At 36.7% G+C, this 144,179-nt stretch overlaps 1 protein-coding gene across 1 annotated transcript; it reads right to left on the reverse strand.

Annotated features, from left to right (window-relative positions):
• Nucleotides 1-10,875: 10,875 nt before the first annotated feature.
• LOC149788681 (uncharacterized) lies at nt 10,876-112,921 on the reverse strand. The gene is made up of 13 exons (XM_089974748.1): nt 112,696-112,921; nt 109,165-109,425; nt 89,192-89,725; nt 86,889-86,995; nt 78,781-78,991; nt 67,841-67,923; nt 64,117-64,368; nt 51,882-52,003; nt 38,807-38,976; nt 33,865-33,986; nt 28,253-28,756; nt 23,322-23,941; nt 10,876-18,558 (listed from the first exon to the last, which is right to left on the reverse strand). Exons 1-12 carry the CDS (start codon nt 112,904-112,906, stop codon nt 23,354-23,356), a joined length of 3,165 nt encoding a protein of 1,054 aa, XP_089830874.1. The 5' UTR covers nt 112,907-112,921; the 3' UTR covers nt 10,876-18,558; nt 23,322-23,353.
• Nucleotides 112,922-144,179: the final 31,258 nt, after the last annotated feature.

The raw sequence follows: 144,179 nt of genomic DNA on the forward strand, positions 1-144,179 counted from the left end.
ATCCGATAAGCTCGACGATAGGAACACAATTAGTTTCATCCTTAAACTTCCCTATAACTTTTTCGTTATTGCCACAGTGAAATCCACCGTTTTCGAATAATCTGAAAGATCAAAAAAGTCTCGGCAATCGTAAAACTCTTGATAAATGTCGTCATATTATATCTTGTACATTAGCGAGTCAGTGTCTGTAAATAACATTTCTGCATCATGCCACATAACCTTAACTAAATCGTAGTGGAAACAGCACATTAACTTCCTTGAAATCTCAAATACTGCCATACTAGTATAAACTGGCCTGTTCAATTTCAAGTTTGTCATTCTTCATTGAGCGGCTACTTGATTTTCATTAAATATTTTCTAATAAAAAATATCAACCGATGCAACAAGTTTCTTACGAAGTTCCACTTTATTAATGATCTCAATATTTACTCGCTTTCTGATATTTTACATAGTTGTGCCAAAGACGCTGTTGTTCATAAGCTGAAAATATTATTTTTTTCAATTCTGTTTTTGCAACTGCTCCTCTGCTAGTATTAACGTCGATATAATCTCTCATCTAACGTGAATGATTAAATTTTAAAATTAGATGAACTTTTCTTAGTATCAAACCATGATCAATTGCCAATTTCGTGTCTTTGTTATGCAAAACGCATCTCCGTTTGTTAAGCAGATTAGGAACTAGTTTGTGAAAACGCATTTAAGCTGCGAATAATTTTGTTGTGTTTTTGATAATAAACTATAGTCGATTAGTATTGATTCTGGATAATATGGATAATCATTATGTTTCTCATGAAGCTTAAATGGATAGTCAAGATCAACTTCAACAAAATATCTAATGTCAGGATGCTCACATCCCGCTGTTATGATTATATCAGTTTCATCAAAAACTGTTTTTCACTGATCCATCTGAAAGCACCAACCAGCATAGACTCGGACATGCCATATCCATACAGATTGTTGCTATCAGGATAGGTCATAAAACTTGATGTCGCTGTGTTATCATAGCATGGCAAATACTTATTATTGGCCTTTGCATATGTTTTTGCTATGACGCTTATTCCACCTCTGATTCCACGCTCGATGAAACAGAACATATCAGCGTCTGTTAACAACTCCAATTTTATTTTGCTGTGTTTCAGTAATGCATCTCAGCTTAGTCCCGGTGCATAATAGCACCAAGCTGTGTCGAATCAGTAGTTATTAGCGCTGACATCTTTGAAATTTTCAAATATATCTGCGAGCAACAAACATTTGTGATAAGATACAAGTCATGATAATCACCGAAGTTTTTTACAGACGAACAAGTCCCATATCGATTTAAAATAAGCAAATCATCATCTCTGACACTCTCAAGATTTAACCGAGAATAAAACTTATCTTTGTCAGGTAAACGTGTTTCATAATATCTATCCTAATTGTCAAGATATTCCTATGGAAAGATACCTTTTCGTGTCAACAACCTTGACTTGTCACCGAAATGTTCAGTCAAATTATCAAATTTATCGCAGCATTTTACAAGCTCATCTAACGATGCTGCCATAAACTGCAAACTATTAAGAAATCTCAACGTGCCGAGTGTACTGACACATAGTTTTTAGTGTTATTTGGGATGCACTTTATTTATCGCTGTTATTAAGTTTTAGGGGGTTGATAATATCTTTGTTGCCGAAAGCCTCGACGATAATATGAGAATCATAACCACAAAAATTGTGAAAGACAACAGGAACAAAATTTGGTGCGTTATAGTTTATATTACATCTGTCATGAGCTTTACCGCGATACTTTCCTGTTATATGACAGTGGTCTTTTACTCAGTCTTAAACGCCTGCTTAAAAATATGACAAATTTCTTCTGCAGCAAAATTGGCTTGTTGTTTTAATGTCAGAGGTTTTATCGCTGTTGTCTTAACGAGTAACATCGGGATGAAATTAATCTCCTTGATAAGATGTTTCAGATGCCGAACAGCAGGATCCACTCCACGATAATTTTTTTTATTGATTTTAAAAACGTTTACTAAATGAATAGAAACCTTTATATGCTACTGCACAATGAATATGTTCTTGAATTTTTCTTGTCTACGATTTATCAGGGGTGTTTTCTGCTCCTGGTACAGGAAATAGAATAGACTAGAAATCTGCGTAAATAGCAAACGGCACTTTCAACTTGTGTCTGTAGTTTGTAAATTGTAATATCCTTTCATCTTCGCCAGGCATATATATCCGCTGTACGTCAGAGCAATACCAGAGATGTCGATCAAGTTCTTGGTAAGACTTAGAGCCGTGCAATCATCTGATGCAGAAATATTTTTTCTTTATGCTTGTTGTACTGACTTACTACTAGCCCGTTAAAGTTTTTTTTTATCCATGATTAATGATTTTGATAAAATTGATTTATTGTTGTTTGTTATGCTCGATCACTGATTTACCTGGGATATATATTTCGTGATTCATCATAGACACCAAACACGTTAATGCCTCCTGTTAACAGGAGCTTGTTTTGTTTTTCAAATTTTGGAATTTGATTCTCATTCACAGGAATGTCAATCCCGCTAAAGTTTTGATTGTTAACATGGCAAATATATTTGATACTCGATAAGGATGATCTTATGCTGGAAATAATGCTGATAATATGAACTTGTTGTTTCCGCATTTTTTTTTTTTTTCATATTTACAAAACATTTCGCGTTATTTTATTTGGTAGTTCAACATACGAGCTACTCGCAATGGATTATATTTCATTCTGTGAAATAATATTTATGTTATTTCATCAAATCGCCAACCTGATCCTGATGTTGAGAACTCATCGAGTTTTCCATATTTCCTGAAATATCTTATCTGACAATGGCATAAAATCTGTCCCAGTTAAATTGCGATTTTGAGTTGATATAAGGATAAGCAAGTTCCTCGCGTTGTTGTTGCTCCAATGAATTATACACTACCAAACTACCCAGCAGCATCACTAATAAGGCAACCCAAACAACCCAAAACACATACCTAGGTAAAGGCAAGGGCCCGCTAAAACCCCAAAACAACCAACCCCCCCCCCCAACAAGTAAGATTAACTCAAAACAGAAAATAAAACATCAGAACCCCCAAAACAAAATTCACAATTATCATTCCATCGAACACACTACTATATACATAAGCAGCAGGTGCAACAGAATTACTAGTCTAAGTACCAATATCATTTTGACAGCACTGGCCAAAATTCACACTGGACAATTCAGACTGATAAGATCAAGGTGAAACTACCTGACTGTCCAATGCAGCAGAATTCAACAGGTGGAAAAATTCATCCAAATTGAAACTATAGGTGCAATAAAGATCAAAGTAGAGAGACACCATAGCACTCAAAGGAAAACAAGAGTCACTTCGAACTCCAAACACAGTGAAACCACAACTAATCTGGCTGAACCTACTAAAACCACTATCTTTAAAAAAGTAATAGCACTAAACGGATACAACAAGGACATAAACAATGAACTCCTTCTTCATAAACTCACAGCAAATGGAACACAGGCCATCAAAGTCTATCGTCTTAAAAATCAAAAGGACAAGAAACAAAGTAGTTATAGAAGCTATCGAGCCAATACCCTCAATAATAAAACTAGGGCAGTCAGGGGGTACCTTCTGCCCTACCAACCTAATCGCACTAAGGGCAATCACAAATAACAACAACACCAATCTAATTATCTGTGGAGACTTCAACGCACACAGTGAATTATGGGGAGGTAAAAAGAAAGATCAAAGAGGAAAAATGGTTGAAAAATGGACAACTGAGAACAATCTGGTCTTAAATGACGATTCGAACACTAGATTAAACCCTAAGGATGGCACTCTCTCAGCCATAGACGTAACCATCACTACCCCAAAATAGGCTGAAATCACAAATTGGTGGGTGGATCAAGAAGACACGTTAGAAAGTGACCGTTTCCACAATCAATATTCAAACAAAAACTCAACTCATTCTAAATAAAACCCCACCTAACTGGCGGTACCAACAGGCAGACTGGGATCAGTTCCAATTATTACTAGCTAGAGAAAATCCAAATAACTTAGAAAGCCCAAATATTGACATGTATTATGATAACATAACAGACACAATTATAGAAGCAGCTAACCGATGCATACCAAAGACAACTAATATCCAAAATAAAAACCCTATACCATGGTGGACTAAACAGTGCACTATAGCACATAAAGACCAAAAAAGAGCCTTAAATAAATATAAATGCACCAAAAATTCTATCTACTTCCAGCAATATAAAGATAAAGAAAAAGCACTGAAATAAACTATAAGAACTGCTAAAATTAATCTATGGCAAACCTTTTGCTCTAAACTGAATCTAAAATCAAACTCAAAACAAATATGGGACAAGATAAAAGCCATAAAAGGGAAAGCAAATTCCTCAGCCCCAAAAATTAAAAATGCTATAACAAATAAAGATAAGGCAGACATCCTAGCGAAGCATTTTTCGAACATGAGTAGCAACAATAACCACACCAGAAACTTTCAAGAACACAAAAAACTAATGGAGGAAACCCAAACTCAAATGTTTCAAGACCAAGGAACAAAAGAATCTCACCTAAATAGCGACATCACAGTACATGAATGGAAGATAGCCCTACGATCCAAAAACGAAACATCCTCTGGTAAGGATCAGCTAAGTTACATTATCTATAAAATAAAAAAAACCTACCTATCAATATAGCATTATCCATAATCAAACTCTTTAATGTTGTTGGCATCCGTTAGTCTCGAGAGACGATGGAACTGCGATCTGTCTTGAGCGAGCTCTTCTCAGGTGTTGACATCAATATCAAGGGCTTTCATGTTATGCTTACAGACATCCTTGAAGCGGAGATGTGGCCGTCCGATCGACCTTTTGCCAGAGGCGAGTTCCGAATAAAGAATGTCTTTGGGGATCAGTCCGTCAACCATCCTACATACATGGCCCACCCATCTGATGCGGCGTTGGCGCAGGAGTGTGATCATGCTGGGAATCTTGGCACGCTCGAGCACCTCGTTATTTGTTACTCGATCGCTCCAGGTGATCCCGAGTATGCGTCGGAGGCATCGCATGTGAAAGGCGCTCAGTCTTTTCTCTTGTGAGGCGTACAGAGTCCAGGTTTCACTGGCATACATGAGAGTGCTTAGCACGCATGCACGGTACACGGTGATCTTAGTGTTCATGGTCAGCATGCTGTTGTTCCACACTCTCTGCGACAACCTGGAGAGAGTTGTTGATGCCTTTCCGATCCGCTTGTTGAGCTCAGCATCGAGCGAGAGATTGTTGGTGATGGTAGAGCCAAGATACATGAACTGACTCACCACCTCAAGTTCGTAGTTGTTGATGATGATGCTTGGGGGGTCCGCGTCCTGAACCATCACGTTTGTTTTCTTTAGGCTTATGGTTAATCCAAACTCATCACATGCTTTAGCAAAGCGGGCCATCAGGTGCTGGAGTTCAGCTTCTGTGTGGGTGGCTAGAGCAGCATCGTCTGCGAAGAGCATGTCCCTGATGGTTACTTCACACACTTTGCTCTTTGCTTTCAGTCGTGCCAGGTTGAACAGTCTGCCGTCTGATCGTGTGTGCAGGTAAATCCCTTCTGTGGACATCCCAAAGGCGTGCTTGAGCAGGACTGCAAAGAAGATACCGAAGTCTAACAGTTTCTTCTGCTGTGTTTTGTTGTTCGCGACGTTCCTTCTCAATGCAGCTGTCGTTATAAAACATTTCTTTAGATCCTCTATTCGTTTAGCGTTCATTTTTATAGATACATGTTATATTAATTTTTGGATTGCTCTAACAATCTAAAAACTTGTCTATTCCACATCTAAACTTGTGATTTCGATCTCATGCTAGATTATCAAACAAAAAGAAATTGTGATTTCCTTGGTCAGTTGCCCTATGATAAAGTGCAGCAAATGTATCTATTAATATATCTCCGTACTGCTCTCGTGCTATATTTTCTAGGACAATGTTGTCGAGTCCAGTATATAACATAAAACAACCTGTATTTTGCCTGAGCAGTCGATCGACGTTATAGAAACCCTGTGCTAGATAAACTGCATTACATTTTCTGTTGCGCGACTATGAAAAATAAGATTTTATCTTATCCATTTCGCTGTTAGATTTGGGCGCTAATAAAATCACATCATCGTATAACGCTTTTCCTGCAACGGATCTTACAAATAAACAATATGTGAACGCTGAATTAAATGCAGTATCAGCATGTAATATTACTGCTGCGGATTTCGCTTATCTTAAAAAAAACCCAAGAGGCATAATTACGGGTGCGATCGATATGGTTGCCAATAAGATAACTTCTACGTATGTGCATGTTGCCTTATCCGATCATGTAAATAAACAGTATGTGGATAGTGTTGCCCAATCGTTTGCGATTGGTGGTAGTACAAACGGGTTAAAATAGTGTCGGTCACATCATATATCACTGATGCTGGAAAGATAATCTCTCTATCGTGCGCTCGATTCTAAAGCTCTCTTTCAAGCCTTCTCCCCTGTTTCAGCTATCCATTGTTTTCTCGTTCTCTTCTTCCTTCTTTCTTCATAACTCACCCACACTCTCTAGCTCTACCTCTCGTCCGTGCTATCCCACCCTTCCCTTTCTCTGTCTGTCTCTTGCTTTCTTTCTCTGTCGCTATCTCTCACTTCTACTCTCTCCGTTCAGCCTCCCATCCTCTTCTTCCCTTCTTCCTTCTCTATTCACTCTCCCTCACAATGTAACTATATTCAACTTTCCTCCCCCGTCCACTCTATCCATCGCGTCCCTTCGTGTCCCATTTTCCTCTCACCAACTTCCCTACCCTCACTCGCGATCTCGAAACTCTATCTTTCTCTGTCGCTCTCTCAGTCTCTAGCTCGCTCTCGCTCTTACTGTAAATTCAGTATACCCTTATTCTCACTCTCTGGCTCTTCCACTCCATCCCTGTATTTCTTCCTCCCTCACTTCCTTTATCCAACGTCGTATGTTTCTCTGTCGTCCCTTCACGTCATCTATAAGCCTCTCCTCCTAATCTCTCCATTATCTCTCCTTCACCCTCTCTTTCTTTCCTATCCATCTGATCAACTTCCTTCTCCCTCCTCTCTCTCTCTCTCTCTTTTGCCGTCTCTTTCTCACGCCTCTCTCCACCTATCCTCCATCACTCGCCACCTCCCACTCTTCCTCTCAAGAGAAAACGGGATAGGTCTTGGATGGAGGTTGGAGGAAGTTAAACGCAAAATAATGGGAATACAGCAAGTGAGAAAGGGAAGGATACAGTGGTTACTAAGGAAGAGTTACATTTATCAGTTGGAAGTGTCTTAGGTGCTTAAAGACAAAATGTTTTTGCTATCATCGCAAAACTGAGCATACAGAAGCCAAGTTAAGATAAAGGTAAATATATACACCACAGAGACAAATGTTGTTTATCAGCTGACATACAAATACAGCAGGTACATATAAAATCAATGACTCCACCGACTAAAATAAGACTAACAAAGTAAGACAGAGATGAAAAAATAATGCGTGTTGCAGTACGGTATGTATGTATGTATGTAAAATAATGCATGTTGAAATACGGTTTTATATGTATGTATGTAGGTAGGCAGGTATATATGTGTGTACGCATATATTCACGTGTTTACGAATATATATATATATATATATATATATATATATATATATATATATATATATGCATTCATGCATGCTGGTGTGCAATCGTATATTCGTGTGTTTACGTGTTTATGTGTGTATAATGGATGTACATGTGCAATTGCCTTCATGTACATGTCATATATGCATATATGAACATATATGTACAAATAAATGTATAATGTATTCTAGACGAAAATATGCATGCATGCATGCATGTAATTAAGAATGTATGCACAAATGTACGTATTTTGACAGGTAGTTAAATATACACACAGTGTGTTTGCAGATTTGTGCCTACTTCCCGAGTTACTTGTAAATACAGCCTTTTTAATTTTATAGAAAAATACTATCATTATATTAACCTCTTCTGTGGCCTAGTGCTTAGAGCGTCCACCTCGGATGCGGGAAGTCGCGGTTTCGAACCCAGACCGAGTCATACCAGAGGCGGACGCTCTAACCACTAGGCCACCAGAGCGGTCTGAATGGAGTAGTTGCCGTATACGTTATTACAAATTAAATGACTTAATGGTAATATAGACTTTACATAACACATTTTGACGATATATTTTAAGAATTTAATACCAAATTATATTTTCTCTTTATCCTTTATTTTTGGCGGGTGGGTGGGATTTATACATTTTGTTTTTGTTGTTGTTGTAATATATGTTTACCTTTGTTTGGAATGGATTATCTTGCAAAAGGTATTATTTCCTAATTATTTTAGTTTTACATTTTTTGAAGTTTTTCTTTAAATAGGTACCATATTGTGAGTAATGTCCAGACCTGATGCTCAACACTGTGTACAAGTAGCGTACAAGTAGCTACTTACCAACCTAGTCACCCACATACATACATACATACATACATATGAATTACCACTTTGAGTTTCAATATTCCTCGCAGTTCATTGAAGACCCTTGTCAAAGTCTTGTATGAATTTCACTGTTGCATTGTAATTTCATTCAGAAGTCTCATTTTCTAGTGCATTTGCACTTGGCTGATCTCTGACAAAAATGATGACTCTTTAGAGACAAAATTCATTGTTACATCCACCCGCGTCGTAATACAAAATACTGTAAATAAAAGTATGATACATGTAAGTTTCGACTACCTTGACGAGAACAAAAACCAAACTACATGGACGAGCAGACGGACAAGTGTAGCAGTGTCCTTCCATATATGTAGCAGGGACAAATATCATTAAAAAAATCAAACCAAACTATATATCAATTGTCCAATCTCTGAAATGAAGATACGTGACCCTACTAGCAAGAAACGTTTATACCCATCCAGCCCGTAATTGGCCAATTTGTCCCTACTTTGGGGGAAAATATACATACACTTACTACATAACACAAGTTTTCGCGAACCGCTCCGGTGGCCTAGTGGTTAGAGCATCGGGGTTCGATCCCCGGCAGAGTCATATCAAAGACTTACACAAATGGTACTAACAGCTGCCTCACTTGGCGCTCAGCATCAAGAGGTTTGTGTTAGGGCTGGTCGGCCTGGTGTCCGGATCACGTGACTGGGTGGGACATCATGTTACATGTCTGCGGCATGATGCCCCAGTGCCAGACATCACTATAAACTGCCACATTGTAGATATCGTATCGATATAACTGAAAAATTGTTGAAACTACGATAAAAATCCAAATCACATCACACACAAGTTTTCGTTTAACCTGGGGCCCCGGGTAGCCGATAGATCAAATGCGCTCGACATTACCGATCACTGCCATCTCACATATGTCCACGTGGGTTGGAGTCTCAAGCTAGCCCTCTGTAGGTATGTACGAAAGCTTGCCACTAGCTTCCAGTGGGTCGGTGGTTCTTCCTCCACCAGTTATACTGGTATGTATAGTATATAATGTGCTGAAAATAGCATTAAACCCATAACAAAAAATAATTGGTGGAACTTGCACAATCTATTCGAGGGATTTGTAGTAGGCATGCAGATAGAACCACATGTAGTAAATAAATGTTGTCGGCATGCACGTGCAAAGTATGCCCAAATAAGGAGTTGGGGCTCAATATACTTAAGCAGTAGTTTCACAAGTTTTATATATGGAGGCGTGTAATTATCATTAAACCACTTTGGCCATTATACGATGGATTCCGGTCACACTCCTTCAAATGAGTACAACGTAGAGTAGACATTGAAATGAATTTTAACGGAAGACGTACAAAGACTCTATTATTAGTTACCAATATTAAATAATAGCAAAAATAACAAATGATCTATTCATTGTTATTATTATTATTAGCTTCTACTACTTACTAAAAGGTATTGACCGTGTCCAAAATATTCAAAACATCCACTGAATTGACCACTTAAATATGTTGTTCTTGTTGTAGGGTTTAACGCCATAGTTCAGTACTAGATATGCTATACATGGCGGCCAGTATAAATGGTGGAGGAAGAACCCAGGAAAACCTTGAAAAGAACCAACTACCCACGAGAAGCCAATGGCATGGTTTCTCATATACCCACATTGGCCGAACCCAAGATTCGAATCCACGTAGATGGTAATGATCCGTAAGGGAGAGCGCTTTAGACCACTCGGGGCCCCACCTTAAATATGTCACACACGCTCTAAAGAACAGTTGCAAATAATGTTGCCATTGTGGATCTCCTTGGAAAACAATAAATTCAGTCTTCGAAACAAAATTGTATTCCGTAACCAGTACCAGCTACCTTGCAAATGAATATTTTAATAACTGATCTTCGTATGCGCTGAATATTTCAAAGGAAACATCTGTTTTCTTACAATTACACTCGTATATTAACATGAGAGGAAGTTGGAAAACGATACGTTCAAAGAACGATACACGAAGAGCGTAATATGGACCAACCATAAAGAGAAATGCATATTCATATATAGAAAACAAACCCGTGTTCTAAAGGAAATATAACATTTTCTCCGGTATATATCAGTACCCAGTATTTTATGTCCTTGCCAATTTAAAATATTGAGATACCATTTTACAATGTATAGTGTTGCCCTTAAGGTACTCAGTAGTCTGCCTATTTGTATTTTTTTATTCCACCTATCGCCGCGTTTAATAAACCAAAATTATGTTATCTGTTATATGCACGTGACTGTCCAATGTACAAGATCCCTAAACAGAGATTTTACCAGTTTAATTAGTTCTAAAGATGCCTTATAAAACAGAGATTTTACCAGTTTAATTAGTTCTGAAGATGCCTTATAAAACAGAGATTTTACCAGTTTAATTAGTTCTAAAGATGCCTTATAAAACGAGGTGCAATGTAAGTAATACAATTATAAGTGTTAACCCATGCAATCATCCATAAGGCAAAAATACATCGAAAGAAAGAGGCACCATACCATGACAGGAAGTTATCGCATCATTTTCAAACACAAGAAAGTGAAAATGTCACCGCTTGTATGTTCTCCAAAATATGTGATGAAATTCCACTGATTAATAATTAGTGATGTAATAAAATAACGATAAAAATATAAATAGTTCCCGTCTTCTAAATGATTAAACATGGGACACAGTCTCAACGAAATCCCTTGTGCTTTCCTTTTGAACACACACACACACTCTCTCTCTCTCGACCGCTTTGGTGGCCTAGTGGTTCGAGTGTCCGCCTCTGATACGGGAGGTCGCGAGTTCAAACTCCGGCAGAGTCATACCAAAGAACAGCTACCTCACTTGGCGCTCAGCATTAAGAGTTTAGTATTAGAAAGGTTGGCCTGGTGTTAGAATAATGTGACAGAGTGGGGCACGATGCTACATGTCTGCGGCACAACGAAAATTTAGAGTATCCGCCATGAACCAAGGGATGGGGGTTCTAACCTATCACCCCCCCACCCCCCCACCCCGTGGTCTGCAGAATGATGCTGCAGTGCTAGACTTCATTATAACCTGGTACACTGCAGATATCATAGCGATATGACTGAATAATTGTTAGAGCTACGTTAAAAATCAAAATCTCTCTCTCTCTCTGCACAAAGAATTGAATAGAGGGAAGTCTCTTGACAGAGAAAAAAAGAAAAAGAAAAGTGAATTTGCACCAAGTAATCTACATTAACATGGTACTTCGTAACGGCTACACCACAATTTTAGTTAAGATGAATATACACACTGTAATCTATTTAATGTTAGTTTTTCTTCATTCTTCCTATTTTATAAAACCTATTAATTAGTTTCTGGCAACAGATTATTTAATATTAAAATGTTAAAAGGTCGCTCTACCCTCCCCCAAAGTCTTTTTCTTTCACCGTGTTAGTTGGTTTGTAAGACGGCAGAATAATCGAAAAACAAGCATAGTGAAGGGCTATTAATATACGCTTTCATGGTATGTCTTGCCATGCACCACTCCACCATCACATCTCTATATCTCTCTCTCTCTCTCTCTCTCATGCGTATCAAAGAAAAATGGTGCCTGGGGCGACGCTGATGGACCTAAGAGATTTTGGAAGAAGTACAAATCAACAACGACGATGGTGATGATGATGGTGGTGACGAATTAAGCCACAACCACCATGACGATGCTGATGACTAAAATGACCGTTGTCGGCATTGATGCAATGTCCTTCCTTACATAGACACTGCAGGATACATAACTATGTACTGAACCGTGATGGGCCTAAATTTTTAGCGATATCTAAATAGGGGGTTGAGAACCTTCAAACTTGACCATTTTTTAAAATTGATTTATTGCTCTCATTTTAGTTTTACTTTTTGGAAATATTTGTATAGATGTTTTATTAACGCTGAAAAATTATCATAAATATACAACAAAAAAAAAAGGACCTGAAGGAAAATAACCTGCTTTGGTAATAACTTTTCAAATAACGTATACTGTGGGTATCATCAATAAACAACACATTCACTAATACTTCAAAACTGACATTGGTATCCTAAAAAGATAGAGGAAAACAGGAATGATTGTGCCTGTTGGAACTCAAATTGTTCTGGTAATTTCATCCGATGAAAACCTTCGTTGCGTTTTATGCCCACTAATATTCGATGTACGACTGTATGCTCACTAATAATTCAGTGTAGGGCTATCCTCATTTTAACTGGATGTGTGTATGTGATTTCGATTTTTCACGTAGCTTTAACAAATTTTCAGTCATATCGCTACGATGTCTGCAGTGTGCCAGTTTATAGTGATGTCTAGTACTGGGACATCATGTTGCACACGTGTAGCATGATGTTCCACTAAGTCACGTTATCCTGACACCAGGCTGACCAGTCCTACCACTAACCTTTTAATGCCGAGCGCCATGCGAGGCAGCTGCTAGTACCATTTTTTTAAGTTCTTGGTATGACTCATCCGGACCCGCGACCTCCCACATCCGAAGCGGACACTCTAACCACTTAAGCCACTGGAGCGGTCTACCTGGATGACTGAACAGGATTATCGATCAATAGTTTAAGAATGCTTAATTAATATAATCTAACATCCGGAAAATGTAAAACCAATAGTTTGTGTTGCATAGAGGTCATGGGCCCAATATTGGTATGTTAACCCCACCCCTACATGCCCTAGAGATGAACCACATTGTGTGCATGCCATTATTTCAGCATAATGTCCCCACCCCACCCTCACGGCTGAGTGTGTTTGTTTTGGAATTTTAACAAAGCTTTTAAAACAATATAGTCATATCGCTATGATGTCTGAACTGTGACAGTTTATAGTGATGTCGGGCACTGAGGCATCATACCGCAGACTAGGCCAATAAATCAGCCCATCACCAGTGATGATATTGATGTTGGAGTTAGTAGCTGATATCACCTATTCATTAAAGGCTGCAATTATCGGCAGCCACTTTTGCCTGCACATATCAGTTTACATTTTATACACTTGCAGGCATTTTTCACGGTTGTTTAGCTCCTGTCTGCCGAAGGGTTCTTTTTGCGATATGTACAGATATTTCTGAATCAAATCATATGTTTGCCAACTTGTAAATCCAAGTAGAATAACACAACCCTAAATAGCGTTTACATTTTTAAGTTTCCAGATCACCATACTGCAAATGGAATCCAGTCCTATGTGACTTCGCTCGTTCGCTCATTCGAAACTTTTGGTTCATTTGGTCAGGTGACTCGGCTGTAGCTGCGTCAATGTGACTATCATGTGATGCAAGCAGACTCCGAACATGACCGGTAAGAAATACCCTCCGTAGATACTAAAGAGGGTATTTCGCATTGACGCAGCCACAGCCGAGTCACATGACCAAATGAACCAAAAGTTTAAGCGAGAATATTGGGCCCATGACTCTATGCAACACAACATTCTCGTTCAGTTAAGCTAGCGCATGATTAGAAGGAAAGGAATGCAAAAAATATATATAAAAAAAAAATTAACATTGGCGAAACATATGTGTTCACTTGGTGGTTTTCACCAGGGTGCCGATCCAACAAGGTTAATTTACATGGAAAATTGAATAGACTGACAGAATCTGCTCAAGATGTTCTACATGATCATTTGGGGTTAACATTTAACCTAAACAGAAGTTCATATATATGTTATGCTTGTTCTATTGTGATTAGCAAGGTGCAATGGCACACTTCCAAGTTCCATGGTTCCCAATAATTGTGCATACAAATCAAAGTCCAGAGTTCAAAACATGAATACTTGTATACAAAAAGTGGTGCCCCTTTTTCTTTATTTATTCTGAAGTAATATAACTAATTAATTAATTAATATTTACTTAATAATTAGTATGACACTTCACCCAAAATTATGAAAATCTCATTAAACAATGTTGACCCTAAATCATAGTGCCTATACAGATTCCAACTCATAAACATATCTCTCTCTCTCTCCTTAATTTTATTTATTTTTGACAGTAAATTTCAAATACAGATATTAAGAAACAGTACTGAAAGGTATCAAGTCATGTTGCATAAGAAATAATGATCATTACAATGTTTGCAAATAATTATAAAACGTTGATAAAATTTGTGTATGGTTTTAAGAACTGCCCAGTTGCTATGAAAACTGTCAAGTACACATCTGTGATATTTTAATAACATTCACATATTTAAATAAATGAATATAACAGACTTGAACTATAATATTTTAAAAGAAATATTTGAAAATAATACAAAAAATGTGTCATACAGTATAATCAATTAATACTATAATTCAAATTGGATATTTTCAATTAGGAACAAGCAGGGGCTGACTAAGGCTCGCTGGTGCCCTAAGCACTGACAAATCTTGGTGCCCCCCTCCTTTCCACATACACCTGGGAAGATAACTCTAGGGTGCACCATGATCAAGAAACAGAACATTATGATCAATTTGCACTAGTTTTATCAATTTTTTTTACAAATCTTCATTCGTTTTAATTCTTTTCACCCTTTTCTCAACTTTGTGGTGCCCCCTTTGGCCCTGGTGCCCTAAGTACGTGCTTAGTCTGCTTAATGGTTAATACGCCCCTGGGAACAAGGAAGTTTCTAGAATAGATAATTGTTATATGTGATGGATACAGCAGCAACTGTAGATAAGTTATGATGTGTATGGACAGGTAGTCTCTCATTAACATAAATAAAAATATGCAATATATTGATAACAACATAATATGCTTATTCATGGCACTTTGCATGATGCATTATCATAAGTTATAATAACATTAGTGCAGTTCAACCTCCCAAATTAATGTGAGCATCATCTAATATATACATCAGTTACATTAGACTTCTGTAATTACTTTAACCTTGACAATACAAGTATCATTTTAATGTGCTTTTGCTTCAAACAAAACAGATTTTCGCTGCCAAGAAAATATGGAGTGAGGGTATCCAGGACCTGAAGTCATCGTCTAAGAGGGACAGATATATTAGACATAATGTACTATCTACAGCCCTTTCCACCCCACCCCCAACAAAGCAAAAACAAATTGTTACCAGCACCCCAATCAAGGTAAGCAAAATATTTGTAAATGTCATTTAGTTCTTTCAGCACAGCTATATTGGAATGAGAATTATGAGATATTGAGATGTAAGAGAGACAAGAATAAGCTGAGATTTGTGATAATGTGGCCATTTATACAATTTTTTTTACCTCTTGTGAATTTACTACATTTCATATTTGGAAATTATCTTTGTTTACTACCATAAATACATGTATCCTTCCAACACTTTCCAATGAACATTGGCAAGATTTCTTTTAGGGATGAAGATTTCCCTCCTTCTCCCAGAGTACACAAACAGCATAGAAAACTGGATTATCAGGAGTTGCACTATGTAAAAGTGTACATTGAATAATCTACATTTGAACTGTAGATATAATTTCCTCTATTAGCTCCAAATAAGGATTGCATTTCTACGATGATATAAATATCATCTAAACCAAATCTTAAAACAGTTTTAATTAAAAACTTATTTTTTTAAATTCATATGCAACTGGTATGTTTACAATGCTGACCAATCATATCTAATATTTATATTAGTTACTCAGATTATTATAATATGATAGGTGACATAGAATAATAATTTACACTAAGTTTGTGCAGGGGATGGAATTACACTGTAACCCAAACCTGCACCATGCCCCACCATCCTCTGATATAATATTGATTACTTCCATCTCTGTTCATGTGGATTTGAGTATTGGGCTTGCTGAATGTTGGTATGTGATGAAGCTTGCCAGTAGCTTCCCATTTGTTGAAGGGGTCTTCCTCCACCAGTTATGCTGGCCGCAATGTATATCCTATTGTATGCAGTACATCCACATGCTAGGGTTAAGTCATTTGGGGTTTTCTAGGTAGAGCATATTTTAAAATACCCTGGTAGATTTGTAAAACTCACTTTATGCAAGGTTCAATAATCAAAAAAATGCTTGTTCCTGGGCCCATGTGCCAATCACATTTTGACTAACAACTAGCAATGACAAGCTGAAAAACCCTATGTGTATAGAAATGCGCAGCTATGCATCCAGCATTTAGTAAACTTTACACTCTTTCCCCTTAAGTTGTACAAAGGGAGACCAACCTACTCACATTTGGTGTCACTGAATAGGGCATAACCAAATAACTAAAAGTGAAAGAAGAACAAAAGTAAATGTTAGAACAGATCTCTGTTTTCCAACTGGGTTTTAAATATAAATGTGAAAATCTATATTTGCTTTATCCGTACACTAACCTGTAAAATAATCGTAACCAGGCTGCATTGCTATAATAACAATACTGATCACTCACATGTATATTAAGTTTTGAAACAACACTGAATGTTTAAACTTTGATGTACATGAATGTACAACTGAAATGAAGAATCACCGACAATGTATTCAGTACAAAGATGTCTTTCGAATGTAAAACAAGGAATTCTGAGTCAATATACAGATGAACATCACGTATCATGCACCATCATTGCTCTCAACACCGACCACTTTCATCGTTCAAATTTGTAAATAGAACAAAATAAACATTATGTATCATGCACCATCATTACTCTCAACACTGACCACTTTCATCATTCAAATTTGTAAATAGAACATAATAAACATCATGTATGATGCACCATCATTATTACTATCAACAATGACAACTGTGAATTTTGAAATTTGTAAAAAGAACAAAATAAACATCATGTATGATGCACCATCATTGTTAACATCACTAACCAATTTGATTTTTGAAATTTTAAGTATAACAAAATAAAACATCATGTATGATGCACTAGCATTGCTATCAACTCTGACCACTTTGATCTTAAATGGAAGTCTGACAATGTAAGGCATTATGTATGATACACCAGCATTGTTATCATCACTGATAACTTTGATCTTTAATGGAAGTCTGACAATATAAGACATCAGTCCTGGTATGTATAATGAGAGGGCTGATATCTCAATGCAATATCAAGCAATATCAATCAGTGCTGTGCACCTCTAACACACAGCATCAACAGAAACATTGGAAGCTGGTTCCTCAGGAATGTATCATCTAGTAAGCAACATATACCAACATTGTTGTGCAGTTTAGATTACTCTACTGTATCTTCAATTATTGAGTAATTTCATGCACCCTCTTGTGCTTGCATTTTCTGAACTCAGTTGATCAGTTCTTTTGTAGGTAGCCAGTCATAGAAATATCCAATATGCTGAACTATGGGTATGTCGGACACAAATATGTCTAATTTGATTAGACACATATAAAAAAGCCTAACCTGAAACCCAAACAAATCCTGCTTACTTCATCTTACATTGCTATTCAAGAAACTAAAATGGTGGCACACACTAGCAACACTGTAGGAGTAAAGCATCATTTCTACATTTCTGTAAATAAAGTTTGCATGATTTACAAAGAAATTGCACCTAATCCTGATTTTAACTGAGCATGACTGCAGACTCAAACACAGGTGGAAAGTGTTTCATTTTTGCAAGTTGATGCATTCAAGGTGCAAACCTGACAGTGGATCACTGAATAGGGAGTCACATGATCAATGAAACTGCAAGCATCTGTGTAACAGAAGCATGCAGCACATATGCTCACTAAAAATATGTGTTATATGGACTGTGTTACAGGTTCAAAGAGCATAAAACTCGCAGAACATAAGCATAATGAATTGAGCACAAATCCATCTCCATTTTCTCCTGAAACAGTTTACTTTGAGCTGCTTATGCACATTCAAAATTCTATTTTCCATTCGATAATTTGCATGTCAACTATCTGATAGACTTATATCAACAGTCTTGTGAACATTTAATGATGCCATAGTCTTCATGTTCCTTCAACTTGGTGGAAATAAAATGTCCTTCCAATACTGGTTTCATATTTGCTTTCACTGACAATTCTACTGGTGTATCTTCAGGTTGCTTGTCAAGAATAAGGCAACACATATAAGTACTGAAGAATAGGACATCTTGGAACATTGGATCCATGATCAACAGCAAACACATAACATGCATGATCTGTAAAAATAAAATGTTATCATGAGTTTTTGTTGTACAGTTAAAATAGCATATAAACTTGCATATAGTCTGCAACTGTAGACTAGATTATTTAATATTAAGTTTATCAGCTGAAAGTCATATATCTATAATTTATTCATGATCTAATTTAATTGATGTATCATTTATACAAAATACTCTTGTTTTTGTTTAGCTAGAAAGTAGAACTTTATAACTGAGCTTCATCTAAAAAACTTTAATAATAATAGTAATAGTAATGGTTTATTTATAGAGGGTGACCCATTAGACAAGGACTATTCTCCCTTCAGGCCCTCTTAAGGAGAGCATAACAATGCACATTATATAAAGATTGCAATAATTACTGATTATTTTATCATGTTTAGTATTAAAATACTAAATTGCATTATCTATTAGAAACACATACATGCTCATGAAATCTCTTTTTAAATACTCCAATATTTTCAGCAGATTTTAAATGTAGTGGAAGCTTGTTACACAGAACTGTACCAGAGTAATGGAAGCTCTTTTTAAATTGCTCTGTTCTTGGTTTTGGTGCTAGAAGGTTTCCATGTGATATTGATCTCAACTGGTACTATGTTGAAAAGGCCTGAATACGTCCTGAAGATCCTCTGGTACAGTGCCATGTAGGCATTTATATAAAAGAACTGCCTTGTGAAAATCTATCCTGTCATATATTGTGACCCATTTGAGTTCTGAAAAGAATGCTTTTGAGGATTGATCAATAGATACATCTAAAATTATGAGTGCTGCTCGTTTCTGAAGTTTATAAATCCTGTCAAGCTCAGATTTAGCATAATTTCCCCATACATTTGAAACATTTGAACAATAATCCATTGTTAGAATAATGTATGACTTGCAGTAAAGATTGCGGGTTTCCCTAGGTAAATATTTCTTGATTCTGCTGAGTAGGGCAATTTTGGATTATAGTGTTTTACCAAGCTTATCAGTATAGTCTTTCCATAATACTGACCTCACCACCTTCATTCAAAACTAGACATAACAAGTCTTTTAGTGAAAACCCCATGCTGACATCACCAACCATTCAGGAGAAGTAGTAATGACAATGTATATTTCATTATAATTACTGTGTAGGTTATATTGGATGCCCAGGCAACACCAACTAGACCATGTCAGACCAGCTAGATCACGTCAGACCAACTAGACCATGTCAGACCAGCTAGACCATGTCAGACCAGCTAGATCATGTCAGACCAGGTCAGACCAACTAGACCATGTCAGACCAGCTAGATCATGTCAGACCAACTAGACCATGTCAGACCAGCTAGATCATGTCAGACCAACTAGACCATGTCAGGCCAGCTAGATCATGTCAGACCAACTAGATCATAGGTTAAATATAAATGTAAAGTTTCATAACAATCCTCCAAGCAGTTTAGGAGAAGATGTGATAAAAACTTTGCGCTAACAGACACACATATGATATACAGGGGATGGAGGATGAACAGCAGATCATCCCATAAGCTCTATTGGTCTATGTCCAGTAAAGCTAAAAACTAGTTTTCCATCATTGTTATCATTATGTACTCCCCTACAAATGTGATGCAAACATTGTGTGCATGTGATATGATGGCATTAGGTTACAGAGCAGGAAGCGTCTATTTGTAAGAAACAGGGATGCTGACCTACGTCTTACCAAATACAGTCATGCTAAAATATTGATATCTCACTTTTGCGTACACATGATCACTGTCCTGAATGTGTAAGCATCAGAAACATAAAACAAACCAGATATATGTTTGCAAAGCATATACGCCCACAGACTCAAGGCAAACCAAGTGTAGTCAGTCCAGACATGGTACTAGTGTGAGTCCCTGGATATATCACATTCTTCTCTTTGCCTTGGAGCTATATAGTTGTCAAGTGTTACTGTGCTATAAAACATCAAAACCAACCAGCAAACCAAATAGAAAATCAAAAAGAAATAATGAAAATATGTCAGACTGCTATAATGTCATTAATATTTATATAGGTCATCTACATGTGTGTGTAAAGAAATTTAATTTTTCTATCTTGGATTTATTTTGCCCAATTGTTATAACAATGATTTTATTAACATAATATAAGTCAAATCGTTACGACATGTGTTAATTGTAGTATAAAAGAAATTACTGTAAAGACCTAACAAATCTAATCAGGTCCTCCAGATATAAATAAAATTATGTTTGACTGTTGTCAGTCAACCTTAAACAGTTTTCATTAACTATGCAAACAGGTAGTTTGTCAAAATTCCCAACTTGAGAATGATCAAAATGGTGTTTTAAGAAACAACTGAACAACAGACCCAAGGGGGCCTTATATCACTCACCTGGCTTACCTAACCCAATATTTGACCATCTCACTAAACAGGTTTATGAAGTCTTGTAAGACTGTTAAAACACAGCCTATGTAATTTATCTCCTCAACTTATTATCATCCTGCTTTTCACATGGATCTTGTTAATATGTGATGCTCTCCATGACCTTGATAATGAACATGTCTACCAGAATGTGAATAAGTTTGTCCAGTCAGGTACATGAATATGTCTACCAGAATGTGAATACGCTTGTCCAGTCAGGTACATGAATATGTTTGTTTCTAGAATGTTTTCAAGTATATACAGGACCTTGATGAAAGAAACCCATATTTCACATTTGAGCAAAACAAGATCCGAAACATGGTTTATACCAAGGCAACAAGTACAGCCAGTCAGTAACATGACTATCTCATGGTAAAAAGTACAGCCAGTCAGATGCATGATCTTCTTATGGCAACAAGTATAGCCAGTCAGTAACATGATCATCTGAAAGCAACATTTACAGCAAGTCAGTAGCATGATTATCTCATGACAACAACCACAGCCAGTCAGATGTATGAGTTGGCAACAAGCACACACAATCAGATGTATGAGTCTCTCATGGCAACAAGTACAGCCAGACAGTAGCATGATTATCTCATGGCAACAAGCACACACAATCAGATGTATGATTCTCTCATGGCAACAAGTACAGCCAGATGGATGCATGGTTATCTCATGACAACAAGTACAGCCAGTCAGATGCATGATTATCTCATGGCAACAAGTACAACCAGTCAGATGCATGATGATACCATGACAACAAGTACAGACAATCAGATGTATGATTATCTCATGGCAACAAGTACAGCCAGTCAGTAACATGGATATCTCATGGCAACAAGCACAGCCACTCAGATATATGAGTATCTCATGGCAACAAACACAGCCAGTCAGATGTATGAGTATATCATGGCAATAAGTACAGGCAATCAGATGTATGTTTATCTCATGGCAACAAGTACAGACAATCAGACATATGATTATTTCATGGCAACAAGTACAGCCAGTCAGTAACATGTTTATCTCATGGCAACAAGTACAGCCAGTCAGATGCATGATTATATCATGGCAACAAGTACATACAGTCAGATGCATGATTATCTCATGGCAACAAGTACAGCCAGTCAGTAACATGTTTATTTCATGGCAACAAGCAAAGCCAGATGCATAACCATCTCATGGCAGCAGGTAAAGCCAGTCAGTAACATGACCATGTCAAGGCAACAAGTACAGCTAGTCAGATGCATGATTATCTCATGGCAACAAGCACAGACAGTCAGTCACAAAATCATCTCATGGCAATAAGTACAGCCAGTCAGTAGCATGATCATCTCATGGCAATAAGTACAGCCAGTCAGTAGCATGATCATCTCATGGCATCAAGTACAGCCAGTCAGCAACATGATTATCTCATGGCAGAAAGTACAGCCAGTCAGTAACATGATCATCTCAAGTCAACAAATACAGCCACTCATATGCATGATTATCTCATGGCAGCAAGTACAGCCAGTCAGTAACAATAACACTTCATGGCAATAAGCACAGCCAGTCAGCCACAAAATCAACTCAGATGTATGAGTATTTCATGGCCACAAACACAGCCAGTCCGTAGCATGATCATATCATGGCAACAAGTACAGCCAGTCAGTAGCATCATCATCTCATGGCAATAAGCACAGCCAGTCAATAACATGATTATCTCATGGCAACAAGCACAGCAAGTCAGATGGATGATTATCTCATGGCAACAAGTACAGACAGTCAGAAGCGTGATTATATCATGGCAACAAGTACAGTCAGAAGCATGATCACTTCATAGCAATAAGCACAGTCATTCAGTCACATGGCAACAAGCACAACATATCAGTAGCTTGTGTCAACAAGCCGAGTTAATCAGATGCAGACCACATCATTAGCATGCCTTACTGAATTTCTTTAAGATCTTAACGAAATAATCACATATTCATAGTTAGGTCAAAAATAGAATAGAAATGCATATTGGTATTCAATATGGCAACACATTCAGCCAATCAGATGCAAGATAGCTCCATCTGCATGCATGGGTCACACTCAGTACCAAATCTGTCCAAAGTTTGATGCCATAAACACGTTTCTATGGATTGTCATAACAAAATCAATCTGCCTCTTATTTAAGAGAAACTATTAACACTTAACCAACATTCCCACTCACTGGTTTAATGACACATTGTGCCTTACTTTGTTTACTTGTTCACAGGACACGTATACACTTTGGACCTGTTGCTTGTGTCGTGATAAGTATTTTCATAACATATATACATGGCATTTATTTACTTTGTATGTGTTGTTTGTGCTATGATAATTTCTATCACTTTATGTACATGTAACACTTATATACTATATATACCTTTTACGCATGCTTCATGATCCCTTTAGTAGCTAACAGGCTTCATAGATGCTGATGACCCGTTTCCTTTGCTTGTCTAACTCTGCAGAATATTCCTGTACACCAATTACATTTTCAATGTCATGAATCACAGCTACAATCTTCTGCCAGTAATCCTCAAAGTCCTGTTGGCTAACCCTTCCCTGAGCAGAATGACCACTGATAAGATTCCTATATAAACGGATTCGTTCCACACTAGCTCCAAGAGACGTGTCCCTTGGCTGATCTGGTGGATCAAATCCCCAGCCGATCATGAATGGATCAGGAACTGTGCTGACATTTCTGATCAAAATATACAACAACGTAATGTCAAATTGGTCCACAGCAGCCACATACCGACCTAATGGATCTGAGAAGACTACCTGACTTTGCTCAGGGTTAAGAAGAGCTGGTCTGTTCTGTCTCCTACTAGTCAAGGTGGATTTGTTGGCCAGGATTGCCTTGTAGATGCTTGTGTGTGGAGCAGGAACATGGGAGAGAAGCATTTTCCTCATGGCATTTCCACAAACTGTTACAAGAGCAATGCAGAGGCGAGCATAATTCATGTGCTCCTGTGTTATGGATGCATCAGGGTCCATACCCTAAAGAAAGAGGAAAACCAAACACCCTTGTAATCAGTGACTTAACATAGAATCAATAAAAAAACAATAATTCAATAAATCAACATACAAGTATAAACAGAGAAAACTATATTATTTATGTCTTTGTTATTGAGAAAGGACACAAAAAAGATAATTTATGGGTCCCATAATAAGTGAAAATTAAGTCGTAACTCCACATTTTCAACAGTACTTTATCAATTGCATTAAAACTCTTTATGGGATTCTCAGTGCTAAAAATCCAATGAAAAGTCCTCTAATAATGGGCTTGGCGGTATTATTAGATGCAATCAGTTGGCCAGTAAATAATGTCCACTTTATTAGCTGGAAATTGAAAGCATATTAAATTGTACAGGCGTTCAGATTACAGATCTTTATAAAAGTATTTTTCACATGTTTCTTTCGATATTCATAAAATCTGAAGTAAAAGTTATATGCAAGCTGAAAGCATGTGGTGTTTATTAAATATTCTTGCTCTATTCTTTCAAATCAATAGGCGTACAAGTGTTAATTATTGGAAACTTACAATGGATTATGGTACACGGAAACAAGTATGATACAATTTTAGCAGTATGAAATTTGTACAGACACCATTCATAGACCATGGAACGTAATGAACCGTACATGTGCTTCCTCTTTCTTATCCTAATTTTGCTGTTAATTTTTCCCACTGAATTCAGACAAATTACTGAATTGTTTAAATATGTATGCATTTTTTGCAATGGAATTACATGTATTATGGATTAACTGCATGCCATGATGGTACGATATCAGACAGTAAGTAAATGGTGTTAATACTCTGTTCATGCTATATATTAGATGCTGAATTCAGACAAAATTATCTGTAACAAAATTATTGAATATTTTAAATGTGTGTGCAATTTGTCAATGGAATTTCATGCATTATGGAAGAATTGCATGCCACGACGACATTATAGTAAATGCTGTTGATACCCTATTCATAATATACATTAGACATGAATAAATGTACTTGTGCCAATGCATTGTTTTCTGAAATATGTTTAATACTGTGAAACCCTGCATTAAAGCGATCCAATTTTTTGGACCCCAATTAACGCGTTATAGCATGGATTCCACTGTATATAGGTAACTCAGTAAGAAATCTTTCTTCATGCCATTTCACCTTGTACTCTTTTAGGGACTTTTGGAAATTACCTTAATAAAAATAAAAGATTTGTCATTGCTATAAGCAATATATGAAGTGTGCTGACATAAAAATCACTATTTTGATGAATTACCAGTACAAATTTATTTATATTTTCAGCAAGGGTAGTTCATTTGAAGGCCTTAGCCATTACAAACAATGTTTATATATTCAGCTCTTGTAATTTATCTTGAGGAATTAGCCATTACAAACAATGTTTATGTATTCAAGTCTTGTAATTTATCTTGAGGAATTAGCCATTACAAATATGTTTATGTATTCAGGTCTGGTAATTTATCTTGAGGAATTAGCCATTACAATGTTTATATATTCAGCTCTTAAAATTTATCTTGAGGAATTAGCCATTACAAATATGTTTATGCATTAAGGTTTGTAATTTATCTTGAGGAATTAGCCATTACAAATATGTTTATGTATTCAAGTCTTGTAATTTATCTTCAGGAATTAGCCATTACAAATATGTTTATGTATTCAGGTCTTGTAATTTATCTTCAGGAATTAGCCATTGAAACAATGTTTATATATTCAGCTCTTGTAATTTATCTTCAGGAATTATCCATTACAAATATATTTATGTATTCAGGTCTTGTAATTTATCTTCAGGAATTAGCCATTAAAACAATGTTTATGTATTCACCTCTTGTAATTTATCTTCAGGAATTAGCCATTAAAACAATGTTTATATATTCAGCTCTTGTAATTAATCAATATTAGCATATCCATAAAGCATTAGTTTATTTGAGTCTGCTTACAATGGATACATGTGCTTTCATCTTGAAAGAGAGACAACTACAATTATACTTATGCATGAAATTATAATTACTGCTTTTCAAATTAAAGTAAAAGTCTTTAACTCAACTTTAATTGACTTCCTAGGATCAAGCACACGTAACGATATCAAAATATGTTTGACAGCTATTTGTGCAAGACTAGGGGGAGTATAATTTGTATGTATATGCAGAAGTGGCTAGCTACTCTCACCCACTTTCCTGAAACTGGTAATGACTTGTCTCCCTTGCTATCGTGTGACCTTGCTTATCTTGAAGTTGATATTTATATACGTATCACTGATGAATTACTGTGGGAGAAGTATACCATGTAATACCAATTTTGTTAGAAGTTGTATAAAATTGGAAAAAATGACAAGATGGAACAATACGTAATTAAATATTTAGACTCCATATTCACAGAAAGAAATTATTGGAACCTGAATGCTTGGATGGACATTCTAACCAGAGTCCAGCTAATAATAAATTATAGTACAGCTTTGATGAAATATATTTTACATGGGAACATCTTGATATATTTTGGAACAACAACAGTGATTGACAGTTGCAGGAAGTTGGAATCTATTCTCGTTTTAAATGGGCAATATGCAAATTATTTGATATTCAGCACTTCCACATTTTAAAACAAAATTCCATATCCTGTTAAAATGGCATGACATAGAACATATTAGAATACAACGTTTCAGTGGTAATTGTAATAATTTCACTTAGGAACTAACACTGATAATATGTACCATTTCTGGAATATTGTTTAACACATCACATTTGATATGAAACACATCACATTTGATATGAAAAGTGGAGCCTGATTTTGCAGTCAAGGGATTTCATTTGTTATTTGAACTGTGCAAGAAATTGATAATGCAAGTTTATATTAAAAATCTGATCCGAATTAGAACAGAACTTTAGTTTACAGAGCAGTAACAAGAGCATGAAAGTAGTAAATGTAATAATTTCACTTAGGACCTAACACTGATAATGTGTACCATGCTGGAATATTGTTTAACACTCTGAAAGACATCCCATTAGATCTAAGATGTGAAAAGTGGAGCCTGATTTTGCAGTCGAGGGATTTCATTTGTTATTTGAACTGTGTGAGAAATTGATAATGCAAGTCTATGTTTCAAGTCTGATCCCAATGAGACCAGAACTACAGCCTACAGAGTAGTAACAAGAGCATGACATCAATTCACATCAATTTCACTATCAACACACATCAGTTTCAATCACTATCAAACTCCCAAGATAAAATAAACATGCATTCTAAGATTACTCAATTTCAGATTAAAACAATATGGGCTAACAAGCTCAGTAAATCACATGTAATACTAGTTTATTAATATGGATGGATGTCACTCATAATCAAAATCCTCTGACATCATGATGAAATAAGCCTGCTTTCCAGGTTTAATCCAAATAAAGCTAGAATTGTAGCCTTCTGATTAATAAAAAGCTCATCCAATCAGAAAACAATACCTAAATAATTACATCATAATCAACATCATACAAAATGATTACAATGAGAGTAGTCTAATTTCCAAGTCAGATGAAAATCTAATCAGAGATATGCCTTCCAGGATGTTAATGATCCAAGTCAGATGAAAATCTAACTGGAGATATGCTTTCCAGGATGGTAATGATCCAAGTCAGATGAAAATCTAATCAGCGATATGCCTTTCAGGATGGTAATGAGACAAGTCAGATGAAACTCTAACTGGAGATAGGCTTTCCAGGATGGTAATGAGACAATAGTATGCATCACCACCAAGAACATGATCTTTATCAAATTTTCATCGATGTTAATGACACTGGCAAGCTCTCCAGGTTTGATGAAAATCAGAGCATTAATAAAGCTTTCATAGTGATAACAAGATTAGCCAATCAGATGAAAGATCATCTCATTAATATGAACAGATCTCATGCATTATCGAACTCTAAGATATTTATTAATTAATCTTGTATTGCTTGTCAGATCAAAACCTGATCATAGTGGTGAAAGCAATTGCTGGCTAATGTGCATAACAAAAGAAATTTAAATTTCGACAGTACACTTGTAGCAGATCACATGACATTATTAAGTTCAGATACCGAAATCATATGATGTCACATGATATTATGTGATGCATTAAATCTAGTACTGCCTTCTCCACTGGGAACAGTTCTCCTACAGTTTTATCTTTTTGGGGTAGGGTGATGCCACCTACTACTTGGACACTTGTCGACCCAATAAAACATGAGAACTGCACCTCAGGAGGAATCAGTAACACTATTCACCGATGTATCAATCCTTTCCATTCAGTAATGCTGAAAACAACTTACCTCTTCAGCAAACCACGCCTGACATGGTGAAAAATGGAACATGTTATCTTCAACAACATCTTCTGATAATGGAAAGCATAGCTTATATTGTAAGTTCTGGCCAAGGTAAGATGTAATCTTGGAGAGATTCATAGTAATGAACTTTCTAACTCTGGAACACAACTTTGCATCGGGGGTATTGATGTCATCAACCACCATCCTTGTTATTCTTGCATAAACAATGTGGTTCCTACAGTGCAAGGTCAATCTATGGAAAAGGTCCAAGTCAAAAACACAACAGCCACAGAAAATGAGATTTTCTGCTGTTTCCTTCTTCTTGGACACTGGCCAATGAGCTACACAAGCCGCTAGAAGCCTATGAAATATGGGTGGTGGCAGAAACTTTCCTATAAACACACAGCACAGGACTGGTGTGCTCACCATCCTGGAATCTTGTTCAGGGGAGATAACTTCTTTGAGAGATTCCTGACGAAGCATACAAGGTGTAAGGAAGTAGTTCTCCACCTAAAAATATATTCAAAATATAATGATACAGAAAGAGTCAACAAGCAACAGCTCCAACCAGCATACCAAGCAACAAAATAAAGTAATTTAAGCACAAAAAAAATGATCTACACTGCATAAATGGATTAATAAATCAGGTATCATGTCCTTGGAAATAATTGTGTTTTTTGTGAGGGTTGTCTTTAGGTCTGTCAGATCAAGTACTTTGTGAACACAGCAAACAACAAACTTACTATTCTTTGACACACACCCCCAGCCACATGTTCAAAAGTGCTTGCCTTTACTGATCATTGCTATCTCACCTCCGTCTTTGTCGGTTTGAGTCTCAGGCTCGCCTAATGGGGTTATATAAGAAAGTCTGCCAGTAGTGCCTTGTGGGTCAATGGGTCTTACCAGAGATTTTCCCCCGAGTTATTCATCCACCAATTATACTGGAGACTACATTTATCAAAATGGTGTTAAACCCAGAACAACAACAACAAGAACTATTCTTTACTAAGTCTCAAGACATTCATGTTGGCCTTTACTGAATGTAAAAATGACTCTGTGATCAGGATTAATTCAAGGCAGGTTCGATTATATGGCTGTTTTAGTGAGTGTTATTACAGTGATCTTGTGGTTTTATCTTAGTCACATATATTAGGGCTGAAACTATTCACCGATAAATCAACAGTTTGCCACTTTGATCCACACAAGAATGCTTAAGAATTGAGTACAGCTATATTTACCTTATCATAAAATACTTTTCATCTTGAAGAGTCATGAATAATTCATAGTTTAACACTTTATTCTTCATGTCTATTTATAAATATCATCACACTGTGTATTATATACTAACATCTGTAACTTGTATCAACATCATAGTTTATATTATTCAAACATGCAAACATAAAACATGGATTATGCTTAATGGAGAATCAATATATGCTTAAAACACTGGACTAAATGCTTATACTTAAATTGTTTAATGTAATTTTAATACTTATTAAAATTTCTTTTTAAGTCAATTTATTTGTAACAAACTGCTTATCAACAGCTATGAAATCACTTAGCAAAAAATGAACAATACATGTATAATAGTCAACACTTTGTGTAGTTAAAATATGTATTTATACTGTACAAAATTTCTTTGGAAATTCAGTGTTGAGAAACTGTAACTGTTATATTAGACTTCTCAGCCTATTAACTTGTATGCTTAGACCAAACAATCAACAGGTTTCTTTACTATCCTAATCACAAACAATCCAAAAATTGTAGTCAAGGAACTCTCTTGAGCACAATTAATTCTGCCAATCCCTTCTCTTTGTGTCTCAATTATCCTATGCTACAGATATCTGTATGATACAGTATTATGTATAATAGTTTTTAGTTGAGTCATTTGGATTAATGACATATAATTATTTACTTCTGTGGCTGACATATAAAATACAAATAGTACATAAAAGTAGTAAATGTATGTACTTTCTCCATTCATAAATCATGGTCATTGCCAACTTCAAACCAAGCGCTAATTTAGTCAAAGTATGCCACTAAATAGTTGAATGGAGGTCTTGTCAACATCACATGATCCTAGGAGAACATCTGTACTCTAGATATGTCATGCATAACCTAGTTACTGACTGGCCCAATAATAAAAAAGTCAGATAATGACTGTTAAAGATCTTCACAATACAGAATAATTTGAATACCTGTAATATTTTCAATTATTTTGAATTGTTGATTTGATGTGTATGCAGTAGCTATATAAAGGCAGCGTCACATTCTCCAGTTATATTTCAGCCTTGTTAGAGTCAGAGACAAAATCTGATTTAAATTTTGTTTTTTAAAATTTCAGAGAAGAATTTAATTATTCCTAACAGATAGTACCTTCCTGTATTATTGCCAAAACAGTCATGGTCTTGGATATTTAATAATTTCTTTGGAATACCATGAAATATCCAAAGACTTTGATAACCTTCAATTTCCTTGGATTTACCTTGAAGTAAACCTTTTGGATAAAAAAAAAGTGTTTCGTCAGTGCTGCTAGCACATAAGCACATTAGAACCTTCATTCCGATAGAGTCCAGATTACTGTAAAATTGATAGAACAGTTAGGTCCATAAAATCATGCCATTGTGCAGAAAACATTTTTCTTCTTTCAGTCATACGGACCCTGACCTTAGACCTTTTGCCCCCAAAATTGATATGATTTTTGCTTACTCCAATGTGCATATCATATCTACAATATCTTTGACCTATGACATGTTGGCCCCAACATTAATATACTTTAATCTTCTAAAAAAGGGCATACGATCCAAAAGCTTTGGTAGCTGTAGGTGGTCCAGGTTTAGAGTTATTTTGTATTAAGGGACTTGATGACAGGTTGGTGGACAGAGAAGATAATAACATCATATATAGGACTTAATTTAGATCTGTGGACAGAAGTATGCTTTATGTAAAAATTTCTTCCAATGCTGCTGACTGCTGTTCCCAAATTAATTATTTTAAGGTTTCTTTACATTTTTATGGCTACTCATTTTGTACATAATTTAAAGCACTGAGTATTGCAATGCATTATTACCAATTTGGTCAATTTTTGCTGAACAGTTACTGAGTAGTTTTTTCTGTTCTTAGTAATGGCGGCCATACTGAATTGGTCACATTCTGTATAATAGTATTGGAGAAGTAGTTGTCTTATTTTTTAGCAATGCTTGCCACACTGGAAGGCATATTAGCATCTATGTACAAACCCAAAAGCCTTCAATGTTTGCCACATTGAAAGGCATATTAGCATCTATGTACAAACCCAAAAGCCTTCAATGCTTGCCATATTGAAAGGCATATTAGCATCTCTTGTACAAACCCAAAAGCCTTCAATGCTTGCCATATTGAAAGGCATATTAGCATCTATGTACAAACCCAAAAGCCTTCAATGCTTGCCACATTGAAAGGCATATTAGCATCTCTTTTACAAACCTGAAAGCCTTCAATGCTTGCCATATTGAAAGGCATATTAGCATCTATGTACAAACCCAAAAGCCTCCAATGCTTGCCACATTGAAAGGCATATTAGCATCTATGTACAAACCCAAAAGCCTTCAATGCTTGCCACATTGAAAGGCATATTAGCATCTATGTACAAACCCAAAAGCCCTCAATGCTTGCCACATTGAAAGGCATATTAGCATCTATGTACAAACCCAAAAGCCTTCAATGCTTGCCATATTGAAAGGCATATTAGCATCTATGTACAAACCCAAAAGCCTTCAATGTTTGCCACATTGAAAGGCATATTAGCATCTCTTTTACAAACCTGAAAGCCTTCAATGCTTGCCACATTGAAAGGCATATTAGCATCTATGTACAAACCCAAAAGCCTTCAATGCTTGCCATATTGAAAGGCATATTAGCATCTATGTACAAACCCAAAAGCCTTCAATGCTTGCCACATTGAAAGGCATATTAGCATCTATGTACAAACCCAAAAGCCCTCAATGCTTGCCACATTGAAAGGCATATTAGCATCTATGTACAAACCTGAAAGCAGCCAATGCTAGGGTAGTTCATGTCAAATAACATACATTTCTGTGGAGAAGAAACTGTAGATTGCTTTTTTATATTTCAGAAATGATAGTCATAGTTGATAGCAATTTGGGATCAGTTATAAAATAAGAAAAATCTTCATGCCATGATGTTGAACCAAATTTTGTCAATTTCTATTCAGTGGCATTTGTGATGAGATTAATTTTATTTTTTTAAACAGAGCAAGGTTCATGGTAGGTTGAGCCCTATATCACTGACCCTTATTGTTCTTCTTTGGCACAAGAAATGTCCTTTGATGGAGCCAATAGGCCACATAATAAATCCCAAGAAATGTCCTTTGATGGAGCCAATTGGCCACATAATAAATCCCAAGAAAATAAAGACAAAATATCATTATGGTTGGTTTTAGACTGAACTGAGAATACCGAGCTTACTCACTAGAGTGCATTCATTAGTTAATCAGTACACTGCTGGTGGAAATGTCTTACCAATTTTGCATTGCTTTGACACAAATTGACAACACATGCTAGATGATCAATGAGAGAAAATGTAAAGAAGAAAGTAGTGAATTTGAAGGAACAAATGAAGGTCCAAAACTAAATTATTTATAGAGGGGAATGATTATTTGAGCAAAGTGAATTCAAACCCCAGTATGGAAGACTCGTGATGGGCAAGGTTGACAGATCACAGGCACTTGAGTCATCAGTTTATGATTTTCTGCAATAAATGTTCATTTTTCCAGTATGACTTTACATACTCGAGATAGTTGTTATTGAATAAGATTCTACAGCAATCTGCTATCATTTTCATGTCAACTATTTTGGTACTACTGTAGCAGTAGTGGAATATATGAAGGGTGACTGACATCATTTTTTAAGATGTGAAAGATCAAAGGTAATCACATTATTTTAATATATTTTGTTAACAGGTCATTTGAAGCTTTATTACTAATGTGATACATTACAGCTTGACAGATTGGTAATATTTGTTTAAATATGATAGCCCCTCTTGCCCTAGATGTGAGGACGTTTAAAAACATAATTGGTAATGGTTGCATTACACGGCACAGATGATGAATGTCAGGCCATTACTATGACATCAACTTAGCATAGACCATGGAAGCCAAAAACATGAAAACCTTGCCAGTATAATTTCTGTCAAATTTGGCGAAATTCTGCGGAGAAGATTTCAGATGCAATTTAAAGAATTTAAATATCTATTTTATAAATGGCAGTCATATTTTAAGTCTGATAACATCTCTACTGCTGATGTGAATCTGACAATCCTTTTTGCATGGTTGCCTTCAGCTATAATATTTAAGCAGCTGTTGAGATGTATTTTCCGTTTTCATATTTGATAGTGGGTTTGTATCACTAGTACAAACCTGAAACCCCATTAAATTTGTTTACATGCTTACCAATTTTAAGTCAATTTAAAAAAATGTTGAAGATATTAAATCATATAGCTGCAGTATTCTTATTCAAAATTCATCTTTCAACTATTTAAACATTAAGGATCTAACAAGATGCAACATTTGCAAATTAAACAAATTGGAGAAGAAAACTAAAACATTCACATCAACTGACCTTCTCCCCAATCTCATTCCAGACCCTTGGTTTGGCAATGACGTTTAACTGCTCCATTATTAGTAAGATGTGCTGTTTGTTGGCATGTAGCTCTGGATGCTTCTCCTTTGCCCAGATAGCATCTGTAAAAGAAAACCAAATGATTCCTAATCCACTGGATGCTCTAAGAGGACCAGGTTATGAGGCACTTTTGAAAACATGTAGTTTCAAATATCAGACTTATCCTTATGGATTTAAAATCAGGGTTATCCTCATGGATTTAATATCAGACTGATCCTCATATATTGAAATTCAGACTTATCTTCATGGATTTAATATCAAACTTATCTTCATGGATTTAATATCAAACTTATCCTCATGGATTTAATATCAGACTTATCTTCATGGATTTAGTATCAAACTTATCCTTATGGATTTAATATCTGACTTATCTTCATGGATTTAATATCAGACTGATCCTCATGGATTTAATATCAGACTTATCCTCAAGGATATGATATCAGACTTATCCTCATGGATTTAAATTCAGACTTATCTTCATGGATTTAATATCAGACTTATGCTTATGGATTTGATATCAGACTTATCCTCATGGATTTAAAATCAGGGTTATCCTCATGGATTTAAATTCAGACTTATCTTCATGGATTTAATATCAGACTTATCTTCATTGATTTAATATCAGACGTATCCTCATGGATTTAATATCAGGGTTATCCTCATGGATTTAAAATCAGACTTATCTTCATGGATTTAAATTCAGACTTATCTTCATGGATTTAATAGCAGACTTATCTTCATGGATTTAATATCAGATGTATCCTCAGGGATATATCAGATTTATGCTCATGGACATAATATCAGACTTATCCTCATGGATTTAATTTAAGACTTATCCTCATGGACATAATATCAAACTGATCCTAATGGATTTAATATCAGACTTATCTTCATGGATTTAATATCAGACTTATCCTCACTGATTTAATATCAGACTTATCCTCATGGATTTAATATCAGACTGATCCTCATGGATTTAATATCAGACGTATCCTCATGGATTTAATATCAGATTTATCCTCATAGATATAATATCAGACTTATCCTCACTGATTTAATTTAAGACTTATTCTCATGGATTTAATATCAGACTTATCCTTATGGATGTAATTGACCAATTCAATTCAGTCATATTTACATTCACAAGGTTGCCATGATACGGAGGAGAATGAATATAATGACTTTTCCCATTGCAAAGTCATATCAGCATTTGCAACAAGTCTTTAAACCTATAATATTTGATTATGGATGAGTGCCAAATAAGTTTTTACACCTACACATAAACTTCCTATAATATAAGGTTATGGATGGGTGTCAAGTAATTCTGTATACATTTACATAAACTTCCTATAATGATAGGTTGTGAATGCGTGTCATGAAAGTTTTTATACCTATACATAAACTTCCTATAATGTTAGGTTATGAATGCGTGTCATGTAAGTTTTTATACATATACGTAAGTTCCTATAATATAAAATTATGAATGAGTGTCATGCAAGTATTTATACCTATGCATAAACATCCTATATTTTAAGGATATGGATGAGTGTCATGTAAGTTTTTATACCTATACATAAACTTCCTAAACTATTAGGTTATATAAGTGTTTTGGATGTTTTCATACCTGTACATAAACTTCCTATAATTATAAGTTATGAATGAGTGTTATGTATTTTTTTAATACCTATTAAGTCAGTTCTATCTACATGCCTGACTGGTACCTCACCTCATATCCCATTGCATTACTGGTACCATACCTGATATTCCTATGCCTTACCTCTACCTTTACACTGTATCTTTATGCTTTATTTGTACCTTACCTCACATTCCTTTGTCTTACATATACCCTTACCTTGTATCCCTATGTTTTATTTATACTCTTACCGTGCATTCCTGTCTTACTTATACCCTTACCTTGTATATCTATGTCACACTCATACACTTGCCTAGTATCCCTATGTCTTACCTATAACCTTACCATGTATCCATCTTACTTACACCCTTATCTTGTATCCCTATGTCTTACCCATACACTTACCTTATATCCATGTCTTACTTATACCATTATCTTATTTTCATGTCTTACTTATACCCTTTACCTTGTATCCCTGTCTTATTCATACCCTAACCTTGTATCCCTATGTCTTACTCTTACACTTATCTTGTATCCATATGCCTTAGATGTACCTTACCTTGTATCCGTGTCTTACTTAAACCATTATCTTGTATCCCTGTCTTACTTACACCCTTACCTTGTATCCATATGTCTTACCCATACCCTTACATTGTATCCCTGTCTTAATTACATTGTTACCGTGTATCCTTATGTCTTACTTACACCTTTACCTTGTATCCCTATGTCTTACTTACACCCTTGTCTTATATCCCTATGTCTTACTTATACCCTTACCTTGTATCCCATGTCTTACTCATACACTTACCTTGTATCACTATGTCTAATTACACCCTTACCTTGTATCCTTATGTCTTACCCATACCCATACCTTGCATCCATGTCTTGCTTACATCCTTACCTTGTATCCCTGTCTTACTTATTCCCTTACATTGTATCCCTGTCTTACTTACACCCTTATATTGTATCCCTAGGTCTTACCCATACACTTACCTTGTATCACTATGTCTTACTTACACCCTTATCTTGTTTCCCTATGTCTTACTTACATCCTTATGTTGTCTCCCTGTCTTACTTATTCCCTTACCTTGTATCCCTGTCTTACTTACACCCTTACCTTGTATCCTTATGTCTTACCCATACCCTTACGTTGTATCCCAAGTGTTACTCATACACTTAACTTGTAACCATATGCCTTACTTGTACCATACATTGTATCCTTATACCTTAGTTAGCTTTGCCAGATTATTTTTATATCTTGCTATCTGGATCCATTCTTTGCTTTATGACATAATGTGGCTCATACATTTTCACTTACAATAATACAGCTCAAACTGTTTAAGTTTTTTTATAACCAGGAATCACCACATGATGCCAACTTTTGTATATTTATGTAGATTTTTATTCTGCGGACTGACATACTGATGCCAGCTTTTGTACTGTTGTGTAGATTTTGATCTTGTGGACTGACATACTGATGCCAGCTTTTGTACTTTTGTGTAGAGTTTTGGTCTTATGGACTGACATACTGATGCCAGCTTTTGTGCATTTGTATAGAATTTAATCTTGAGGACTGACATACTGATGCCAGCTTTTGTACATTTGTATAGATTTTGATCTTGTGGACTGACATACTGATGCCAGCTTTTGTACATTTGTATAGATTTTGATCTTGTGGACTGACATACTGATGCCAGCTTTTGTACATTTGTGTAGATTTTGATGTTGTGGACTGACATACTGATGCCAGCTTTTGTACATTTGTGTAGACTTTGATGTTGTGGACCGACATACTGATGCCAGCTTTTGTATATTTGTGTAGATTTTGATTTTGTGGACTGACATACTGATGCCAGCTTTTGTACATTTGTGAAGATTTTGATCTTGTGGACTGACATACTGATGCCAGCTTTTGTACATTTGTGTAGATTTTGATTTTGTGGACTGACATACTGATGCTAGCTTTTGTACTTTTGTGTAGATTTTGATTTTGTGGACTGACAAAATGATGCCAGCTTTTCTACTTTTGTGTAGATTTAGATCCTGTGGACTGACATACTGATGCCAGCTTTTGTACATTTGTGTAGGTTTTGATTTTGTGGACTGACATGCACAACATTAATATGCATAGGATTCACTTATCACGATGCTCACAAAGACATTTCAATGGTACATACATTTATTGAGTTTATTGGGAGACCTATTTTGAAAAAAAAGGGAGAACTGATAATTTATTGTAATTAACTGTTAATACAAACCATGGAATCTTCAAAATTTATGTCATAATGGCTTCATTCTGATACAGTGAGATACCCTCTCTGAAATGCAGTCACATTTCTTATTTTCATAAGCATAGGTGAAATAGAGTGAAAATAAAAATGAAACAAACTAAGAGCTGAAAATTAAAAGACACCTATGCATGAAACTTGGTACACACAATAAGGTTACTTTCCCAGAAATGCACCTGTGTACCAATTATTATGTTGAAAAAGAAACATATGGTTGAAATGAGCATAAATTTAATCATAAAACAATTGTAAAATTGATCTAGTATTGAAATGATTGAATTAATACTGAAAAGAGATGTATCCACACACATTTTCATACGTCTAACTGAAATAAATTGATTGATTTGTATGTGTAACAGACACCTAGAAACAGAAGAGTCACTGATCTATGCAAATTAGGTGATAAAGACCTAGTTTTTGGATGGTTTAGTTATTTTAATTAAGAAGGATCAATAGACCAAATTTCATTAGAAGAAAAAGCGTCAATATAGCATACTGCAATGAATAACAGTAAATACAATAGTCACTGTGACATAAAAATTTGGTAATATATTGTTCTTGTTGTTGTTCAAGGGTTTAATGCCATTTTTCAGCACAAGATAGGCTATACATGGCGGCCAGTATAACTGGTGGAAGAAGAACCCTGGAAAATCCAGGGAAGAATCACCAACCCATGAGAAGCTACTGGCAGGCTTTCCCACGTACCCACGCAAGCTGAGCCTAGGACTTGAACCCACACAGACAGAGGTAAGATGGCAGTGATCCGGAACGGTGAGCGCTTTAGACCACATGGCCACTCGGAGCCCCTTTGGGAATATGAAAACTTGGTCTTGGTAATATAAAACTGGGTCTTGTTATCCTAGTGTTCCTAATTTATTTTTGTAATGATGAATCTTTTATGCTATTGAGGGTGTAAGGCAGACATGTTATGAAAACAGGCAACAAAAAGAAATTTACAAACCGACAAGTTCTAAATGAAGGATTCCTTTCTCCTTGAAGTCAGACCATTTCTGTGAGACAGCACTGCCAACAAGACTTTCTGGTAGGTTAGGTTTAACATTGATGAGGGATTTCAGGGCATCAATCAACCATATTGGGTCCAACACAATATTGTCTCTCAATACTTCAACACTGAAAAGCATAAGTATTTCACACGATTTAGAATTATGTAATTACACTTTATGTTGTGTAAAGGTAGCAGTATAACATGATTTGGAATCAAGCAATGACTTTGTTTCTGTTAGGCAAAAAAAACCAAAAGTTTCACATTGCACTGGTTTTAAAATCTGGATAGGTAGGTATTTTTTATATATGTCTCTTTTGAAATGCAATCTAAACAGACCCAGCATATTTTCTGAATCTTCAAACTTGTGGACTTTTAAAAATGCAGTCCTAACATACCCAACAAGATGCCTAAGTGGGTCTGATATTACATACATGTGGTTTTCATATGACAACTTTGCAATGCAAATTTACATGCATGGGCAAGAGAAGCCTCAAGGACAGTGTTGCTTTGTTCCCTATCAATGTTTAGCATTATGTGCCATCATTAGCAGCAGTCAATATGGGAGGAAGCCATTTAGCAGAGTTTGCAGTAATTTGTGGCAATAGTGAGAGGGAAGATGATGAACATGCAAATTAAAACCCATGTATACAATCAGCATTGCACCCTGGATACAATGTATACAATCAGCATTGCACCCTGGATACAATGTATACAATCAGCATTGCACCCTGGATCTTCCTACATTATTCACAACATTACACTGCTTACAGTCCCATCCTTAGAGTCATACAACTACATTGGCATTACACGGGGAGACGATCTGTGCAGACTCTGTGAGTCATAACTTTGGGCACCACTGAGATTTGCAACTATGCGAGTTGCAGTAGCTTAGTGGTTAATACATGAGACTTCTGACATGGATTGTCGGTCCTGTTCCCCCCAAAAGCCTGGATCAACTAACAAATTTCTCAGGATTTTTTAAGGTGATTAGTTTTTTCCTCTTAGTGGCTAAATCTGAAACTTTCAGTAAAAAAATGAGGTAATCTTATTGAAAGATACAAATACAAAATATCAAATTTATATACTTTGTAAGTAACTGCATTGAATATATGAAATGTCTTGAAATAATACATAATGCATGTGAACACGTACAATAAAATGCGACATCCAGCAATGCATATCCCACAATGAGTGCTTATATGAAGACTCCGATTGGAAGTATGCTATGGTTCACCGCTCTCAATTGTCATAATACATATGTGAACATCTTTTCATATGCTACAATTTGTTTCCAAGGTAAGATGCAGCAAGACGAATATGTCTCTGTGTAATGTGATTAGACCAAAATATATATATATATATATATATATATATATATATATATATATATATATATATATATATATATATATTTGTAAAATGTTATTGGTGGATTTCCGAGTCTTTCCTTAGTGCAAATAATTATCTGAATATTTGGACAAGCAGCAGCTAAACAAAGATGAAGCGCACTGAGGGATGGTGTTTATGGCAATAAAAAAAGAGGCTGTCAAATACACTATTTTTGACTAAAATAACCTGTTAAAATGCAATAACAGTGAACTAAAATATCCGTTAATTTTGTTATTACATTATCATATTAAAATACATGTATTGACCATGTTCTGCTCTTCTATTATCTCGTATATATTGGCATTTAGGCAACCAGGATCACATGAATAATAATTTGAAGCTCAACCATACATTAATGCTCATGAAATCTTCAAGAATTATTTTAATACCTAACTTTATCCATTGACAGGATACAAAATAAACATACTCAGTAAGTTACCATTCTAGTAGTCAAATTCTCCCCCCCCCCCACGAAAGTTTCCCTGTGGAATGTGTGCCCGAAAGAATTGACTAGGTCATTTCTTCCCCATCTCCAAAACAACTGGCTAGCCATATCTTTCCTCCTCCAGCTGAATGGTTTCTCCCTGGGGAAAGAATTGGCCAGTTTTATTATTTCCACACTCCAATTACACCTTTTATACATATGAACAATTAGCAAAACTAAATTAACAAAAACAGATACTAACTTATTTTAAGAATTTAAAAAAGAACAAATTCCCTCCTGGAGCTGACTATATTTGTTTTTAAAACCAAACATATTAAAATAAATATTTATTTTAGAACCTACTTTATTAATAAAATTTATATTAATGCTCTTTTTTCACTAAGAAGGTTTTTAATAATTTATTTGGATTTTATATATAATTAGAATATAAAATGTGGAAATATACCTAAGTTAAGTTCTCACATGAAAAAAATATCAGTGTCCCAACTTGTTAGATTTTATTATCATGTGTAAAGTTTAATAACTTTATTTTATTGAAATTACTAATTAAACAGAAAAGTTTTGAAAAGACAAACTAGTAAACATTTGAAAAGACTGCCAACAACACTTCCAAAGAGGCCCCAGCTGCACATGGATTAGGAAAACAAAAACATTCATAATATCAGAACGAAAAACTCTGTCTTCAATCCTCCAACAACAAAACAATGCAAACACAGCTGCAGGAAAATGCAAATCACTTTTATAAAGTGACCAAAGTATAATTTACATAAGAAATATTCAGGCCCACCAAAACTGCGGTTTGTATGAGGTTATGGGAATTGTATGTTTAGAGCTATAACCTTGCAATTTCAGAAAGTGAAGAGAGCTATGAAATTAGTCTTAATTGTATTATTGGATATACGCACTCCACCAAGGTTACCAAAAGCTTAGCAACTACCTTAACAACAATGTAAATAAGTATTTACAGGACAGTAATGTGGAGTCAAATACTGTGCAAGCAACTGATGCTGAGCATCATCACTGTTATTCACAGGGATTTATGTGTATGGAGCTAATTGATCAAATTCCAAAGAAGTTAAGCAATATGACTAGCTGAAGCACCCAGATCCTTTTTCTTTGGATGCTCTGTCAGTCTGGAATTGATTTACAAAACCTTCCAAATAACCATTTTAATTTGCAGTGTTAGGTTGCTAAGAAGAACATTAATTAAAAGTTGTGTCTTATGTTGTGTCATTTGTAAAAGATTATTAGCCTGAAATTGTAGTCTGTAGTAATGTAAAGGCTTGTTTGAAACAAATCCTACATGAGACTGTGTTAAGTCAAACATGTATTATATTTCACATGAGACTGTGTTAAGTCAAACATGTATTATATTTCACACATGAGAATGTGTTAAGTCAAAAATGTATTATATTTCACACATGAGACTGTGTGAAGTCAAACATGTATTATATTTCACACATGAGACTGTGTGAAGTCAAACATGTATTATATTTCACACATGAGACTGTGTGAAGTCAAACATGTATTATATTTCACACAGGGGCCTTAAGCAGATTAAGAAAGATTCCATTAATAAAAAAAAATCAATTGCTTGTAACGGGGAAAGAATCCATTAGCTGATTGTGTTCCACCCAATTGGTTTGGAGGTGGGGTGGGAAGGGAGAAAGAATCATCTAGCTAATTCTGCCTCAGCCCCCTAAAATGTTAAGTGACCCATCACATGTATGATATTTCACATGTGGGCATTACGCTTATTACCAAACAGACCATTTAATGAAAAGAAACTAATTGGTTGTGGGGGTGGGGGAAGAAATAACGAGTTGGAAACTAATTGGTTGTGGGGGTGGGGGAAAAAATAACGAGTTGGAAACTAATTGGTTGTGGCAGTGGGGGAAGAAATAACAAGTTGGAAACTAATGGTTGTAGGAGACAGGGGAACAAACACACAAAAAACAGAGGGGGAAATTCGTTCTCCAGGGAAACTTTTAGCAGAGGGGGAAGGTTGTTACACTGGCACATTATAACATGAACTATTGATTGCAACAGTTTTCAATGAAATATTTATTGAAGACAAGGATTACTGTACAATCTGTTTACTTTTAGTTCAAGGATGGGCATAAAATGTGTTGGTTTTATTATAAAAAATACAATAAACAGCAGAAAATCGAAGCTCTGGTTATATCCATTACCCTAAGGAACCACACAAGGGTACATCATTGTTTCACTAATTTGCTGACAGAGACCAGTATAAAAGTAAAATGGTAAGAGTTTTTGTATTAAATATCTTAGACAATAATAGCTACTCTAGCCAATCAGCTAGATTGTTTTGGTGTCTTATCTTTTGGTACTCTTTTACTTTTCTTTCAAATATAAACAAGTTTATTTTCGCTTTGTCTTCTTCAATTCATTAGTATTCTGCTCAATTGATTTCATTATGCTTTCCATTTGCTATACTTTTCTATGCAGCCATGCCCACCACCAATGAAAAAAAAAACGAAAATATGAAATTGTCGATCCATAAGTCCTAAAGGTGTGACACATCTATCAAGTCATAAAGGGTGGCACATCTAACATGTAAAGTGGTGGCATATCTATCATGTAAAGGGGTGGAACATCTATCATGTAAAGTGGTGGCACATCTAACATGTAAAGGGGTGGCACATCTATCAAGTCATAAAGCGGTGGCACATCTATAATGTAATGGGGTGGCACATCTATCAAGTCATAAAGGGTGGCACATCTATCATGTAAAGGGGTGGCACATCTGTCAAGTCATAAATGGTGGCACATCGAACATGTAAAGTGGTGGCACATCTATCTTATAAAGGGGTGGTACATCTATCATGTAAAGTGCATTTAAAAGATTATTGTTGGCCTTTTTATGTGGTCTCCACCCAACTGCAAAATAAATTTAAGGTTATTCAAATCATAATGGGCAAGGTCAGTTGTCACATGAGATTTTTGCATATGAAATGTAGGTCAGTGTTATCCTGTATGCCCCTCTTTACACCATCAGAGAGCCATGGATATGTAATGTTATCCTGTATGTCCCTCTATACATCATCAGAGAGCCATGTCTATGTACTGTTATCCTGTGTGCCTCTCTATACATCATCAGTGAGCCATGGCAATGTAGTGCTATCCTGTATGCCTCTCTATACATCATCAGAGAGCCATGGATATGTAGTATTATCCTGTATGCCTCTCAATACATCGTCAGAGAGCTATGTCTATGTAGTGTTATCCTGTATGCTTCTCTATACATCGTCAGAGAGCTATGTCTATGTAGCGTTATCCTGTATGCCTCTCTATACATCATCAGAGAACTATAGCTTTGTAGTCTTATCCTGTATGCCTCTCTATACATCATCAGAGAGCTATGTCTATGTAGTGTTATCCTGTATGCCCTCTACACATCATCAGAGAGCCATGGATATGTAGTGTTATCCTGTATGTCTCTCTATACATCGTCAGAGAGCTATGTCTATGTAGTGTTATCCTGTATGCCTCTCTATACATCATCAGAGAGCTATGTCTATGTAGTGTTATCCTGTATTCCTCTCTATACATCATCAAAGAACTATGGCTTTGTAGTGTTATCCTGTATGCCTCTCTATACATCATCAGAGAGGTATGTCTATGTAGTGTTATCCCGTATGCCTCTCTATACATCATCAGAGAGCCATGGCTATGCTTGAATTTAGGGCATCATACACATACATATTTCTATCGATATTTGACTAGGAGCATCCATGATGAGAGAGAGAGAAAGAGGGAAAGAGAAAGAGAGAAAGAGGGAGAAGCTATGTGTATGAGCCTAACTAGAAAAATGGCTCTGAAGGTACTATTGGAGCATATCTTAAGTACATTATCAATGTTCAGTTGTATATACTGATGTGTTGGTATGGTGCACACGGAATCTGAAATCTTGTCAGTACATGGGAACATTGTCAGCCATAGTTGCTGCTTTTTGTTTCAGATCAAATGATAAATTAATGGTCTGACTGCTAGACTAAAATTGGATACAACTTATATTTATCCTCGAGTATGATGCTCGACTAAAATTGGATACAAATTATATTTATCCTCGAGTATGATTCTCGCTTGAAGAAAAAAAAATAAGACCAGATGCTCAACAGCGTGATGTCATGCTGAAGGATGTGTGCCCATGCTTGACTGAGTGTTTATCCATTCTTTTTCTAAACTGATTCCAATTCAATGTGTAAGAAATGCATTTCTTGACATTTATCAGACCTGAAATTTTCCTTCTTTCAATGTTTCATCTTCAAATTGGACATTAAATAATTGGTGTACTTGTATTCAAGGCTTGGTATTATGTTTAATTCTTGGGAGGGGGATTTTCTTTCAGACATGTAGATTCTTTTTTCTTTTGCAACAATAATTTTTTCCAACTAATACAATTGATATAATAGGTTATTTTTACTTCTTCATATCAGAGGAAGAATTTTGTTGTAAGTATTTTAGGCTCCGATTTTTGATGACTTTTCTGGTGACTCCTAATCAATTAAATAACAGTAATACAGTAATTAAAAAAATGATGCTGAAATAATGGTGGGATGAGGGATGGGTTTGGTACACACATTACCAATTATGTTGTAACAATATGTCTACTGTTTAATTTTTTATTTTCCTTCCCTTCATTGTGCAGGCCCATATAATATAAAATAAGAAACATGTGCCTATCCACTCATCGTCTTTGCAATGAATACTTCAAACATATGCCTATCCATTCACTGTCTTTGTAATGAATGCTTCAAACAGGTGCCTATCCACTCATTGTCTTTGCAATGAATACTTCAATCTTGGTACCCTCAAACTGTAACAAAACTCTACTATAGAGAAAACAAATGTGCACCGCATGCTGTATGCCTTATGGGTAATATACTCCATCTCTGTCTCATAAAGACTACACACCACATGCTGTATGCCTTATGGGTAATATACTCCATCTCTGTCTCATAAAGACTACACACCGCATGCTGTATGCCTTATGGGTAATATACTCCATCTCTGTCTCATAAAGACTACACACCACATGCTGTATGCCTTATGGGTAATATACGCCATCTCTGTCTCATAAAGACTACACATTTTCTAATATTTTGTGATCACTGATCAATCTAAGGAATATTTTTAATCGAATTGGTCATAAAATAAAAAATACTGAAAAAATAAAAAAATTATGTACATAATATCAATGACTATTAGGTGTACCATGTGCAAATGCAGACTTTTAGATGATTGTTTGTGGGGACAGCCACCTTCATAGAGGTATGTTAGCCATATTGTCCCTAATCAACAAAAATAGGTTTCACAACAAAGGAGAAAACCAGTGGCTTTTCAAAAGTGAATTTTCTTTATTAAAAGTGATTCTAGATAAGAATTAAAAACATATTCTGGAAAGACAGATGGGGCATCTGTCATCCATATGAATTTCACAGGAATATGGCTGGGGGCCAAAATCAGCCCCTATCAAACACCGTCCCTCCGAGTTTACATAGAAGAGCACACCATACAACTGAAGCTGACTTCCAGCTTTGAGACCTGCTGGACCAGATCATGTATGGCAAGTAATACTGTAGTAGGCTTATGTGTAAGACAATATCCCAACAGCATTTATGGCAAGTAATACTGTAGTAGGCATAAGTGAAAATATTTCAAGAGCATTTATGGCACGTAATACTGTAGTAGGCTTATGTGTGAGACAGTATCCGAACATCATTTCTGGCAAGTAAAACTGTAGTAGGCTTGTGTGAAAGACAGTATCCCAACATCATTTATGGCAAGTAATACTGTAGTAGACTTATGTGTGAGACAGTATCCCAGCATCATTTATGGCAAGTAATACTGTAGTAGGCTTAAGTGAAAATATTCCAAGAGCATTTATGGCACGTAATACTGTAGTAGGCTTATGTGTGAGACAGTATCCGAACATCATTTCTGGCAAGTAAAACTGTAGTAGGCTTATGTGTGAGACAGTATCCCAACATCATTTATGGCAAGTAATACTGTAGTAGGCTTATGTGTGAGACAATATCCCATCATCATTTATGGCAATTAAAATTGTAGTAGGCTTATGTGTGAGACAATATCCCAACATCATTTATGGCAAGCAATACTGTAGTAGGCTTATGTGAAAATATTCCAACAGCATTTATGGCAAATAATACTGTAGTAGACTTATGTGTGAGATAGTATCCCAAGAGCATGTAACGTTGAAACAATACTGACACATGTGATAACACAGATTAGAGATGACATGAAATTAATCCAGCATTTGCACAATAACAAATCAGGCAGACAAAGCATTTAAAATTATGCTTATCAGCTCCTTATATAATTGTAACTGGTTTTATTTGTCTGTAGAAAATATCCATTCATTAAATCAATTTAGTACTTAATTGTAATTAATGCTATTTATATTATTTGTTCGTGTAATATAAACATAGTGAGATTCACTCAGCGTATTATGTAACTGTAATAGATGTTATTTGTATAAAATATCCCAAACAGATTCACTCAGTGTACTATGTAATTGTAATAGATGTTATTTGTATAACATATCCAAAACAGATTCACTCAGTGTACTATGTAATTGTAAGAGATGTTATTTGTATAACATGTCCAGAACAGATTCACTCAGTGTGCTATATAATTGTAATAGATGTTATTTGCATAACATATCCAAAACAGATTCACCCTGTGTACTATGTAATTGTAACGGATGTTATTTGTATAACATATCCAAAACAGATACACTCAGTGTACTATATGTAATTGTGACAGATGTTATTTGTATAACATATCCAAAACAGATTCACTCAGCATACTATGTAATTTTAACAGATGTTATTTGTATAACATATCCAAAATGGATTCACTCAGTCTACTATGTCATTGTAATAGATGTTATTTGTATAACATATCCAAAACAGATTCACTCAGCATACTATGAAATTGTAATAGGTGTTATTTGTATAACATATACAAAACAAATTCACTAAGTGTACTATGTAATTGTAATAGATTTTATTTGTATAACATATCCAAAACAGATTCACTTAGTGTACTATGTAGTTGTAATAGATGTTATTTGCATAACATATCCAAAACAGATTCACTCAGTGTACTATGTAATTGTAATAGATGTTATGTATATAACATATCCAAAACAGATTCACGCAGTGTACTATGTAATTGTAATAGATGTCATTTGTATAACATATCCAAAACAGATTCACTCAACATACTATGTAATTTTAACAGATGTTATTTGTATAACATATCCAAAATGGATTCACTCAGTCTACTATGTCATTGTAATAGATGTTATTTGTATAACATATCCAAAACAGATTCACTCAGTGTACTATGTAATTGTAATAGATGTCATTTGTATAACATATCCAAAACAGATTCACCCAGTGTACTATGTCATTGTAATAGATGTTATTTGTATAACATATCCAAAACAGATTCACTCAGTGTACTATGTAATTGTAATAGATGTCATTTGTATAACATATCCAAAACAGATTCACTCAGCATACTATGTAATTTTAACAGATGTTATTTGTATAACATATCCAAAATGGATTCACTCAGTCTACTATGTCATTGTAATAGATGTTATTTGTATAACATATCCAAAACAGATTCACTCAGTGTACTATGTAATTGTAATAGATGTTATTTTTATAACATATGCAAAACAGATTCACTCAGTGTGCTATGTAATTGTAATAGATGTCATTTGTATAACATATACAAAACAGATTCACTCAGCATATTATGTAATTGTAATATATGTTATGTGTATAACATATGCAAAACGGATTCACTCAGTGTGCTATGTAATTGTAATATATGTCATTTGTATAACATATCCAAAACAGATTCACTCAGCATACTATGAAATTGTAATAGATGTTATTTGTATAACATATACAAAACAGATTCACTCAGCATACTATGTAGTTGTAATAGATGTTATTTGTATAACATATCCAAAACAGATTCTTCACTCAGCATACTATGTAATTGCAATAGATGTTATTTGTATAACATATCCAAGACAGATTCACTCAGTGTACTATGTAATTGTAATAGATGTTATTTGTATATCATCTCCAAAACAGATTCACTCAGTGTACTATGTAATTGTAACAGATGTTATTTGTATAACATATCCAAAACAGATTTACTCAGAATACTATGAAATTGTAATAGGTGTTATTTGCATAACATATCCAAAACAGATTCACTAAGTGTACTATGTAATTGTAATAGATTTTATTTGTATAATATATCCAAAACAGATTCACTCAGCTTATTACCTAAGTGTAATTGCCTCTATTTGTACAAAATATCCAGTGAGATTCTCTTATAATTGATTTTCACATGATAAAATCATTATATAGAGTTATTTAAGAAAGCATAATTTGTCTTCACTCACACAGTGAAATATCATTATAGATCATTTGTCTTTACTCACACAATGAAGTATCAGTACATGTCATTTGTCTTACTAAAACAATGAAATATCAGTACATGTCATGTCTTTACTCACACAATGAAGTATCAGTATATGTCATATGTCTTCACTCACACAATGAAGGATCAGTACATGTCATATGTCTTTACTCACACAATGAAGTATCAGTACATGTCATATGTCTTTACTCACACAATGAAGTATCAGTACATGTCATGTCTTTACTCACACAATGAAGTATCAGTACATGTCATATGTCTTCACTCACACAATGAAGTATCAGTATATGTCATATTTCTTTACTAACACAATGAAGTATCAGTACATGTCATATGTCTTCACTCACACAATACAGTATCAGTACATGTCATATGTCTTTACTCACACAATGCAGTATCAGTACATGTCATATGTCTTTACTTACACAATGAAGTATCAGTACATGTCATGTGTCTTCACTCACACAATGCAGTATCAGTAGAGGTCATATGTCTTTACTTACACAATAAAGTATCAGTACATGTCATGTGTCTTTACTAACACAATGAAGTATCAGTACATGTCATGTCTTTACTCACACAATGAAGTATCAGTACATGTCATGTGTCTTTACTAACACAATGAAGTATCAGTACATGTCATATGTCTTTACTCACACAATGAAGTATCAGTACATGTCATATGTCTTTACTCACACAATGAAGTATCATTACGTCATGTGTCTTCACTCACACAATGAAGTATCAGTACATGTCATATGTCTTTAAACACACAATGAAGTATCAGTACATGTCATATGTCTTTACCCACACAATGAAGTATCAGTACATGTCATTTGTCTTTACTCACACAATGAAATATTACAGCATTTGTCTTTACGCAATCAATCGGAGCAAAGAGCATGAATTTGTGCTAAATACTGCACTGAAGGAAGTAGAAAAGGAATTTGGTATGGGAAAATTATGAATAGAAAGGAGAATTCAGACATCATTGATAATACTAATGGACTTAGTATTTTAATCCTTAAATGTTTCTTGAGACTAGATGGTATTTCTATGTAGAACTGTATGTATTCATGTGACTGGAAGTGACTGTTTTGGAAGGAACAAATAATGTTTAGCAAAGGTTTTATTAAATGTTAAAAAAGGCTTTAACAATTTTGTCCACCTCACAAACACGTATGTCTCTCATAAATTCTCAGTCATGTCACATAAGCACATAGTAAAAGATTTTATTTCATTATGAAATCCTCAGTAAATTGAAAATCTGACAAGAGAAGGTAGTTGAATTTGATCCCAAATGTTCTGACATGAGTTTCATTGTACATACATGAAATTCATAATTGTAAAATATATGCAAATGTTTCCTTAACATCTCATTACACCAACCCCCCACCCAAGCTTGAGGATACATACCATCTCATAACACCAACCCCAAGCCTGAGGATACAGACTAGGCCTGAAGTACTTTCAACTTTTTCATAAAGTAAGAGATAACTAATGTCAGCTACAGCATGCAGACTGGGAGCTTCAGGATGCCGAATAATTCTGATGCACCCTCCACTATCTCATATATGTAGACTGGACCAGATGCATTGAGTATATCATACAGTAAGAAATACAGTAGGTACTGGCTTGAAGATGTTGACAACACCTAATGCACCCTCCAGTATGAAGATGTCGACTACGCCTAGTGCATGCTGCAGTATGTTGTACAGTTAGAGATACAGTATGTACAGGCTTGAAGATGTCGACAACGCCTAATGCACCCTTCAGAATGTTGTACAGTTAGAGATATGGTAGGTACTGGCTTGAAGACGTAAACAACATCTAATGCACCCTCCAGTATGTTGTACAGTTAGATACACAGTAGGTACTGGCTTGAAGATAATAGAATATGCCTAATGCACCCTCCAGTATATTGTACAGTTAGAGATACAGCAGGTACAGGTTTGAAGATGTAAACTGCATCTGATATACCTAGTATGTTGTACAGTAAGTCCTAATGCACCCTGCAGTATGTAAGAGATACAATACGTACAGGCTTCAGGATGTAGACCAGGAGTCTCAAACATGCAACCTGCTGTAGAGACTTGAGGACGTAGACCAGGGTCTCAAACATGTGACCTGCTGTACAGACCTGAGGATGTAGACCGGGGGTCTCAAACATGTAACCTGATGTACAGACTTGAGGATGTAGACCAGGGGTCTCAAACATGCGACCCACTGTACAGACTTGAAAATGTTGACTATACCTGATGTACCCTCCAGTATGCTGTGTAGTAGGAAATATAGTAGATACAGGCATGAGGATAAATACAAAATGACTAATGGAGGCAACATTTTTGTCTTGGATTGCATCCCATGATGATGTGATATTCCATCCAAGAAGGGCTTTGACATTTTTAAATGAATGTAAATTATCTCTATATCTGACATTATATTTTCAGGATTTGACCAATTTTGCCATCCTCTTTATTCTGCATGTCTTTCCCCAGCTTAAACCTTCTCAGAAAACTATATAGTTAGGATGGTGCTGATGTGTCATTAAAATGTATTCAGTGAATGAATCTGAAACTTTTTTTATCAGTATGAAACTAGAATACACTGTTAGAAACATGGACACAATGCACCATCTACAATACAGGAGTGTTAAAGCATTAACCATTCTAATCTCACCTGAAGTAGATGATAATTCCCGTTTCATGCAGAAATCGCAGAAACAAATCCAGTTCTTCACTTTTTTCTATTGGAAGAGTTCCTTCCTTGCTCATTTTTTCCACCTCTAGGCGAGAAATCACCTGCAATTACAAGTTGACAAAAGTCTTTAGTTTGATTGGTTTATTTATTTTTTAAAAATTATCTGCTTGAAGCTGCTTCTTTGTGTCACCATTGCTACATTATATATTCACCATATAGCAAGATATCGGTATCCTTACTTGACCTAACACATATCAAGACCAGGGAATGACATAACTTAAATGGATTTCATAAATAAGCAAATACACCGGTAATAGCGTCCCTCTGGTATGCAGTCATACTTTCGATGTTAAACTTACAAAGTATCCTTTTAAAGTCAACTGCCTCCACCATTGTTGACCAATATACAATGCACTGCTCTTAAACACTGTTGGTTAGTTGGCAGTATATACTAAGGGAGGCAACTCATGAAATCCTATAGATGACAAACCACTAAAGTTCTTCTTGTTGGAAAAGAATGAGACAAGAAGAAAATATTAAATGAAAAATTACAAGTGTAAATGTTTTGTGCAATAAGCTGAGAAATGATTGGTCACACATATATAAGGCCATATCAACCATTGTTAGTGGTAACTGATCACAAAGATATAAAGCCATGTCAAGTAGTGTTGTTGTTAGCTGATCACACAGATATAAGGCCATGTCAAGTAGTGTTGCTGTTAGCTGATCACACAGATATAAAGCCATGTCAAGTAGTGTTGCTGTTAGCTGATCACACAGATATAAAGCCATGTCAAGTAGTGTTGCTGTTAGCTGATCACACATATATAAAGCCATGCCAAGTAGTGATGCTGTTATCTGATCACACAGATATAAAGCCATGTCAAGTAGTGTTGCTGTTAGCTGATCACACAGATATAAAGCCATGTCAAGTAGTGTTGCTGTTAGCTGATCACACAGATATAAAGCCATGTCAAGTAGTGATGCTGTTAGCTGATCACACAGATATAAAGCCATGCCAAGTAGTGTTGCTGTTAGCTGATCACAGATATCAAACCACAAAAATGTTGTTGTTAATTTGATCACACAGATATAAAGCTATGTCAAGTAGTGTTGCTGTTAGCTGATCGCACACATATAAAGACTCAAATACGTTGATCACACAAATATAAAGCCATGTCAAGTACCATAGTGTTGCTTTTAGATGATCACACAAATATGTTGTTGTTGTTTGTAGGGTTTAATGCCATTTTTCAGCACATGATAGGCTATACATGGCGGCCAGTATTAATGGTGGAGGAAGAACCCAGGAAAGAACCACCGACCCACGAGAAGCTACTGGCAAGCTTTCTCACATACCTACACTGGCTGAATCCGAGACTCGAACCCACGCAAACAGAGGTGAGATGGCAGTGATCCGTAACAAAGAGCGCTTTAGACCACTCGGCCACTAGGGGCCCCCACACAAATATAAAGCCTTGTCAAGCATTATTGGTTTTAAATCATGGGGTCAGGACTCAAATACATAAATACAGTATTTGCCTGATATGTTAACAAATTCAGAAAATTTAGAGTTTTTATATCTGCTCATTGATGAATCACTGGATTCTTATTTAGGGAGTAAAACGAGTCCCAAGAAGAAATTCATGCTCTACTGGCTGAAAATAGTTTCCATGAATTCAAAATACACCATTTCATCCTCTTAAACAGCTAGTGTTGAAACTATCTCTGATATTCTTAAATGATAACAACACTAGCGGTCTTTCTGTTAAAAAGCTAGTGTTGAAATTATCTCTGATACTCTTAAATGATAACAACACTGCGGTGGCCTTCCTTTTTAAATAGCCAGTGTTGAAACTATCTCTGATATTCCTAAATGATACCAACACTGGTGGCCTTCCCGTTAAATATCCAGTGTTGAAACTATCTCTGATATTCTTAAAATATAACACTGGTGGTTTTCATGTTAAACAGCAAGTGTTGAAACTCTGATATTCTTAAATGATAACAACACTGTAGTGGCCTTCCTGTTAAATAGCCAGTGTTGAAACTATCTCTGATATTCCTAAATGATACCAACACTGGTGGCCTTCCTGTTATATAGCCAGTGTTGAAACTATCTCTGATATTCCTAAATGATAACAACATTGGTGGCCTTCCTGTTAAACAACTAGTGTTGAAACTATCTCTGATATTCTTAAATGAACCAACACTGTGGTGGCCTTTATGAACATCAGATTAGTGTCAGTTTAACTAAGAACCAAGTTGACATCATAGACAAAACTATTCCCAAGATGGCCGTTGTATCATCTATACTGAATGTAAGATTGCACCATTTTCACTTAGGAATTATTAGGTAACATATAAACCCTTTGATGAAAATGTCATGCTGATCATGACTTTCCATCTGGAAGAAGTGATAGCAATATTTAAAAGATGGTCAGCATGGTGGCCATTTTGAGGGTTTGATTTTCATTCAAGTTCAACTAGACGCCCTAGAAATCATCTTGTGAAAACCCCATGTTCACAAGACTTTTTATTGAAGATGATCAGCAGCAGCACCATTTTCAAGATGGTAATTTTGGAAATAAAAATGCCACCCTTTTAATTTAAAACCAACTTGACACTGTAATAATTGTTTGGGAAAATGTACAATGTGAATACGACCACCCATGTAAGAGGAGTAGCAATACCAGGACAATGGAGACCAAATAAGCAATTAATTAAGTTAGAAACAACTAGAAATCTAAAAATGTTTTTCATTGAAAATCTCATGCTCTTATGATAATTCATTCAGTGATAACTAGAATTTAAAACTGGCAAATGTTTTCCATAATGAATGTTTAAGTGGCCCCAATTATTTTTCTGACCAATTATGTCTCATCATTTAGTAAATACCCCATATTTGGTATGACCATCCAATGAGAAAGAACAATGATAACAAGATTTGTAAGATGGCCAGTGTGATGGTCACATTCAGAGCTCAAGTAGCACCCTTTTTATTTATGGGGCCACACATCATCATTTCAATATGACTTGTTGCTCAGAAGGAACTGTGATAGTAAGATTTTCCAATTGTCCATTACAATTACCATATTACATGTAGAACCAGCTATACAGTGTACAAAGAACTGTGATAGCAAGATTTTCCAATTGGCCATTACAATGACCATATTACATGTAGAACCAGCTATACAGTGTACAAGGAACTGTGATAGCAAGATTTTCCAATTGGCCATTACAATGACCATATTACATGTATAACTAGCTATACGGTGTACAAGGAACTGTGATAGCAAGATTTTCCAATTGTCCATTACAATTACCATATTACATGTAGAACCAGCTATACAGTGTACAAAGAACTGTGATAGCAAGATTTTCCAATTGTCCATTACAATTACCACATTACATGTATAACTAGCTATACGGTGTACAAGGAACTGTGATAGCAAGATTTTCCAATTGTCCATTACAATTACCATATTACATGTAGAACCAGCTATACAGTGTACAAGGAACTGTGATAGCAAGATTTCCAATTGTCCATTACAATTACCATATTACATGTAGAACCAGCTATACAGTGTACAAGGAACTGTGATAGCAAGATTTCCAATTGTCCATTACAATTACCATATTACATGTAGAACCAGCTATACAGTGTACAAGGAACTGTGATAGCAAGATTTCCAATTGTCCATTACAATGACCATATTACATGTAGAACCAGCTATACAGTGTACAAGGAACTGTGATAGCAAGATTTTCCAATTGTCCATTACAATTACCATATTACATGTAGAACCAGCTATACAGTGTACAAGGAACTGTGATAGCAAGATTTCCAATTGTCCATTACAATGACCATATTACATGTAGAACCAGCTATACGGTGTACAAGGAACTGTGATAGCAAGATTTTCCAATTGTCCATTACAATTACCATATTACATGTAGAACCAGCTATACAGTGTACAAGGAACTGTGATAGCAAGATTTTCCAATTGGCCATTACAATGACCATATTACATGTATAACTAGCTATACGGTGTACAAGGAACTGTGATAGCAAGATTTTCCAATTGGCCATTACAATGACCATATTACATGTAGAACCAGCTATACAGTGTACAAGGAACTGTGATAGCAAGATTTCCAATTGTCCATTACAATTACCATATTACATGTAGAACCAGCTATACAGTGTACAAGGAACTGTGATAGCAAGATTTCCAATTGTCCATTACAATGACCATATTACATGTAGAACCAGCTATACAGTGTACAAGGAACTGTGATAGCAAGATTTCCAATTGTCCATTACAATTACCATATTACATGTAGAACCAGCTATACAGTGTACAAGGAACTGTGATAGCAAGATTTCCAATTGTCCATTACAATGACCATATTACATGTAGAACCAGCTATACGGTGTACAAGGAACTGTGATAGCAAGATTTTCCAATTGGCCATTACAATGACCGTATTACATGTATAACTAGCTATACGGTGTACAAGGAACTGTGATAGCAAGATTTTCCAATTGGCCATTACAATGACCATATTACATGTAGAACCAGCTATACAGTGTACAAGGAACTGTGATAGCAAGATTTCCAATTGTCCATTACAATGACCATATTACATGTAGAACCAGCTATACAGTGTACAAGGAACTGTGATAGCAAGATTTTCCAATTGGCCATTACAATGACCATATTACATGTATAACTAGCTATACGGTGTACAAGGAACTGTGATAGCAAGATTTTCCAATTGGCCATTCCAATGACCATATTACATGTAGAACCATCTATACAGTGTACAAGGAACTGTGATAGCAAGATTTTCTAATTGGTCATTACAACGACCATATTACAAGTATAACCAGCTATACAGTGTACAAAGAATTGTGATAGCAAGTTTTTCCTATTGTCCATTACAATGACCATATTACATGTATAACCAGCCATACAGAGTACCAAGAACTCTTTAGTAAAAACTCCATGTTGATGTGACCAGCCATTCAGAGTAGAAATATTTAACAGGGAATAGTGCTTGTCAAGATACATCCCATAAGTTGCATTAATCTTGGTAAAGTAGTATGAACACTCTCAATGTAATACAACAAATTTTAAAATGTATGTCACAGTGACCTTCTTTTAGAGATGAAGTGAGCATTATATTTAATGGGGGAAGTTGACCTTTGCCACTGAAGAAATGGGAAGTAGAAACGAAAAGGGTGGATGTTTGTTTGTTTGTTTGTTGTAGGGTTTAACGCCATTTCTCAGCACAAGATAGGCTATACATGGTGGCCAGTATAACTGGTACAGGGAAAACCCAGGAAGAACAACCGACCCACGACAAGCTACTGGCGGGCTTTCCCACGTACCCACGCTAGCAGAGCCTTGGACTCGAACCCACGCAGACAGAGGTGAGATGGCAGTGATCCGGAACGGTGAGTGCTTTAGACCACTTGGCCACTCGGGGCCCCTAAAAAAGGTGGATGAGGAAATGGACATAGATTGATATTTACATAACTCTTCAGCATCCATTGTTTATTCTTCATGCTCCACTCTGTTAGTGAGCTAATAAATCAAAGTATGTTAAGGGATTTTGCTTCTAGTTATTCAGGCCTTAACCTTGCATTGTTTCTGATCTAAATCTGTTCCTTATCTGTATAAAACTATTGCTCTGTGCTGAGAACCCCCTTTTACAGTCTGCTGCCTGTAAGGGGGAATTGCAGGTTAGCTTGTCCAGGTAAACTGGACTTTATGCTTGTTATATTCAGCATTCCACTTATCTGAGTTGTTGTCACTGAGATATCTCTACTCCAAAATAATAATTTTTACTAACGTAAGCTCTGACAACATTTGACTATTTTTAAGCAGTGCTTTGTTGACTAATATGACACAGCTTTCATAACTGTTCCGTAATGCTGTATTAAGATTTTAAGTCCGATAAATTCATATTCATGTTCAGGTATTTTGATGAATATTTATTTTTTAAATTTCATTTCGGATTTTTAAGCCTTACAGTTTTGCAGCACAAGATCCAGCTTGACTAAATTGTTTGAGAAACAAAATGAAAATTACATTCAACATTTAAACTTCCTGTAGTCTGGTTAGGCTTAGCATTCTACCCTTTCAGATGACAGGCATGCCATCTGTTTTTGGCCATCTAACATGTATATTGAATTTGTATTCAACATTACTTTGAGTTATAAGTCACCCACTGGTATTTCTGTTAGCACCTTCCCACCTACAATAATCTACTTCAAAGCTTTAGAAACCATTGTCATCATCAACAAGCATTCGCCGAAGACAATTACTTTAAGACAAACTACCGGTAGGCTGAGAATCAGCAATTTTGTGTTTCCCAGGCAACCAATATTTTAAACTCACACTTGGCAAATTTTCTTGATATAAGTTTTACACTACAACAGAATGATTGTTCCAGACCACCTTGTGCCAATCTTATTTATTTTAACAACCATTCATGTCATGGTAAATAACCTTACATAAAAAAGACAGATGTCACGACAAGCACTTTAAAGGTTAACTGGTTTTTAATGTATACTGTGCAGAGCTGACTTTTAAATATGCCACTTGTAACTAATTTACTGGAGGTACTGCACACCATTAATGCCCAAGTGTGTGAATTTGTACAATGTTTGCGGTAGGTGTGTTTTACTAACCGAGATTCATTCATAGCCTAATGATTTTCTTTGTCATACAGGTGTATTATTAATAGAGATGCAGTCATAGCCTAGTGATTCTTTCCTTTGTAGCATGCATGTATTATTAACAGAGACACATTCATAGCCTAATGATTCTTTCCTTTGTGGTATGGGTGTTTTATTAAAAGAGACACATTCATAGGCTAATGATTCTTTCCTTTAAGGCACGGATGTAATATTAATGGAGATGCATTCATAGGCTAATGATTCTTTCCTTTGTGGTATGGGTGTATTATTAATATAGATGCATTCATAGCCTAATCATTCTTTCCTTTGTGGTATGGGTGTAATATTAATAGAGATTAAATTATAATGATTCTTTCCTTTGCTTTAAGGTATATTACTAATAGAGATGCATTCATGCTTTGACGACTCTCTCCTTTGTGGTAATGTTGTTGCAGTTTTGGGGTTTAACGTCATGTCTCAGGGCTAGATATGCTATATATGGCGGCCAATATAACTGGTGGGGAAAGAACTCAGAAAATCTAGTAAGAACCACCGACCCACTGGAAGCTACACATAGCTCTCTCACATACCTAAATTGGCCAAGCCTTAGCCTTCAACCCACAGGGGTGAGATAGCAGTGATTGGTAAAGGTGAGTGCTTTAGACCACTCAGCCACCCAGGGCACCATTCTTTGTGGTAAGGGTGTGTTACTAATAGAGATACATCCATAGTGTGACAACTGTCCATTGTAGTAAGGGGGTACCACTAATATAGATGCATTCATAATCTGATGACTGTCTTTGTGACAAGGATGTGTTACTAACAGAGATGCATTCATCGCTTCATAAATTATGCAATGAACAGATGCTGAACGATAACATCAACTATAAAATTTAATGCTGCTGTTTTTGTTGAAGGGTTTAACGCCATTTTTCAGCACAAGATAGGCTATACATGGTGGCCAGTATAAATGGTGGAGAAAGAACCTGGGAAAACCCCGGAAAGAACCAATGACCCAAAAGAAGCTACTGACAAGCTTTCTCACATAACCACAATGGCCAAACCTGAGACTCGAACCCACACCGACAGAGGTGAGATGGCAAAGATCTGTAACAGTGAGCACTTTTGAGCCACTCTGGGCCTCAAAAATTAATGCTGTGATGTGATGTGATTTTGATTTTTAATGCAGCTTTAACTATTTTTCAGTCATATCGCTACGATGTCTGCATTGTAGCAGTTTATGGTGATGTCTAGCACTAGGGCATTGTGCCGCAGACATGTAGTATGATGTCCCACCCAGTCACATTACCCTAACACCTGGCTGACAAGTCCTAAACTAACCTCTCAATGCTGAACGCCAAGTGAGGCAGCTGTTAGTACCATTTTTGTAAGTCTCTGGTATGACTCATCTGGGGATCGAACCTACGACCTCCCACATCTGAGGCGGATGCTCTAACCACTAGGCCACCGGAGCAGTTAAAATTTAATGCAGGTATGTGGATCATAAAATACAGGAAATAGTGACCTGTGGTTGGTGCTAAGAAAACTACTCGAAACAGTTGCCTTGGTTTTTGTTGTTATGGTGTTTAATGCTGTTTTTCAGCAAAAGATAGGCTTTTACTTGGCAACCAGTATAAATGGTGGTGGAAGAACCCGGAAAAAAACACCAATCCAAAGCAGGCTAATGGCAATCTTTTTCATGTACCTACATTGGCGAAGCCCAAGAACCTAAGCAGACAGCAGTTAGATGGAAGTGATCTGTAATGGTGACCACATAAGATCGGTTAGCCAATCAACGCCCTGACAACTGCCTTGAACAGAAAAAAACCTCATTCAGTGAGTGTACATATAAAAATAGCTCTTCATCTGTGTGGATACAGATGCCAGTGGCATTATACTAATTTAGTGAGAGTGTACATATAAATATAGGCCTTAATCTGTGTGGATACAAATGCCAGTGGCATAATAGTTTAGTGAGAGTATACATATAAAATTAGGTCTTAATCTATGTGGATACATATGCCAGTGGTATTATAATAGTTTAGTGAGAGTGTACATATAAAATAGGTCTTCATCTCTGTGGATACAGATGCCAGTGGTATTATAATAGTTTAGTGAGAGTGTACATATAAATATAGGCCTTAATCTGTGTGGATACAAATGCCAGTGGCATAATAGTTTATCGAGAGTATACATATAAAATTAGGTCTTAATCTATGTGGATACATATGCCAGTGGTATTATAATAGTTTAGTGAGAGTGTACATATAAAATAGGTCTTCATCTCTGTGGATACAGATGCCAGTGGTATTATAATAGTTTAGTGAGAGTGTACATATAAATATAGGCCTTAATCTGTGTGGATACAAATGCCAGTGGCATAATAGTTTATCGAGAGTATACATATAAAATTAGGTCTTAATCTATGTGGATACATATGCCAGTGGTATTATAATAGTTTAGTGAGAGTGTACATATAAAATAGGTCTTCATCTCTGTGGATACAGATGCCAGTGGTATTATAATAGTTTAGCTAAACTAAATAGAGGTGACCATGCTAAATATTATTTTCTCCCCGAGTTATGGTCTGACAGCTGAAGGTATTTCAAAGCATGTGGTTCTACTTAATTTGTATTTTAGGTCTGACAGATAAAGGTATTTCAAAGCATATGGTTTTGTTTAATCTGTATTGTAGGTCTGACAGATGAAGGTATTTCATTGCATAAGGTCTTGTATAGTCTAAGTTATTGGTCAGACAGATGAAGGTATTTCACTTCACAAGGTCTTGTATAGTCTGCATTGTATGTCTGACAGATGAAAGTTTTTCATTGTACAAGGTCTTGTATAGTCTGCATTGTAGGTCTGACAGATGAAGGTGTTTCGCTGCACAAGGTCTTGTATAGTCCGTGTTGTAGGTCTGACAGATGAAGGTATTTCACTGCACAAGGTCTTGTATAGTCTTCCTTGTAGGTCTGACAGATGAAGGTATTTGAATGCACAAGGTCTTGTATAGTCTGCATTGTAGGTCTGACAGATGAAGGTATTTCATTGCACAAGGTCTTGTATAGTCTGCATTGTAGGTCTGACAGATGAAGGTGTTTCACTGCACAAGGTCTTGTACAGTCTGCACAAGGTCTTGTACAGTCTGCACTGTAGGTCTGACAGATGAAGGTATTTCATTGCACAAGGTCTTGTATAGTCTGTGTTGTACATCAGACAGATGAAGGTATTTCACTGCACAAGGTCTTGTATAGTCTATACTGTAGGTCTAACAGAAAAAGGTTTTTCACTGCACAAGGTCTTATAAATCTGTCCCCTTCAAAAATGTACTTCCAACAATATTCCATTGGTGTAATCGAAGCACTGCATGTGTGCTTCTTGCAATTGCAAACAGCATGTCACGAATGTTAACAAGATTATAAAATACTGAATGTTGAGTGATGGCACTTAATCTATTATATGTCATCACACTAAAACTTTATAATGTTCACTCTATGGCTTCATTTATGCATGACACAAATTGGTAATGTAGATAAATTTTGTACAGATTGTGTCATAGCACAGGTATATCACTAAATCATAAAAACACAAGTCAAAATGGGGGAAAATAGCCATGGTTAGGCTCAAATGTTTATAGAAAGAAGTGTATATAAAACCAATTTCTAGAGCTGGTAACCCTGCAAATTCGCAATTAGTGAAATGAGGGACACAAATTAGTGAATTCTGAACACAATTAGTGTGAACCCGAGTGGTCGAGTGGTCTAAAGCGCTCACCGTTCCAAATCACTGCCATCTCACCTCTGTCTGCATGGGCTCGAGTCCAAGGCTCGGCTAGCATGGGTATGTGGGAAAGCCTGCTAGTAGCTTCTCGTTGGTTGGTGGTTCTTCCCTGGGTTTTCTAGGGTTCTTCCTCCACCATTTGTACTGGCCGCCATGTATAGCCTATCATGTGTTGAAAAATGACAATAAACACTAGAACAACAACAACACAATTAGTGCAAATTATACCATGACACTATGATGGTCATTATGCATTATATCAAAATCCAAAATAAACTTAAATAAATTATTTACAGTAATTATATGTACAAATTTATTTGGTGCCAAATTGCTGATATACACAAACATCATGCTATTTGACTATGGTAGACTTGAACTTGCTCAACTAGACTTTGGTAAATTTGTTTTCGAAACAGTTCTGACTTCTTGCCTGGTGGTTGATCTTGGGGACTAAAATTGTTGCAAATTCTCAGCACCGAAGGAGGCCCTAATATCCATCTGATATTTGCTCACGATATAAAATACTCTTTTAGTGTCGCTGATTTCCATCAAAGAAAGGCTGGAAATGTTCAATAAGAAAACTCACAATGCCTCAGCAATGGTAGTTTGCAGGTCTTGAGTTGAAGGCCTAAAGTACTCTGAGCTGAAATCTTCTGGAAGCTCTTAATTTTCCCAATATATATGTTTTTACCTAGCAGTATGCTTTTTCACATCGTTTCTGCCACATGCCCACTGGGGCTAGCATCATTGCTTTCAAATTATGTCATACATGTACTATATAGTACTATTATTATATAGTACATGTATGACGGTTACACTGATAGCAACAAAACAAGCCTATGTGCACATTCCAAATCGTTAAATTCGTGGACCATTGTCTGCAAAATGCATAATGTATATTAATATTTGATGGCTGAATGCAAGGCCAGATTTTGTTGTATTCCAATCTATACTTCACTTTTTGTGGAATATATTTATGTTTCCTTGGAAGTGAAAACATTTTAACTATAGTGTAGCTTAATTACAAAACCGTATTAATCCAGAAGATAAGACGTTGAACAGTTAATGATTAGTGATGTTGGCACATATGGGAAAAAGTATGAACTCAAACATATTATAAAATATGCAAATCATTCAACATCTAAAAAATTCCTACACTCAAAAATGTGGCCTTCATTTAGTGTTTGTACAAAACTAATTATAGTTTTTATGAGTATGAACATGTGCCATTTAAAGAAAAATTCCAGCAGGTCCAAAGTCTTATTCACAAGTATTTGTAAAAGTTCGGCTCTAAATATAGATTAAAGAACTTTAAAATGCTTGCTACAGGGCAAACTGTAACAATTTGATATAGGTCTACTAACATCATGACTATCAGTGTGGCACCATTATTGGCATCAGTGACTACTGCTGATATCGTGACTAGCACTATACGGGATACAAGTTATTTTATTTCTGATTTAAGCCAATTGAGATTAGGGAAATTCATGATTTTCTGCATGCAATGTGAATTGCTATCAAGTGTAGTGAAATTCATGCGAAAATCATTAGGGTTGGCAGGTCTGCAATTTCAAACCTCAAGGTCACCAAATATTAAACTGGTGTACCGGTAACTTCAAGTCCTAAAATATACATATGCATTCATCATGCTAGACTTTGTGTGAAAAACAAAGTTAAGTTTTTCCAAATCCAATAATTAAATATTTTGCATAGATGTTTTAAACTGTGAGTGGAAATGTGTACCTTCACTCCAGCAGCCTTTCGCTTCATCAGCTCCTGTTCCAGGGGGAGCCAACGTGCAGGTATCTCCTCACCCCAGTATGGTTGCTGTGATGCCACCTCTACAATTTTCCTCTTCAAATCATCCAATTTGCTGTCCACAATAGTGTTGTCAATGGCAAAGTCCTCATCAACCAAGTGAAACCTGGTCGGTTTGTCTTTCAGATAAGAGCGGATCTGCCTGAAGTATCTCTCACATATCTCATAATATCTGCCCTAAAAACATTAGGAATGGATTGACAAAAAATATGAGCAATGGCAAAGACACTCAATTCATGACAACATAAGTATTTATAGAATTTATAAGTCCGTTTATCCTAATATGTAATGACAAACAACCCTATTTCATCTCTGACATAAATATGTATAAAAAGGATCTTGCAAAATATATATTTTTTTAAATTTATTTTTTGTTCTATTTGGATGTAACAAATATTTCCCTATTTAATTATTTTGTGCATAATGATTCAGATGTGAACTAGTTAATTTCAAAACAACAATTTTAAAACTTGCATATAGAAAAGTTTCTCTCAACTGATTTCACTATGAACCTGACTCTGTAGACTGGCAATTTATTTTATTTATGTGAATGGTATTTTAATAACAGCAATCCTATTTACATATAAAGAAATACAACTATACAATAGTAATAATAATAATAATCAACCCTCTGTAAATAAACCGAAATACAGCTCTTTTAAAAATAATAAATCCTCTGTAAATATACTGAAATACAAAAAGAAAAATGAAAAATATGCTGTTTTTCTTTCTTCTAAAATATTAAGTTTTGTCTTTAGCAGTTTGCTGTGGTTTTACTTCAAATGTCAGTATCTATCTTGAAGTTTTCTTTCTATGTCTGGACCACACTTTATGTAATAAATTATGTTGTCTCATTTTTTATAATAATCTCAAAGTGCAAATAATTGATCAGATATCCATTGCATTCAATGACACCAGAGACCCAAGAAGGCCTGATATTATTCATCTGGGTTGCATAAAATTACACATGACCATTTCACCCAGCTGATTGGGTAGATATGTAATAACAGGATTCCAAACACTGGATAACATTAATTGTAGCAGTCTGATAAAAATCAAATTTAACATATGGACTCTAAAGTGGTACAAAGACTCGGTTATCAGATTGCCTGATATAACACTTCGTGAGCAATAAATAACTGACTCCACTCCACCAAGACATGTTTTAGCATGATTTGCGGCAATATCTGCAGAGAGAGAGAGAGAGATTTCCTGTAACTTGCAGTATGTATATATCATACAGGACAGATTACATTTTTACAGCTGAACTTTCACAGAGGTAAAATGTAAGGCAGTCATAGAAAAAATTAACTGACTACATAACTGACTGTCAATAACAAAGGCAATAACTACATAACTGACTGTCAATGACAAGGGCAAGAACTACATAACTGACTGTCAATGACAAGGGCAATAACTACATAATTGACTGTCAATAACAAAGGCAATAACTACATAACTGACTGTCAATAACAAAGGCAATAACTACATAACTGACTGTCAATGACAAGGGCAATAACTACATAACTGTCAATGACAAGGACAATAACTACATAACTGACTGTCAATGACAAGGGCAATAACTACAAAACTGACTGTCAATGGCAAGTGCAATTACTACATAAGTGACTGTCAATGACAAGTGCAATAACTACATAACTGACTGCCAATAAAAAGGACATTATCCTAGGCAAACTGCAATTTGTTTGAAGTTAGTTGAAGAAATGATGCATGTTACACGAAACTTTGTATGCTGTCTTTGTTAAAAATTAGTGGCAAGCTCATGATCAGCAACATTTCCTTCAGGTTGGATTTTACTTCTGATATGAAACAAAAAACAGGATTTCCTTGAGGTCAGTTTTTACTTATGATATGAAACACAAAACAGGATTTCCTTGAGGTCAGTTTTTACTTATGATATGAAACACAAAACAGAATTTCCTTGAGGTCAGTTTTTACTTCTGATATGAAACAAAAAACATGATTTCCTTGATGTCAGTTTTTACTTCTGATATGAAACACCAAACAGGATCATTTTGGTAGTAGGAATAATGTACAACTGTGATTTATCTTTCAAGAACAAAACCAAGAAAACAGAAGTTCATTGAAGGATGAATCATCTGCAATGCAAGTAAAGCCCAACAAAATTAAACTTCCAAACTATTGACTTTGTGATGTGGGATCACCCTTTCTATTATGTGTGGATTTCACTGGTAATTACACCCAAAACTACTGATGTTTGGATGTGGGATCACCTTTTCTATTATGTGTGGATTTCATTGGTAATTGCACTCCAAACTATTGCCTTTGTGATGTGGAATCATGCTTTCTATTATGTGTGGATTACACTGGTAATTGCAGTCTTCTATACTCCTGATTAACTAAGCCCATTTTCCAATAAGACTTGTTTTGTGTTATGTCCAAGGGATTGTTGATTTTCAGATATAGTAACATTATCATTTTATATGAAGAGTATGATGTAAAACTTAGGTAGGGGTTAATTCCTCTGTGGAAAAGTTTTTCTGATGTGTTAACATGGTGTACTGGCACAACTCTTATCTAGCATGAGAAATTGTCAGTTTCCTTTTTATACTGATCTCTGAAAATGATATAATATATTCCACACATTCGCTAGGTACAGACAACATGCCATCTGTCCTCAGTGTCAGCAGCTACAGCAGTTCTTTATGCCCACTGATGTCACACAACAGAGCATATCCTTCCCCAAGATCATTAATCTAGTTTTAGTCTGATGTGCCAGGGGATAAATGGCAATGATTGTCCGAATGAAAAGGTTACTGATTCAAAAATCAGTTGTTTTAAATACCTCTTCATCACTATCATAGAAATAAAGCCTAAGAACTCCAGACAAAGTACTTTTTGGTTTAGTTCCTGTTGTGAAAGTGTGATTACTCTTGGCTGACCATGCAATGACATAGGGATCTTTGCATGGTCCCTGTACTCAATGTCTCTCTGCTTTGCATTCTTGTTTTTTTCCAATTGGATCCATGGCACATCAATCCCATCTATTCCACCAGTAATTTGTATTACTTGCCCATGTCAGCTTGTTTTGCAAGTTGTGCCAATATTCCATCATATATCCAAGATTTCGCTGGATGCACCAATAGATTGGTGTTCATTCTATGTTTGGTTGATCTCCCCATTATTTTCCAAGGCTTCTATTTTAAGCATAGTGAATTCTAATTGCAAAGGTCAAAGTAGTTGAGCAGCCCATCAGACGTGCATAGATGTTGAAGCCATTGTACCTAATGATGTTGCCAGTAACAAGCAGAGAAATTAAGCTAGCTGTAAGACTTGTGCCACAGCATGAAAGTGACATCGGCATTCCATTACTATGACTCTTGTGGAGGTCAGAAAAACAAAACCATTGCCAAGAGTACTAATAATGTCATTACCTTTGCTTTGTGTAAAACCAATGTTTTGAAAGTCTTGCATTGAATTCCAGGAATACAAACCAGATGCATGGATAGCATAATCCAGCCAATGGATATAATTATGTCTGATCAATGGTTGCAGCCATTCAATTGCCAGATAATTATATACAGCAGATAACAAGAACTATTCCAAGAAGAAATATTAATACGAAACAATTTTTACTTGTGACCATTGTCATAACTGTCAGACAAACCTTTGGCTTCTTCTTGCGACCTGGCAACAGTCCCGACTTCTTTTCTTCCTTGAGATGATCTTCAGCAGGCAAAGCCTGGGCACCTGCAAAAGGAATTTTTTATGCTGCAATCTTTGTTTCATAAATCCAACATATCTGAATGAAAAATCATTTTCCAACAGCGTTTGGAATTGATGGAAAAGCCAACAAATATCCCTGTTTCTTCAACAGGGATGGTATGCACACCTGTAAAAGGAATTGTTTATTTGCGGGGGGGGGGGAATACAGTGAACATGCCTTTACTAGAATTCATTATTGTAACGGATTGGGGGGGTATAGGCTAACTTGTGTAAACGTAATAATAAATTGCAAGAATGCTCAGAGTCAGGACCTTTTTTATTTTTGACTATGAAATTGTGATCAGATGCTTAGTACAAGGAATATGATTAAAACATGAATGTATGTGTTTGATTACGTGTAACGTATGCAATACACAAATGCTATAATATACTGGCCTTCATAACCTTAACATAATCATTCAGCGAGAAATGGACGACCCACGGAGTATTTTGAAAGTTAACCCTAAATTATAAGTGTGGTGGGAGATAGCTGCTTATTTATGTGGCACCATAATACTTTTATATTAAGCTTGAACCAATAGCAGTGAATTGAATTGATCCCTACTGTTGTACTATATATAATTCTAGTCTATTTTTGAGAATAAAGAAATTAAAATCTGTAGACTTGTCTTATTTCCACAAGTATCTATGAGCTTTTTAATCCCATCCAATAAAATTGTAATTATAACTACCTCGATGGTGGAGAGATCTTGATTAGAGCGCTAATGTTGACAGCTATCTGCCGAATTTCGAATTTCACTCCTGTTTATACTCTTTGGAAAGTAGTCATGTGATATAAACATAACCAATCATTGCTTGTCTGGGACGCCGAACAGGTCTGGTGGTGCCGAACAGATACTCTACAACCAGCGACTCAAACTGAGGGTTAATATACAAGTTAACTATCATTACTTGTCCGTTCACACTCTGTCATTAGCAAATATATAAACATTAAGTATTTTGCCGTGTCCGTCAAACGTCAACGTACCTGAAATCGTAACCAAGACAGTCAAGCTTGGGTGAAGAGTACACAACTACCGATGAATGCTGATAACATTGAAAATATATTGACCAGCATGAAAACGAAGAAAACACCATTAAATATTCAAAACATACTTATTCTAGTATAAAAGAAGGCAAGCATTTACAATCAACAAGTGAAATTTAATTTAAAAAATGTGCACTTGACAAATTTACTGTGTGGAACCGGTCATGTGATCTAGTGTCGGCCATCTTGTCTGCAGACGTATTTTCGTGATGTCAGCTGTTGGAGTCATAGAGCTTAGTGCTATTCAAATGATGAGTTGACATGGGAATTTAAGGGTGATAAACATTTTTCTTGGTGTGACAAATTCATATGAAACAAGATTGCAGAAGATTTTGTGAGTATTTAACGATGTGCGAGGTTGAATTTCATGACGCATGTTACCACATGACTGGCAATCACAGCTGACATAACATGAACGGTTTAATACATATATCAAGGTAAGTCGCGATCTATACGCTTCTGATACATTACAGTGTTTAACTTCATTCTTTCAGCAGTTTATATGTTCATTGACATGAACAACATGTTAAATTTATGACACAACCCCCCCCACCCTTCCCATCCATCCTATTACAGCTTAGAGCCCCAGGTCTATTACATTATTATATACAACATGCATGATCAGTTAAAATCTTGACAGGCTGAGAATAATTAAATGGCATCCACAACAAACTTGCTACCAGGTTTTTGTTAAACTGGTATTTTTTGGGTAAAATGGTGTTGTACACATCAAGATATATCCACATATAAAGTAACATAACTCACAGGCCAACTGAACTTGAGAAGTTGACCATATCACTGAAGTATACAAAACTATGACATATTATTTGGTGTAGATCAACATACAGACATGCCATCATGATCAAGCTTATGCCAATGCATGATAGACTATCTGATGATCATTTACATCTCTGTCTCATAAATCCTTATAAAGTATGTATCAGCAGTTTTACAAATCATGTATGTTACCACTTCCTTTAATTGTATTAAACCAGTCATTAATAATTTACGTTATTATGAGGGTGCTATTGACATAATATGGAATTGTCCCTTCTACTCCTTTAGTTTCAGAGTCAATCACTATTTATCACTATTTTAAAATAAAACAGCCAGCATTTCTAATAATTTCATCTACTCTTCCTGATAATTTAATAGTGCTGAAATCAATTTTCAGAAGAGAATACATTGGTTTTCAAATGGCTGTTGCATCAATTTTTAAAGTACCTAAGTCTTAATCAAACTCAGGCAGAGAACAACTGATTGGCCTACCATACTATATGCACTAACTGTAGTCCCTAAAACCTATCAACCTGACAGCAGCAATGTTGCCCTACAGATGTATGGGAACACCTTGAGGACAGAAATGCATCATAATATAAATCTTGTCAATCCCTATTGTTATACAGTGGTATAAAGCCATTCAAATCCAATGAAGCCCACAGACTTAATTCAGCAGAAATAGTGATTGCCATGGTGGCTATATTGAACATGACAAAGACTTAATTAATTCAGAATGAATAGTAATAACAAGATTTATAAGATGGTTGCCATGGTGGCTATATTGAACACCAGATAAACACCATTTTAAATTCGAACCAACTAGACTTAACATTTAATTGAATCCCATGCTCATATGACCATTCAGGAGGAGCAGAGATAACACAAATTGAAGATGGCCAATACATATTGATGTCCAAGCAGTACCATTTTCATCACAGTCCAAGTAGATCCTGGAATGGATGTGTGTGCAAAGTTTCATGGTAATCCTATAAGTATTTTTATAGTAGTGATATCAAGCTTTTGCTAACAGATGGATCAATGACAGATGACAGACAGCAGTCAATCACATAAGATCTACTGGCTTATGACCGGTAGACCTAATAAGGGGTAAATGTATTCTTTGACAGAATTGAATCAAGAAACATATAATTATTTATTGCCCATCACAATTAATCCTAACCTACTAATATCGCTTCACAAGCTATATGCAGTATACAATTTGCATACTTTGTATTACTGTAACTCTGTCAACCACTGTTCTTTGTAAGCTGGTATGTCTTTAAACTGCAAACCAGACTTCCAAATTACAGTGAGAAAATTGTAATGAATACTTGCTGTTCCAAACTTCCATCACAGTACTCATGATCACCATTTTGACTTCAAACTTCCATCAGTACTCATGATCACCATTTTGACTTCAAACTTCCATCATTACTCAAGATCACCTTTTCACTTCAAATTTATATCAGTACTCATGATTACCATTTTGACTTCAAACTTTCATCAGTACTCATAATCACCATTTTGACTTCAAACTTACATTAGTACTCATGATCACCATTTCAAACTTCAAACTTATCAGTACTCATGATCAACATTTTGACTTCAAACTTACATTAGTACTCATGATCACCATTCTGACTTCAAATTTATATCAGTACTCATGATTACCACTTTGATGTCAAACTTTCTTTCATCAGTACTCATGGTCACCATTTTGATTTCAAACTTCCATCAGTACTCATGATCACCTTTTGACTTCAAACTTACTATTCATTCAGGAATATGAGAAATAATCATTCATTATCCATTTATGTTAGATAACAACATTCCACCCTTGGTATCAGAATTCAAGATCTGATGCAAACTATTGACATAAGGGGAGACAAATCAATACAAAACTATAGTAACCATATACAAGGATATGCAAGTAACTTGACTCCTCCACAGTCATGAGTAATTATTAGACATTTGCCTATCATTCTTTAAATTGAGAATTCAGGTACTAACAGACATTTACATTTTAAAAAAATAAAATAATGACAACATACACTCTCGTTGTCTAAGTCACACATGGTTTAAATTCCCATAGTTCAAAAAATGATTCCCATCTCCTGCAAAAACAATTCAATGCAGGTATTTGTTAGCCTGTCCGAATGTTCAGCCAATGGTAACTTATACCAACATAAGTAAGACATCGCAAATTTGTTCCTCATAGACAACTGAAATACTTACTGTCCGTTTAACAGACACATTTATGCAGAGTTCCTCTGTTGCATTGCATTTCTATCCAAGCAGATACATATCAATGGAGACACTTCCCATTAAGGTGTCTAAAATGATAAGTAATGTACTTTAATTGTACCTGAGAACAACTTTGGAATATCTCCTTTATGTTACATACTTTGTTAGAAGCTGAACATACCATGAGGATAAGCAAAAGTGGAACAGAATCTACAAAGGGATGATTTCCAATTGTATCAGTTTGTTGTCTTACGTTAATATGTGTACAGGAGTGGGAATAGCCAACAGCATTCCTCTTTCAAAGTTAAAAATGAATGCATGTGGGTCATGATGGTTCTTTTCCATCTGCTGGAAGTACAGTGTGAATAATTCTATTGCTATGAGGTCTGAAGTGTGGCAGTATATAGTGATGTATAGCAATGGGGCATCATGCCGCACTCATGTAGCATCATGTCCCACCCAATCAGATTATCCTGACACCAGGCCAACCAGTCCTAACACTACCTTCTTAATACTGAGCACCATGCAAAGTGGCTGCTTGTACCATTTGTATAAGTCCTTGGTATGATTTGGCCAGGGTTTAAACCCACGACCTCCCTCATCAGAGACAGGTGTTCTAACCACATAGACCACAAGAGCAGTCAAGAAAATCAGTAATAGGCAATGTGAATGCTAAGTATGCAGTCAAGAAAATCAGTAATATGCAATGGGAATGCTAAGTATGCAGTCAAGAAAATCAGTAATATGCAATGGGAATGCTAAGTATGCAGTCAAGAAAATCAGTAATAGGCAATGGGAATGCTAAGTTTCCTTACTATGCCTCGTGTCTCCTTCTAAGGGCACATAAGCTGTAATTGTTCTATCTTGTTAAGAACATGATTACTGAAATGTGCTTACCATCAAAACTGGCTGGCAAATCAAGCAGATTAATTGGCTGTGTTGGTTTAATTGAGTCTGGTGGTTGTGGGGCCACAACCACTTGACCACTAGATTCAGGTTTTGTCTCTGCAAAACTAAATTCCTCAGCCGATTATGCATACAGCCAGCAGCTTCTTTGATGCATCTAAACATTGTATTCAACAACAAAGTTCACAAAGATTGCTCTAATTTCAACAGCGAAAAGCATCATGGGGTGACTCTGATAATCAGAGCCATCAGGTTACACCCATCATGTAGCGCTCTTAAGCCAAGAAGATTGGGCTTGAGAGGTGATATCCTGCTTGACTGTTTTTATGGGCAAAAGAGTCATGTGAAGTTACCACAACTTGTATATATGCAGTTCAAGTTGTACTTGGGGGCACATACATAATTATAAATGTAACTGGTTCTTAGCTACAAAACCTGTTAGCATCATTATGATCGCTAAACATTCTGATTGGAACTGAAGATAGTTTTTTTTTAGCATTGACTGAAAAAGCAGATAACTCATTCACCCTGCATGCTGAAGTGAAAGCTATCAGGAAATAGGTTTCTTATAACAACAGCTTCAGCAAGGTCTGGGTGAATGGCTCGGAGCTATCTGAACTGAGTCATGTAATGACCCAGGACTTCATTTTGGAAACGTAGTGAGGGATTTTGGCCTATTTAAATCAAAACTAAACTTGCAGCAACAGCAAGGGGAGATAATGGCAAAAGATAATGCTTTTTGCCTATATGATATAGACAGAAAATACCAATGATTGCCATTAAGTAGGGCTTGATTTGGGATGTATCAGGAATATATTCCTAATGTTAATGTGATCACAGAACACATTCAAAAGACAAGTAAGTGTACTGCTTATGGAATTAGAATATCAGTCTACCAGGCTGGCTGGCTGGGGTAGGGAAGTGTGTGTGTACGTGTCTATATATATATATGGGGAAATGGGGGGGAAATACTGTAACGTGCCAAGGGTCAAGGTCAAATAAAATGGAATAGATGGACAGCTCACGCCTTTTTCAGTTACTAGACCTCTCCAGTGTATTGTAGTGTCAAGAAATATGTGTTCACTACAAAAGTTCTTATATAGGTCATAAAAGCACAAAACAAAACAAATATAAATAGTCAACACAATTTATTATATGTCTTCCAGGGTTGAATGTGTTTTCTCACAAAATCTAGTGCTCAGAATAGTGAATTATATGATTGGCCAATTTTCAGAACAGATGTTTCATAAAGCATGTTGAAATGACAACAATAATTTCAGTGTTAAATTGCATGTGAAAATCAGCATAAATGTTTCATTTGTCGTAATTCACATCATCTCTAACTCAGATAATCCCAATTCCCAAACTAATCTTATACAGAAAAAGAAGCTAATTATCCCAAAGTTTGTTCATATAACGTACCGAAGTGGTAATGATTTTGTGCACCCAATCAAGGTTCGGAACCACACCCGGGTTTGTGTTTTAGAGTCCTATGGTAAATATGTTAGAGGCAAATTCTGGAACCGGATGTTAATAGTTTGTCGGGTTTGTTGTCTGAGACACAGTGTGTCGTTTTGAGCGACACAGTCTGAAACCGAATGTCGATAGTTTGTCGCTTGAGTTGAATGCGACAATGTGTGTCGTTTTGAGCGACACAGTGTGTCGTTGTGTTGGGTATATTATTTCGACAACTAAATGACACAACCACTACAAAATGGATGGAAATTTGTGATTTCAAAATGTTACATGAAATTGAGTAGGAAATTCGATAATGCCAATCGGAATATTAAATTTCCAATGGATAGCAGACGGCTGTGTTCATGACGACACAGTGACAATGTCGTCAGCTAAATCACTCTGTGGGAGTTTTTATCTGATATAACGAGGAAATAAACGTTGAAACAATTTCAGAGAAACTTTATAGTAGTCATTATGAGTACTAAATTTAATGTGTCGGTAGTAACTAGTCTACCTTGCTTTTAAGGCTTGAAATTATCAGTTGAGACTTTTTGCTTGGTCTTCAGACCTTTACTGGAATCCAGTAGAACCACAACTGCCAAAACGGCGGATCTCACCCCTATTTATAGGTTTTGGGGACACACTCGGGAAATTCATGACAAAGTTTTCACGAATATGACTAAATATGGAAGAATTCGGAAAGATTAACCTAAGCACCTCCTAGCGGAAAGCCGAGCGCTCAATACACACACAGTAGTAAAAATGGCGCCCGATTTCAAACGACAAAAATAACAATTATTTCACAATAAATTATACAAAGATTCAACATTGATGACGAACGGTTTCATCACACTGGTGACGAAAAATTATGAACTTTCACGAGTCTTACCTTAATCCTGGAGAAAAATGGATAGAATTGCCTATTTCTCTCGCAAAATACAAGGTAAGTGATAACAGTTTACAATCCTGTCATGTACACACTGAGGTTCAAAAATCTTTACCCAGATGACAAATATTTAAACAAATCATTTTTATATGATTTACATATTGTATCAAATCAATTTTCCTTTGTCCAGGCGTCATATTACAAAAACTGATACTACAGTTACTATTATTTGCATTGAAACAGAGGTACGGCTTTCTAACATGAAGGGAATGTAAACAATAAATGGAGATTATAAATTATCTCCAACATTAATGATATGTGCAAATGCACTTTATAAAAATACAAGTTGACAGGTAGTCAGGATTGTTTCACTACTACCCTTTCCCTGCAGACAATTAGTAATCAATGTTTATTTAATCTATTCATATTTTATGAATATTTATGTAACAAATATAGGGATAAGTCACATGAGGTAGAAGATTGAAATCCTAAGGAAGCATGGATTATACTGTAAATAATTTCCAACCCCTATGTAAATGTGATGTGTACATCTGTATGTGTGTGACATGATGACTGAATATATTACATCTATTACATCAATGTGTGTTCCATGTGTCAATCAGAATACTAGAAGTGAAATAATTCATGTATGTGTATGTTTGTGTGTATTAATGACTGGATGAATTACATCTATTACATCAATGTGATTTTTTACATCAATGTGATTTCTCCTTGTCATACAGAATGCTTGGGGTGAAATGATACCTCAATTTAGCAATGCACTAATACATGCATAATGAAGTACTTTACTCATCATTTAATAACCACTTTCATCATAAAGGAGACATTCCAAATGTGTCCCCATGTATAATGAAGTACTTGACTCATCATTGAATAATCACCTGCATCATAAAAGAGACATTCCAAATGTCCCCATGCATAATGAAGTACTTTGTTCATCACTGAATAATCACTTTCATCATAAAGGAGACATTCCAAATGTGTCCACATGTATAATGAAGTACTTTACTCATCACTGAATAATCATTTGCATCATAAAAGAGACATTCCAAATGTCCCCATGCATAATGAAGTACTTTGCTCGTCACTGAATAATCACTTTCATCCTAAAGGAGACATTCCAAACGTGTCCCCATGTATAATGAAGTACTTTACTCATCACTGAATAATCATTTGCATCATAAAAGAGACATTCCAAATGTCCCCATGTATAATGAAGTACTTTACTCATCATTCAATAATCACTTTCATCCTAAAGCAGACATTCCAAATGTGTCCCCATCTATAATGAGGTACTTTACTCATCATTCAATAATCACTTGCATCGTAAAGGAAACATTCCAAATGTGTCCCCATGTGTAATGAAGTACTTTACTCATCATTCAATAATCACTTTCATCCTAAAGCAGACATTCCAAATGTGTCCCCATGTATAATGAAGTACTTTACTCATCATTTAATAACCACTTTCATCATAAAGGAGACATTCCAAATGTGTCCCCATGTATAATGAAGTACTTGACTCATCATTGAATAATCACCTGCATCATAAAAGAGACATTCCAAATGTCCCCATGCATAATGAAGTACTTTACTCATCATTCAATAATCACTTGCATCATAAAAGAGACATTCCAAATGTCCCCATGCATAATGAAGTACTTTGTTCATCACTGAATAATCACTTTCATCATAAAGGAGACATTCCAAATGTGTCCACATGTATAATGAAGTACTTTACTCATCACTGAATAATCATTTGCATCATAAAAGAGACATTCCAAATGTCCCCATGCATAATGAAGTACTTTGCTCGTCACTGAATAATCACTTTCATCCTAAAGGAGACATTCCAAACGTGTCCCCATGTATAATGAAGTACTTTACTCATCATTCAATAATCACTTTCATCATAAAAGAGACATTCCAAATGTCCCCATGTATAGTGAAGTACTTTACTCATCATTCAATAATCACTTTCATCCTAAAGCAGACATTCCAAATGTGTCCCCATGTATAATGAGGTACTTTACTCATCATTCAATAATCACTTGCATCGTAAAGGAAACATTCCAAATGTGTCCCCATGTGTAATGAAGTACTTTACTCATCATTCAATAATCACTTTCATCCTAAAAGCAGACATTCCAAATGTGTCCCCATGTATAATGAAGTACTTTACTCATCATTTAATAATCACTTTCATCCTAAAGGAGACATTCCAAATGTGTCTTCCATGTATTATGAGTATGTGAGAAAGCTTGCCAAAGCTTCTCATGGGTCGGTGGTTCTTTCCGGTGTTTTTCTGGGTTCTTCCTCCACCAATAATACTGGCCGCCATGTATAGCCTATCATGTGCTAAAAATGGCATTAAACCCTACAACACGTATAATGTCTACCCATGTATAATGAAGTAATATACTCATCATTGAATAACCACTTTCATCATAAAGGAGACATTCCAAATGTGTCCCCATGTATAATGAAGTACTTTACTCATCACTGAATAATCACCTGCATCGTAAAGGAAACATTCCAAATGTGTCCCCATGTATAATGAAGTACTTTACTCATCATTCAATAATCACCTGCATCATAAAAGAGACATTCCAAACGTGTCCCCATGCATAATGAAGTAATATACTCATCATTGAATAATCACTTTCATCATAAAGGAGGCATTCCAAATGTGTCCCCATGCATAATGAAGTACTTTACTCATCATTCAATAATCATTTTCATCATAAAGGAGGCATTCCAAATGTGTCCCCATGCATAATGAAGTACTTTACTCATCATTCAATAACCACTTTCATCATAAAGGAGACATTCCAAATGTGTCCCCATGCATAATGAAGTACTTTCTCATCATTCAATAATCACTTTCATCATAAAGGAGACATTCCAAATGTGTCCCCATGCATAATGAAGTACTTTACTCATCATTTAATGATCACTTTTGTGACAAGTTACTCTGCTGATTTATATATTGTTTACTCAGATTAAATTTGATGGGCACACTTCTGGTGTGTCATGCAATGAATTACATTACACTGAATTCAGATTGTTTGTTTCTGTCCAGGGTAAACAATAACTACGAATCACAACTTAATATTGCTCACACTCCTTATGCAACACACGGGAATTATTGGCAATGAAATATTTTATCAGACGTTTAAACAAAATTATTGTAGTAACTATACCTGTATTTTGTGATAACCTATTTTAAATAGACACAGATCAGAACAGAAGCATGCTTAATGTACAAGTCATACATGTATTAAATAGCCTCTCTTTAGTGGTTCTCAAACTGAATCATTGTTGAAATTTAATAAACCAATATCAATGAACAACCTGTTTTACTATGACATTTGTCTCAAGTCCAATTGAAATGAATAACAAAACTGATCAAACCACAGGACCATAACCTATCAGAGGAAAGTGCATCTCTTAAACTGCAAACAATTATTTATGGATTTTACCTATCCCATTTACCTACCTGTAATGTTCACGAGAGGCACCGCCTCTGCTAACCCTTTTGTTTTCCCTGGTTTAAAGAACTTCACCTCAGCTCCAAGGATGGTTGAGGCCCTGGGTTCTTTATTGGAGGCAACAACAGCTGGTATTGATGTCGTGGACTGGGTGAACTCTGCTGTTTCAGCTATCACAGACTTGGTCTCTGACTCTTTTCCTTTTGCTGGTTTTCCTGTCTAAACAAATTAAACAAGACTGGTAATACTCCCTTGCGGAAATTATGTGCAACAGCCCAAATCTAAGCAGGACCATGCCATTGTTAAGGCAAATCATGTATGAATTTCAAGCTGGGTTTAACTGTTTACAGTATTTCATACCCTGCTTCTACAAATCAGGCTTCATAGTCTCAAACAATGGTCTTATCATAAACTCATTTTATTACAACAAATGGGTAAGAACAAAAGGTATCTACATCTAAGTTAACACAGAAAATCTGCTGATCCTCTAATGCTTTGGTAAGACAAAAATATACTGGGTATTTGAGAATTTTTTTGGTGGGGGAAGCATAAAACTGACTTAAGTTTCATAATGTAATAAATCTGTTATCATTGCATTGCCATGGTTCTAGTCCCTGCCAAAGACCCCAAGAACAGTATTCCCTGCTCCAGTTAGTAACTGAAGGTCTATAATAAAATTAACATGATCCTAGTTTGATACCTTAGCCTACTTCAACAACTGAAATATCAGCCTTCATTTACCTGGACTGAAACTTAGGGGAATATGATGATCATTGTTGGAAGAGGGAATTCTGCATCATTTATATGGCAAGTACTGTATTTTCACGTATATAAGACGAGTCTGAAATAACATTTTACTTACCCCGCACCCTAAGTGCATGTTATATTCATGGGCATCTTATCTAATTATTTGTTTACACAAACGAAAACTCAGTCAACAATTTTTATAATAAACATTTACTAAAAATACTGTTTATCTTGAGTTAAAATCAAACTATTCATCTTCATCGTCATCAGTTTCTGCTTCAAATCCATAGAAACTTTCATCAAATTCACTCTTGTCGCCAAATACCTCCATAGCCGCTGCTAATCGATCCTCATTGGTGTCTGTGACTGGTTCTGGAATTATCCCACTTTCTGAAGCTATTATGATTGTTGTTGTTTTCACTTTCTCCCATGCCCCGAGAACCCAATTACACACCTCTACGTACATTGCATCACGTTGTCGACCAGTTGGCGTGAAGGTGTGTTTCCAGCTAATCATCCAACGATCCCATTCCTCACGAACAGATGTCTTAAATGGATGATGGATGGCAACATCCAAAGGCTGGAGCTTACAAGTCAGACCACCTGGTAGAATGGCTATATGGTCTCCAGCACTGTTGTGTTTCTGCACAGTTGTCTCCTTATGGGCAGCCAATCACGCCGAAAATCAGAAGAGATTGCTTCTTGAAAAATCCACCTCTTCTTGGTCTGAAGCAAGTATCCATCCAGGTTTTTGTCACCTCTGTATTCATCCAGCTTTTTTATTGCAGACAACAACAACTCCAGCTGGCAAAGTTTCTCTGGGCATGGTTATCCTTTTAAAGATAACCATGAGTTTCAGTTTTCCTCCTGCAGCTGTGCAGGCCAACACAACAGTTAACTTCATTCATTCATGTCCCGTGGTATTAACCGCTACTGTCTTTACTCCTTTCTCTGCCACTGATCTGCTAGCTGGAATATCAAATGACATTGGAACCTCATCCATGTAGATGATGTCATCATCTGCCAACTTCATTTCAGTTAATTCCTTCTGAACAAAGGTGTAGAAAACATCCAGTTTATTCTCCCAGTCATCTGGAAGCTTCTGCCCAACAGCTGTATGTGCCTGGACTGCAAGGTTGTTCAGTTTCATGAACTCGTACACCCAGTTTGCACTGTCACGAAAGTCCATGATCTTCATTTCTTTAGCAATAATTCGAGCCTTGAGTTTGATCGATATCGTTGAAACCACACACTTACTGTCACGTTGCGAACATACCCAGTTGGCAAGATTTTCTTCAAATTTGGCCATCTTGCCTTTCTACCTCTATGAGATCATTTCCTTGGATTCATCTTCTTAAGCTCCTCTTCCTTCAACTTCCAGTCATGTACATTCTTCTCACTGCAACTAACTTCTCTTCCAGCAGCTCTGTTGCCATGCTCCTTGGCAAACTTGATGATGTCTAATTTACAATCGGCCGTATACGATTTTCGTTTCAGCATCGTGAAAATTGTATCAATGCTCAAGAGATTGATCACTCATTTATTTATTAACAAGAAATTGATCCCACGTATACCCTATATACTGGTATATACTAACCCCAGCTGCTGAAGCCAAGGTCTAGCGGCCTAGAGGTAGATAAGATCAAACGATAACCATTGCGGCTCTGCCTCAAACAATTATTTGAACTCCAGCCAAAACGGTCAATGAAGCCTTGTTTACATCAGGTGAGTGATCGAAACATTGCAGATATTTGCGTTTATGACAAAGGATAGTACCGGTAGCCACTTTGATGCACCTGGTTTGAAAACGGATGTTCACCGGTACATATTTGAACAAAACAACACACAGAATTATTCAAAAGATTTTATTAAACTTTATTGGAACACTAAGGATAAGTACTTAACAAAATAATATTAGATACAGATCAATACCATAAGTAACTTATAAGTTATTAAAAATCAATGCTATGTCATCTGCAGTCAATATAGGGTTTGCTCAGTTCGGCAGATGGCGAGGCCGACTGTGTCTTATATTCGTGGGTGTCTTATTTAAAATAGTTTTTACACAAATTGTCAAAACACGCATCTTATAATTGGGTGCATCTTATAATTGGGTGTGTCTAATATACGCAAAAATACGGTATTGCTAAAATAGTTGTATCACCTGTATAACTATAATGTTATGGCAGTAATACAATTCTCTCACAGATGTTTTATTTTATTGCGAATTTGCCAGTTTTATCCCCCATATAACGTTAACGTTATGGCAATAATACAATCCTAACACCGATGTTTTATTTTATTGCTGAATTTGCCAGTCTGATGGCCTAAGATAAGCTGTAAAGTGAACTTGTCATTGTTGTCATCAAGTTTTTCTACTGCTGACTGGAGTATGGTTTGAAAGTTTGTGGGTCTGATGCGACTGTACTAAAAGTTACCCTTACTAAAGTGTACCATTAAGCAAAGGTAAATGTGATATCCTTACTAAAGTGTACCATTAAGCAATGGTAAATGTGATACCCTTACTAAAGTGTACCATTAAGCAAAGATAAAAGTGATCTGATACAACTGGACTGAAAGTTTCTCTCCACGGTACATGTACCATTAATCAAAGGTGTGTGTGTGTGCAATTAGGATTTTTAATGTAGCTGTAACAATTTTTCAGTCACGACTGCAGTGTAGCAGTTTATAGCAATGTATAGCACTGGGGCATCATGCTGCAGACATGCAGCATGATGTCCCACCCAGTCACATTATCCTGACACCAGGCCAGCCAGTCCTAAGGCAAGCCTCTTAATACTGAGCACCTAGCGAAGCAGCTGTTAGTACCATTTTTGTAAGTCTTTGGTATGACTCAGCCGGGGATCGAACCCAAGACCTCCCGCTTCAGAGGTGGACACTCTAACCACTAGGCCACCAGAGCAGTTCGTTAATCAAATGTAAATGTGGGTCTGATACAACTGGTCTGAAAGGAACCCTAGCTATGGTGTACCATTAATCAAAGGTAAATGTAGGTCTGATACAACTGGACTGAAAGGTACCATAGCTATGGTGTACCATTAATTAAAGGTAAATGTGGGTCTGATAAAACTGGACTGAAAGGTACCATCACTATGGTGTACCATTAATTTAAGGTAAATGTGGGTCTGATAAAACTGGACTGAAAGGTACTCTCACTATGGTGTACCATTAATCAAAAGTAAAATGAAAGAAATGTGGAGTTGAAAGAGGAATTATTCCAAAAGAACCAAATAGCAGCAACAGCCCTGACCTCATGAACTTTGATTGAAATGAAACATGCATCACTCCCTGTGAGAGAATGGTGTGCTCATTTAATAGTCCAAATAATGCATCTTGAGATGGTACACTGTAGCTGCCAAAATATCGGAAATACCTCTCTAGAGGAGGAAGACAGTTATGACCCTTTCTTTTCTCTTTAAGTTGGATAGATATAATTATAGACCTCTAACTGGGCAAGAGTCTAAATTGATCACCGTCAGCATAATTATGACTGAGAATTTTAGGAGGAAGTGATGTTACAAAAGAAAGCAGATTCCAGGCCTGAAGTTTATGTTAGCACAAAAGAGAATCATAGTTACAAATAAAGCACAACTCATTTGTACTGAGAAAGCATGGATTTCACTCCTCTCAACATTGCTAGGGATAGAAGGAAGACAGTTGTACAGGTCGGTTTAATTGTAGTTCTGCTACGAATTATAGGTTGTCTGAAGCAACCATGATGTAACTCTGAAATCCAAGAGGACTGAAACCCATAAGGACTTTAAATGAGCCACTACTACACCCGTTCCCAATGTGAGGGCTCAGGAATTGGATACTGTAAACAGAAAATAAGGAAAGTAGACGGAGGTCAACAATGAACACAGTGGCTTGTATCTCTGTTTACACTGTAATGATCAGTCATATATGTACTATATAACAATAGAAAAATATGTTGTAAATAGGTTTAGGATATCATTTTTCCTTGTCTAGTGAGAGGGCAGTATTCCATTCAGCAAGTTGCACTTGTATATTAAGCGGCTGCAGTCATGGTAATGTCAAGTGGTAGTGTGGGAAAATGATCGGGCATTAAAGGTGTCAATGGGTATGCAGGTACTCATCTGTTCATAATTACCTGGGTAATATAATTAGCTATAGGGCACCCATTTAGTTAATGTATAAAAGCAACATGTTTCCAAGTTCAGATCAAAGATTATATCTGGCGACGTCAAGAGAGAGACACAGAATAAGGAGTACAGTTCGATGCTCGTGTCACGTGACATTTATCCATCGCAGACCTCCGTCTACTGATCTTATATTCTCAACAGTTCGACCATTTGGCTATGTATGTCAAACAGTTTCCTTATTTTCTATTTATAGTAACTGTACATGACATGTTTCCAAGAAAACAGATGGGTTTCTTGAATTTGAAATATGCGTGTTTGATTCATTCTAGTCTGATACAAACTTTAGTAGCAGACCAGTCTATACTGAAAACCTATGGAGCCCAATATTAGGTGAAACATGATTTACTGATGTGAATCATGGATGATACATCGCTAAAATATAATAGAGGAGAGGAATTTTATTATAATGAAGAACATGTTGCATCAGGAAAAGGAAAATCAATAGAACATTACAAATTCTGAAAGAGGAATCTAATAGTGATATAATACAGCATTCAGTATTTTTGGTCTTGTCTTTATGACGTTTCAGCGAAAAGTTAAACCTGATATTGACTAGTTAAAGTGAATGTTGTGTATAAATAATCATAATTTTGTTCTGTTTCTGTAATTTCGTACTAACCCACATGGATTTAGCTGATTTGTTGTTGTTGTTGTTGTGGGGTTTAACGCCATTTTTCAGCACACGATAGGCTATACATGGCGGCCCGTATTAATGGTGGAGGAAGAACCCGGGAAAACCCCGGAAAGAACCACTGACCCTCGAGAAGCTACTGGCAATCTTTCTCACATACCCACATTGGTTGAATCTTAGACTCGAACCGCCAAAGACAGAGGTGAGATGGCAGTGATCCGTAATGAAGATGCCTTAGACCACTCGGCCACTTGGGACCCCTTTAGCTGATTTGTGACTAAAGCTTTAAATAACTGCAGCAGACCCAGGCGAGAAAGGAGAGAAGTGTCCTCCGTTGTACTATTATATAGCATGCAATTAAAAGCAATGATACGAGCCCCTGTGACAATGAATAAATGCACACACAACACAAGCCTCAAAGAGTAAACATTATTCTGTCTCCATCTGAACTTGAAAACATTTTTAAGAGGTATCTGGTTGTCCATTTTATTACCTAGGTTATTATCAACGAGCCGGTACACAATAATAAGTCAGGCAATAATTTAGAATTTTGCAATTTAACCATGCATGAGTTTTGATGTTATCTACATCTAAAATCTAATACAGTGTCAAACAAATAAATATACTGGTAGTCACTTTAGTAATCCAAAGTCCAAGATTGTCGATCAAATGAACATATTCACTTTATTACATGCAATGTCCAATACAGTCACTCAAATGAACCTATTCATTATATTACATCCAATGTCCAATACAGTGTCATCAAATTAACATATTCATTTTATTACATCCAATGTCCAATACAGCCACTCAAATGAACCTATTCATTATATTACATCCAATGTCCAATACAGTGTCATCAAATTAACATATTCATTTTATTACATCCAATGTCCAATACAGTCACTCAAATGAACCTATTCATTATATTACATGCAATGTCCAATACAGTGTCACTCAAATGAACCTATTCATTTTATTACATTCAATGTCCAATACAGTATCATCAAATTAACATATTCACTTTATTACATTCAAAATCTAAAATAGTATCAATCCAATGAACATACAATAGTTACTTTATTACCTCCAATGTCCAAAACAGTGTCAATCAAAAGAACAGTCACTTTATTACAAAGACCAATACAGCATCACTCAAATGAATAGTCATTGTATTACATTCAAAGTAAATTTGGCAATTTGGGCTCTGTTTCAGTACAAAATATAACATATTTTACTGTGTAAAGAAAAGTAACTAAGAAATTCACATTTGAAAATCTCAACCTCCAGAAAACAGTTGTTCCTACAATATATAGTCTCATCACTCCCAATATTTGTCCTCTTTAGTACATGTACACTTGCTAAACCAAATCAATATGCAATTCAACAGCACTGTGACATAATTAGAGGCATCATGATGCAAAGGACTGAACGCAAAGGCAGTGAACCTTAAAATGGCCCTTGAATGGGCAAACCCCCCAAAAACTGGAAAGATATATTTTCCATATTGTCACCCTTTTCATTCTTTCTTGCGTGATATCTCTCTAGAAAACATTGAAATGAAAACCATTTCATATGGGCCCTATTCAAGGCAAATCTCTTTGTGATAACTCAGTGTGAATGTGATCATCCACACAAAAGGAGTAGTTATACTATTTTCAAGATGGCCTCAATGATGACCAGATTGAAGGTCAGTTCAGTATCTTTTTTATTTATGTTAAACTACACACCAAGTCTTCTGTTGAAAACCTCATACTGATAATAATTTCCATTTATGAAGAGTGGCAACAACAATGGAGTCACACCTGTTACACGTGCATAAAAACCAACTAGAAATAATAAAATGTTCTTCTGGTGACACCCCATGTCAATATGACTTTCTGTTCAAGGGGAATGGAGATAACAAGATTTTAAAGACTGGCCATAGTTAAATTTACGACCAATTAGACACAATAATAAGTCTTATAACGATAACCCTACGGCAACACATAATCCATTCAGGAAGACTAGTGACAACAAGATCTTCAAAATGGCCACCAGGGCATCAATATTGGTTCTCAGAATGGCAATGTTTCTATTAGAGACCAATTTTGGTGAACATTCCATGTAGATCATGACTTTCCACTGAGAATGGTGACTGCAAGATTTTCAAGCTAATTGCTGTTGCAGCCATTTGGCAATCAGATTGGCACTATTGTTACTTAGAACCAACACTGTAAGAAATTGTTTAGTGAAAAGCCCATTATGATATTAACATCCATTCAGTAGAAATAGTGATAACACGATTTTCAAAATGGACAATGTGTTGGCCGTACTGTATGTCCAACAGGCATCATTTCCATTTAGGATCAACCAGATCATGAGATAAATGCATGTGTAAAATTTCATAACAATCCCCAAGCAGTTTAAACTTAGTGACAATAACAAATGTATGCTTATAGACAGAAAATGGACAATAGGCCAGAGCATAAGCTCTTCCGATCAATGACCAATATAGCTTAACAGGCAGAAAATAAAACACTGAATATATGATGGTAATGAGTATAATTTGTACCTTTTTAATTTTATCCACATGTGTTCCCACTAAAATCACAGGGGGGATGCTGACTTCTGATGCTGTTGCACAGGAATGTATGGAGTTTAGCCAAACCTCAATCAGTTCTAAAAATACATAAACAACAGGAGAGTGATTGGCATATTATGTACACACCCCATGTCAATCAACTGTCTATATAAATAAATACACTTTAGTGCAAAATCCATTCTCTTCTTTCAGTAACAGTGACCCCAATATCAATTACCTTTCTCCTTACTCTAAGTGTAAGCCATCTACAGCTGTTCTTTGAATGTATATGTGTAGTTTTTTGAAGCTATAAAAGATGCGTGGGAAAAGTCGAATCGAGCGGAGGGATGTGGCCACTGTTGCACTCTCTTGTGTTCATTTATATTACCAATAAGGATATTTCATGTTGTCGAGAGATTTTGTCGTACATTATTGATTAAACGTCAGAGTCCTGTGATTCTAATAATATGCGTGCCCACTCAATTTCAGTCAAGCTGCATCAGCTAAAATTCTCACTTTTAACACTTTTCTAGCTTCAATAATCTGATATAATTCATAGCTTTAAAATAAATTGCCATCAATATCTTCAGCCAGTAGGCCTATCTGCCGAACTGAATCATCTGAGATGAACCATGCTGGGATTGAGCCCTTTTGGATTGTCTAGGTAGACCCAACCCGTATATAACACATGCATTTGTAAAACTTCCTCGCATGCATGTTCAAACTACAACAGAATGTCTTGTCCAGGACCCAGTGTGACAATTAAACTTAAGGAAGTCAAAGAGTGTTAATGATATCGTGTCAAAGGGGTGCCATGTGTGATATCCAGTTACTACATGTGGATTACGATAATAGTGGAATTGCTAGCATATGACAGAAAATAAAACAATAGTTTCCAATCATCACACAACATAAAACAAATGACTTGAAAGTAAAATTTTTAATCACCTTTTATTTTTTAAGCAAAATCTGTAAAGTTCAATGACTTTCAATGACCTTGAATTGAGGTCTTCTTTTCTCAATGACTTTAACTGAACTTTAATGACCGTGCGAACCCTGTACTAAAATGAACACTGCTCCCCAACACAACCTTGATACTAAAAGAGGTTTTCTTATATTGTCATCACTCTGAACACATTACCTTATAGACAGAACTGATTTTAGTACCAAGGCTGCAACAGATTCATGTGTAAAATGCAATGTCACCTACCTTTGTGACCTACTGTAGACCGATAAATTGGCAAACTGTATTTATGCTAGATGTTAAGTAACACTCAGCTTCATAGCTTGCTTAAGGTAGAAAAAATTCACATATATTCTCCCATTCCAATTTGCATCTTCTTGATTCAGGGATAAGTAGTAAAATTTCCTTGGCACTGGACCATGAGTAGGAGGAGTGGTTTTCGTGAACCCTGTGTGTGCCTGGTTGGTGTCCAAACATCGACTTTCACTATATTTGATTATGGACAGGTATGATTAATACATTTTCAAAGCCACTTACAAGATGGGATTCTGCATTGAAAATTCATCAATTTCTATATACATGTGTATTTAGCAAGGACTGATAGGAATCACTTATTTGTTTTTCCCATCATCAAATGTTGCTTGAAAATTCCAAGGACCCCCATCGGGACTTAATTCAATATTTTCTAAATGTCATGGCTTTCCCTGGGTAGGAACAGACCTAATTTGTCTCCTAAATTGTTCTCATTAGCTCAAATATAACTCGTTATGTAGAATTTACATTTTTTTTATCAAGATAAAGATAGGTGCACAATGAAGCTACATTACAAATGCACAAAGGATGAAACAAAATGGCATGGAATAAAAAGGATAGCACATGAATTGTCAAAGTACTGTCATGCAATATAGGTTCATCCAAGTCAATAATATCAAGTGCTTTTAAATGTTTTTCTTCATTGTCTATTGTTGATTCTTTCCTCTTGGAGAACAAAACAGTGCTGACTGTATTATTGTCTAAAATAACTAAAAGCAAAGAGTTTTTATTTAATTCTGGGAGAGTAGAAGTGAACTATGCACTTCATTATCCCTTCCCTGTGAACTATGCATTTCATCATCCCTTCCCATCAAACTATGCATGTCATTACTCATTCCCTGTTAACAATGCACTTCACTTTCCCTTCCCTGTTAACAATGTACTTAATTATCCCTTCCCTGTGAACTATGCACTTCTTTATCCCTTCCCTGTGAACTATGTACTTCATTATCCCTTCCCTGTGAACTATGCACTTCATTATTCCTTCCCTATCAAAATAAGTCTCATCACAACTCACCATGAACTTTGCATTTCATTATCCCATCAATGTCAAAGTAACACTCATCAGCTACAAGATCAGTAAGCTGCTTGCTGACATCAGAAACTAAGAGATATATGGCTCGTCTTGTCAGGAATGTCTGGTGTGTAGTGTAAAAGGCAAACTGGCCTGCAAAGTCCCATATTGTCAGTGGTGAAGTTTTGTCTGCATCTTTTTGTAATTTATAAACATTTTCCTGCAATAATTTTAGCATGGCTATCATGTCTGTTTCTGACTGAATGGGTGCCGTCTGAGTTAATGCTGGGGGGGATTCTTCTTGCTGACTAGCAGTAGATGAAAGATCTTGGCCAATATCATGCTGAGGAGAACGGATGCATAGTACTTCTGATTTCACGCCTTCAACAGCAATATCAGCCACTTCATGGCTCATATGAGTTGTCTCTCTTTGAGGAGGAATTGTCGCCTGTTCCTCAAAAATTTCCTTGTCCTTCATTAATTGCTGCTCATTCAGGACATTGGCAAGGCGCTGTAATCGATAATCCTGTTCGGAATCTGAAAACACAAGGAACAAAAAATACAATTGAATTTTAAGTTGCAGCAAGCATGAAACTGGCAATGAAATTGAAAAACTAAATTAGGCACACTTCACAATCCCATACACATAAAGACACTGCAAATACTCTGTGAGCTGGCATTGCAGACTTTGCCAAAAAAGATACCCCTTGTCAGACAAGGTCTGATTTGGATCTAGCCAATTTGAAGTCTGGCAGGCAAATAAATAAAAAATGAATTCAAAATAATACAAAAATAAATTTGATTATTGTTTTATCATAAAAAAGAGCAAGAAAGTAGCTTTTATGACCTTTTATTCAAATCCAAGTTCAGGTTCGACTTTTGATATGTGTTTCTCGCTAGAAAAATATTCACACCCTAACCAAGGCTCAAATCCAAGATATCACTAATTCAAGATAGACGCTTTGCTATATGTGACATCTTAATCCACCACAGACGTTTCTGTGACATATTTGCCCTGCTCAAAATGCACCAAGCCATTTTTGTGACATATTTCCTCTGCTCAAAGACATGTACTGATGTTTTCATTATCCATGATCATGCTGACCTACCCAATAAAAGCAAAGTCAAGTCTTTTTTGAGTATGATATGCGTATATTGAACGATCTTTTGGGATTCTTGTGATTAATAGCAGTAGAATTAGTAGCAACAAAAGCACATGTTATACGTTTCCTCTCTATTGAAATGAAGTCAAACATTACCTTTTACAGAACCATACATAGCACTGCTGTGATTAGCAGCACTAATAGTAAATGTACACAAGTTTTCTCTCTACTGAAGTCTGGCATGCAAATAAAATAAAAACAAATTCAAAATAATACAAAAGTCATTCTGGTTTTTGTTTTAAATCATAAAAACAACAGTAATAAAGTAGATTTTATGACTTTTTATTCAAATCCAAGTTCAGGTTGGACTTTTGATCTGTGTTTCTCACTAGAAAAATATTCACACCCAGACGAAGGCTCAAATCCAAGACCTCACTAATTCAAGATAGATGCTTTACAATCTGTGACATCTTAATGCACCATAGCCATTTCTGTGACATATTTCCCCTGCTCAAAGACATGTGCTGATGTCTTCATTATCCATGATCATGCTGACCTACCCAATAAAAGCAAAGTCAATTTCTTTTTTAGTATGATATGCATATATTGCATGATCTTTTGTCATTCTTGTGATTAATAGCAGTAGTATTATGATTATAAAAAAATACTGCTGTTACAGATATAATAAATGTCTTAGCATAATAACAGTCATGAGGAAAAAGCTATGGCCTGTGTCAAACTCTTGTTGGCCCTGTTTAAAAATTGTGATAGGACATCCCATCAAGCCAAATCCTTGGCTGAATCCTAATGTTTAATTCTAAAGATGCACAATGAATTATTCATTAGAGATCACCATGGAAGTCTAACAACATACTTTATTAATAATGCGACTTTGAAATTTCAACGTTCTTTGTTATTCTTTCATAAACAAATAGATCCATCAGTAACCAGTCATTGGGGATAAAAGGCCAAATTTAAAATTTCATCTAAGGTTAATAAATATGGTACTTTTGAGAAGGTCAATGCATCAGAAATAACAAATTAGCAAATAAAGTATACTCCTTTTCGTGGTTTTTGCTCATAGCAAGAGCAAAAAATCTTATTTTATTGCCTGCAAAAAAAAGAATTCTTCCAAAAGTGAGCATTTTTTTGTACAGAGTATATATTGAAAACAAATCCAGTAATGGAAAGTTTTTGGGGGGTAATTAATGAAGCAGTCTCTAGAGACTAAAACCAGACTGTTCTTGAGGCATTATTTACAAACGTATGTGGTATATAAAAGGAAATTTTGGGGAAATGTGCCTCTGCCAATCCAGAATTTGCAGCTATAATTACTCAGAATTTACAATTATGAGCGTATGTCCAATCCAAAAGCCATATTATTCATGTTTTAATTGCGTGAAAGTGAAAAACAGAAGGAATTGGTAACATCTGCCTCCTTATGTTTCGTGATGTGATTTGGATTTTTAACATACCGGTAGCTTTAACAATTTTTCAGTCATATTGCTACCATGTCTGCAATGTGGCAGTTTATAGTGATGTCTAGCACTGGGGTATCATGCCGCAGACATGTAGCATGATGTCCCACCCAGTCACATTATCTTAACACCAAGCCGACCAGTCCTAACACTAACCTCTTAATGCTGAGCACCAAGAGAGGCAGCTGTTAGTACCATTTTTTAAAGTCTTTGGTATGACTCGGCTGGGGATCGAACCCAGGACCTCCCGCATATGAGGCAGACGCTCTAGCCACTAGGCCACTGAAGAGGTCCTTATGTTTCAAAAGAAATCCATAAGGACAATGTAACAACACAATCCAGGTATTTATTCCTTTTAAATGCCTACCTGTATTAGAATTTTTGTGACCAAATTCATGTAAAAATATTGCTTTTATGACTGAAGGTTTACATAAAATGTTTTTTTTCCTCTAATATTTCCTATGAAAAGTTAAATACAGTACTGTATATACTTTTTATTTTTATTTATTTATTTTCTTATTTATTTTGCATTTGCTTTATTGCATAGTTGGATTGTGCTGGCATTTTTTGACATAACAATATTAAATTATTTTTTTAGACAATGTAAAATAACAATAAAATCACAGACAAATGAAGATATTTATGCAGGGGGTATTATTATTAATTTATATATTATATATACAAGCCTGTACTGTATGTTTGCCATAGTAGCCACTTTAATTTAGAATTTCTTTTCTGCATCTTATCATTGCATCAGTAATATAGTTTATAATTTCATCATAAAGTTTTCTATCAATAATATTAAAATATATCAATATTTCTCCATTTTGCCCACACTGTTACATATTGTATCACTGGGTTTGTGATTTCTACCCTAAATTGAGTTTTCTTATTAAACTCCTGTACCATGATTGTGTATATGATCTCATCTTTCTTTTCCATCCATATTTTGTTATTATTTCTGCATCTCATAATGATATCTCTTTTATGGTTCAAATTTCTTGGTGGCTCGACGAGTTTGGTCATTCTGTTGTTTTTCTAGATTTCTGGTAGAGTACTTAACATATCCATAAAAATAAATGTATAATGCTGTCCATGCATATTTTTCCCATTATTCATATTTCTTATCCTATTTAAGGCAATATTAGTTTTCCTATATTGGAGAAGAGAGATGACCAAACCCCCCACCAATTTTGCACTCTCTCTCTCTCTGCGTTGACTTATCAGAACCGAGTGCTCTTTAATACTTCTTTTAATTACCTTGGGAATAAAATGAATGACAATGATACAACAATATAATCTTGAGTATTCAAATTTTATTCTATAGAGAATAAAGGAAAGCATCTATTGTTATTATCCAACTATCCAAATTATTTATAAACGGGTGGAGTGTATATTACAAGGTGTATGCGAAGTGTTCTCCAGCTATTAAACAGATTAACGCTTCCTGTTGTGCAGCGCGAGGACAGGAGATCAAAGGCAATGTTTCCACCCTTGTACACCTAACTTTGGGTGACAAGAAAAGAAATACAATTACCTATATATGTCTTCTTCAACACTCGGCCAATCGTACATAGCCGAATGGCAGCATACGAGTATAATCCAAATTAAGTAAGTCAAACTGGATTGTTTTGGGCATCATTGCCTGACCCCACCTTCACCCTCCCCTCCACCCCCACTAAAGATAAGTGAAAAGAAAAAAAAAAAATTAAAATAACTAAATAATCCTTGCTACATCTGACATCGATTATAATTTCATTTATGTGATCTGAGTGGAGCCAAATAAAATGTACGATGTTTGATAAACTTGTAAAACTAACATATAAACTTTAAACCTGAGCAACATGTAGTAGTCATACGCAGGAGAAACTTTTCAGGCAATTTGTAAAAATTCTTTATTACAACAAATAGTAATAAAATAGTTTGTAGTACTCCTAGTACTAATAACAATAATAATTTTGCAGGCCTAACATTTTCCTAGACATTGCTGAAGCATCTGCAGACTGTGAAGAAGAACTCAAGTGGATTCTTCATCACATCAAAGAGACAAGGCTGTCAGCCAAGAAGACAATTATTTATTGCAGGAACATATATAATACCACCACCATGAATGCGACAGAAAATATGTATTATTATTATCATTATTATTATTATTCATTTTATTGTTATTAGTAGTAGTATTGTTACTGTTGTTGATGATGTTGTTGTTACTGTCATAGTAATAGTAGTAGTAGCAAATTTCTTTCTTTTCATAATTAATCAGTCTTTTTCACAGACACAGCAGTCGCAGTAGTATTCTTTAGGAGCACATATTACCCCACGTTTGTCAGTAACTTTGTCTGATATATTCAGCAAGTTTTGATATGTTGTTCCTAGAAACTCTGCTTTCTTTGTGTCTTTCATGGCTCACCATTGTGAATTTGTGTGTGTGTGCTTTAATGGCACTTTAAAAACATCAATAACTATTTCATGCTGTGGGAGTGAAATGTCTTTCACAATGACACATTGAGGCAGCTGACCCATGCTGGTCTGCTATACTGAATTAGCTCCCTTTGAATCACGAGTCTGACCCTCTAACAACTGAGATACCATGGCTCTGGTCAAATAAACAACAATGACAGTTTGTGTGTGTGCTTGATTTTCTTTTAAGAAGGATTAAAATATGAAGGAGAAAGTTCATATTTGCAGTCAAAGCAGGAGATCGGGAAGTGAGTTGGATGTAAATGGGGAAGTGAGTTGGATGTACATGGTCTGATACCAACAGTGCAGGGGAATATTTGATATGAAAAGGATTACTATTATTATTATTTCAGAACAAACAGTGCCTCTTTTTAATGTTTGGTCCTGGTTGGTTGAAGAAATGGGAGACCAAGTATACACAGGCAAAAAATCAGCAAAGACACGTTTGATTGAAATGTATCATTCCTCCATGAATAAAGAGACACAGGACAGAATTATCAAGAAATTTTGAAGACCTGAAAGCATAATTTGCAGTCTCATTGCTACGGTAGCATTCAGAATGGGGATCCAAATCAGTGACGTAGATATCGTTATTCACAGGGGATGCCCAAAGAGCATTCTGAGCAATTTGCAAGAGATTGGGAGATGTGCCAGAGATGGGAGAAAGGTTAATCTTGTCTCCTACCTTACAGGACAAGCATGATAAAGACAACAACAGACAAAAACATGATAGAAGTTGCCAAAAATCAGCAAGTGTATTTAAGAAGAAAACTTTTGAGGCATTGTGGATCCCCAACATGGATAAACTTCCCGCTGAGCTAAAAGAATGTTCTGTGGGGAGTTGCAATATATGCTCTTGCGGAAAATGTAATTGTTGTGTAAATTGTTGTAAAATTTGTCAATACAGTGGGCACAAGGGAAGAAGAAAATATTGTTTCTGATTAAATATATAACATTATCCATATGTTATAAGTTATGGTGTAAAATTATAACAGACGTATGTATGTATGTATCAATGTATGTATTCATAAATACCATTGTAAATGTTATTAATAAAGTTCATCATACTAACCATGTTATAAGTAATGTTATGTATGTATTTATGTATGTATGTATTCATAAAAATACCACTGAAATATTATTAATAATGTTCATCATAATAATCATGTTCTTCTTGTCAGTAATGTAAAGTATTAATACATGTACGTAGATATGTATGTATGTCAACTTTCCATTTATACCATTGTAAATGTTATTAAATATGATTGAAAATACTACCACTAGTAGTAATAATAAATTAATCTTAATAATATTATTATTATTGTGCAGCATATTTTCACATCTGGATACAGTTTTTGTGGTCCATTTACAATTTATTTATCATTTACTCTATCTCACATTTCTGACATGACGTCTCTCTCTCACTCTTGCCTAAATTTCTGCCATAACGGCACAGCTCATAAAGAGGGGTACCATCTGTACAAAAAAAACAACAGTAAGATGGTGCACAGGAGTCTGACGTTTTATCAATAAAGTACGGCGAAATCTCTGACAATATGAAACCCCCTTATCAGTAATGTGTTTATTTATACTACCGATAAGGGGATTTCATATTGACAGAGAAGTCGCCATACTTTATTGATAAAACGTCAGACTCCTGTGGATGGTGGCACTCGGCCCGACTGAATCGGTGTTACGAAACACCCAAATCCACTCAAATCCACACCAAATCGCATTTTGTCTGTCGTCTCATCTCTAAATTGCAACGGTAACTCCCCTCCCCCCATTTTTTAAAATATTTTTAAAAAACAAATCTTTTTCCACAAATTGAATTATTTTTTATTGTGCAGTTTTACACAATTCTTTTGGGTTAGGTCTATTTAGACTGACGAGAAACCTATAAATTGGTATCATATTTGTCAAATTCGGTGGTTGTTTTAGATTGATACGACTTATTTGCCTGTATGGAAGACGTTCGTATAGGCAGGCATGAATACGCACTTAATAAGATACATACACATATTATATACTGTTGTATAGTTTTAATTATATGCTTTAATTCTTCACTGTTCTATTGCTATACAAAATCAGAGCCACATGTTCAACAAAATATCTATTCAAAGGTCATGCTCAACCTTTCAACAACACGGATTGATATAATCTATGTATCTTCAACGGCTATAGGTCGTTTAATCTGGAGAAAGAAGAAAAAAAAACCATTGGATATTAAAATTTCAAAACGTTTTGAAAAGTACGAAGAGAAAAGCAAATTTTTCTTTATGTATCAAACACATTCATAACAATGTACGACGAAATCTTCAAGAAAACAGGGCATGTGTACTGGTCCGTAAAACAATAATCCAAATCATTTTAAAAAAATGGAATAATATTTGCCTCAGATGATAAGGAATTTGATTCAAAATGTCAGAATTTGGAACCCTATTTAAAACAATTTCCAGTTTTCAAATCTTTTTGGCAAAGATTCCTGTTGGGCACAATCAGCAACAATATCCAGATATATCAGTGCCAGCAGCCTAGACTTTAAGTGTCTCAAGGATTCCGAAAATATTGGAAAAAAGTCAGGCCAGCAGAAATGGCCAGCATCCGAACGGACTAAAAAATATTATAAATGACCAATTGGAGAAAGAAATGTACTTAGATTATTCTTTTTTCACCATCTTAATATTGAATCAATGTAATAACAAATCAAGCTAATTATGTAGGAGTGTGTGTGTGTGTGTGTATGTGAGAGAGAGACAGACATACAGACAGGCAAACGGACAGAGACACATTGTACTGATCAAAAACCAATAAAACCCTAATAAACAGAATGTAAAAAGAAACAAAACTGCAATATTACATACGTGCTCATTATATTACAATTTTAATGTGTTTTTTTTAGCAATTATAGGATTATGAACTTTTGGTGCGACTTGAATAGCAGAAAGATAACTCGACCTTTGGGCAATCGAGGCTAGGTGTTAATTATAGAGTTAGAAAATATGAATAATAACAGGTAAATTGCTTCTTGTTGACAATTACGAAAAAGAAACCAATGAAAGAACCTGCCAAATAAGTTGGTCAAGAGGCAAGTTCTCCGTTACTCAATTAATTTATACATCATATTAGTTCACAATCAACCAGCTGAAACCAGCCTTGATTTGTTTTTCATTGCATAATGAGTACTGACAATTGCCAGCGTGTTTTCTTTGGAATTTGTGTAAGTTTCAGTTTTGTATTATTCATTATTAATAGACTAAATGACAGTCTGAAAAAAACATTACTGTTAATTACAAGCAACTAAATACATAGTATATAATCTTAATGTTTCATGAGCTAGTCTCTCATTTTGAAACAAAGCTTAAATACTGCACATTTCTTTTTTTCAATTGTGATTTTTAAAGTGAATCATGGCAGATTTCAGTAAGAATCGCGTAGCCAGGTTTCCATGTGGTGGATGCAAATCAAGATGTTCAAATGACTGTTAAATGTTCATTGTGTAAGAACTGGTATCATAGAAAATGTCAAGAAATCTTGGACGATGAATTGAAAACGTGGGGAAATATTGAACTGGACTATGTGTACGTTTCGTGTCATACATTGGACGGTGAAGAGTTTGACCACCTGATGGTCATGCATCGTCTGCAAAATGTAAGTATCGGCATTTATAATTTGTAACTAATTTTAATTCGCATATGTTAGCACATGCAAAAAATACATTCTTTTGCTTTAGGCCCCTAATTATTTACACTTGAACGTGCAGGCAGGCGATAGTTGCCATATCTCGCAGCAGAGGGCCGTTCAAATCCCGATGTGGATAAAATCATAATAAAATAAACCTCATAATATAATGTCTTGAGTAATTCTCCTAAGGCCCATGCATAGGGTAATTATTTATTACTCTCTCCATAATTATTTTTATCTACAAACAAATGCAGCCTATGCCCTAATTTACATAATTTAATGTGTCTAATATTTATATTTTTTTAAAGCAACAGAAATGTGTGTTATAAGTATGATACAACCGGTTCACACTACATTGCAAATCTGTCGCACCAGGTGAATTTCATAACATGATGTAAGTTACAGCCTTCACATCTGATGGGACAAGAATGCATTCATGTGTATATAGTGTAATGCACTTTTTGTGTGAAAACTGTTTTAAAATGATTCAATTATTAGAGTTTGATATGGTCCACGTGTCAATGTCTATTTTCACTCACCATTGTATTAAGTTATTGTCAACCTCAATTTGGAATCTTATTATTATTAATTGCAATATATTATTGGCTAATAAAGTCTAGTAATGTTATGCCAGCCAAATGTCAAACAGTAGAAAAACAGTCGATGTTAAAGACGCGTGCGATGATATGCATATAGTAAATTCCTTTGATAAATAAACAAGATCTGTAGCAGCAATTAAGTCAATTGTCATCACATTTAAATCTGTTACGTAATTGTAATCGGATTAAGGTCACACTCGACTGTTCAACACCACGGATTGATCAAATCTATGTATCTTCATCGGCAATAGGTAATGTACAGGCGAAGAAGCAAGAAAACGTCGTATGATCATACAATTACATAAATGCCCATTATGCAAAAAAGAAATTTTTTCAAAACTAAATACGATAGCCCAATGTGAAATAACAAAAATGAGTAGGATTAGTTTAATTATGGATATTTATAAAAAACATAAATATAACAAAAACAATATTTTATATCTAGACACTGACTGTGATAATAAAGTAATTTTAAAAATCGTAAATTTTATTATAGATACAATGATGCAATGTGGCCAAGTTATAAGAATAAACAAATGATCGTATATAACAATTTTCAAACATCGAAAATAAACTTAAAAAATCTAAAACTTAAAACTTGAAATGAACTTAAATTTGATTTAAATAACTTACTCAAAATTTAATTCTAAATTTAAATTAATTTAATATGTATGCTGCATATTATTGTATGTATATGTATGTGTATATGTATATATATATATATGTATATGTACATATATATATAGGTATATATGTGTGTATGTATGTATAAATATGAACATATATGTATATAAAACATATATTTCATTTTTCCCCCTCCTTTATTCTTTTTTTTATACTTATTATTTTCAAACAAAATTAATACAGACAAAGGGAACACAGGGAACCACCGTGTGGATGAAGTAAGCAGCATAGACGATGCAGGGCTAAATCACATGGCGCTACGCGAAGTGGCCAGGCCTGCGGAAGAGTAGCAGAAAAACCCACACGGAGGAAAATGGACATAAAAACAACAACAATACCCACAAATAGAGTAGATTTCTACTAACCCATAACTAATATATCAAAATAACAAAAACAAAAAAACATAAACAAAAAACAAAAATATTTCGAGAATTTTGTTGTACTTTTTATTAAAATAAAGGAGAATGACATATGCCGTATAAGGGGAAACATTCACAAAATAAATAAAAATGTGGACCCTTATCCAGATATAAATCCTTAGGATATAAAAATGGGAGGGGGGCATTTGTCTGGTGCCCCCCCCCCCCCCAAGGTAATGTAATTGTATCACTTGTGCACGCTCTCTGAAAAATCAATCTCTTGATTACAGGCAGTCGATATGAAGGTCATGGCGAAGTTAACAACAGCAGTCCGACGTGAGACTCTTTTTAAAATCGAGTTCAAATCAGTATGTGACAAGGACGTTGTTTACCCTCCCGTCAGAGTGGATTCCATTGCGACCCAATAGTCACAACTGGTAACAGCGACTGCCTATTCAATGCAGTATCCCTTCTCATGTACGGAGACGAAAGCAAATCAGTACAGTTACGGTATCATACCTGTCTCCGCATGGTACGAGCTTCAACATCGTACATGAATCATCCCCAAAGGAAGCGCATACACTGTTTATCACCATCTTTTGAAGCTACCTGTATTGACTGTGCTACAATTGGCGGTTTCTCATCTGCATGGACAATTTTGGCTCTATGTGATATTATCCAGTGTCCGGTGCGGATTTTGTACCCTTCAGGCAATGGCGTGAATGACTTGGCACACACTTCTCTGAACACGACTTTTGAACCGTCTGCAGATGTACCAGCAGGACATTCAACACTCAGTATTCTCTAGTATGCTCAAGGGCAACTCCCAAAGGAAGGATCTTGGTATGCAGTAAACCACAATGTCCCTGTAGTCAATTTGAAATATAAGTCAAAAATTCTTTGACACATAATAAGGATGGTATGGACCATAGATATGAAGAATATGAGAACAGCGAGGTTGATAATTTATTAACTCCTGATTCGCAGAAATGCAGTGCAAGTTTACATGTTTTAACTAACATTTTACAAACCAATGAGTATGAAGAACACAGTTTCAGTATGGAAGCGGAAACCGCAGACGAATCTAGTGAATCACTATATCCTTGTACCGTATCTGACGTGTCAGAGGTCAATATTCACGGTAAGTCAGCTCCATTTCAAGCAATGATGCCAGCTAGCAGCCCTGGAAAGTTCATGATGAACAATGAATTACTGAAAGTTATCATGTCTACTGAAACAAGAGAAAAATCATCCCACAAGGAATAAAAAGCGATGTATACACTGTCATTGAAGCATCTGATGACGACAATGGTGCCAAAAACTTCCCCGATGACTGCGGTGTTTGGGATTGGAGAAGTGCCACAACCGTTAATCAGACTTTTGTTGTCACCGATTCTGTTGACAAAGCACATACAGTGTATATGAAAAAGGAACAGTACTGTGTCAAGAAAATGGTCAATGGAGAGATCACATATGAACCAATATTTCCTCAGCCATCGAGTGTTTAACACTGCATAGATATTATACTAAATTGATGGAAGACAAATCATTCAAAAAACGCGTAACAACAATTGCTGGACTGCCCGATTCTTTTCCTGTAGAGAAAAGAATGCTGGCCATTGTGGAATACTGTGGCAAATGCCAACCATCTTTAAAAAGCACCGAAATTCTAAGAAATCGGAGCCATATGTAAGGACAGACCCAAAAATTATTCAGAGAGCAGCTGAAATGGAAAAGCACGAGAACGTCAGCAGCGTTCTCACAAAACTTATGGAAGACAACAGTTTCACTGCTCCGAAATCGATGAAACAAATAAATGACAAGAAATTCAGAGACCGCAAATGAAAACGTGAAGAAAATATCAACTCCAGAATAAATATAGCTGATGATGTGGTTAGTGCATTAAGTGAGCTTCACACTAATCCAGTCATCCATGAAATAATTTTGACAAAACACAAAAAACCGGTTGTCATTGTTTATAGCAACCAACAGATGGATGATACGATCAGAAATTGTGAAGGTGATGACGGGAGTGTTCTAGGTGTTGATAGAACTTTCAACTTGGGAAATTTCTATGTCACAGTCTTTTCCTACAAAAACCGATGTGTGATAAGCAATAGAACAAATGATTTTCTGGTAATGTTTGGGCCGTGCATGATACATTTTGATGCCGAAGAGGAAACTTACGGGAAATTTTTCTCACACGTAAGCGATTGATATGGACACAAAGCGCGATTAACCATTGGAAGTGATGAAGAAAAAAGCATGACAAATGCCCTGAGAGCCAAATTTCCGCATGCAAATTTTTTGTTATGTACCAAACACATTTATGACAATGTCCAACGACATCTTCAAGAAAATGGGGCATGTGTACTGGCCCATAAAAGAATATTCGAAATCATTTCTGGAAAAAATGATGGAGTAATTTTTGCCTCAGATGATACGGAGTTTGAATCAAGATGTCAGAATTTGGAGCCTTATTTAAAACAATTTCCAGTTTTTAAATCATATTGACAAAGATTCCTGTTGGGCAAAATAAACACTTATGTTTTCCGCCCATTACGCGAAGGAGTAATCAGTGCACCATGGATTAATAATAACAGCGAGTACATGAACCATAAGTTAAAGGCAGCAGTTAATTGGGACAGAAACAAATTCCCAGAACTTATTGAAGAGATCGGAACTATTATGAAAAACCAAATTCTGTTTCTCAGATGTGCTGTTTATAATAAAGGAGACTGGCGTCTAGCACCTTCAATGGAAAAGCATGTTATTCCACATCTAATATGGCATGGTATGCCAGACATGGAGAAAGACAGGCATATACACAAATTTATGCTGGCAAAACCACCAACAACAACAAAATCCAGATATATCAGTGCCAGCAACACAGATTTTAAGTGTCCCAAGGCTTGGGAAAATGTTGGGAAAAAGCTAGGCCAGCAGAAACGGCCAGCATCAGAACAGACTAAAAAATATTATAAATGACCAAAGATTATTCTTTTTCACCATCATAATATTGAATCAAGATAACATTTTCTGTATGACAATAAAATATTTGCAACATTTGTTTAAGGTTATTATTATATATTTTAGAGGTCATTTGTATGGAATCCTTTTAGGGACAATCGCTATATCTTGTAGTTTTGGACGGGCGATGGAGCAATGAAGTGATGCGATGGAGCGATTTGTCATTTATTTATTAATTGAGTGGAGATTAAAGGCGAAAGATTGCACTAGGGGGTGGATCTGGGTGTTTCGTAACACCCCCGACTGAATAGCCCTCTAGTTACCTTGTTATCTCTACAGTTATATAGTGTGAAAACAACCAATGTATACAGAAATGGTCAGTCTCGATTTTCCTTAATGACCGCATTGAAAAGGAATTTCTTAAATGGATTCAAAATTACAATTCTCTTTTTACATCTCTTATTTGCTTCGAATCACTGTCAACTCGTATAGTCTACAAATTTCGACGGTTATCGAAAATAGGGAGTAACCGTTCCTTGGTCTTTGTCATGCTTGATTTGACCAAATACCTATTTTTACTTAACCATTTCAGCCTACACAATACCTAATGAAGATGATTAAATTATCCGTTGTTCAGCTTTGCTATATCACTGTGCTTAACTTGTTATTTCCTCTTAGTTTGTTATCTGTCTTTGAGCACATGTTCACTTCCTTGTCATGCGGTCTACTTAAGTACCGTTCATGAGTACACCACCTAATACATGTTCCGAACTTTTGCTGTTAGCAATTTCAGTAAGCACGGTAGTTTGATATAAAATCTTGAGGAAATTTTTATAACATACTGTTGTTATTGAAGTTCATGCTTCTTGGAAAATGAAAATTAATTTCGGGGATTTCCTTGGGAGTATATAATAATGTTGGCTGCTTGTCAGGATTCAGCTCAGAGATTCCCTGTATGACTTTTTCTAAATTCTTCTATTATTATTATTATTATCATTATGGTTGTTGTTGTTGTTGAATTTATTACTTTTCTGTACAAGATTTGAAGTTTTAGAAAATATTTTGGACAAAAAATCTTTGCTTAATTTATTTAAAGCACAAGAAAATATTTATTTGGCAGAGGCTATTCACAGAGATCCTATATAATACTAGTAATGATATTGACATTAATGGGTGATAGACAATTTGCATAGCTCTGATACACCTCATGTATATCTTATATGTGTAGGCTATTTTTCACCATGTGTTGGAATCGTGGCAATAGCTAGCCTAATGCAAGTTGTGTATTTTGTAGAAATGACAGCAAGTTTTGGCATTGTAGATTAGAAATTGTCTGACAAACATCCATTTTATTTTCTTCCATAAAATAAATGTAGGTACTCTTTATAGAAAAAAATTGCAAGTAAATGTCAAACACTGTTATAGCGTTACGCTTGTTGATTTCATAGGCACTTGTTACAAAAGCACTGACAACTATTAGTTATTGGATAAAAGACGGTTGAGTAGTCCAAACCTATTACAATGTCACTACAGGTTGTGAACCAACTCACCCCACCATCAGCCTATCACTTCATGGGTACTCTTAATTTCATGAGTAAATGTGTCTGTGTTTATTAGATGATTTCATGCAAGTTCAGAATATTCCAAACTCCATAATGTGCTGGTTGCTGTGGGAATTGTCATTTCTACTGCAGGTAAATGGCAGTCATACAAATAGTCTTTCAAATTTCAGTACATATCCACCATGCAAATAAACACTATCTATTTTGGGAATGATAACGTTTCTCTCTCTTTCAAAATACATAAATTCTAGTTCTTCTGAAATTTTTAATCAAACTAGAGATTGTTATATCAGTTGCCATAAGAACTGAGTTGCATGGTCAAAGTTGGATGACCACCAACAGAACTTAACAAAACTGGACATTCTCCTTCCAAGCACAATACATACATGCAAAGATTATCTCATTAAAGACAAGGATAATTAGGTCCCTAGGTGTAATATATTCCTGACCCAATCGATGTTAGGGTGTTTTAAGGACACGTACATGGATAGGTCCAACAGAACCTTTGTAGCACCAATATAACTATGATGTTATATACATTATTAACCAATGACAATACATATAACATTTAATTGTGGTTCATTATAAGCACCAGACATGGTAAAGAACAGTTGAAAATTGCAATGTCCAGTACAGAAGCAAACAAATGGCCACCTTAGGTCAAAGTGAGTGTTGCCTTCAACATTTTTAATAATCGTATTAACTAATTTCTGTCTTGAATTATTTCTAGGAAGCTACATACATCTTTATGATGTCATTCTATGCTGAATTAAATCTAATTTTCTTTTAATTCCAGAACTCAGAATTGTCTAAATGCTGCAAAAGATGATTTATTTTCTTAAATAATAAATGCTATGTTTCCCATGACTGACATTGTAAATTTTTATCCCATTTAATTCAATACTTCAAAACACCATAATAGAATTATCACAAGAAGCTAAATCATTAATGTCATTGTGAACATAACCATCACTAACCTGACATTCTCATTTCAACTCAGTAACTCTGTAATCCAACAAGTTATATGCATTAATTCCAGAAATTTGTAAGAAGCTAGAATATTTAAGACTTTGTCAACAATGTTTTCACTGACTTAATATGCTAGATTAGATTCAACCCTATAATTGCATAATTTAACAATTCATGAATATAATTAAGTTTTCTGAATTCATTAGTTTTTCCACATCGTTTTATCTTCACTGACCTGACACATTCAGTTCAATTCCGACTTAATATCAATTCAGTTCAAATGTGACACAAATGCATTCAAATATTAGTATGCATTTCAATTCAATTCAAATAAGCACATATACCAACTCGTAGTTAAAGTCTAAAGTTAAATAATAATTTGCATTTTAACATTAAATCCTATTATTCTTTCTTAATTGTGTTGCAATTAAATCCAAACATTGTAAATCTTTCATGACATTTTATTGTTAAAAATGGTATTATTATAATTATTAACAATATGGTGCTAATATTAACTATGACATCAGGCATGACCCAATGGTTTTTTCGTACCCCTGGCTAACTGTGACTTTGAAGCACCATCCTTCATCCCAAGAAATAAAGATAACTTCCATCTAAATTTGGCATCTAATTTAGCAACCCTTAAACCCGCGAGTTCATGGCAACTGCCTAGTTCACCATATAGATGAGCCAGAACTGCATGACCTTGTGGGATATTATCATAGAAACACCAGTAAATAAACATGAAAATATTCAAGCCATTGTATAAAGACAAGACCTGTATGATTGTGTTTAACAAAATTTATTACAGAGGAAATATGTTCTTTGGTCTTTAAGCTAGCTAAGAATGATAAAAAAATACAGATGTTCTCATACAACTTATTTGGTGTGATCCTTCTAACCAGAACCCCCAGGTCTTTCTGTAAATGAAGTTGCCTGGTTAATGGCTTATATGGTGTTAATACAGATACCACTCACCATGTAGCTATGTTACAAAGCAGGTTAGCATGCAACAGTGGGTGACTAAAAACCAAAAGGTGCATACATGATGAAAGCCACATATACATTTACACAAAGCAAGCAAAAAAGCACACTAAAAAATACAATACACACATCAAACAACTGTGTTACTAATATACAATGCAGTCAAGTTGTTGTTGTTGTTGTTGTTATTTTAGGGTTTAATGTCATTTTTCAATACACGATAGGCTATACATGGCGGCCAGTATTAATGATGGAGGAAGAACCTGGGGAAAACCCAGGAAAGAATCATCAACCCACAAAAAGATACTGGCAAGCTTTCTTACATACCCACATTGGCCGAATCCAAGACTCGAACCCATGCAGACAGAGGTGAGATAGCTGTTATCCATAACAGAAAGAGCTTTAGACCACTTGGCCACTCGGGGCCCCTCAATGCAGTCAAAGGTAAATATCAGCTTAAAAATGTCCACATGTCTGCTCATATGTACGTTTGGTGTCTGTGAAAGAACAGGTCACTTCAAGATGCTCATACAACTGGATGAGTGTAATTTAAGCAGATACAATATTATGTACAATGTGGGATATTTAAAACTGATCCCAGACAACAAAATATTATATGACAGTTGCCCTACTGTGTGGGAAGTTAACCATTTGAAAATATTGTTCTATAATTTAATAAAGACTTTAAATTTCATTTTGTTAACCAAATTTGTTCTACAGTTTAAATGTATGGGTGCACATTGTTCAAAGTGTATGTACATAAATCTATCCAACATCTGTCCATTATGCATCTAAAATCTAGAATTTCTATTTTTGTTCCAAACAATTTATGCTTAGTATTTTTGTCTGCCATATTTCTACCTTTGCCTGTAAATGGACGTTTGATCAACCTCAACATAGCCAAAAAAGATCTGTGTACCCACCATTAAGCAAAGTGTATTATGCTTTCATGTTATCTGTCTTTCCATTTATTACCAATTTAATTACCACAGAGTGACTATTGTTTTCAACGTCTATTATTAATAAATTCTATGGATATCTTAAAATGGGGGGAGGAAGAACCCTACTGATTTGGGGCAAAAAGGTTACGGTTGCTGTGACTGAATGAAGAAAATAAGTTTCTAAACACATTAATTCAAGTTCTCTATCGTTTACAGTTATGAAATTTTGCGTATAGTTTGCACTTGTGGAAAGGAAGAATTATACTGATTTCAGGGTCTAAAAGTCAAGATTACTTTGACAGACGAACACAGTTTTCTGCTAGTAACTCAAGTTCTTCACAATATACAGTTACCAAAATTTTGTGCATGGCTAGTATTTGTGGTTGGAAAGAATCCAATCTATTTTGGGCTCAAAAGCCAAGGTCAAAGTCACTACAAAACAAATAGTTTCCACTCAATAAGTGGACTTTTCCATCATCTACAGTTACCAAACTCCGCGGATGCATCCTTGCATCTGATGCAAGTATTTTGGAGTACCATTTTAGGAAAATACTGGGTAAGGACTTTGTAAAGACATTAAAAGCAAAAATGTTTTGAATGTAAGGACCAAACATAATCACAACTCTGTCAATTCCATACCTCCATACTGAAAAAATTTGGATTTTTCAAACAAATTTTCCTTTTTTTGAAAGTAACCCACCATTCCTGGCCTTACTAAGGTTTAATAAAAAAAATAAGCATACTTATGAGGACTGGTATTAACCATGTGATGTGTGTCCCATCATGAGACTGAAACTATTACAGCTACCTGCCACATATTTGCTCTTCTAACTCTCAACCAAATTATCTAAGCCATTTTTAACTGCTTAATATACAGACTGCTTCAAACATGGATACATTTTGAGCAAGAAAAAGTGCACATCAATCATTCAAGATTGGCTGTGTCTTACATACTAAATTTCTGATTTCTGAACTAGACTATCTATGATATTACAAAAACTGTGGCAGTGGACAGTTTGTCCAGGATTTTGTTAGTCATCACATATGGCCAGCCATTATGATATGCATATTTCAAAGTAAATAAGTCTTCATATATTCCTTTGATTCAAAACTCAAAGTGTGACGGCCACCTCTAGTGGGACTGGATCCACCTAAGTATTTTTCAAATTAATCTCCATGTTCTCAATCAAAAGTTCCAATATGATAACCCTATCTAGACATTGGCAGACCAAGCAGATATTTTAGCGCTTTGTCCTAGCAACAAATACTGGATTTTAACACTTGCCTCCCTTAGTATGTAATGGCAACTAACCAAAAGAGTGTAATAGAGGTGCATTGTACACAAGTCCAAAATGGTGAATGGTGAAGGCAATTGCCTAATTCCAAAAGGATATTTTATTGTTGTTGTTGTTGTTGTGGGGTTTAACGCCATTTTTCAGCACGATAGGCTATACATGGCGGCCAGTATTAATGGTGGAGGAAGAACCCGGAAAACCCCGGAAAGAACCACCGACCCACGAGAAGCTACTGGCAAGCTTTCTCACATGCCCACATTGGCTGAATCTTAGACTCGAACCGCCGCAGACAGAGGTGAGATGGCAGTGATCCGTAACGAAGAGCGCTTTAGACCATTCGGCCACTCGGGGCCCCAAAAGGATATTTTATGAGTTTAACATCAAAATATGATTATGTACCAGAAGGAAGCCATTACAGGTCTATTTGGGTATTTGTACAAACAGGGACCAGCAGTGGACAATTGCTTATTTATAAGCCCATTCAAGTTGTGTATTCTCCTTGTCTCAATCATAAGGAACAGCATTCAAATTTGAACAACTTTGAACAACTTAACTTTGATTGGATGCAGTGGCCTCTATATCCCTATGTACATGCGATACATTTACTCTCAGAATGGAACTGGGTGCCAGTTTGAAACAGAAAATTTAATTTTTTTTATTTATTTTTTTTTGTTTTAAAAAAAAACAGATTTTTAACAAGAAGACATATCCGTATTCAGGTCCAAAATACTGGACAAGTGTGGAAAAAAACTGGACACTTAGAAGCCATGCATTATGTAAAATAGCATGACAAAAACAAATTGCCACTCAAAAAGACAGATAACAGTATAACAGTATATGTATAAATACAGAAATATGGATCTTTTACCATTGTGTATGCCCATATACCTTTTGTTCGCCTTGTCCATTCACAGTTCGATAAAGAAACATCACAGCAGTTGACATAGAGATCTATGCCCTCTGTACTACATCTCTCAGAAATGTTTACTTCCTCCCCAAGTAGACGCTTGACCAGGGTTGTCTTGCCTACACCAATGTGTCCGACAACCATGATTCGTATATTGTATACTGTCTCCTTTCCATCTTTTAGAGCCTCTTCAAAAAGTTGGATGGATCTGTCATCCATGTTTAAAATTTCTATTGGAACACCTGTGCAAATAATGGATAAGTTAAATATATATTATCAGCATTGTGTCAGTATGTTCAAATAGTCCAAAATGCACAAGCTTAAGTTGTTTTAAAATAGTACAATTGATATTTGCCAGAGTAGGCAACACCAACTTCTGAAAATGCAATAAAAATTCAAATATATAAAGAACTATTTTTAAATATACTGGTCTTTTCATTTTGAAGTGATCTTTGAAGTCCAGGAAGTGGGTCAGGGTAGGTTTTGGACTTTTAATGCAGCTTTAGCAATTTTTTCAGTCTTATCACAATAATGTCTGCAGTGTGGCAGTTTATCATGATGTCTAGCACCAGGGCAGCATGCTGCAGACTATGATGTCCCACCCAGTGAAATTATCCTCACACAAGGCAGACCATTCTTAACACTAACATGTGATGCAGTTGCTAGTAGCATTTTAAAAAGTCTTTGGTATGTCTCAGCTGGGGTTTAAACCCACAACCTCCTGCAACCAAGATGGATGCACTTCCACTTAGGCCAACAGAGCAGTCAGTCCAGAAATGATAATGACAACTCAGAGCTGGGAGTCTTTCAAAAGTTGCACATCTGAAGCAAGGCACAGCTTTTCCTTGTCAAACAGAAGTTACACCCATCACTCAGACACCAAAATAAAGAGAATTAAAAGTTCTTTTTATTATTCCTACAATATTCAGTCCCTTGTTTTTAAAAAAGGATAGTGTTTTCTTTATTAAAAAAATCAAACCCTACACAAATTATAAATCTGCAGATCCCAACCTAAAGGTTCCTGTCTCTGCAAACTTTGGAATTCCTAGTCCACATATGTTTCTAGTAATCTAAATACCTGACAATGACCAATGAAGAAATAAAGGTTCCTGATGCGCCATTATTGAATTTATCTTCATTACTTTATTGTAATCGATCACTGCATTTTATGTTATACAAAATTATGTTACCTTTCCAAAGGAAGTTTTTCGCTTCCATATATGCGAACACATGAATCTGATTGGCTAATCAAAAGTCATCAGGACATAACCTCATATGATATCAGTGTCTGTCAGATAAAAAAAACTTGAGCTTTAACACTGACTAAAGTATTCCAGAAAATATTACTATCAGTTTGCAGAGATTACAGACTGTACATGTATTTCCTAAGCATGTAACACAAACCAAAAATACATTATAATCTCTAATATATAAAATACTAATTGTAAATGTGGTCACAGACATACATCACCCTACACTCACAAAATGCTGTCCTTAACTGTTTTCTTTCTTTCTGGCAAAAACAAATATACATAATCCCTCCTTAGTACCCTTGCAAAAAATTAAAATATAAGAATATCGTTTGCAGATCTGAGGATGTGTAGCCATTGGGTTTTGTAACTATATCTTTTTTCAGAAAGTTTATATTTCTTTTTCTTCAAAATGTCCATAAATGTCCTCCTAAAAGGGAAAGGAAATTAGAGATAACCATTAACCTGAAGAAGGCAGGGGCAGATTTTATTTATCCCTTCATATAAAAATTAAATGCTCATTCCCTAAGTTAAACCTCACTTCGTATTGACAACAACCATGTATCTACCCTTAACCTATTCAAAATATTCATTCAAAACCTTCGTGTCCTGTCGGATGTTAAGTAATCAAAGGATGGAGAGGCATGCATACTTATGCCTAATTCCAACAGCAATGTCCATTTTCTTTGCTAAAGTACATTGATAAGAATATTCAAATAGGAATAGCTGTATCATGGGCTAGAAAAATTCAAATTTTGGATCATCCATCAGTGCCAACACAAATTTGGGGGTTTGATTTATGGGACTAATGATATAGGGGCATAGTGTGCAATATACCAACTGTTATACCAAGCATAATGAAAGTACAATAACAAAATTCCCTGCATCATAAAAAAGAAACAAATAAAATACAGACTTAATAATTTGTTTAATTACATGCAACCTAATAAAAAATAATGCTTTCTGAATAAAAACTGCTTTATAATTTCTTTTTTTTAAATTCCTAATTAAGGCATTTCAAATGTTATTGGTTTGAGTACATGAAAAGTAATACTACCTTTCAGCATGCATTTCTGTTTTCAGTTTTCAATAAAATTAATAATAATAATAATAATGTCTGAACTACTTGCCACTTCAAACTTAGTCAAAAACATTTTTGCAACTACTCTTAAGACCCATGCAACTTACGAGTGTATGTCTATTTATTTAATTCAACATTGCATTCGCCGTTGACTAGTTAAATTTTTCCAAATTAAAAATAAATAAATAAATTTAAGAAGAAAAAAGAACGCCTAGAGAATAACGTTTAGTTTAAATGTTTAAGTTTAAAGAGATGTTCTTTTTGAATCACCAGCAGTATTTGCTCATTTCTGTTCTAAAAACTACATACATTTTCAGCTTCGTCTTTTCGGTGTGCCATGTAAGGCCATTGCATCCTTTTTCGAAACATAACAAATCCTAGTAAATATGGCGCACTGAATAATCGATTGTAGAATATCCAAATATGGTATAGCAGATATTAAACTGGTCCTCTGTCGTACCTCGTATACGCGGTACCTGACGGTATTTTTTTATTTTTAAATTTGACTAGGCATACCTTTAAATGGTGATTATTTTCAACTTATTTTGTTTTGTTAGTTAATAAATATTCCTTGAAGAATTCGTAAAGAATCGCTCCATAAATATCAATGCAATGAAAACTATGTTAAACTACGTCAGAATTTAGGACGGTGTAACCGAACACTGTGAACCGGTCTAAGCCTCGGCAATGTCGCGTGCAAGGAGATATCAATGAAAGCGCCACCTTCTGGGAAAAAGATGTGTTTTAAGCAAGAATGATTATCATGCCGCCATTACGACAGTCCACGGAGATTTTCAATTTTTATATCAATGTTTTGTAATGAAAACCAAGGTACACAACACTGAATAATCATAAATGAATATACTTGGGTACACGTTAGTAATACATTTTAAAATCAACAAATAACACTTTATTTATACTTAAAATGAATAAAGATGCCGACGTTGCCCTACACTTAAATCAGAATTTAAAAAATGAGTTATTTATTCCACTTTAATTTATTTTTACATCTTTAAAACATATTTATCTTATAATAAAGTTATATGTGTAACATATATAATTCATGTTATTGTTTTCAAATGTGAATTTAAATCTTTCAGGACTTAAGATAAAATAAAGTATGTAGTTTTAGTTTTCGTGTTATGTAAAATTTGATTTAATTTGAAATAAATCATTCATACCTGGTTGATGTGAATACTCCAGTCTGTACACTGTTATTACATTACTGTACCGGCTTGTGGTGTACATAACTCCATGCTGGTCATTATAGAATATTCTATAGGGACTTGATGACACTCTGTGTATGGTCACTAGTTGACCGCTGTCTGTCAGCTGATGAATGCTGTTAGAGTACCTGCCACACACGTAAATGAAATTCCTCCTATCAACCATTATTGAGTGCGGTCTAAATCCAGGATGTTGATACAGAAACTTTGGTGTGTGTGGATTTAAAATATCATATGCATACACACCATCAGTATTAGTAATGAAGTAATCAGTCCGACACGAGATGTAGACAGTGTTGTCTTTTACGGCCAAGTGACTACCACATTTCCAGCCCCCTATACAGACCTTGTGAGTTGAGTCTACACGTCCATCTGTAAGGTTTACAACACACCAGGACAACATGTCGTCCCATTTCCAACCGCTGACAACGAGTTTGTCTGAATTCAATTTTGCCACTGAATCACATACAGTAAATCCTGTCGTTACATTTAATGTTTTGACTCGTGTTACGTCATGTATAGATTTCAATGACATGATTACAATGCTACTGTCTGCCAGACACACAGCAACTTCCGTCTTGCTAATAAGACAGACATCATTGGGACGGGACTCCAGTTTGTGTGATGTAGGCATCAGTTTGCCGTCATGAAGTCTGTAAAGATGGAGATTACACGCATTCCTGTCTATGGCCAGCAACATGTCTTCTGTCACCACAACGCCATTGTAGTCGGGTTTACGGCCGGCTGTGAATAAAAATTTCAGACGTAAGGAAACGGAATACACAAAATACAGGCATGTATACTTTTAGTAAACAATGCAGAATAAACGTGTACACATATATACACTAATTTCTGACCTAAACAGTAGTCTACTATCCTAAATTTAGCCACCACCACAATTATCGTAACAGTCGTATTATTTCTATCATTATTGCTATTATCATAGTTGCTGTTTCATATTGTTTTGCAACTACAGAAACAAAAATAACAAATAATAATAATAATAATAAGAATGCCATAATGTTCGTATCTGCAAGGAATACCCTTAATGGATTTTTTTCAGTTAATAACTTTAATAAGTCACTACTGAGTAAAGTGAAATGCGTGTTGTTGTTTTTCACTTTCAGTCAATAGATAGATAATATTTGCTTCAAACGAGTGAATAACGGATATCTTTCATATGGTGTTAGAAAAACTCTGTACTTTCACAAGCGGCGAATCTAGACAATAACAAGTTTTTCATCCACGAGATAAAATATATCCATTATTCACTCGCAACAGGCAAATATTTATACCTGATGTTCAAACCTACTGGCTTAACTGAGAAAGAAAAACAGTAGTAAATAAACAGTAATAAAGTAAGATATCTGCTACTTAACACTGGTATAAATATTACATGACAATATGCTTGACTTTAAAATAAACTGAAAAATAACATTGGTCAGAGTAAAGGAGGGATAAACAGGTGGCAGTGAATTTACATAAATTTCAAGTAACGCATGAGAAGTTGACATATGTGATTTATGGCCCAAGTATCAATATGAAACATCATGATGTGATAGCCCAGCGTCTATCCCCACCCTAAAAAAATCATCCCCTGGGTCATATCATAGAAACTATTGAGAAACCCACCCTATACGCATAATACACACTTATTCGGCACAAAAAGACAAATTTACACGTACAACCAGCATTTACAACAATGGTCAATCCCTACTCATAAAGAGACTTCATCCTTGGGTAATTAATTGGGAAATATTCAGAACCTGGCGCTCTTGAGAAAGGAGATTGATGCTTGTAACTTATTTCGACCAAACAGACCGCCCCTATTCTAATGGATTTATTTTGTGACCCCGCATGATATATTGGAAACCACTGAGATCCACACCATATACCTACAGTACGCATGAAAACTCAAAATATGCAACCGAAATAACCCTTACTCAAGTAGACTTAGCTCTAGACATTTCCCACCTCATAACCACATATAAATGGCATAACGTTACTTGCTGGCTATAAAAGACACATGTAAAGACAAACGCAACTAATGTTTGCATATAGGTCAGTTCTTATGTACGGGATCGAGACCTACACATTATTAGGTTCAATTTTAAGGCTTTCGATCAAAACTGGAATAAGCTAAGATTATGACAGAGTTTAACATATACAAAATTCAAGCTGTTGATTGTTATTAGGCAAAATTACCAAATAAAATCAAATTATCAAATAAAATCATGCACAAGGTATGAAGTAAATTGAAACTATATTTTCTATTTTAAAGAACCAGGGAAAAATTACATGAAGGATAGAATGTCAGGCGAATGATGAACTAATTATCCGTAAAAAAAATTATTTAAAAACCCGTTAACTTTTTCTTTCGAAAATATAAAGAATCTGCATTCATTTAAGGCACTAGTTAATGTCAGTGAGAAGAGAACAGTTACAGAAAACACCCGTTTCCTTCTAAAAATTAATATAATGGAAATAGGTGTAGCCCATATATTTTCTTTTACTGACGGTAACACGCAGCCCCAATTTTACCCGTGGAATTTAAAACAATAGTTTTTTAAAAAAAATTAAAACCTAATCGATAAATATATAGGATATATCATCCTCTAGTATTTGCCAATGATATCCAGCATTACATCTATATACTACCCTGACTACTTCAAAGAAAAGTCCTGTTTGCATGTAAACTTTTGTACTCTCCATGATTCCTGCCGTCTGCTACAAAATCCAGCTACGCGTTCCTCATTGCTCGCGCTTCTTTAACATTGGGCGTCTCTCAGCGCATTAATACACAACAAACTGTCATTGGAGCCTCCAGGCCATATTGCATCAAAGGTTAATAACCAAGAACCCGACTACTTGGCGGTTTAGCCTCGCTCCCAGATGCTCGGTAGTTACCGACGCTTTTTCAAAAATGGTGGTCGTCTTTTGTAGCACACTTCGAACACAGGTTTGTACATACCATCTCAATAAAAAAAAATTGATTTCGATTGTTCATCATTTATATTATAAATTATAAAACTGCACATTCATGTAAAGAATGCTTATGTTGCACTAACAGCATAAAGTGTGCAGCAGCAGCGCATTGATTTCAAATTTGCTTACTGCAAAGACGTGTTAGATTCTTATACCCTTTAGACGTTTTTGCATGTATTAAATGCCTTTAGCATTTCCGTGACTAGGATGAGTGCAGCAACGAGAATATCTTAAAACCAAGTGCTGTATTCTAATAATAACTGGAGTCCCTGTGGCTTTTTACACAGGCATTTGATTCCGGGGTAAACTAATGTGTACACTTACCAATTAACAGTTAATTGGTGAGTGTAAGCATTAGTTTACCCCGCAATCAAGTGCCTGTGCCTTTTTAAAACCCTTACCATTGTTGTACATTGACTTCGTTAAGTTTTATTCCAAAGAAATTTTCAGTCTTCCTCAAATGAAATCACTTAAAGTATTTTCATATTTATTTAAGTTCATGTGCAAATTGTATCAATTTTAATCAAGGGAGACCATTGGGATGACCCCAGATGGCTGAGTTACCTACATAGCTCTCCATTACCGATCATTGCCATCTCATCTGTGTCCATTTAGGTATGAATCTCAGACTCGACTAATGTGGGTATGTGAGAAATCGTGCCAGTAGCTTTTGGTTGGTTAGTGGGTTTTACCAGAGTTTACCCAAGTTCTTCCTGAACTATTTATAATGGCCAACACATATTGTCTATCTTGTACTGAAAAATGGCTTTCGAGCCACAACATCTCATGAAAGAGAATTTAATAGTCTGTGTGTTTTATTTACTGTTTGAGAATGAGTTTCCACACATTGTAGCAAATAAGAGTACCCTCTAAGGCATATCTCCTCCCCAATCTCCACTTCATACTGTTCTAAAAATACCTTACAGTGTCAGGTAATATGCGTTAAATACAATTCCACTGCCAATTATAATAAAAACATTAGTACATAATACTTTGATACAAGTTTTTTTTTGGTATTATTCTTAGGCTAGTTGATAAAATGTTTTACCCACTTTCCCCCATTCCAATCAAAGAAGTCCATTTAACATACTATTACCTACCATCACCACCCTTTTATTCAGTAAATATGTAACATGCTTGTTATATGCAGTGATGATGGGAGATAACCTTTTCCAATACTGATACATTGTCATGGAGGAATTGAGAAACTGTATATGTACTTTTTGATGATAAATTTTTCTTCACGATAAAAAAAGAAGATATTTTCACTTGAAATCAACTCATTAGTACAGAAATCTTATTAGTACAAATCAGGTTACCAATTAACACTTGCTGGAGACCAAGTGGTCTGTTAGAGAACTATAATGTTTTTAAATATTTTATTACCTTATCAAACAATAAAAAATATTTCACACAATATTTTTATCATATATATTAATTGCAGTCATATTTACCATTAAGTAAATAAAGGTAAGCTGAGAGAACCATCTTTGTTGTAGTCATTTTATTGGTTGGGTATGCATTTTTTACTTTAACTAATAACAGGAACCTCAGAGGAATTTGGCCCTACTAAACCCTTGCTATGAAGAAACAAAGAACATTAATTAATGTAGCTATTTTCAAGGCTATGAAGAAACAAAGAACATTAATTAATGTAGCTATTTTCAAGGAAGTTGTTTTACTCCATCATTTTTCCCAAACCACTCTTCTCACTGCAGGTGTTTGGAAGACATTTCATTATGTTGAAATACATAATTCACAATGGCTCAATCTGGTGTTTATCTCTAGCAATAAACAGTAGATACTAATACCACAAAAGCATCAACAGTAAATAATTGTATGATTGAAATATTTATGTTTCAATATAATATGTACTAAGCATTACATAAATTGCACTCATAATTTAGGTCTCTACCCAAGGAAGAGTCAAATTGGTTTGGGGTTGTCCAGTCATGATTCTGGCTATAACTTGTAAGCATGCTTTTTAAAACAAACATTAAGTCAGACAAAAACCAGGCTGGATATTTATATGTAGAGTGGGTTCAAAAACCTGATTTGCTTCCAGTAACTGACCTTATTTTTAAATTATTTGTATACACTTTATCTTTTTTATATGTTTGGAAAAGCATTATAAGCAACATTAATAAAAATCATTTCTGGTTGACAAATGGCATTTGATGGGCATATTAACCTTAAAGGAAATAACCTGATTAGACTTGCATGCCGTGTTGGTAAATTTTCTCAATTTACCCATTTTTAAACTGATGAGACTTTTGAATTGTTGCACACAACCTTGAAATGATGATTAAGTCTAAATCATTTGAAGCAGACAAATGAAATTTAGTAGGCATATTCATAACATGCAGATAATCTGATTGGAATCTGAAGTAATTGTAGCAATTCATTTCATTTTTTAAAAAAATTATTGGACATTTTTTTATTACCAAAACCTTGATTTCCATTTACATGTAAGCAATCTATCAGCAAAAAATAAAAAATAAGAAACAAAAACAAAAAATAAATTTAATCAAACCATGCAATATCAGATATTTTAGATATATTCAGTAGGTATTAATATCTGTTTAAGTTCAGGTGACTCTTTTCCTGTCATTTAATTTCCACACCTATTTAAAACTTTTAATGAGGTTTATTTCAAGAAAACTTGCTTACATGGTTAATCAGCAATCACTTATGTCAGACAAATAACATGTATAAGCATATTTTGCTATAATATATGAATGACCTGAATAGGTTTCCATGCCATTCAAATTTGTACACATTTAGTAAAATATTTAATTTGACTTTTTTGATAATAACTGTTGGCTCCATTTAAAACCAATTACTTGATGCAGGCAAGGTATATATATTGGTATACATAGGTGGATTAATTCAATAGATTTTATGTTATCGTACCAAATTTCACATATTTTACTTCCTAGGAACAAAAATGTTTCCCTTTGGGCTGCAAAATCAGCATATGTATGCTACACTATTAATGACATTCCCTTAACTTCACCTTGGTAAATGTTTTGTTTCCATGTATTAAGTACCAATAAAGCAGAATGACATTATTATGTGGCTAGCATGGAAATACATTTTTTTGTTCCAAAACAACTTGCTCCAAATCGTAAGGCTATAAAATCATTGCTCTGTTAGAGGAATGCATTCTAAAACATCCCATGTTTTGGGTCATTTAAAAATCTTTGTTATATATATATATATATATATATATATATATATATATATATATATATATATATATATGCACCACATGCATTATAAATAATATGTAATTTAAAGTGTTGGTTTTAAGCAAATTCATATACCAATACTATTAGTATATCAAATTGTGAACCGCCCCTGGTGCAATAATATACATATGTAAACATTCTCGCTTAAGTAAAACAGTGTCCTATTAAATCTAGATCAACGATGAATTTCCACACATTAATCATTATTGATGTATGAAAACAATGATAAAAAGTGTTAATAATTCCCATTTTCTATATAGATTTAATATGGTACACAATTTCATTGCAATACTTTCTGCTTTCTGTTCCACCCTCCCCTGTCATGCATAATAAGAAAAGCTATGAAGAAATCTGGATTAGGAGAGAAAAAGGTTTAGGGTTGGACAAAAACCTTGGAACTGAACATACTCCAAATAATCTACAAGAATATAGTTTGTCGTAATGGTGTGTATGAACTTTCTTTGGGCTATATCTAGTGTTCATATAATCAATGATACAAAGTTGCAAACCCTGTTGACATTGTATGGTAAATCTCTCGGTTACGTGGTACACATACTGTGATGTATTTAATGACGTTGTTATTTTTGTTTCTTAAACCTATTATAATATATTTGAACAGAGTGCTCATTCATTGTAATTTACGCCACCCTCCCAGGGAAAATAGTTGTAACATCACTAGGGTCTATGACTCGACCTTCCCAGGCAGTACAACTGTACCATCACTAGGATCTAAGACTATTACTCCACCTTCCCAGGAAATACAACTGTACCATCACTAGGTCAATGACCATGACTCCATATTCCCAGGAATTACAGCTGTACCAGCACTAGGGTTTATGACTCCATAGTTGTACATGTAGTTGTAGTTGTTGTAGGGTTTAACGCCATTTTTCAGCACACGATAGGCTATACATGGCGGCCAGTATTAATGGTGGAGGAAGAACCCAGGAAAGAACCACCGACCCATGAGAAGCTACTGGCAAGGTTTCTCACATATCCACATTAGCCGAATCCGAGACTGAAACCCACGCAGATAGAGGTGAGATGGCAGTGATCCGTAACGAAGAGCGCTTTAGACCACTCGGCTACTCGGGGCCCCTATGACTCCATAGGGAATACAACTGTACCATCACTAAGGTATATGACTCTGACTGCTAAACTGAAGTCAGCAGTGACTTATTGTGCCCCTGTGACTGTGCAAGGTTTGAACAGAGTGCCGTTACATTGTAACATGCTTCCTCCTTCATTGTTAATACAACTGCAGCATCACTAGGGTCTGCAGTTCTTGTGCCATGCTTGTGTATATGTTGGTGATAGCTGCATCTCATTAAGGTAGTCCAAAGTCTAAAATTGGAGACATCTATAAAAGCAAGTTAATTATGTGGACTTCCTTTTCTTAATTTTTGATTATTTAACATTTCCATTTCTTTTTTCTTGTTGCTTTATTTTACAGATGATTTTCTATTTAGGTATGAAATTAAATGTTTAAGTTTTCAACTTGAAATCAGCATCACAATAATTCATGCAAATTACTTTTAATAACTTGCAGAGTTAAAACTTTTCATTTTAGATCACTGAACTTTGGATATAGAGGAAACTTAGTGAACAGACCTATCAAGTGGAACACATATGATCATGTTTAGAATAGGTCACACAACAACATCATTTGCACAATTGCTGGTATTTTTATTAATATCTGTTTTCACATATTTGTCACTCAAATTAATTATACTGAAAAGTAATGTATGAAACTGAATAGAAGACAAGTTTATCTGTTCATTCCACGTTGCTGGGCCTTGGTATGTAAAAGAACGCTATCCATGTGACCTTGTTTTCATAGTGGCAATAATGAGTATACGATTGTCATAAGAGGAGCGTAAGTACCTTGCTGGTGTGTACACATGGGTGAGATCGGATAGGTATGTTGGACTACAGTCCAACAGTGAAACGTAGCACAGAGAACAAATTTTGTGTTTGATTTTGGATCGAATGGATAGCCAGTGTAGGGTACAGAGCAGCGGGGAGGTGTGCTCTGATCGTGGTACTCTAAGTATGATTTGAGCAGCTGTGTTTTGAACTTTTTCAAGTTTCTGGAGTAGATATTGAGATGAACCAGATGGAACCGAGTTACAATAGTCCAGTCTTGAAAGTATTAATGAACACACAAGTGTTTTAGTGGCATCAGCTGAAAGATATTTGTGAATTGACGAGTCAGTTGAAATTGTGGTGTCAAGCTGATCTCTAATGGTTTGTACTTTGTCACAGAAGAAATCTGCAAACATGTCCGGAAGGACGATTGGAGAGGTAGTTGGAAGTGGAGTTGATTTGTTCCTTGACATTAGTTTGTTAGTAATCTCAGAGAGCTCTTTGCAGCTGGAACTTTCCATGATCTTAGTAGTGTAGTGGGCTGATTTTGCTGCATGGACTATATTTGTGACATTCTTCCTAGTGACTTCATATATTTGCTTATCTATAGTGAGTCTGGTGGAAAGCCAGAGCCTCTCAGCTTTACGGCGGTCTCTTTTAGCAGTGCAAAGCTGGTCCCTAACACTGCTATACCATGGACAACACTTTTGAATTGATACTCTGCACTTGGTAGCTGGGGCATGTTTGTCAAGCAATGAACGCAGTTATCGAGTTGTTCTGCGGTAGGAGGTAAGCAAGTTGTTAGGTTATCTTGGATGTCATGCATTAGTGTGGTTCTATTTATCATATGGAGGTTTTACTTAGTAGCAGATAAAGGTGGAGGGTTAGGGACTGATACATCAAGATGGCATATAATGCAGAGGTGATCTGATGCAAGGTCATGGGATACCAGGGAGGACCAAAGAATGTTATCATCAGGTCTATGAAGAAACCAGTCTAAAATGTGACCATGTTTATGGATGGGTTGGTGAATTGACTGTTTGAGGTTGAAAACATTAATGGAATCTATGAATTTTGATGTATTTGAGTTTCCGGGACAGTCAAAGTGAAAGTTGAAATCTGCAAGAATAATCAGGTTGCCACCAATCGAATTTCCATAGTCCAAAAGATTCGAAAACTGCTCCAAAAAGAGAGAGTCAGCCAGCTTGTTTTTTCTAATAGGAGGAGGGAGGTATAGACAGCATAGACTGTTGGCTCTAGAGCCAACAGTCTATCCACAACAGTCCTGCAGGGCAGCGTCCAGGGCGGCAGAAGGAGAGGTAGACAGAGCAAAAAGTGGACTGACATCATCACAGAATGGACAAGGAAAAGCTTTGCGGAGGCACAGGCATTGGCACATGATCGAAACAAGTGGAGGGAAGTGGTCAGATGTTCAGCAGCACCGTGCCTCAACGACCACTCTGGGTCATGAGACTGATGATGATGATGATAGTATAGACAGAAAAAATGGACTGACTTTTGCTGCAGTTTGAGTGTGGCTTGGACTAGTTCAAACGATGTGTGGTCGAAATTGAATGTTGTGGTGTAGTTAAAACGTTTTATCATGGAGTTTTTTGTGATGACAGCAATTCCACCTCCGCGAGAATTAAGGGGGAACGACTTGATGGAGTAACCAGTGGGTGTTAGATCCGCACACTTGGCTTCATCGCATGATGTTTTTAGCCATATATATATATATATATATATATATATATATATATATATATATATATATAGATAGATAGATAGATATAAAAACAAACGAAAATTACTGTTACGTAAACCTTTTTGTGTCCTGCAATACAAAATAGGTTCAATATAGCACTTTGAATGTGTGAAAAAGATATTGTCAGTAGATAAATATAACAAAACCGTTTTTATTTTTTAACATACCGAATCGGCGAATGCCATTGCTGTGTTCCAGAGCTTCCCGCTAATTTTAAATACATTCCTACGTTAAACAGTTAGAACACAAAACGATGCACTATTAGATCTAAAGTTTTCACATATTATTTTCTCGAATAATTTTATTTCGTTTGCAGCTGGGCATATAAATTGCGTGATCATCTACACATCGTCCATCTTGTTTACATTAGATACAGGGTTCGTGACCATGTTTTAGGAAAGGTCGAGGCTGATCAATGCTCCTACCAGTTGTTAAGTACGACAGGGATCCAGTCTACTTGTCGGCTCAGATGCTGTTCATTGTGACGTCATCAGGATATAGTGACGTACGCCTTCAAGCGTTTAACATAGTCAGACCTGTGTTCCATCGCCGCAAGAAAATAATTACTCGCAGATTGAACCAAAGAATTTTGAAAAATCTTACCATTCTGCAACGTAACCACTGTAGGCACCATATGCAATCTAAACTAAGTGTGCTGCATTTTTCAAAGGGTGTGATTTTCTCCAATGGTATTTTATTGCACAATTCATAGTACTGCTGTACTGTGGTAAGTACACTCAATGGAATCGAATGTCAGGGCAATGGGGTTATCAAGTGTAACGTACACTTGTTTATTTATACATTGGTTCTAAACTTTAACAAGAACAAATAACTGGAACTCCCGATTTACGAGTTGGGTATAGAAATAACTGAGGAGGAACGTTTTTAAAAAATGTTATCATTATCCTCGTTGTTATCAACATTGTCAAATTATTTATCAACATCATCGCCACAAGAATAACAGTTCATGTACCTACATCATTGCCACCAAATTGTTATAATCATTATCATTGTTAATATGGTCATGTACGATGCTCGTTAATTCTATTATTTCTGTAACGTTGTTATTATTAATCTTATCCTTCCTGTGTTTTCTTTATGTTTGAGGGGTGGGGGTTGGGGCTTTCAACGGCTAACCAATGCTTTCTGTGTTATGCAGTTTTAAAGTGTTTCAGGGATGTTTATAATAAAAGACATGATTAGTGTACCATTATTTCAAATATTTAAATTTAAAAAAAAAAATAATTGTGCTGTAAACAAATGCTCCACTTCTCTTTCGTCTTCATTATACTCACATTTCTTTGCCACCAGAAAATGGTATTGTGTAGCAAATTAAAGGTCAGTGAACTTTCTGTTTTCAAAACCATCTGCACGTTTGGCCAGATATTTAGTTTAGTTTGATTTGATGTTTTTAAGCACAGCAACACAAGTAGGTTATTTAATACTCAAACAATTGGGGTAAAGTGTCTTCGCAAAGATTGATTTTCGTTTCTATCTGTCCTTCATTCCCCTGTTCTTGTATCCTGAATTGTTACACTGATTCAGAGAGGTTGATCATAATGGGCATCATGTTTCAAGAGGATGGGTAGATAACAGGGAAAGTTTCGGATCTTAAATTGCTGAGATTGGGGTGGGATGTGTTTGAGAGTGCGTGTGGGTAATCTGAATGCCATTTACACTGACAGATTTAATACGGAGACGATAGTGTAAAGTCTCTTATCCAAGAACTTGCTATCAGTCATGTTATGATTGAAGGTGGTGGGGTATTTGCGTATTCTAAAAAAAAAAACGTACGAATGCTCATTCCCATAGCCTTCACACGAAAGATAGGCTTACCTGAATTCTTTTTTTTTTTTTTTTTGTTAGCCGTACGAAATTTTCTCAAAAAATATGTGTGTAAAGCGTGAAAGATTTTCTTATGCTTCAAACATAGGACCATCTTGTGCGTACATTTGTGTTAGTTTGTGAAATGGAGGAGGACTACCTAATTTATCTGGCTACAGACGCTTCCATAATTCACGATCTTGCTTCGGAAAACGTTTTCTTTTTTCCAATTTTTTCATTTTCATGAAAATGTATTTTTTCCTTATTTTTATTTCAGAAACAAAATATTCAAATTTTCCGCATAATTATCAGGATTTGTGAGTAGTGAAGGGGGATATTATAGGGTCTATGGGATTTATCATTAAAAACACCCTTGGGAACATATAGGGTCTATGTAAATTTAACATGGAGAAAAGTCGTGGGACAATATAGGGTCTATGGGAATTAACATGGCCAAAAACCCTGGGACAATATAGGGTCTATGGGAATTAACATGGCCAAAAACCTTGGGACAATATAGGGTCTATGTATATTTAACATGGCCAAAAACCCTTGGGACTGTATAGGGTCTATGTAAAATTGAAACAGGGAGGGTCTCTATTTTTTTAAAAAAAATAAAAAAACAAAATAAAAAAGGGGTAGGCAATGGAAAGACTATCTCTTTTCGAGAAATATGGCTGGCCCTGAAAAGGGCCTTTGGGTTTATGTTAATGTATTCATTAACATAAATGGCACCGCATTGGTCTTCTTCTTGTCCTTAGGCTGCGTCTTACTGTTGGTCCGTACATCAACACTCTTTTCAGGCATCCTTGTCTTTCGACGTAGATCCTACGTATCCACAGGTTGGTGTTTGTCCTGTGGACAACGGTCCACTTCGATCGGACATACATGAGCAAGTCTGTCCGAAACATCATGGAAGACACAAGGGTGGATGACTCAACTGTAGTCCACATCTTGAAGTGACGAGAACAGGTGAATCAATGCATTGAACGGCGCTTATTTATAGGTACAGGAAGGATTGAAACGGATTGAGTTCATTCACCAATCCGAACACGCGTTACAAAATTCAGTCAGCCCTCATCCAATCCGAAGAGAGCAGTCTGTGACGTCACGTAGTCAATATAGATTCGCTAGCGCTTGTGTGCAGTCAATCTATGCGACAGTGATTCAACATGACGGAAACTCAGAAAACGATCCATTGGGGTGCACCAGCAGGGGAGACTGCCCAAGGGAACCCGGACTTACTTTCAGAAGAGGTGAATTGGGATTTTGTGGATTTTCTCTCCTCGCAAGAATTTGTTCCGGAACCTTCGTTACCTTCTTCATTACCGCAAGTGGAGAATTTTAGACAGAGACAGAAAGAAGAATTGGAGAAATTTATACAACGACAAAAGGAAGCGGAACAGGCTTTTCTCCTACAGCAACAGCAACAAGAAGAAGAGGTAAGAAAAAAACAACAGCAGCAACAGCAAGAAGAAGTAGCAGCAAAGAAACAAGAGGGTGAAAATCTAACGGTCACGGTACTGTTGGACATTTTAGCGGAGTTAAGAAGTCTGAAACAAATGTATCAGACTTCTTTATCACGACCGAAGAGAATACGACCTTCCCGAGCTAAACACGTCAACCCTGTGACTAAGCCTACCGTACCACCCTTAGTGATTTCAACCCAATCATTATCATCATCAACATTACGCAGTCCAGAAGTAGGCCTTGGCCGTGGCAAAGGCATAAGGCAGTTAAAGTTGATTGGTTAAACTCACCCCTTCACCATGAAGAAAAAGGCCCTTTTCAGGGCCACCCACATTTCTCGAAAAGAAATACAATTTCAATTTGCCAATAACTCAAAAATAAACCCCACCCATTTTACCCTTATAGTACGTGTCTGTGTATGAGTGCGTGAGTGTACGTTCTTATTTTAAAATCATAACTCAAAGACTCTTACCTTATATCATTCATTTATTCTTTTCTCCATTTTTTTTACAATCCAATTCACAATTCACAACACAACACTTTAAAAAAAGTTCACTGACTTCTTCTTTCTCCTTCTTTAGTCTCTCTGTTTTTTAAATTTCTTCACCGTCTTTTCCTCATTTTCTTCCCTCCTTCTTTTCTTTTTCTCCTGTTTCTTTGCCTCTTGTAAATAGAATTGTCTTTTTTCTTCCTCTTCTCCCTCTGAAGAATCCCTCTCTTTTTCCGAAGAATCCCTTTCTTCTTCTGAAGAATCCCTCTTTTCTTCTGGCTCCTCTTGTTTCTTTTTTGGGCAATCTGGAGACCAATGTCATTTTTCTTTACAATAATAACAGGTATCTTGACTTTTGTCTTTTTTAGCCCCCGTTTTTGTTCTTTTTTGACGGTCTGGACACTCTGAAGACCAATGCCCTTTCTTCTGGCAGATATAGCAAGTATCTTGACTTTTATCTCTAAAGGAAGGAGAGTAGTCTGTAGGCTGGTCTGAAGAGAATTTTCTAATGACCCCTCGCAAAGCTCTGACGAAACGTTCCATCTGGTTAGTCTCTTCCATCGTTGTGCTCGGCTTGAGAGTGAAATGAATAGTGAAAGGATAAGACACACACCCTTTTATATACGCTGGTCTGCTATGACTATAAAGTAGCTCATGGTGTTTGAACTTGAGTCATTTGACTTTTTGCTTTCAAGATGAAATGATCCCATTCATTCGAGAAGAAAGAAGAAGAAGAAAGTAAGAGGCAGAAACGTGATCTATCGCCTCGTACCAGGGCTGAAATCTTGGCACAAATTCATGCCAGTGATTTTGAAGGGGACATGAGTGAACCAGAATTTGAAACCTCTAAACCAAGTTCACCACCCTTAGTCAACCCTGAAAAATACTATTCCATTTGAGAGACAGAAAAGCGCTCCTCTAGAAAATTTAGAACCACGGCTTACAAATACACGGTGAAGTTTAAAGATTTCAAGTCCGAAGTACCGTTAGAGAAAGCAGAAGGGTTCATCACCAGAGTGTGGGATTCTTTGCTCACTGCACTCAAGCGACAATGTCAACACAAAGAAGACGATCGCTTGAGACTTTCCATACAACACGACGGTTTGAAATCCCCTGTTTGGATCGAGTTTAGCACCCCTGCAGAATTGACCGCTTCCAAAGTCATGGACAAGATTCAACACGTGCAACAATCTAATGACCAGTTTGACATCACCGATGGAAAAGCCACATTGGACATGACCCACGTCTCTCCTCCTCAAGGGACCGGACGCAAAAAGATGTTATAGGTGAACGACCTTCGCAGCATTAAGCGTAGCCTTGTCCAAATTCACAATCCTCATGACCAGATGTGTTTAGCCCGTGCCATCGTGGTGGGACGAACCTATGCCAACAAGAACGGCACGGTAGAATGGAAAAGAGACTGGGAGAACATTCGACAATCGGACCAAGCCAAACAACGAAGTGAAGCAGAACTCCTGTTACGACAAGCTGGCATGTCCAAAGACACACCCTGTGGCATTCCTGAGATGCAAAAATTGCAAGATGCCCTAGCTCCACGATACACCTTGAAAGTGTACCCTCAAGAAGTGCGCGGGTTTCTGTTGTTTCGAGGGCAAGATTTTAAGGACGGAAAATACATTCACGTTTATCATCACGATGACCATTTCGATACCATTACCAGTATCACCGGATTCCTGGGATACGGTTATTACTGTGAGAAATGTGACCATGGTTATAATAATCGAGAGCAAAACAAGCATTGTGGATCGAAATGCTCAGGATGTTTGGCCTCTTCACCCTGTCTGAGCGAAGAACCAGTGCCTTGTTCCACTTGTCTGCGCACGTTTGTCAGCCCCACCTGTTACCAACAACATCTGAAAACGCAAGGTTCACAGAAGAAATGCGCTTGTCAACTCCTGAGATTGTGCCCTACGTGTGAACAAGTCATACGTACCAATAATACCAAGGCACACATATGTTCAGGAAAGAAAAAATGTCACATTTGTCACCACATCGTGGACTTGGAACACCAATGTTACGTGCAAAAATACCAACCCCCGCCAGAGAATAAGGACGGTCACAAGAAGAAAGGCAATTTCATCTTTTTCGATTTCGAATGCATGCAAGAGACTGGCATTCACATTCCTAATTTCTGTGTGGCTCATCGAGCGTGCGAGAAGTGCATTCAAGAACCTATCTTCAGTCATTGCCCTCACTGCAGCAAGATTCCTGGAGGGCGTGAAAAAATCTTTCGGGGACCGAACACATTAGCCGATTTTGCCCAATGGGTCTTAGACCCCATCGACAAGACGTGGAGCCAAGAGGACATCGAACTTTACGGAGATTGTCATCGTCATGCCACGGTGATGGCTCACAATTTCTCCGGATACGATGGACAGTTTCTTTTGAGGTACTATACGGAACAAGGCACCGAACGTCCTAAAGTGACTTTGAACGGAGCCAAAATCATTTTCATGCAAGTGGGACAAGTACAGTTTAAAGATTCGATGAGCTATTTGGCCATGCCTTTGAGTCGAATGCCTAAAACGTTTGGAATGACAGAAATGGCTAAAGGGTACTTTCCACACTTTTTCAATACGGAAGCCAATCAACACGACGTTCTACCCCATTTACCTGAGGCTCACTATTACGACCCCGACAACATGCGTACCGAACAACGAGAAGCTTTCTACGCTTGGTACCAGGATGACGCCTCGGACCCTTTCGACTTTCAGGAAGAAATGCTAAAGTATTGTCGTTTCGACGTGGACATTTTACGGCGTTGCTGTGGAAAATTTCGAGAACTGTTCATGGAACACGGAGGGGTCGATCCTTTGAAAGAAGCTTGCACCATTGCCAAAGCGTGTTCCTTAGTGTATCGACAACGATTCATGCCTGAAAACACAGTGGCTGTCATCAGCCCTCAAACGACCCACTATGTCAAACGTCAATACTCGGTCAAAGCCCTACGTTGGTTACATTACTTGTGCGACAAGGAAAATAAATGGATTCAGCATGCCCGCAACGGAGGGGGTGAAAAGACCATCGAAACGTATTCGGTAGATGGCTGGGACCCCAAGATCGTGTACGAGTTTAACGGTTGCTTATTTCACGGATGTCCCGTCTGTTACCCTGATCGTAGCACTAAAAATCAGTTTTTACAACGAACCATGGAAGACTTGTACCAGGACACTTGTCAGCGGCGCCTAAAGTTGGAACAGGAAGGATACCAAGTGGTGGAAATGTGGGAACACGAGTACGATCACCGTATGAAAACCGATCCCGAGTTTAAACGCCTCGTGGAAGGTTACCAGTTCATGGACCCGCTGAACCCGAGGGATAGTTTGTACGGAGGAAGGACCAATGCCACCTGTTTGCTGTACCAAGCCGACGAAGAGAAAGGAGAAGAAATCAAATACTTGGACGTGTGTTCGCTGTATCCCTACGTGTGCAAATATTGTCGCTTTCCTGTAGGGCACCCGCAACTGCTGACGGAACACACCGACCTGGTCAACATTCGACAATACGAAGGCTTGATCAAGTGTAAAGTTTTGCCTCCCACGAACCTATACCATCCCGTCTTACCTCACCATTGTCAAGGCAAACTGATGTTTCCCTTGTGCCGTACTTGTGCCGAAACGTGCAACCAAGACCAACCTTGCCATCACAGCCAGGAAGAACGTGCCTTGACGGGAACCTGGGTCAGCGTGGAATTGTTCAAAGCTCTGGACATGGGATACCAACTGTTAGAAGTGTACGAAATTTGTCACTTTCCCAAGACACAACAATACCGCAAGGGTGACCCCACGCAGAAAGGCATTTTCGCAGACTACATGGATGCCTTTTTGAAACTGAAGCAAGAAGCCAGCGGCTATCCTTCCTGGTGTCACACTCCTGAAGACCAAATACAATTCAAAGAGAAATACCGGGAACAAGAAGGCATCACTTTAGACCACATCGAGAAAAACGAAGGCAGGCGATCGTTTGCCAAAGTGATGTTAAATTGCTTGTGGGGTAAAATGGCACAACGACCGTGTTTACCCAAGACGGAATATTTGACAGAACCTTCCCGCTACTTCCAGATGATTCACGACAAAACCAAATACATGAAACACGTGGACGTCGTTCGAGAGAATTTGATCTTGGTCAATTACGAAGAAGATCTAGACTTTGTACAAGACGACCCTTTTGGAAATGTCATCATTGCGGCTTACGTGACAGCCCATGCTCGCTTAAAATTGTACGAAGCTTTAGAACTGTTAGGGGAACGCGTCCTGTACTTTGACACGGACAGTTGCATTTACAGCCATCACCCGATTCAACATCACCCTAACATCGAAGGAGACCGTTTAGGAGCCTGGACAGACGAGCATCCCGACGACAAGATTTTAAGTTTCGTCAGTGGCGGTCCCAAAAATTACGGCTACGAATACCGTGACAAACAAGGAGAAGTGCACACGACGTGCAAAGTGAAAGGACTGACTCTGAATTATCGTACCAGTCGAGTGGTCAACTTTGGGGTATTGAAAGAAGCCTTGCAATCGGGAGAGGATGCAAACTTTAAAGTGACCACTTACCAACCGAACAAGATTGTACGTTTACCCACTCACCACATCATCAGTCGGCCCTTGGAAAAAGTCTATCAAATTGTGTACCAGAAGCGAGTGAGACTTCCCAATCATTTTACCTTACCGTATGGACACGTTGGTATAAAACATTGGTTGTAAGAGGATAGTTACCCACCAGAAAGATGACTTCGCCCCAGCAAGAATCAAGTGAGAAACCCGATGAGAACTCCAAGTTCAAACCCTACCATTTTCCAGTCTTCTTACCTGACTATTGTGATTGTGCCCGTCGATTGGACACGTTTCAGAAATGGCCTACGGATAGGGAAGGATTACCTTCTTCGCATGTTTTAGCTAGAACAGGATTTTTCTACTTGGGACCTGAGTCAGGATTGGGATACGAGGTACAGTGTTTCGCTTGCGGACTGAAGTTACGAATGGATCTATGTATCTATAAAGATTCAGCTATTCTGGAACATACTCGATGGTCTCCGCACTGCCCTTACCTTTCTATGGCCTTTCCACCCATCACACTACGGTACAGTGTTGACGGTACCTTAGAGACGGTACCTTCCAGAACAGGACATAAAAAACGTAAAAAAGGAAAGATGTACAAGCTGGAGACTGCATTGCGACTAGTATAAAAAAGGGGCTATGGTCAAGATCAATAGTTCATTGTGACTACCAAGACCGAACGAACAAGATGAATACTTTGAAAGAGACATTGTTCCAGTTTGGGGATTGTAAAAAAGTTGTATCTTCCTCTAGTGTGACTAATACTGGATGGATAAGACCCAGGCATTGCGACGGAAAATGTCCGGAAGGAAACTGCGATTGTCCATGTGGTTACCATTGTAATTGCGTAACGGAGTTTGCAGACGAGTGCGATTGTGAGCCTTGCGATGGATACGATGCTGTACCTTGTGACCTGAGCGATGCCGTAAAGCATCATGGGAACTTTGTTCTCACTGCCCCTATCATGGAAAGTGATGCTGTGCATGTCAAACCTGTGGGATGCGAAAGTGATGCTGCTCGTCCTCTTGGACATTTTACTGGGTTTCGTTTTAAAGGGGAATGTTCACCTTCACGTCTACCCCCCTACGGATATCATCCAGCCCTGAGCAAACTCCTACCCATGTCACTCAACCCTCATCGAAACGAACCTGTGAAAGACGAATATTCGTTTCCTGTGCGTTTGTCGGAATACTGCGACTCTGAAAATCGTCTTCAATCGTTCAAAGGAAAATGGCCAAAGTATCTGGGAGGACCGACCCCTGAAGAATTAGCCAGAGCTGGATTTTTCTACTTGGGCGAAGGAGATAAAGTCAAGTGCTTCAGTTGCGGTGTGTCACTTCACCACTGGGAACCGCAAGATTCGGCCTACGTAGAACATGCTCGATGGTCACCGAATTGTCATTACTTACCCTTAGTGGGACCGAGACATTGAAGTAACTTCTTACCATAATAATCTGTTCATGGATACTTTACAAGAGAACATTCGTGCTTTGCCTGTGGAGTTGAGAGAACGCATTTATCGAGAGCTGGTCAAAATACAAGTGAAACGTAAAGAACAATTGCATCCGTTACGTCACCGGTGTTTGAACCACTGGTACCTGAAGGCTATACAAGGATTGATTCAATTGAAAGTGTTTCATCGGACAGACATTGATGAACGATCGTCTAGTTTTAAAAAGGATTGGTTTGGTATGGACGATTCTACCTACATCATTGTAAACGTACTGCATCGAATTCCAGAGGAAGAGTTAACGAATTACCAATATCTTGAACACAATGTCAACTTGGTGAAAGAGGAAACTTCTGAACGAATTGTAATGTGTAGATTAGTGACTCAACGATTTAAATTCGACACTGAAGTAAAACCATGTTTGTGCAAACAGTACATTTCTTGTGTCAGACCAAAGTGGATTTAGTATGACCTATTTATGGATACTTTGCTAGAGAACATTCGTGCTTTGCCTGTAGAGTTGAGAGAACGCATTTACCGAGAACTGATCAAAATACAAGTGAAACGCAAACTCAAAGTGATTCGCCCGTTTTTAAATTATGCTCTGTTCCAAAGTACAAGAAGATTGATTATGAGTGGATATTACATTAGGCACAAAGGTAAACGAGGCTATTGGTCACCACCCAACGATTCCAAAAAACAGTGTATATAATTATGGATACTTTACAAGAGAACATTCGTGCTTTGCCTGTGGAGTTGAGAGAAAGGATTTACCAAGAGCTGGTCAAAATACAAGTGCAACGTAAAGAACAATTGCATCCGTTACGTCACCAGATCTTTAACCACTGGTACCTGAATGGTATAAGAGAACTGATTCGTCAGAAATTCTTTCAATGGTCAGACATTGTTCAAAACTTTGAGGTCGCTAATGATCGACATGTTCATAATTATGGTTACTTCGAGATTCACCTACAGCAATACATTGAGGAAGACAAGGTAAAGGATTACCAACATTTGTTACGTGGAATCTACTTAGCGGAAGAGGAAACTTCTAAACGAACTCTGACGTTTCGGTTACAGTATGCAAGATTTAGATTCCCTACTGGAGAACGAAGATCTCTGGCTAGATAGTACGTGTATTGCATCCAAAAAAAAGAGAATATAAAAACAGGCTGCCATGCCACGGTTTATGTCACATGTCATCCAACAGATTCCGTGGAAGGAACTCAATGACCATATTCAAACCGTGGATCATTACCATCAATTATTATAAGAACTGTATCCATTCAATTTGGGACGACAAGTGGTGTGTGTCTTAGTGACTTGTTTTCTGGGATTTCGTTTACCAGCCGATTCTTTGTGGACTCTTTACGATCAGTACTTACCACCTCCATGGCCTTAAATGGTCACGAAAAACTCCTTTTGCTCAAAGCCTTGCGTTTTCATCTGGATACTTCTCGACCTCAACAGGAAAAAAAGATTCGTCAACTTTTAGCTACCCAAGACGTGTATGACGATGTGTGTGTAGCTTGTGACTTACATCCCCATTGGACAGATGTCCGTGCCTGGAAAGAATGGGGTTTTGAGGCTTGGACCCAAGAAGTGGCCCAGTATGCACGAGAGTTGTTCAAGGAAAAAAGTTACTTTTCAACCCATGTTAGTGACGGTGCCAGAAGAACCTGTCACCCAGGACAGGACTGTCGTGGACAGGCCTGAAAGACCCTTTCGGGAGGACACTTGTGTGACCTTACCCCCTACTATAGAACTGGTTAGAACATTACCCAAAACATGTGGTTGTTGTACAGACACTTGTGTTTATTCCACGTTCATCGTTATCATGTGCCTTTTATCCTTGTACTTAAGCCTTTGGCTTTTATGTATTTTTGTCTTTCGTATTCATGTTTGATAAAAAAACATTGAATAAACGTGTTCTGAAAAAGTATATAAACTCTTGTCTTGTTTGTTTTTCGTGTCACAAGTGACATTTCTCACACCATGGCTACCTCTGCTGTCTCTGCTCCCTCTTCCTCTACTGTCAAAGTCATCGACGAACACTTAGATCGTGCCAGTTGAGAGGCTTTGTATCTTCGCCATCCCTTTAACATGCTCATTGCTGGACCTAGCGGTTCTGGCAAAACCGAATTCGTCAAACGTTTGATCGAACATAAACATCATTTGATCGATCGGCCCCCTCAACGGATCGTGTGGTGTTACAAAGAGTGGCAATCGGCGTACAGCCTCTTGCGAGAAAGTCAAGGCGATTCCATCGTGTTTGTGGAAGGCATTCCTAAAGAAGACGACAGCATCGTCTCTGACTCCCGTCAAACCCATTTGGTCATTTTCGACGACATGTTAGGAGAAGACGAAGAAGAAATTAAACTGTGGTTCACGCGCAAAGGGCATCACCGTAATGCCAGTGTCACCCAAAATTTGTTTCAACAAAGTAAAGCCCATCGCACCATCAGTCTCAATGCACATTACGTGGTCTTGTTTAAAAGCCCTCGAGATAAATCGCAAGTGCAAGTCTTAGCCAAACAGTTAGGAACGCCTTGGCTGACTCAGGCGTACGACGATGCCACTCAAACGCCACACGCCTATTTACTCGTCGATTTGAAACCTACGACCCCCGAGGATTTGCGATTTCGTACCCACTTGTTTCACCACTGGTGCCAAGACGGAGGGCCTGTCCTGTACACGTCTCCGTCCTCGACTTCATTTCACTCCACATAAAAAAATCTATAAAAACCTCAGACCCTTTTTCGTCTGTCTCACACAGTGTGAACATGACGTCCCTTCAGTCGCATCTTTCCGTCAAATTGATTCGTGCCTTATATGGCATCAGTCGAGAAAAAGATCCACAAACACGAGCTCGTGTCTTAGAAGCTAGTCTCAAAGAAGTCTTACGATGGTTCACGGTGATGGCACGTCAATTACTCCAAGGAATCATTCAGATTCCTCATCAAACCAAACGCTTTTTCTATCGAAACAAAGTCGCTTTGGTCCAACTGGCCGATCCCCGCATTGACACTCAAACCAAAAAACAAATCATTTTGAAACCTGGAGGGAGCGGTACTCTAGGAGGGGTCATCATTCGCTCACTCTTAAGATGGGATCCTAATGCCCCCAAAGTTATCCCCAAGACAAAAGTTCAACAAAGCCCCAAGAAGAAAAAGAAAAAGACCAGGTCCCCAAGAAGAATAACTTCTCCAGTGGCAGGACCCTCCTCTTACCAGACACCACCCCGGAAAAAGAAAAGAAGCCCCCAGAAAAAGAAACAGAGAAAAAGTCCCCAGAAAAAGAAAAGTCCACAGAAGAAAGCTAGTCGCAAGAGAGGCACTTCGGCCAGGACACAACCTTACACTCGCAAGCCACGACCTGCCACGGCAGTGACTGCGTCTCCGGCAGCCTCACGTTTGTCCACTTCTCCGTTGATGTCACCAGGAACTGAAGAGTACTTGGAGACGTTGATCACACCAAGAACTTCTCCGTTGATGACCCCCAAAAGAACTTCCCCAGTGGCAGGACCTTCCAATTTAGCGGCAGTGGCTGCTGCTCACAAAGTACCTTCTCCCAAAATCAAAGTCCATGAAAGATCGGGCATGTTACAAAGTTTACTGGATTTGTCCAAGCAAGAACTGGCTCGATTTAGTCTGTTACGTACCCCTGCACGACGTGTCATGCCTGTCCTCAAACTAATACGCCGTAAAGACAATCAGTGGCGACGCGTTCCAGTATAAAAAAGGCCTGTGACCGAGTAGGGTATCAGTGTTTTTAGGTGCTCCTAAAGACTCAAAGATGTCACCCTCCAGAAAACCCCAAGGAAAGAAAAGGAAAGGACTGCCACCACGTTTAGCCAAACATGGGGACCTGTTATCTGTCCTGTCCAAAGCTTCTCCACCCCTACGAAAAAAACTCATTCAAACGGCCTCCAAAGAGGTCATCGATACCGTTTGCGAATGTTGTTTGAACGTTTTGAAAGGCACGATCCCTTTGTCCAAACACCAGAAACAATGCTTAGGCAAACATCGTCACGTTCTTCGGAAAATGGTTCAAAAGAAAATTGCCATTCGTCAAAAAAAGAAGATGTTGGTCCAACGTGGAGGCATTTTACCTCTCTTGTTAGGCCCCATACTGAAAGGAGTCTTGGGAACCATGTTGGGAGGACTGGTGGGAGCAAGATAAAAAGGCCTTCGGAAGTCCCAAGATCTCAGAATTGACCCCTGACAACCCCATGGAAGGACGAAAACTAGCTTTAGTGCCTTACAAACGATGGATGGAATACCATCGATGGCAAGAACAACGCACCCCGCATTTACCTCCCAATCCCAATTTGAGCGAGATGTCCCAGTTACAACACGAATTGCAGTCCTTGATGGAACGCCAAGATTTGTCCGAAACAGAAAAATCGCAAAAGTATGGTCAACTCTTGCAACGACTGCAACTCTTTCACCAGAAAGCTTTAGAAGAAACAGCTCTACCCACTCTGAAAGATTTTAAGACCTTGATGAAAAGTCCAGCACCATCATCATAATTACCACCACCACTGCCATCCCCAAGGGTCACCAGAGATGCTACCCCACAAAGACCTGAGGAAGAAGAGATGCGCGAAGTGTTTCAAACACCGTCAGCAGCTCCCATTTCGAGTAAGATTGCAGCATCCTTGTTGACCCCGTCCCCCACACCCCAATGAGAAGAAATGAAAGCTTGGGTTAAAAAGATGATGTCCACGCCTCCTTCGACAGAAGTGAAAAAGAAAGAAGGGAAACCAGAAGTGAAAAAAGAAAAGAAAACCAAAGCCATTCCATTGCCACCTCCACCTCCACCACCACTACCTTCGACTTCTACTCCCGTAGCCCATCGGACACGTAAATCCGTTTCCAAACCACCCTTTCGTCCCACCCAAAGTAGCATCACCGAAGAGTGGGTGACTTATTAACACACAAAAAAATGGAAAAAGTCTTAGCCAGCATTAACTACGATCCCTCGCATCCTGCAGGTTACGCAGGAGTTCAAAAATTGTATCGTGCTGCCAAAACGCGGCTGAAAAGTCTCCGTTTACCTCAAGTGCAACGATGGTTACAAGAACAAGCTACCTACACTTTACACAAACCCATTCGACGCAAGTTTGCCAGAAGTCGCACCCGAGTGGAAGGCATCGATCATCAATGGCAAGCCGCTTTAGCCGATGTCTCTCATTTGGCCAGCTACAATCGTGGCTACAAATATTTGTTTTGTGTCATCGACGTCTTTTCCAAATTTGCCTGGGTCGTGCCCTTGACTTCCAAATCGAGCAGCGAGTTAGTGCGAGCCCTGCAACGGGTGTTGAAACAAACCGGTCGTCACCCTCTTCGATGGCAAACGGACAAAGGCACCGAATTTCTGAACCAAGCTTTCCAAAAAGAATTAAAGAAACGTGACATTCATTTTTTTACCACCGAGAATCCCGAAACCAAAGCCAGCATCGTGGAACGTTTTCAACGCACTTTGAAAGAACGCATGTGGAAATATTTTACGCATCACCACACTCTGAAGTACATCGACATCTTACCGCACCTGGTGCAAGCGTACAACCAATCTTACCATCGAAGCATCGGACGTGCCCCGCAAGACGTGACTCCCGACAACGAAGTGCTGGTGTTCGAGCGCCTGTTTGGTACGTCCCCGACGAGGGCTGTCCCCAAGAAAAGTGGAGAGTTGGCCGTAGGAGATTGGGTGCGCATTGGCAAAACCAAACGCACTTTCGACAAAGGTTACTTACCTAACTGGACGACCGAATTGTTTCGCGTCACTGGACGAGTGCATGGCCGTCATCCTGCCATCTATAAATTGGAAGACATGAACGGAGAAGTACTCAAAGGAACGTTTTATTTGCCCGAGTTACGTGTCACCAAAAAAGAAGACGACGTGTACGACATCGAAAGCATTCTCGAACGCAGAACCCGTAAAGTGGGCAAACGACGTGTCAAAGAAGTCAAAGTACGTTGGAAAGGATATCCACCCAGTTTCGATTCTTGGATCGACGCTTCGCAAGTCATCGACTATAAAAAGAAGAAGTGACCATCATGCCCTTTCACACAGCAGACGCAGCTACGTCGACCACTCCTTCTTCACCTAGTTCTTCTGTGCAAGATTTACAAAAACAACCCTTGTGGGTGTGGTGTGGAGAGCGTGTGCCTAAAACGCAAATCGTCTTTTTCTGCCAAATCTTTGTGGTGTATTGTGTCATCGGGGCAGCCATCGCCAATTTGAGTTTGCAACAAGGAGACAAACAATTGTGGACCATTTTATTGAGCAGTTGCATCGGTTACCTGCTTCCCAATCCCTCCCTGAAATTCTCCTCGAACGGGAACGTTGTGTCCAGTGCCAGTGCCAGTCACCACTCCAATCACAATCAGAACCCCATTTTGGGCGGAGACACGCCTCTGACATCCACTAACCCCTCGGGCAGCCACAGAACTCTAGAATTATGAGTCACGAAAACCAATTTTACTTAACCTTACCCAGTGACAGTTCCATGGAGGTGTTTCCCCACAACACGTTGTGCTGTTACACGGCTAAATTACCTCAAGCCATCCCATTAGATCACGAAGCCCATTGGGAAGTAGCTTTAGTAGAAATGATTCACCCTACATAAATCAAAAACATCACTGAAACTCAGAACACTTTTTACGTCGAAATTTTGGACCCAGCACTGCAGCAAACCATGACGGGCAGTCCTCAACATAACTCACATTCTGCAAAGGAGCTATTACCCCGCAGCAGTGACTCTTCTTCTCCTCCTCTTTTCAATTATCACTTTAAAATTAACTCAGGCCATTATTTTAGTGGTCAACATCTGGTGGAAGCCATCGCTGACAAATTCTATGCAACCTTTGACAAAGTTCTGACCACAGCGAAAAAACGTGTCACCATCGAGTACCACAAACTGTCTCACCGTCTACTCATCAGATTTGAAAGTGAGGAAAAAAGTATACGTATTAAATTTTGCCCTGGATTGTATGACATTTTGGGTGGAGACCTCAAAATGGTCACGGATAAGGACACCAAAAAGATTAAAATGGCAGACATTGACAACGACATGCATTTTGCAAGGTATTTTCGTTACCCGGTAGAACTGAACCAAGGACTGAATTTGATCTTCGTGTACTCCGATGTGGTGGAGTACAACGTGGTGGGACACACCTCCGTGCCGTTACTACGTGTCATTCCTTTCAAAGTAAATTCTGCCACGGTCACTGACGAGGAAGGTGGGAACACTTACCACGTCCACCGCGAATTTGTCCATCCTCACTATTTGCCTGTCAGCAAGTCTTATTTGGACACGGTCAACATTGCTATAAAAGGAGATCTGGGACAAAATATTCCATTCACCAAAGGAAAAGTCACGGTGAAACTCCATTTTCGAAAACGGTTTTCTCACGATTCGTAAGTCATGTATCCAGTGTACCAAGGGTTTGCTCGACAGCGAGGACACGGTTTAGGAGACATGTTAAAATCGGCCTTTCGTTCGGTGGCCCCGGTGTTGAAACCGATGGTGACACGCGGATTGCACGCCTTGAAAGATGCGGCACTGACGCAAGGCAAAGAATTTCTCCAAAATGTCATCATCGACAAACAAAACCCTAAAGAAGCCTTCATGAGGGCAGGCAAAAATGTCTTGCTGCAAACGGGCAAAGACATTTTGGGTCACCGAGACACACCTATAAATGCCCTGCACGCTACCGAATCAGGCATTCAGCAAGGACAAGGCAGAAAGAGACGACGAAGAAAACACCCTTTCACCAGACTTCAAGCGAGAAAGGCCAAGAAAAGAAGAACCGTTCGAGACTTAGACGTTTTCGATTATTGAGAAAGAACAGAACAAAAAATGATGCACCGAGAGTCTTGCGCCTGTTCCAAGACGGAACTGGACCTGTTTGCTATGCCCCCCACCATGATGACGATGCAAGAATCCCAGTGGGTGGAATTTCACCCCGTCTCCTCACTGGCTGATTCCGCTCCCATCGAGTTTGAAATCAAAGGACAGCCCGAAGATTACATCGATCTGAATAGCAGTTACCTATACTTAAAAGTGAAAGTGATCGAACCACCCAATGATATCCTAGGCGATGATGATGCAGTAGCTCCCGTCAACAATTTCATGCATTCCTTGTTTAGCGAAGTGGACTTGTACTTGAATAACAAACTAGTCAGCAGCAGCATGGATACTTACCCTTACCGAGCGTACCTGGAAAATCTCTTGACGTACGGAATAAATGCTAAGAACACTCTGGATGCTTGTGTGGTATGGAAACCTGACCAAGCAACTAAGTTCAACACTATTGTACTTGCTGCGGATGCTTCACATTCAAAGGGATTTGTAGAACGACGAACGAAAATTGCTGGAAGTCGTAGTTTAGAACTGATGGATCGCTTGCATTTGGACATGTGGCTACAAGAAAAGTATTTGCTGAACGGGGTGGATGTCCGCCTGAGACTGAATCGCAGCAGTGCCGCTTTCCATTTGATGGCTACTCATGATGCCACTTACAAAACCGTCATCCAAGAAGCCAGACTCTACGTGCGTCGTGTGGAAGTGTTGCCTAAAGTGGGAAACGACATCAGTCAGACGTTGAGCAGAACGACCGCCAAGTATCCCATACGACGCGTGGAAGTGAAAACCTTCACCATTCCTGCTGGACAGCGATCCATGATCCAAGATCATCTGTTCCAAGGACAGTTACCCAAACGTTTGATTGTTGGTATCGTCAAGAATTCAGCCTTCAACGGAGCCTACAACGAAAATCCTTTTGAGTTTCAACATTACAAAGTGTCCAAGATTGAAGTCAGTCGCGACAGCAAGACCTTGTGTACCCGACCTTTCGAGCCTAAATTTGAGCCCGAGAAGAATTACTTGAGATCGTACTTGTCCCTGTACGAAGCCACGGGACAGTTAGGAACCAACACCAGTCACGGTATTACGTACGAGGATTATGCTGGAGGCTACGCTTTGTGGGCTTTCGATTTCACTCCAGACCAAGGCAGCGACGAGGGACATTTCCACCCTATAAAATCTGGCCAGATTCGTGTGGAAATTCAGTTTGCAGAAGCTTTACGCGCAGAAAACACGGTGAACGTCATCCTGTATGCAGAATTCGACAATACGATAGAAATCAACAGTTTGAGAGAAGTCATTCTAGATTACTAGAAGTCATTCTAGATTACTAGAAGTCATCGAAGACTGTTATCCCTCTTTACCTAGTGGAGAAACTTTAGACCTGGAATGTGAGGAGCCCGTGGAAAAAGAAGAAGAAGTGATCATGATGAAGTCAAGATGGCCAGAACAAGAAGCCCATTTAGTCTCCTGTTTTGCCAAACACTTGGTCGACAAAATGACGGAATTGATCAAGAAAAATTGTTATGGATGTCAAAACGATCATCCCAGTCAAATTCAACACGATAAATGCCTGATGTTGAGTCAAGAAGAAAAATTGGACGAGTATCTGGACGAAGCTTGGAGTCTCATCTCGAACAAAGACGTGTTGCACCAGTGGTATAAAGACTTGCGTGAACATTCTTGTCCACCATTAACCACTCAAGAGATCCATCGTATCGAAGCTCTCCTGAATCAGAGTGAGGAAACAGAACGAATAACCGTTTATTCGTCAGACATTTTCAAGCAAAAAGTCAGGATCGAATTGACGATTTATTATTACCTGTGAATTAGAAAAAAACATGGATACCTGGGAACTGTATTACCTTTTGAACCACAGTTCGTATACGGCTTCTTGGAATCCTGTCGTCTGTGCTAAAGATGAACTCCCTCATCGCAAACCTAAAGACCATCAAGCTTACGTGATCAACACGGACGACAGTCATCTCCCAGGAACCCACTGGGTAGCCGTCTACTTTCCTCAAGAAGGATGTGTGGAATATTTCGATTCGTACGGATTGCCCCCTTTGGAAGACGATATCATCGACTTTATGAGAAGAAATGCTCAAACCACCCGATTCAATAATGTGAAATTACAAGGCACAGATTCCTTGGTGTGTGGACAGTACTGTGTGTATTTTCTGCATCATCGCAGCCTGGGCTATTCCTTAGAACATTTAGTGACTCATTTCGATCCTCGTTCTTCTGCTAGAAACGATGTGAAAGTAGATCGATGGTTTTGTGACCATTATGCTTATCTTTTGTCTCAAGCTAGGAAACGTAGTGTCCATCAATGGCCTAATGATTTCCAACAGTGGAAATCACAATTTCATTCACAACGTTGTCAGCCCTGTTTAAAGTAGATTGTCAATTGAGAAAAAATGTTTGTGATTTGAAAAAAAATTGTTTGATGTTATAGTGTTGAATTATTGTTAAAAAATGTTAGAGTTGTTGTTTAGTGTTAAGTGATTTTTGAATAAAAATGTTGTGTTTTGAAAAAAATGCCTTTGTCTTTTGTTTAGCTATAAGAATGTTGGATTGATGCTCTTTCATTTCTTACTATCCCTCTCATGACACTCACTGAACGTTGCGACTCAAAAACCGTGTGGGGGATGTTTTCCTTCACGTCCGCGCTTTGACTTTAAGAACCGGGGTTGTTCCCAGTCTAACCATCCATTGTCGACTCATCCTCCTAAGAAGATGTGCTCCAAACTAGCTAAACTCAACGAAGCCTACGTGAATTTGCATAGGATCAGACACAGTCTGATACCGAAGCCAGAAGAAATAGAGAATGTGAGAATGTTAAAAATCACTGAAGACCTGATAGAAGAGCTCTTCAGAGAAGAAATGAACAGGGAAAAAGAAGAATGGACAGAGAAGTACAGACTTCAGAGACAGCAGCAACAGCAGCAACAACAACAACAGCAGCAGCAGCAGCAGCAACCTGAACCTGACAGAGGCTTTGTCGATTGTCGTATCGACACCAAAGAGTTCTTCTTCTCTTTCCGAAGAAGCAGACCTATCGCCAGAAAGTCTATCCTCAGAGGACATCGCATTCTTAGAAACTAAAAAAAGAATGCCATAGCAAACAAAAAAAAACAGCCCTTTTCAGGGCTACCCCAATACTCTAGAAAAGAAATAACAATCAATTTGCCAATGTGTGTAGGTAGAGTAGTGTGAAAATAAACACTAACTCTTTATTAATAGTGGAAGTATATGTGTTTGTGTGTTTGTGTTAGTAAGTGGTTAAGTAAGTTGGTATGGATAGTAGATTAAAATGATGTTTGTTTTTTTGGCTGTTAGAGGTGTATATTTTGGGTTAGATTGGATTGCTTTGCGTATGTGGATAGTCTATTGAAGTGATTTATAAAAATTTTACAATAGTGATGGGTAGCATAAAAAAGTGAGTGTTTCTTTTAGGTCCGCGCGTTCTTTTGGGTCATGTTCTAGGCAAGATCAATTTTATGTTATTAGGGGGATGTTTTCCATCACGTCCGCGCTTTCACTATAAATTGAAACTCGCTGGGCAGTCTAGCTACCCTTGTTGATTGATCAACACAGCCAGAAGAATGAATAGCAGAATAGTGAAACTGTTAGAACTCCAGATGCACCTGGAATATGCCAGGCGCATAGTAAACGAACTATCAGCAGAGGCTATCGTAGAAGAAGCAAGAATGAAGAAAGAAGAGGAGGAGAGAAGAGAGAGGGAAGAAGAAGAAAGGAAAAGAGAAGAGAGGATGTCGTTCAATATTCCCGAGACAGAGGATTGGGGTGTTGAAGCGAATCATCCTCCCTCTGCGCTCCCCAGAAGAAAGGTGAAAGAAGACTGGGGAAGAAGATGCGTGT

The sequence above is a fragment of the Sinohyriopsis cumingii genome, chromosome 11, assembly GCF_028554795.1.
Source record: "Sinohyriopsis cumingii isolate HCF-2022 chromosome 11, ASM2855479v2, whole genome shotgun sequence".
Classification (NCBI taxonomy): domain Eukaryota; kingdom Metazoa; phylum Mollusca; class Bivalvia; order Unionida; family Unionidae; genus Sinohyriopsis; species Sinohyriopsis cumingii.

Bases quoted from the DNA above. Each gene is read 5' to 3' on its own strand.
- LOC149788681 (XM_089974748.1), bottom strand. From the start codon at position 112,906: ATGGTTGATAGGAGGAATTTCATTTACGTGTGTGGCAGGTACTCTAAC. The intron at 109,426-112,695 runs GTATGAATGATT...TTATTTGCACAG, and splicing joins GGAGTATTCACATCAACCAG to GTGTTCCAATAGAAATTTTA. The intron at 89,726-109,164 runs GTATATGGGCAT...TTGTGTTTTCAG, and splicing joins ATGGACAAGGCGAACAAAAG to ATTCCGAACAGGATTATCGA.